Genomic DNA, 111,749 nt, shown 5'->3' with positions numbered 1-111,749 from the left:
AAAAACATCTAGGTCACTGCCAGGTTGCCACTATTTTGCATTCAAAGGCCATTCATCCTTGAAAATTTTCAAGCCAGAAGGTGCTTCAAGGACCTTGGACAGCTCCTTGAAAGTTTGGAGGAAAACCCGGCACAGATTCCATTGCCCCCCTGACATGGAGTCGCAACTGTTTCAAGTAAAGCTGAGGTTGGGTTTGTTGCTTTAAGTAAACGTCAGCATGAGTTTTTCTCACTGTAATGAGTTCTGTAATTTTCAAGCTACAGCTGAGAGGCAGAACACCTGCTTTGCATGCAGAAGTTCCCAGGTTCAATCACCAATGGAATCTCTAGCTAAAAAAATAAAAATATCGGGAAGCAGATGATGGAAAAGACCCTTCTCCGCCTGAGATCTTTGGACAGCCACTGGCAATCAATCACCTGAGACTGACCTGGATGAACCAAAGGTCTGATTCAGGATAGAGCAGATCAAAGACACGGGGGAGGTGGGGAGAAAGGTCAAATTGTTGTTTTCTTGAGACCAGATGACCTTTGGGTGCCTGTCAGCCCACCCTACAGGTTCTGTGATTCATTTGAATAACTCTCCCAAGACACTACCTGGGCCCTTCGCAAATGCTATCCATTCCCAGCGGAGCAGTCAGAGCAATCCCCCCCCCCCACGGCAGCTAAACCCTCAGCAAATTTACAAGCTGCTCTGATCATGGTCCATCAAGCTACACAGACAACCCTTTCCTTTCCAACCTTTCCCCAACACGCTGGTCATCTCATTCATCCTTGTCCCACACACACCCCTTCCAGAATCTGGAGCCCTTCCAAGCCACAGCCCTGCACCAGACTCACGTTCCTAGTTTGCTACTGAAGGGCCGTCTTGTCCTTGCAGCTGGGCTCTTGCCTGGCCTGTGATTTTAATTAGACTCTGGTTACACGGTCCGGCAGATGTGGAATGTAGCTGTCAGCCCAGGTGGGATAAAAACTCCTCTTATTAACTCTTCCTCTTCTAAATAGCAAGGGGAGGGGGAGGGGGCCTCTCATCCCCAAGTCCATTAAACACAACCACCTTTCTAAGCGCTTAGGGCATTTTCATTTGATTGTCTATCCTGGCTGCCACGAATAAGGCCCGTCAAACTGATATGCAGCCACATCTGATAGGCAGGTTGTTTGTTGCTGTCTGAGAACTTGCAGAGAATCCCAGAAATCATCTTATTCACTACCTAGCTACAGCTGCAACTTCTATACCTGAGTGGTAAACTTGCAGCGTGTGGGCCAAATCTGCCCCCAAAGGCATTTTGAGCTGGCCCTTGGCAGCCCTACCAAATTGGAATGAAGGCATGATGTAAGCTTCACTGGTATGGAAAAGTTTTAAAAGAATTTGCCGTGAAGCTTGATGCACACAGAGGTGGCTATGAGGTGTGTGTGGTGGCACATCTTACGGGACAATATGAGCAGGAGTTGCCCATGGATGGAAAAGGAGCAGGTATTGAGGTAGAAGGACCAGAAGAGGATGGTGTCTTAGAAGCCCAGAGAATTGGAGGAAGATGGCAAGGTCAGCAGTCTCAAAGATGGCAGACAAGTCGAGGGGAATGAGGGATGAGGCCTTTAAATGGGTCCCCAAAAAACCCACTAGCATTGAACGGGGCAGTCATATTTCTTGAAGGAATGGTGGGATTTAAAAAAATAGATCAGATAGCTCTGTTAACAAGAAAGAGAATATGCTTTGCAATGGGAAAACTAAAACATAATTTCATATTAATTTGTAATTCAGCAAGATTTCAGCATCCAAATCCAGCATTTTGAATTAAGAATATTTATTTATTGCTTTTGAAATCTGACTGTGAGGGAGATCTTGAAAAGATTTAAATGTTAAGCCCTAGTTCATTTTACAGTGATTGCAGGATAGCCACTGGCCTATAATCTCCCTCCCGGCACTTCTGAGCAGTCAGTGCACATCTGGGAAAGCTTGTAACAGCACGGTGAAACAGCTGGCTCTAGATCCATCACAACTCATTTCTTCTGCTGCTGCTGGTGGTTAATTTCATAATGGCCTGGCTTGCACATGAGCCAAACTATGGTTTAGCATGAACGAACAAACTTGCTTCTGCATGGGGAGAAAACTGGTTGCTTTAGTCCTCTCCTGCTGCTGCTGCTGCCGCACTGGTAGGAGCTAAGCCATGGTTTGGCTTAGCGTCATGTGTGAACCTTGGCTCGTGCTTTCTCTCACTCCAAACAAAGTATTAGGTATAAACATGTTTTGCTCTTGGCTTCCCACTCATGGTTTGTTTGGGGGAGATAAACCATGGGCCTGGATTCACACTACACATTAAACTAAACCATGGCCTAGCTCCTGGTAGCAGGGCAGGAGCAGATCTGCCATGATTTTTTCCCTGTGTACCCGCATGCTTGCTCATTTATGCTAAGCCATCATTTCGCAGAACATTACGTGAAAATGGGGATATAGAGATTATGGCCTCCTCTAGGATGCACACCTTAATGTGATGAGGGGGGCTGAGAGTGTCAAAGAAGCTGAGAGCAATGCCGTCAGGAGTCTAAACCAAGAGACTAGACCCCTAGTAAGGTCACCCAAGGCCGCTAAAAGCTGAAACACCAGACTAAGATGCATCCAGACTCAGAGGAAGGCAAAGGTAAACCACCTCTGAATACCTCTTACCACGAAAACCCTATGAACAGAGTATCCAAACTGCAACACAAGATAGTGCTGGAAGGTGAGACACCCAGGTCAGAAGGCACTCACCGAGATACTGGGGAAGAACAAAGGACAAGGACAAGTAGCGCTGTGACTAATGACGCAGCTGGGTCAAAGCCAAAAGGAAGCCCAGAGGCTGATGTGCACAGATGCAAAAGGAGAGTCCGGAGTTGTACAATGTACACAATAGGAATATGGAGTGTGAGAAGCATGAACCAGGGAAAGTTAGAAATTGTCAGGCAAGAAATGGAACACATCAACATTACAATACTTGGCGTGAGTGAATTAAAATGAACGGGAATGGGACATTTCCAATCAGGCAACTACAAAATATTTTATGCAGGAAATTAGAAATTAAGAAGAAACGGGGTTGCTTTAATAGTGAGAACTAATGTAGCAAAAGCAATTAGGACCTATAACGCAAGGTCTGAGTGAGTGATATCAATGAGATTAAATGGGAAATCTATTAACCATCATCCAAGTCTATGCTCCAACGGCAAACACAGAAGAAGAGGAATTGGAAAGATTTTATGAGTAGTACAGGAAGAAATTGATCACACACCAAAACAAGATGTTCTGATAATCATTTTTGTTATGTGCAATCAAGTAAATTTTGACTTATGGCGACCCTATGAATCAGCGACCTCCAATAGCCTCTGGCGTGAACCACCCTGTTCAGATCTTGTAAATTCAGGTCTGTGGCTTCGTTTATGGAATCAATCCATCTCTTGTTTGGCCTTCCTCTTTTTCTACTCCCTTCTGTTTTTCCAAGCATTATTATCTTTTCTAGTGAATCTTGTCTTCTCATTATGTGTCCAAAGTAGGATAACCTCAGTTTCATCATTTTTGCTTCTACTGATAGTTCTGATTTACTTTGTTCTAACACCCAATTATTTGTCTTTTTTTGTGGTCCATGGTATCAGCAAAGCTCTCCTCCAACACCACATTTCAAATGAGTTGATTTTTCTCTTATCCGCTTTTTTCACTATCCAACTTTCACATCCATACATAGACATCGGAAATACCATGGTCTGAATGATCCTGACTATAGTGTTCAGTGATACATCTTTGCATTTGAGGACCTTTTCTAGTTGTCTCATAGCTGCCCTCCCGTATCCTAGCCTTCTTCTGATTTCTTGACTGTTGACTCCATTTTGGTTAATGACTGTGCCGAGGTATTGATAATCCTTGACAAGTTCAATGTCCTCATTGTCAACTTTAAAGTTACATAAATCTTCTGTTGTCATTACTTTAGTCTTCTTGACATTCAGCTGCACTCCTGCTTTTGTGCTTTCCTCTTTAACTTTTATCAGCATTCGTTTCAAATCATTACTGGTTTCTGCTAATAGTATGGTATCGTCTGCATATCTTAAATTATTGATGTTTCTCCCTCCAATTTTCACACCTCCTTCATCTTGGTCCAATCCCGCTTTCCGCATGATATGTTCTGCATACAGATTAAACAAATAGGGTGATAAAATACACCCGTCTCACATCCTTTCCGATGGGGAACCAATTGGTTTCTCCATATTCTGTCCTTCCAGTAGCCTCTTGTCCAGAGTATAGGTTGCACATCAGGACAATCAGATGCTGTGGCACCCCCATTTCTTTTAAAGCATTCCATAGTTTTTCATGATCTAAGCAGTCAAAGGCTTTGCTGTAATCTATAAAGCACAGGGTGATTTCCTTCTGAAATATTTTGCTCTGTTCCATTATCCAACGTATGTTTGCAATATATCTGGTGTCTCTTCCCTTTCTAAATCCAGCTTGGACATCTGGCAGGGGGAAAACTGCATGATAGCTTCTGTTTACTGTAACATCATGTGAACCATGCGAATTAAAAGGACATGTGAGTAGCACCAAACACACACTAATCCACCGTGTAGATGAGCCCAACATCTATAGTGAGATGTACTTTGCTGAAGTTATGATAATGATTACTAAATTTCTGCCCACATGCCTAAGTCAGCACAAGGGTTCCCAAACTTTTCCCCTTATGAACCATTTGAAAATTGCTGAGGGTCTTGGTGGACCCCGTAATGATTTTTCTGCCTGTTGTAGCCATTATAATGTGCTGTGCTGGATGCTGCATGATTTTTAATTGTGTTTTTTGCAGACATGCCATGGACCGCCTGAATGAAGCATGTGGGCTACCAGTGGTTCATGAACCACCGTGTGGGAATCTCTGAGTTTGCGTATGCAAATATATACAAATCTGTATCTTCTTTTTTTCTTTGCGCTCTCTCTCTCTCTCTCTCTCTCTCTCTCTCTCTCTCTGTGTGTCTTTGGTGGCACCTGGAGTTTTAACCTAGTCTTCTCTTTGATGTGCTGCTTTTCTGACTGTGGGTCATAGCTAAGTGGTAGAAGATCTGCCTTGCATGCAGAATTTCCTTGGTTCAATCCCCCTGGCATCTCCACCTAGGGCTAGGAAAGTTTTCCTGCCTGGAACTTTCACGAGGCCATCTCCCTGCTGAAGCTAAGCAGGGTCAGGTCTGGTCAGTGCCTGGATGGGAGACTGCCTGGGAATCATATGTAAGCCGCCTTGGGTTTCCATGATGAAAAAGAGGAGGGATATAAATGTAATAAATAATAGTAATAATAATAATATAATAATAATACTGAGCTAAATGGACCAATGGTCTGATTCAGTATAAGACAGCTTCCTCAACGTGGGAAGAATTCATGAATACAATCTCTCTCTCTCTCTCTCTCTCTCTCTCTCTCCCCCCCCCCCTCTCTCTCTCTCACACACACACACACAAACACAACTCTGACATGGTACAGTCCCAGGTGTACCATGCTGTTTTCTGAACTTAACGGTCCCCAAACCATTAAAGCCAGTTTTGGCCAGAAGGAGGCAGTGTCGTAGCCCACTCTGTCCCTTCTGTGCAGGAATCCTCCAATTCCTCAAACGCAAGACCTGCATCTTTGCTAACTGAATCACAGTTTCCACTCCCCAAAGGTTTCTGTCACTGATAGCAAGAATTTTGTTTCCTCCAGGCAAGTTCTAACTATTGGAAAATTAAAAACCCACCCAGCAGAATAAAATAAAATTAAAAAGTGCCAGGGTGCCAAGCCTTCATGATTGCATAGTTTGGTAGGTATCTGGTTGAGAAGATCCAAGAAAGTAGAAAGAATATTGGCAAGTGCCAACAACATTAAAGGAAAAATCCAGTCTTTCTCCTGCCCAGCGTTACGCAATCAGCCAGGTGTTTGTGTCTCTGGAGGGCATAGATAACACAAGAGAACCTCATGGTCGGAAGGCGAAGGCCCAAACCAGCCGGCCAGCCCCAAAACGCCTTGCAAAATTCTGAAATTTCTTGCCTTTCTCTGCTTTCCTTGGCTCTCCCAGCCTCCACTTGGCTCCTGCCCCAGACTTGCCAGAGTTATTCATTCAAAGGAATTCCTATCACACCCTTAATGGGGCATCTGTCCAACCTCAGGTTGGCATCTTGGTTGTTCGACATGCCTAATCTCTTGTGTATCTCTGCATTCCTGGTACTCATCACGAATACTACCAGCCCGCTGGCGTGACTAAGAAGGGCATGACAGAGTTACAAAATGATTATTAAATGTGAAAAGGGAAGGAATGGGAGAGAGATTTCTCTTTCTGTTCCTCTCTCGTACACATGTACACAAAGGATAACATAAGAATAGCCTGGTTGCTGGATCAAGCCAAGAGGAGCCCATCCAATGGCGCATCCTGTTTTTCCAGTGGCCAAGCGGAAGCCTCTTCTGGGTAGCCCACAAACACCGACACTTTGGGATTCCCTCCCTCCAAATATCAGACAGGCGCCATCTCTTTTCGGCACTTACTGAAGGCCTTCCTCTTTCAACAAGCCTTTTAAGCAGAGGCCTTATCCCAGTCTGCATCTGTGTTGGAATTCCTTTTTAAGATGTTCTTAAAGCTTTTTTTAAAAAAAAATTTTAAGGACATTTTGTTTTAAGATGTTTTTAAAGTCTTTTGCTTTTAAGATGTTTTAAAGTGCTTTTAATGTTTTTTGTTTGCCGCCCTGGGATCCTTCTGGGAGGAAGGCCAGGATATAAATTAAATAAATAAATAAAATAAGCAGGACCTGAGCACAAGAGCATTCTCCCCTCCTGCAGTTTCCAGCAGCAGACTGCTCTGACCTTGGAGACAGAGTATAGCCAACTAGAACTCAGGCTCATCCAGGCCAAAGGGGGCCCATCTAGTCTAGCATCCTGTTCTCACAGTGGCCAACCAGATGCCCATTATGGGAAGCCCACAAGCAGGACCTGAGTGCAAAGAGCACTATCCCCTTCTGTGATTTCCAGCCACTGGTATTCAGCAGCAGACTCCCTCCAACTGTGCCGGTAGAACATAACCATCAAAATGTCTAGTAGGGATGGGTGAGAATTTCGATTCAGTTCGCATTTCAAGCAGAATTTATCCAAATCACACTTTTCAAAACAATATGATTACCGAAACACAGCCATCCTTAGAAATTTGCATTTGGGATGCAGTTTGCCAACAAACATAGAATCATAGAATGGCAGAGTTGGAAGGGGCCTATAAGGCCATCAAGTCAATGCAGGAATCCAAATCAAAGCATTCCCGACAGATGGCTCTCCAGCTGCCTCTTGAAGGCCTCCAGTGTCGGAGAGCCAACTTCCTCTCTAGGTCATTGGTTCCATTGTCATATGGCTCCTTAACTGTTAGAGCTTTTCCTAATGTTCAGTTGAAATCTGGCTTCCTGCAACTTGAGCCCATTATTCTGTGTCCTGCACTCTGGGACGATCGAGAAGAGATCCCAGCCCTCCTCTATGTGACAACCTTTCATGTAATTGAAGAGTGCTATCCTATCTCCCCTCAGTCTTCTCTTCTCCAGGATATACATGCCCAGTTCTTTCAGTCTCTCCTCATGGGGCTTTGTTTTCAGTCCCCTGATCATCTTTGTTGCCCTCCTCTGAACCTGTTCCAGTTTGTCTGCATCCTTCTTGAAGTCCGGAGACCAGAACTGGATGCAGTATTCAAGATGAGGCCTAACCAGTGCCAAATAGAGGGGAACTAGTACTTCACACACAAAAATGTGTTTATTTGGAGAAATTCGTGCTAAAATAGTAGAGAATTTTCATGAGGATTTTTTTAAAAAAAATTGAAGATTGCTGCAGAAATGTAAAGAACTGAATTTAACTTTAGAAAAGTGAAGAAACGGAGAGAACTGAAACGGACAGATCTTTCCGTTCCTGGTGACTAGTAGGCAGTATAATCAGGACCGACCCCAAAAAGTACTTCTTCACACAACACACCATCCGCAGGGTGTGATGCAGCAAAGCATTTGTCAGTGTGACTTTTGTTGCTGTTTCCATTTTTGCTATTTGTTGTCCTTTATCACTCTTCCTGTGGAGCTACCCTTACTGTCATATGCCCTTTCCTCTTTCAACAAGCCTTTTAAGTCTGCGTCTGTGTCAGAATTGTTTAATATGTTTTTTAATAATGTTTTAACCCTTTTTAAAAGTTTTTTTTTTAAATGTTTTTGATGCTGTTTTGTTTTAATGTATTTTAAGGTCTGTTGTTATGATGTTTTAAAGGTTTTAGTGCTTTGTTTGCCGCCCTGGGCTCCTGCTGGGAGGAAGGGCGGGATATTAATTAAATAAATAAATTAATTAATATCCCATCTCTACCGTGAACTGCCTCGCAAGCCCTTGTGGGCAAAAGGCAGGGATATTCATTTAGCCTATGCAACAGTTAAAGAGACCCAAATTATATATCCAAATATGAATTTTCAACCCTATTAGTACATATTGTTGTAGGTTGTGTCACTTGCTGGGTGCTGCCTGGTTGGCGCTGACCCAGGACAGGGCTTTCACAGTGGTGGTTCCCTGTTTCTGGAATGCCCTCCCTGGTGAGGGGTGTCTGGCTCCGTCATTAACCTTGAGGAGAAATTTTAGAACATTCCTATTTACCCATGCATTTGACGGCTAAAAGAGATTGTTCCTGGCAGGCTTCAGATTATTAGTTGTAAAGGTATGTGACGGTTTTTTTTAAAATGTTTTTTAGGTGCTCTTAGTGTTTTAAAATGTTTTTAAACGTTCTTAATTGTATTGTTTTGCAACATTGCTTACTGCTCTGGGCTCCTTGGGAAGGAAGGGCAGGGGAGAAACGTAGTAAATGAATAATGCTAAATAACAATAAATACTGAGGATCACTAGTAAAATATCCATCTCAACAAACGGGTGGTTCCCCCCCCCCAAGTTCCTACAGATGAACAATAGCTTCTGTCCTTGCGGGGGGAGGGGGAGTTCCTTATCAGATTCCATCTTGTACCCTGAACTGTGCCAGAGTTTCCTTGGACAGGTGGGATTACAATAGCACTTCAGATAGCTTGTTTTGCATACTGAAGCACAGCTAGTAAAGTATGTCTAATTTTGTTTTGATATTTTAACAGTACGTGATAAAGCAGAGGATTATGCACCTCTTGTAGAAAGCATTTTTCCAGCAGAGAACAGACATCAGGTTGTGAAGAACTGCCTCTAGCGCTCAACTATCCTACTGTTTAATAGATGTCAGCCTCATACTCAGAGGAGACCCACCGAAAGCAATTGACTTGAGGCACGTACATTGATTTCCATGGGTTTATCCTGAGTATGATTTGGTTAACTATCACTCATTGCTATGTGGCATTTTTTCCAAATGGTTGACAACTCATTGTAGTACAATTGCAGGTATAATTTGGCTATAACCAGGGGAGTAGTTGTCCAGGGTCTCAGGGGGTCTTAGACCCTTTACTTTTTTGGGAGCAGGGTCCCAGCAGGGTTGCTTTGTCTCCAACATCCTATGAGCCAATCAGCATAAAAGGGGAGTGTGTTAGCAGCTGAGAAGAGTCTTCTAACATGCTTCTTTGTCCTTTCTTGCTGATTGGAGCCGATCAGAGTGAAAGGAGATGAATCAGTCACCGAGAAGACTCTTTTCAGTAGCTAACACCCTCCCTCTTCATGCTAATTGGCTCCTAGGGACATCTGCTGTTGTGGGAGAAGGCTACAACTCAGTAGCCAAAAAGGGTGTGTGTGGCTGTAACTATCATGAAGGGACCCTGCACTTCTAAATTTGCTACTATACCACTGCCTATAATACGAGACTCTATTGTGTAGACTTTTGTTAACAAGATTCTCACAGGGTGCATTGGGATACCAATTTCAACATTGACATGTCAACTCAGGGCTTCTCTTTTTCCTATCAGGAAGATATTGTTGACCCTTCAGCATAGTTAGTCTCAAAAGCTTGGAAGGGGGGGGGTTACTCCAGGATGGGGGCCCAGCAAGATGCTGCTACCCCTGCTGCATCACATCAGTACTCAGACATTCTGCTTTCGGGGGGGGGGAGATGGAACAGTGGTTTTGCCACATATTTTAAATGGGCATTTATGAAGGGTGTTGAGACTTGTAAGGAGACCCCCCCCATTCCCTTTACAGAGCTACAATTCTCAGAGCAGTTTATCAATCAACTCCTCCTCCCAAGGGAAATCTGGGAATTGTAGCTCTTCGAGGGGAACAGGGGTATTATGTGTCACGTGAAGAATAACTGTCAACATCCTTAGCAAACTACAGTTCCCAGCAAGGGTGTCCGCAAGGGGTTGCTTACCCCCCCCTTGGAATTCTAAATTTAGTGGGTTGCCAATGACCAGTCGTTACAATTCATAGACCTCCCCCCCAAAAAAATATTTCTGTGGACACTTTTAGTTCTCAGGATTCTTTGGTGGGGGAAGCCATGAGCTTGGGGTTGGACTTGATGGCCTTATAGGCCCCTTCCAACTCTACTGTTCTATGGTTCTATGACTTTTTAAAGTGGTATGATGCTGCTTTAAATGTATAGTCCAGATGGAGCCTCAAAAGGAACACAGGCAGCAGCCTTATACCGTCAGACCTTTGTTCCACTGAGCTCAGTCTTGTCTGCTCTGACTGGCAGCAGCTCCCTAGGGTCTCAGACAGGGAGTCTGTCCTACCTAGAGAGGAACCTGGGACCTTCTGAATGCAAAGCAGATGCTCAGATGCTGAGCCACACCCTTTCCCCCTATCAGCAATGCACCCATTGACACAGTCCTTTGCAAGCTGAGGCAAAGCTTGGAATCTGATAGGTCAAGTAACACCCAAGTATTTAAAGTATTCTTTTATTAGGTGTGTAATAAAAGGCTGAATGATGCGAATTATAAATTATGCAAATTATAAAACTGAACATCCCGTCTCCTTGCACTTCATTGATTCACTCTGAGCAATTCAGAGTGGGCCCCTGCCGGGAGGAAGGGCGGGATATAAATCAAATAATAAATAAATAAATAAAATTTTATTACTTGCCTCTTTCATCCCTCTTCCTGTAAATACAATCAAAGCAACTCAGAAGAAAAATGAATACATTTCATTTGTGAATACGTTTTTTTAATTTTTAAAAAACTTGCAAAAAGAGCCACACTAATATTACAACATCAAAGCAATATTTTAAGAGCAACAGACCATAATGTTCCTTACATCAGCTGATCAATTAGATATAATTTATGAGAGTTTTTGTAAAAAAAAAAAGTCTTCAAAAGCAAAAAGAGAAGGAACGTGGCGGATCTCTATGGGAAGGACATTCCACAGCTTTGGAGCCACTTCCCCCAAGGCCCTGCCCCTTGTACTCACCTGTCTGATCTCACACAGGAATGGGGTGGAGAACAGGGGCTCTGATGCGTGCTGATCCTATGGGCTGGGCAGATTCAGGGGAGGGCAGCTGGCTTCTGGGGTAACGTGCCCCACCTAATCCATTGACCTGTGACTGGTTTCTAGAGCAATTGGCTCTGCCAGTGTCTTTATTGCCTTTCATATCAGAGGGAGGGAGGCAGAAGACACAAAGCCCTTTGCCTTCTTGTGGAGCAAGTAGTTAAGGTGTATTGTTGTTATTTATTGCATTTATATCCCACCTTTTTTCCAAGGAGCTCAAGGTGGCATACAAACATGTTTCTCCCCCTCCTCATTTAATCCCCACAACAACCCTGTGTGGTAGGCTGAGAGGCAGTGACTGGCCCAAGGTCACCCCGTGAGCTTCACGGCTACGCAGGGATTTGAAACAGGGTCTCCCAGGCCCTAGTCCGACACTTTAACCACTACACCACAGTGGCTTTCAAGACCAGGGATGTGGCCCTTCAAAAGTGGCTGGACGTCTGTCATCTCTGACCAAAGAGGAACCACAGATCCTTAGCAGAGCAAGTGCTTGCATCGTGATGATGCCTGGGTTCAGGATCAGGTGGCAGGTGAGGGGAAAAGGTTTCCTCTGCCTGGATCCTGCAGCCTGGCGGCTCGATGTCAGTGCTGAAAGGACCTTGGACAGCTCCTTGAAAGTTCGGAGTAAACCCCAGAGCGGATTCACTGCCCCGCTGACATTGGAGCCACCAGCCTCTGCTGTCCTGGAGAGCTGCTTCTGTTCAGAGCAGATACTATGGGCTGCTTCCTGTGATCCTGAAGGATGGAGAAACATTAGGGGTTGGACTGAGCCATTGGGTTGCCAGTGGCCTCTCTCTGCTCGCACACGAGCAGGCCTCAGGAACGCACACTAGTCTGGTCAACCTCCCCTCCTTCCCTGGTTGGTATCACAAGCAGTTGACAGTGCACAGACAAAAGGAAGGACTTCTTCACATGGTGTTTAGTTAAACTACGGAATTTGATCCCCCATAGGGTTGCCAGGTCCATGGCCTGAGACTGATCCTGTATCTTTAGAAGAGAAAGTCAGCCAAGTGCAGGTGTTCTTGCAACACTGTAGTGGGGAAAACCATAAGGTGGAATTCTCCCTCCCCCCTGCACAACTTTTAAAGATCCTCTTGCAGGCCCGGCCTCCAAGAGGTCTTCTGTATCTTTAAAAGCTGTGCAGGGGGAAGGGAGAATTCCACCTTGTGGTTTTTCCCATTACAATGTTGCAAGAACACCTGCACTTGGCTGACTTTCTCTTCTCCTAAAGATACAGGATCACTCTCAGGCCCTGAGCCTGGCAACCCTACTCCCCCAAGAGGCAGTAATGGCAACCAACCTGGATGGCTTTAAAAGAGGAATAGACAAATTCAGGGAGGAAGAGAAGGCTATCAGTGGCTGCTAGCCACGACGGCTGTGTTCTCCCTCCACTGCTGGAGGCCATTGCTGCAAATCACAAGCGGGGAGAGCACTGTCCTTGCACTCAGGGCCTGCTTGTGGGCTTCCCACGGGCACTGTGAGAACAGGATGCTAGATGAAATCCATTGGCCTGAAGCAGCAGAGCCTTCTGTGGCTGTTCTAGTTTGTTTTTTTAAAGAAAAACACTGTGTTTCCTTTGGAAGAGGTTTTGATTTTTTTTTGCCAGTTTTTTAAATTGTGTGTTGCAATCATAATACATGCAATGCATTTTATTATATATAGTAAAGCCATACTATATTACAAAAGGAGAAATTACTGAGTGTAAATAATGCATCACATGCACCATTTTCACAGCCATGGCGTCTGTGGCCTTTTCAACCTAGGCTGTCAATCCAGAGTAATCTCTGAGGTTGTGACAATCTAGAAACACAGGGATCATCATTTACACTGGAAATGACATCTGTAAAGTACGACACCCTGTCTACAGCTTGGCACCATCTCTTGACAGCTGTGATACATGAGTCCAGTAAGGCCACATCCTTCTATTTACAGGTGTAATGTCTCTCTAAAACATGGAGTGGTAGCTGACCTGTGGCCCTCCAGATGTTATTAGACCACACATTCCATCATCCCTGACCATTGGCCATGCCAGTTGGTGCTGATGGGTTCTTATCTCTCTGGGCCAACACCAGAATCCAGTTTTGGCCTTGTTGCAGAGGATGCACCAATGCAGGTTGCTGCCACTGTCTTGGTAGTACCGTGTGTGTGTGTGTGTGTGTGTGTGTGTGTAAAATGGCATGATCCCTTGCTGTTTCCTGGATTTCCTGTCATTGGCACTGTAAAAACCTTCTGATGTTCACCATACCCCAGGATGTTGATGCACCGTGCTCAGAAATGACGTCACAATCTGAAAGCTGTTCCCCAGAGAAAGAGACACTCCAGAAACAGCCACCCACTCTGTGCCAGAAAAGACTCCAAGCACCCACGGCAAGGCAAAGAAAGTTAATTTTTCCAGCCCCTGGAGACGTCTCTTTTCCTGCCCACCTCCTCCAATTGCAAACCATCTTGCTTTCATTTGCTGGGGAGACTCAGTCCCCAGCACGGGAAATTAAGACATTGGAACTAGTTATTAAAAGCTGTGTTCCAGGAAGGTGTATTTTGGATGACGGTAGGCAGCTCAATGAAAAGGTCAACTCACCATGCTAGGGGAGTGGGGGGGGGAAGCAAACAGTCCAAGGGACTATTAGGGGAGAGACTGAAAATGAGACAGCCACTGGGATGGACAAAAGGATGTACATCTTCACACAGCACAGAATTTGGGAAAGGGCTGTAGCTCAGGGCAGAGTGTCTGCATGCAGAAAGTTCGGTTTAAGGCAGTTTCCTATTTAAATTTCTATCCTGCCCTTCTTCCCAGAGGGGCCCAGGCAGCAAGTGACAAAATGTGAAAGCAACATAATGAAAAGTAAGATAATTTTTTTAAAAAACATTTAAAAACAGTTAAAGATATCTAAAATATTTTCGAACAATCTAAAGACATTTTAAAACAAGCCCATAGCCTCACAACTAAAAATTCCAAGGTTGCCAAGAACAGTCCCCTTTTGCCATCAAATCCCTGGGTAAACAGGAATGTTTTTAAAGTTCTTCCTGAGCGTCAGTAACGCAGGAGACTGATGCACCTCACCACAGAGGGAATTCCACAAACAGGGACCTGCCACTGAAAAGGTCCTGTCACGGGTCAGCACCAATGCATGGGTAGGAAACCTATTGGCTCCATAGGCCAGACCCTTATCAGGAACAGCTTCATGGGTCCAATTTGACAGATTGGCAGGGACACCCACCTGTCAATCACATGAGTCATGATGATCCATGTTTGACAGGTGTGTTGTCCCGCCCACCTGTCACAATCCCTTGTGCTGGGTTTCCCAAGTGCCCATCAGCCAGCTGGCTGAGCTTCAACATAAGGGGCATTGCTAGCTTCTCCTCCCCGTCTCCCCCCGGCCTTTGGTAAGTGCAAGAAAGTCACTTGCATTTTACAGGCTTTCAGGGTGGCCCTGGTGGCAGCAAGAAGAACGAAGGGGTGAAAGAATCCTTCTTTGGCTGCATGCGTCTGTTCCCCAGGCAGAATGCACAGTTATAAGGTGGGGGATACTTGGCTCAGCAATACTACATGCAAAAAGGATCTTGGGACTGTTGTTTATTGCAAGCTGAATATGAGCCAATAGCGTGATGTGGCTGCAAAAAAGGCAAATGCTATTTTAGGCTGTATTAACAGAAGTATGGTTTCCAAATGGGTGAAGTACTAGTTCCCATCTATTTGGCACTGGTTAGGCTCAACTTGAGTATTGCGTCCAGTTCTGGACACCGCACTTTAAGAGGGATGTAGACAAATTGGAACACATTCAGAGGAGGGTAACATGAATGATCAGGAGATTGGAAACAGCTTCATGAGGAGAGACTGAAAGAACTGGGCATGTTTAGCCTTGAGAAGATAAGACTGATGGGAGATACGATAGCTCTCTTCAAGTACTTGAAAGGTTGCCACACAGAGGAGGGCCAGGATATCTTCTCGATCATAGAATCATAGAATCATAGAATCATAGAGTTGGAAGGGGCCTTGTAGGCCATTGAGGCCATCTCAGAGTGCAGGACATGGAATAATAGACTCAAGTTACAGGAAGCCAGATTTCAGCTGAACATCAGGAAAAACGTCCTAACTGCTAGAGCAGTACAATGGAACCAATGAGCAAGGGAAGTGGTTGGCAAAGATAATAGACAGTGGTTCCAAGAGTTCTTAAGCCAGTTCCTTGAGCATTCTAGGATACAGTTCATCGGGCCCTGCGGATTTGAACTCATTCAAAGACCATTTGGGTAAAAATAAATGGAGAAACAAATAAAACCGACATGGTAGTAGGTGTCTACTACAGACCCCCTGGCCAAGAAGAGGTGGTAGATGAGGTCTTTCTCAAACAAATCTCTGAAATCTCAAGGAGGCAAGAAGTAGTAGGATGGGGGACTTCAACTACCCGGATATCTGCTGGGAGACAAACTCTGCGAAGCACAAAGCCTCCAACAAATTCCTGATGGGCCTTGCTGATAATTTCCTCTTTCAAAAAGTAGAAGAAGGAACAAGGGGATCGGCAATCCTGGACCTGATCTTAACTAACACGGACAAATTGGTCACAGGAATTAAAGCGGTCGGTACCTTGGGGGAAAGTGACCACGTAATGCTGGAATTTGTGATTCTGGGGAAAGCCAAAGAAGAATATAGTCAAACATGGACCTTGGATTTCAGGAAAGCCGATTTTAGCAAGCTCAGGGAAATGATTGGTAGGATCCTGTGGCTAGATAGACTAAAGAAAAAAGGAGCCCAAGAAGCATGGGAGTTCATGAAGAACGTATTACAAAAAGCGCAATCGCAAACAATTCCAAAGAGGAAGAAAAACGGAAGACATCGGAAAAAGCCAATGTGGCTACACGGAAGACTGGTGGAGGAGGTAAAAGTAAAAAAAAAGCATGTATAAAGAATGGAAGGAAGGACGCATCACCAAGGAAGAGTACCGACGAGCGGCTCGGGCTTGCAGGAATAGCGTAAGGAAAGCTAAAACCCAGAATGAGCTGAGGCTGGCGAGGGAAGCGAGGAACAACAAAAGGGGGTTTTCAGATATGTTCGAAGCAAGAGAAAGACCAAGGAAACGGTGGGACTGCTGCTCAATGAGGATGGCAAAATGTTGACAGATAACAAGGAAAAGGCAGAACTGCTCAACGCCTATTTTGCCTCCGTTTTCTCCCAAAAAGGGAACAGTGTGCAACCTTCCATCGGTAGCCATCTCAGTAAGGGGTCGGGATTGCAGTTCAAGATTGATAAGGAGATAGTCAGGAAATACCTAGTTAACCTAAATGAGTTCAAATCTCCAGGGCCTGATGAACTGCATCCCAGAGTATTGAAGGAACTTGCGGATGTACTCTCGGAACCTCTTGCCATCATCTTTTTTTTTTTTTTTTTTTTACAATAATTTTTATTCAAATTTTCATAAAACATAGAAAACAAAATCATAAAACATTCAAAGACAAAAAACAAAACAAAACAAAACAAAAATGATTAAACAAAAAAAATAAAATGTTGACTTCCCATTTGTCACATATCAAATCAGTTATAGGTCTACAATATATAACAATCCTGTCTCTTAAATCATATTATAAAATCACTTTCCTCCAGTAGTTATCTTAATTAATCATCAAATCTCATAAACATTACTTTATTCTTTCCACAAAAAGTCAAAGAGAGGTTTCAATTCTTTAAGAAATATATCTATCAATTTTTCTCCAAATAAACATGTCAATTAATCCATCTCGTTAATAATTATAATAATCTTATTGTCATAACCATAGTCCAAATAAACATTTTGATTAATCCATCTCATCAGAATCTGTTAGGTCCAATAATTTCAATAGCCATTATTCCATTATCCCTATTAGTTCCATCTTCCATCTTCAATAGTCCTGTTAAGTCCAGTAATTTCAGTGTCCAATCTTCCATTATCAGTATTCCATAATAATCTTGCTGTTGTAACCATAGTCATATAATAAGAGTCTGATGGGAATTTCCTCTATCCCAAATATTTTCTTGCCATCCATTCTGAATAAGTTGCTGAAATACTGTTGTAAAGTCATATCTGTGTTCTTCTTTTTTACAAAATGCACTGACTCATCTCTTAAGAGTTTTTCCATTGTCACATGGCTGCAGTTAATTCCATAGATTTTCTCTATATCAAGCTCCATCACATCATTCCAGTCCAGAAGATTATCCAAGCCATTGATAACTTTATCTCTAATATCTTCATTAATTTCTTCAGAGATAACGTTAAATTCCAAACAGTAGATTTTATTTCTAAAATCCATAAACTCCAGATCTTTTTCCAATTCCACATTTGCTCCAATCTCCAGGGCTTGTATCTTCCCTTTATTTTTTCTTTTCTCATCTCTGATCTCATTCTCCTCTCTCACAGGATCCCCTATTTCTTTAAGCTCCTGCGTCATTTTGCTCAGTTCAATTTTCAGCTCCTTACTACCCTGTCGCAGGGTTTGTTTCGTTATCTCAATCTCATCCATTATTTTCTGAAACATAATTACTTCCAGATTCTCAGCCACTTTCTTGATTGCCATTTTTAAAACCACGAAAACAAAGCAAAACAAAAATAAAGAAGAACCACTTCTTATTTCAGCAACAATTGGGTTAATATTCCAGGCTTGATGACATCACAGTATAAACAGAGCAACCTGCCTTATCTCTCTATGTTCAAGAATGCAAAACAAATTTAGTTCCCAGCATCAAAACAGTTAGTGGCGTCGTGAAGAAGCAGATTCGTCAAAATAAAATAGACCAAAAAGAGAATAGTCCCAGACAATATAATATTCCTCGGAATAGAAATCAGGAATAGAAATCCCTCTTCTGTTTATTATCTTTAGAATGCACTTCCAGGACAGCTTTTTGCGACAGAAACAGAGATAAGCTGTTAATTTCGTGAATAACAGAAAAGAGTTATATCTCACCCAGAAGTTGTCCAAAGCCGATCAATCTGACAAATCTCCTTTTGCTGTAACAATTTAAACCAAGCAAAAAAAAATAATAGAAAGAAGGGTGCTTGCCTGTTAGTCCGTTCTCTCTTTAAAGAAAAGATAAACGTATCGCTTAAGCAGATAGAGCTTGTTAGAAAGTCCATCCGGCATTGTTGGCTGGACCTTATCTCATAAATTAATGAAATCCAGTCCTCCCAACAAAAACAGGCTTTTGAGGTTGATCTCTACGTTTCTCCCTGCCCGGGAGAAATTTCATCAGTCAAAAAAAAAAATGTTCTGACTGATTTATATCTGAATAAGCTTCTTTTGAGGCGGGAGCCCGTCCCAAAAGCAGGCACAAGCGAAGTCACCCTTCCCGGAAGTCGGAACCTCTCGCCATCATCTTTGAGAAATCCTGGAGAATGGGAGAGGTGCCGGAGGATTGGAGACGGGCAAACGTCGTCCCGCTCTTTAAAAAGGGTAAAAAAGAAGATCCAGGGAATTGCAGGCCGGTCATTCTGACTTCAGTACCGGGAAAGATATTAGAACGGATAATAAAAGAGTCCATTGGCAACTATCTAGATGACAATGCTGTGATTAGTAGGAGCCAGCATGGGTTTGTCAAGAAAAAATCCTGTCAAACTAATTTCATCTCTTTTTTTGATCGGGTCACTAGCTTAGTAGATGGTGGAAATGCTGTAGATGTCATCTATCTAGATTTCAGCAGAGCATTTGACAAAGTCCCCCACGACCTTTTGATTAGCAAACTCGTCAAATGCGGACTAGATGGAAATACTGTCAGGTGGATTCACAACTGGTTGGAAAACCGTACTCAAAGAGTGGTCGTCGGTGGCTCTGCTTCGGACTGGAAGGAGGTCTCGAGTGGAGTGCCACAGGGTTCTGTCCTGGGGCCAATACTCTTCAACATTTTTATCAATGACTTAGATGATGGGGTGGAGGGAAGCCTTATGAAGTTTGCGGATGATACGAAACTGGGAGGGATAGCTACCACAATGGAAGACAGGAATAAAATCCAAAGGGACCTGGATAGACTAGAAAATTGGGCTGAAATTAATAAAATGAAATTCAATAAAGACAAATGCACGATTCTGCATTTAGGCCACAAAAATAAAATGCACGGGTACAGGATGGGAAATACCCGGCTTAGCAGTAGTGCCTGTGAGAAGGACCTTGGAATTGTAGTGGATCGCAAGTTGAACATGACCCAGCAGTGTGATGCTGTGGCAAAAAAGGCAAACGTGGTTTTGGGCTGCATAAACAGAGCTATAGTTTCCAGGTCAAGGGAAGTAATAGTCCCACTATATTCTGCATTGGTCAGGCCTCATCTGGAATACTGCGTTCAGTTCTGGGCGCCTCATTTTAAGAAAGATATAGACAAGTTAGAGCGGGTTCAGAAGAGGGCGACGAGGATGATAGCCGGTATGGAGAACAAGTCTTATGAGGAAAGGTTGAAGGAACTTGGCATGTTCAGTCTGGTGAAGAGAAGGCTGAGGGGTGAGATGATTGCACTCTTTAAGTACCTGAAGGGCTGTCACATAGAGGAGGGTACAGATTTGTTTTCTGCTGCCCCAGAGGGTAGGACTAGGTCTAATGGTTTTAAGTTGCAGGAGCGTAGATTCAGATTGGACATTAGAAGGAACTTCTTGACAGTAAGGGCAGTTCGGCAATGGAACTGACTGCCTAGGGAGGTGGTGGGATCCCCTTCGCTGGATGTCTTCAAGCAGAGGCTGGACAGCTATCTGCGGGAGATGCTCTAGCTGTGGATTTCCTGCTGTGAGCAGGGGGTTGGACTCGATGGCCTACAAGGCCCCTTCCAACTCTATGATTCTATGATTCTAAGAGATTAGGTATTCCTTGACCATTATCTATCACTCTCAAGCTGCAATCCTGCCCCTTGAACTTCACATTTCCCAGGAGGATCATAGATCCTCATTTGGAAGAAGACTGAGCCAAAGTAGGAATTGAGCACTTCTGCCTTTTCTTTGTCATCTATTATCATTTTGCCATCCTCATTGAGTTGCTGTGCCACCATTTGTTTTCTCTGTCTTTTACTATGGATGTACCTGAAGAAAGCTTTGTTGTTGCTTTTGGCATCTCTCACTAACCTCAGCATGCTAGAAGACTCTTCTCAGTGGCTATCATCTAGTGGGGAAGGGCTGTAGCTCAGTGACAGTTCATCTGCTTTGCGTGCAGAAGATTCCTGGTTCAATCCTCACTGGCATCTCCAGGTAGGGCTGGGAATGTCCCTTGCCTAAAACTCTGGAGAGCCACTGCCAGTCAGTGTTAACAATACTGAGCTACATTGGCCAAGGGTCTGATTTGGCATAATGCAGCTTCCTAGCCTCCTAACTCTAAATGCCAAGTGCTGGGGGCAAACATGAGTGAATGATTGGCACCTCCACATAACCTACTTGTGTGTTTCCTAAAATGTATTTGTCGAGTTGGAAATCCAAGGCTGGGCCACTGTGTTTGGAGTGGGACACTGGAGGCCATCTAGTCTAACCCCCTGCTCAAATCAGTTTCAGAGCTAGGAGCACCTCCACATCAGAAGCTGTCCAGCCTATGCTTGAAAACTTTCAGCACCGCAAAGCCCACCGGGCCTCCAAGTGCCACCTCCCCTCCCTATGGCTGCAATACTTAAAAAAAAAAGTTTAGGAGACGGTCATAATGGGGTGCTACAGAACAAGGACTCATTAACAAATTCAGTGAGGATTGTCTAGAGATTATGGATGTCTCCATCAAGGCCGTCATCTGTCTCTTCGGCATCATTTGGTGCCTCAAATCCACCCACAACCCCAGTTCATTTCACCACGCATGGATTAACACTTCAGTTGCTCCATCAGAACATGCTCATCACATCATAATTAGGATATGGAATAATTCTTCTAATTATTGTAGTTATTTCCCAATAATAGCAAACAATCTGTGGGCAAGCAATTTCTTCATTTAGGTTATGTTATTTTAAATCTTTTTTAAAGTGTAACTGGCCGCTTCCAGAATGAAGTGATGAAAGCGCAGTATGGAGGAAGAGGAGGAGGAGGCAGCAACAGAATCAAAGTTAAAAATAATAATCATGAGGACTAGAAAGCAAGAGCTTAAATACTTCAGCAACCTGATACATAAAACGCAACACCTAAGTTGGTTTCAGTCACTTCCAGATAGGGATGGGAGAAAACTTTGGTTCATTTTAGTATCCCGCCTTGTTCACACTCAGGAACAGAAACATAGCTATCTTTTAGAAATGCACACTGCTCTCAATTTTGCATTGCAGTTCTGCAACTCAAATAGGTGTACAAAAATGCATATATTAGGGGAAAGAGGGAATAAAAATGCACAATTCATTATATTAGTCCAAACTGCATACACAAATATGTGTATATTAGGCAAAATTGCATACAAAACTGTATATGTTACAAGATATGAGTACTAAAACAGTGATTTTTCATGAGGACTTTTAAAAATATGTCACAAACTGATGGAGAAATGAGGAGAAGTGAACTTAAGGCTGGAAAAATGAGACAGAGAGAAACCAAAATTAACAGATTCATCCATTCTCCCTCCAGACTGTCAGGATTTTGTGGGAGGGAGTCAAGCATGTACTGGATACTTGTATTTAGCCTGGAACAATTAAAGGGGGTTAAAGTGCTCTGCCACCCAAGCGCACCAAATCCATTAAAAAAAAAAAAGTATTTTTGTGCTTAGGAAAGTGATGGGGAAATGCACTGAAAAATGTGGCATGAACAAATAATTCATGGGAAGATGCATGAATGCCGCAAAGCCAAATCCGGATGAACGCTCATTGTTGTATAACCTCCCCACAAACCAATGACAACAAATGCTTAGGTGTAGACCAGGCGTAGTCTAACCTGTCCACATAAGCAAACCAGGATGGATGCTCGATAAACAGGTCATCCAGAGAAGCCCTTAGTGATACCCTTTTCAATATGTGAAAACTACCAGTAAATGTACCTTCCCTTAATCACTCTCTTTGTGCAATAACCATAAGATACAGTGGGTAGGGGAAATGAATGAAGGCCTAATAGCAACTATTAGACATGATAACAAAATGAAGCATCCATGCACAGATACAGTATACCTCTAAGAATACAAGAATAGCCCTGCTTGGTCAAATCAAAAGTCCATCTATGGGAAGGCAGAGTTCAGCCCTATCAGATCTACTTTGTTTTTTGTTTTTGTATACTAGAACCCCAAGTTCTGCCAACCAAAGCAAGGTGCAAAATACATTTACAGCTAGAATTAAAGGCCTTTGAACAGATTCTGAGCCTAGGAATGTTGTTTCAATACCAGAACTGAGCTGTGCTCAAAGCCCTTTCACACAAGAGTTCTCCCTCCCCGGGTTAGCTTTCTTCATTAGGGCAGCTGAATTTGGGGTGTGTGTGTGTGGATAATTTTATTATTAAATGGTTGGGACTAGGAAACCCTTCCTAGGTTACTGCGGATCGTCCAGAGTTCTCCCTGATCTACCTTCTGTCCACCCTTGAATTCTGATCCATCGTCCTGTTCCCAACAGCAGCCACGCAAACGCCACTGGGAAGCTCACAAGCAGCTCTCTTCTGTCATTTGCTCCCCAGCAATGGATGTTCACAGGTATACTGGCTCTGCACATGGAAGTTCCATAGAGCTATAATCAGTTACAGCCATTGATATGTATCTAATCCCCATGTAAGAGCTCTGAACGCCATTAGAATGGGATTAGAAAGCTTCCTTATACCAAGTCAAGACTATCGGCATGTAGCTCAGTATTGTCGACACCGGCTGGCAGTGGCTCTCCAGGGTTTCAGGTGGGAAATCTCTCCCAGCCCTACGTGGAGATGCCAGGAATTCAACCTGGGCCCTTCTGTATGCAGGGCAGACGCTCCACCACTGAGCTATGGCCCTTCCCAACGAGTCCTTCCACTCTCCTCTCTGGTGGGGCTCAAAGTTCTGCTCCTTGCTGCTTCTCAACTCCAAGCCCTGCACAGCAGGCCACCGGAGGTTGCTAGTAAAATTGTGTTCTGTATTAGGTTTATAGTTTGCCTTTCATCCATGGAACTCAAGGCAGCAAAGCTGGGGGTCCTAGATGATCTCCCAACCACGCACTGACGGACTCAGACCTGCTTAGCTCCAAGAAGGTGGTTCTGCTGCCCTATGACTTTGGACCACAATTGGTCCACCTAGCTGAGTATTATCTACACTGACGGCCCCGCAAAAGCTTTGGATACCATTAGACAGAGAATTTTAGATATTGATTTTCAAACTCTCATCTCTCTTTCCCGATATAGCTTTGCATCTAATCCGCATATAAAACCTTTTACTATGGCTCAGTATTTATTTTACTTATATCTCCCAGGCTCAGAAGGGCATTTACTCTGGCCAAATTTAACGTACTGCCCTCTGCCCTCCTAGAGGGTAGGTGTAGAAAAATACCTTTTTCTGAACGACTCTGTCCATGTAATAGTGGATCCATTGAAACTGTTCATCATGTTCTTTTAGATTGTAAATTCTATGAGACCCCTCGTTTACGTTTTATCCTACCACTTATACAGAAATCCCATGGCAGAGATCCATCTTTCTATGTTCAGTATTTACTTGCAGATAAAGATCCTTATATTACAAATAAGGCTGCTAACTTCTTTGCTGTAGTGATTCAAATTCGCAAAAAATTGATGCCTCGGAAACTATGGATTTATATGTACATTTTAAATTAGTTCCCTTTTATGTACTGTTTTCTTTTTTTGATAATTGTACACGTGTATCCCGAGAATATCTACTGGAAATTGCTTGGCTGGTCTATGACCGTAATAAAATTAAATCAATCAATATCTACACTGACATATAGGAGACATTCCCAGCCTTAACTGGAGATGCCAGGGGTTGAACCTGGGACCTTCTGCATGCAAGGCAGATGCTCTGCACTGAGCTCTGGCCCTTCCCCTTCCCCAAGGATAGGCTTTTCCCCTCTCCTGGAGACAGACAGCAGGGAAAGCTGTTGCATTTGTGCCCAGGTTTTATTTTATCTTATTGTTGCATTTATAACTCGCCTTTCCTCCAAGGAGCTCAAGGTGGTGTACAAACATGGTTCTTCCCTTCCCTATCTCATCTTCGCAACAGGCTATGGTCCCAGGCTATGGTCTGAAGGCACACGAGGCCAGCACCCTGCTGAAGCTAAGCAGGGTCAGGTCTGGTCAGTGCTTGGATGGGAGACCGCCTGGGAACCATATGTAAGCCGCCTTGGGTTTCAAAAGTGGGGTATAAATGTAATAAATAAATAAATAAACAACCCTGTGAGATAGATTAAACTAAGAAACAGTGGCTGGCCCAAAGTCACCCAGTGAGCTTCATGGGTGAGTGGGGATTTGAACCTTGGTCTTCCAGGTCCTAGTCCAGCACTCTCACCACAACACCAAACTGGCTCTGTGGCCTTCCAGGGGCACCTGGCTGGCCGCTGTTGAATTGATCCGGCAAGGCTGTCCTCCAGCACGGAGGAGAAGGCTGCTTTAACTCCAAGGCTGTGTTCACAGACCCTTTACCAGACTGAAGGCCTTCACCCTAAAGCCTATGGCTCTAGCTAGACTTGCTCAGGGGCATGTTGGCTTCCAAACCACAAGCAGGCATGTTGTGTTGCTGTTTGGCTTCTGTGCACCCCGCCCCGCCAAGTTCAAAGCCTTGAAACTGAGACAGCTCCAAGAACAACACTCTAGATGCTGACAACCTGCTTCCTAGCCTGGCAGAGGAGGTAAAGGGGTTATTACACCACATTGCACTTGCAAATCAAAAACAGACCGCAGCTTGGGACTGGCAAGCCCTGGGGGCAGGGGAACGAGGTTACTGTGTGGATTTTTTCTCCTCTTCTAGGAAAAAGTGGGGCAGGGCATTTCCCTTTCCCCATCATCTCTGTTCAGTGCAGTAGCTAAGAATGCTGTGAAGCATCAAAGCAGAGGGTCCATTTGCAAAAATGTGTACATGAGTCAAAACCTCATACAAAAATGCGTTCGTTCAGAAATTTTTGCACTAAAATGCTGATGAATTTTCATGCAGATTTTCAGCTTTAAAAATCACATTTGTCTGCAGCGGAAATATGGAGAACTGAATTTAAGAGTAGAAAAATGAGAAACTGAGATGATCCAAAAGGACAGATTCTTCCACCCCTCGTGGGCTATGGCCAGGTGACCTGTGTCATGTTGTGCCTGATCAGTCTCACTGTTCCAGCTAAGCTGATCCGACAGGCCTCTTCTTAGGGTGGGGCTTAATGTACTAAGAGAGGAGTCAGAAACTAGGGTGTGTGTGGTTATTTACCCTGAAAGGTACATCTGGATTAAATGGGGGGAGGTGTAGAGGCTAGGGATGGGGTTTGCTGCATGGTGCTGATCCGCATGCAGTTTGATCGTCTGTCATTTCATTACCGGTCCATCCTTTTTCTGTTTCCACTTTCTCTGCTGCTTGCTGATTCGATCTGCTGCGCGCATTTTTGGGTGATTCGTTTTTTTCAGGTTGCAAAAACAATTTTGTAGTTAAGAACATAAGAACATAAGAAGAGCCTGCTGGATCAGGCCAGTGGCCCATCTAGTCCAGCATCCTGTTCTCACAGTGGCCAACCAGGTGCCTGGGGGAAGCCCGCAAGCAGGACCCGAGTGCAAGAACACTCTCCCCTCCTGAGGCTTCCGGCAGCTGGTTTTCAGAAGCATGCTGCCTCTGACTAGGGTGGCACAGCACAGCCATCACGGCTAGTAGCCATTGATAGCCCTGTCCTCCATGAATTTGTCTAATCTTCTTTTAAAGCCATCCAAGCTGGTGGCCATTACTGCATCTTGTGGGAGCAAATTCCATAGTTTAACTATGCGCTGAGTAAAGAAGTACTTCCTTTTGTCTGTCCTGAATCTTCCAACATTCAGCTTCTTTGAATGTCCACGAGTTCTAGTATTATGAGAGAGGGAGAAGAACTTTTCTCTATCCACTTTCTCAATGCCATGCATAATTTTATACACTTCTATCATGTCTCCTCTGACCCGCCTTTTCTCTAAACTAAAAAGCCCCAAATGCTGCAACCTTTCCTCGTAAGGGAGTCGCTCCATCCCCTTGATCATTCTGGTTGCCCTCTTCTGAACCTTTTCCAACTCTATAATATCCTTTTTGAGATGAGGCGACCAGAACTGTACACAGTATTCCAAATGCGGCCGCACCATAGATTTATACAACGGCATTATGATATCGGCTGTTTTATTTTCAATACCTTTCCTAATTATTGCTAGCATGGAATTTGCCTTTTTCACAGCTGCCGCACACTGGGTCGACATTTTCATCGTGCTGTCCACCACAACCCCGAGGTCTCTCTCCTGGTCGGTCACCGCCAGTTCAGACCCCATGAGCGTATATGTGAAATTAAGATTTTTTGCTCCAATATGCATAATTTTACACTTGTTTTTATTGAATTGCATTTGCCATTTTTCCGACCATTCACTCAGTTTGGAGAGGTCTTTTTGGAGCTCTTCGCAATCCCTTTTTGTTTTAACAACCCTGAACAATTTAGTGTCGTCAGCAAACTTGGCCACTTCACTGCTCACTCCTAATTCTAGGTCATTAATGAACAAGTTGAAAAGTACAGGTCCCAATACCGATCCTTGAGGTACTCCACTTTCTACAGCCCTCCATTGGGAGAACTGTCCGTTTATTCCTACTCTCTGCTTTCTGCTTCTTAACCAATTCCTTATCCACAAGAGGACCTCTCCTCTTATTCCATGACTGCTAAGCTTCCTCAGAAGCCTTTGGTGAGGTACCTTGTCAAACGCTTTTTGAAAGTCTAAGTACACTAGGTCCACTGGATCACCTCTATCTATATGCTTGTTGACACTCTCAAAGAATTCTAATAGGTTACTGAGACAGGACTTTCCCTTGCAGAAGCCATGCTGGCTCTGCTTCAGCAAGGCTTGTTCTTCTATGTGCTTGGTTAATCTAGCTTTAATCATACTTTCTACCAGTTTTCCAGGGACAGAAGTTAAGCTAACTGGCCTGTAATTTCCAGGATCCCCTCTGGATCCCTTTTTGAAGATTGGTGTTACATTTGCCACTTTCCAGTCCTCAGGCACGGAGGAGGACCCGAGGGACAAGTTACATATTTTAGTTAGCAGATCAGCAATTTCACCTTTGAGTTCTTTGAGAACTCTTGGGTGGATGCCATCCGGGCCCAGTGATTTGTCAGTTTTTATATTGTCCATTAAGCTTAGAACTTCCTCTCTCGTTACCACTATTTGTCTTAGTTCCTCAGAATCCCTTCCTGCAAATGTTAGTTCAGGTTCAAGGATCTGTCCTATATCTTCCACTGTGAAGACAGATGCAAAGAATTCATTTAGCTTCTCTGCAATCTCCTTATCGTTCTTTAGTACACCTTTGACTCCCTTATCATCCAAGGGTCCAATCGCCTCCCTAGATGGTCTCCTGCTTTGAATGTATTTATAGAATTTTTTGTTGTTGGTTTTTATGTTCTTAGCAATGTGCTCCTCAAATTCTTTTTTAGCATCCCTTATTGTCTTCTTGCATTTCTTTTGCCAGAGTTATGTAAATGACAGCATTCCATGTAGTTTTTTGGCAGCGGAGAAAAACATTGCGTAATTTGTAGGTTACTTTACGATAAGCAATGAATTCCCAGTTTATTTAAATCGTTTAAAAATTCTCACACTTAGACAAGGCACCAGGAGCTGCGCCAATGACTGAACATCAACAAGGGACCCGTGTGGGGAGGCAATAGAAAGTTAAAAAACACAGTCTGAGAGAGTGAGGGAGAGGCGCAGGCACCCCACCACACCTCACAGACACTGTCTGTCACTGTCAGTCACACAGTGACACACACACACACATTTAGCACGGAGAGAGCAAAAGGGAGACAGCCCTTGGTTAGCTCAGGGCAGCAGCAATGAAAGAGGGGCAGGATGAGGTGGGGCAAGGCAGGTAGCGTGGGTCAGTCTCATCATCATAACGCTTCCCACGCAAGAGATTCAGAATGCTCTGAGATATCTTGTTTGAAAAACATGACATTGCAGGATGATTTGACAATTAACATTGAAGACCTATATATAGCAATTATATATATATTTTTGGTAATAACATAATGGACGAATGGAAATCCTGTGGTTGACAAAACATCTTAATTATGAAAAAATATGTAAAATAGGGGGAGGATTTCAGAAAAAAATTCTTGCTGATTGCATTCGTGGCCACAAAATCCGTGCCGATTACAGCCATGGCCCACCACAAGAGATCGGTGCCACTCCAAAGGGATAGTGAACGAGCAAATTCAGTCGGGATCCATTACCAGGTTCAGTTTTGTCAGATATTCTCCCCCATCCCTAATAGAGGCTGGCATTTGGATGCCCAAGACATTATATAGATGCTAGCAAGCAAACACACGAACATTGAATGCATGAGGAGCATTGATGACACAAAAAGTGCCCATCTAGAAGCACCCATAAGTCCTGATGGTCAACTTCAAGCCCCCAGCCCTCACCTCGCTCTCATTTCTTATGATTCTTGATCTTTAAGTCCTGTGTACAGAGGACTGTCCTCCGTAAAGTAGGGCACATGGCCACCCTAGTTCTTGAGGGAGGGAGACAAAGAGAGAGGCCTGCTACTCCGGAGATGGAAACAAAAAAGGAAACTGCTGGATTGGTTATCGAAATGATGACTGTGGCATGTTTGGTAGTGAGGCTCAGGGTTGGAAAGACACATTAACTCAACATTCGGATGATTGGTTTAAGGAAGTGCTGTTTATAGCTCTGTCTGACAAGTTGACTAACCTTCCCAGATACAGCTATAATAAATGTTTCAGAGAAGATGCAACTCTTTACCCTGGCCTTCCACACCTGAGGTGCATAGTTTTAAGATTCACCCTATTTTCTGTGATGTCATTTGGGCTGTTTTTAACGGTCTTTAATTGTGTTTTAAAATTGTTGTGACCCGCCCTGGGATCTCTTGGTGAAGGACAGGTAATAAATATCGCATTTGCCATTTTTCCGCCCATTCACTCAGTTTGGAGAGATCTTTTTGGAGCTCTTCACAATCCCTTTTTGTTTTAACAACCCTGAACAATTTCGTGTCGTCAGCAAACTTGGCCACTTCACTGCTCACTCCTAATTCTAGGTCATTAATGAACAAGTTGAAAAGTACAGGTCCCAATACTGATCCTTGAGGGACTCCACTTTCTGCAGCCCTCCTTTGGGAGAACTGTCCGTTTATTCCTACTCTCTGCTTTCTGCTTCTTAACCAATTTCTTATCCACAAGAGGACCTCTCCTCTTATTCCATGACTGCTAAGCTTCCTCAGAAGCCTTTGGTGAGGTACCTTGTCAAACGCTTTTTGAAAGTCTAAGTACACTATGTCCACTGGATCACCTCTATCTATACGCTTGTTAACACTCTCAAAGAATTCTAATAGGTTACTGAGACAGGACTTTGCTTTGCAGAAGCCATGCTGGCTCTGCTTCAGCAAGGCTTGTTCTTCTATGTGCTTAGTTAATCTAGCTTTAATCATACTTTCTACCAGTTTTTCAGGGACAGAAGTTAAGATAACTGGCCTGTAATTTCCAGGATCCCCTCTGGATCCCTTTTTGAAGATTGGTGTTACATTTGCCACTTTCCAGTCCTCAGGCACGGAGGAGGACCCAAGGGACAAGTTACATATTTTAGTTAGCAGATCAGCAATTTCACCTTTGAGTTCTTTGAGAACTCTCGGGTGGATGCCATCCGGGCCCGGTGATTTGTCAGTTTTTATATTGTCCATTAAGCTTAGAACTTCCTCTCTCGTTACCACTATTTGTCTCAGTTCCTCAGAATCCCTTCCTGCAAATGTTAGTTCAGGTTCAGGGATCTGCCCTATATCTTCCACTGTGAAGACAGATGCAAAGAATTCATTTAGCTTCTCTGCAATCTCCTTATCGTTCTTTAGTACACCTTTGACTCCCTTATCATCCAAGGGTCCAATTGTCTCCCTAGATGGTCTCCTGCTTTGAATGTATTTATAGAATTTTTTGTTGTTGGTTTTTATGTTCTTAGCAGTGTGCTCCTCAAATTCTTTTTTAGCATCCCTTATTGTCTTCTTGCATTTCTTTTGCCAGAGTTTGTGTTCTTTTTTATTTTCTTCATTCCGACAAGACTTCCATTTTTTGAAGGAAGACTTTTTGCCTCTAAGAGCTTCCTTGACTTTGCTTGTTAACCATGCTGGCATCTTCTAGGCCCTGGCGGTACCTTTTCTGATCTGCAGTATGCACTCCAGTTGAGCTTCTAATATAGTGTTTTTAAACAACTTCCAAGCATTTTCGAGTGATGTGACCCTCTGGACTTTGTTTTTCAGCTTTCTTTTTACCAATCCCCTCATTTTTGTGAAGTTTCTTCTTTTGAAGTCAAATGTGACCGTGTTGGATTTTCTTGGCAATTGGCCAGTTACATGTATGTTTAATTTAATAGAACTGTGGTCACTGCTCCCAATCGGTTCAACAACACTTACATCTCGCACCAGGTCCCGGTGCCCACTGAGGATTAAGTCCAGGGTTGCCGTCCCTCTGGTCGGTTCCATGACCAACTGAATAGTCATTTAGAATATCTAGAAACTTTGCTTCTTTGTCATGACTGGAACACATATGCAGCCAGTCTATGTCCGGGTAGCTGAAGTCACCCATTACTACCACATTTCCTAGTTTGGATGCTTCCTCAATTTCATATCTCATCTCAAGGTCTCCCTGAGCATTTTGATCAGGGGTACGATAGATCGTTCCCAGTATTAAGTCCCTCCTGGGGCATGGTATCACCACCCACAACGATTCTGTGGAGGAGTCTGCCTCTTTAGGGGTTTTGAGCTTGCTGGATTCAATGCCTTCTTTCATGTATAGAGCGACTCCGCCACCAATACGTCCTTCCCTGTCCTTCCGATATAGTTTATATCCAGGGATAACCGTATCCCACTGGTTTTCTCCATTCCACCAGGTCTCCGTTATGCTCACTATATCAATGCTCTCCTCTAAGACCAAGCACTCCAGTTCTCCCATCTTGGTTCGCAGGCTCCTAGCATTAGCGTACAGGCACTTGTAAGCAGTGTCTCTCTTCAAGTGTCTTTGGCACTTGTGGTTAGGCCTGTGGTAATTTTGCTCTTCTGAATTTATATCCTGTGCCCCTGCTCTCACAATGCCTACTTCTAGGCCTACCCCTTTTAAAATTTCATCATTTCTTTGGTTTTTATCCCAGGGGGGAGGTTTATTCCGAACCGGACCTTTCTCAGCTCCTGTCGGGTTTTCCCCCTCAGTCAGTTTAAAAGCTGCTCTGCCACCTTTTTAATTTTAAGTGCCAGCAGTCTGGTTCCATTCTGGTTCAAGTGGAGCCCGTCCCTTTTGTACAGGCCCGGCTTGTCCCAAAATGTTCCCCAGTGCCTAACAAATCCAAACCCTTCCACCCGACACCATCGTCTCATCCACGCATTGAGACTGCGAAGCTGGGCCTGTCTGGCTGGTCCTGCGTGTGGAACCGGTAGCATTTCAGAGAAAGCCACCTTGGAGGTCCTGGCTTTCAGCATCCTACCTAGCAACCTAAATTTTGCTTCCAGGACCTCACGGCTGCATTTCCCCATGTCGTTGGTGCCAACGTGCACCACGACCACTGACTCCTTCCCAGCACTGTCTACCAAACTATCTAAACGACGGGCGATATCCGCAACCTTCGCACCAGGCAGGCAAAACACCTTGCAGTCTACACGCCCATCACACACCCCACTGTCTATGTTCCTAATGATCGAATCACCCACTACAAGGATCCCTCCACCCCCTGGAGATATATCCTCGGCACGAGAGGATAGCTGCTCATCCCCCAAGGAATGGGTCCCTTCTAAGGGATCGTTTCCCTCTTCCTCAGCTGGATGCTCTCCTTCCCCGAGACCATCGTTGTCCATGATAGCACGAGAGCTATCATCGTTGGAGTGGGACACAGCTATAACGTCCCTGAAGGCCTCCTCCACACACCTCTCTGCCTCTCTCAGCTTTTCCAGGTCCGCCACCTTGGCCTCAAGGAAATGAAGTCGTTCCCGGAGAGCCAGGAGCTCATTGCACCGAGAGCCTACCCACGACTTCTGTCCAACAGGCAGATAGTCGTACATGCTGCAGGCGGTGCAAAACTCTGGAAAGCCCCCACACCCCTGCTGGCTTCTTACCTGCATAGTTTTGTTTAAGGTTTATTACGTCAATGGGTTGGAGACTGCGGTTTAGTTGAGGTCAGGGAACAGACAGGCAGAGTGGGGGGCCCTCTGCTGCTTAACTCGCCTTGACGCTTCGTCAGCTGGGGCTCCCTCTAGCTCGTGGAGCAGGCTCCCTCGCTAGGGTGCTCTGACTTTGTATGTGTGGCTGGTTCCTCCCAGCTACTGCTGCCAGCCAATGATGTGTTACTTGAGGCTGATGGCTATCAGCTGGGGCTTAACTCTTTAGTATTCTCTCAGGCTTCCTTCCTGAGCGAGGGGCGGGGCTGTTTAAGCTTTTGGCTGCTTTTAATCTCAGCAAGGGGCTGCGCCTTCCAGGCAAGTCTTTTGTGTTTGTTGTTTTCCCACCTAGAACAGCCTGACCTTTCTTTAACCTAGGGAAACAGAGCTTGTGGTTGTGTTTCAGGAAGGCTGAAGCTGCCCTTTTTAGCAAGGACTGAGCTGACTCTCTCCCTGTATGTATCGGTGGAGTTTCCTTTTCCCCCTTCTCTCCGACTGGAATTTAGCCTTGTTTACAGTGTCCCCTGAAGCTTTCCTGCTAGGGTGGTGTTGAAAACTAGCTTTCTATACGCTTCCTTCTCCTAGGATCTGTCTCCTAAGATATAGGTTCTTTCAGGATTTGGCTCCTAGCTCAGGGTGACCTTGGGCTGCCCTTATTAGTTATTGCTCTGAGCTGTTTTACTTCAATGAAATAATGAAATAAATGGGAGCTACTTATCCTCTTTTCATGGCTCTTTTCATGGCTTACATGGGTGGACCATTCCAATGAAGTATGGTTTTATAAGGCTCTCCTAACAAATGACAATATTTAAATTCAATCGAGTAAAAACTCCCTTGTCTCCCCTTTATGAACTCCAGAATGAAATTGAGTAAATGGATGTTATATAATTAATTAAATAGTAACTGTGTAACCGCCCTGGGCTCCTCCTGGGAGTAAGGGTGGGATATAAATCTAATAAATAAATAACCTTCTAAACTCCTCTTACTTATATAATAATATGTAATATTTAATGTGTGATTGTTTTTGGTGTTAAAATGTTGTATGCCTTATATGTACTATAATAATGACATAAAAAGAAATGTCTGCAGTTTCCATGTTAGTCTGTGGTCAGGAATGGAAATCCATCCAGCGAATACAACTGGTACCCTTTCACATCACTGTTGTTGTTTTTAAGTCCACATAGGATATGTAATTACTTTTTTCATACATTGTTTTGACATTTCCTTTACATTAAAATAAATGTAAGTTACATAAATTATGCTAAATAGACAGTGAGACGAATAATTAATAGTATTTGGCAGGAACCAAACTGCAGGGGAACGGAAACAGTGCTGATTGTGACTACTAGTCTTGCATGCTTCCCATAGGCATCTGTCTGGTTGGCCACTGTGAGAACTGGATGCTGGACTAGATGCACCCCTTTGGGCCTGATCCAGCAGGCTCTCCGGAAATCATCTCAGACCTTCTGTATCCCAAGGATGTGCTCTGCTGCTGAACTGCAGACCCTTCCCAGCATCAGACTAAAGGGCTATCTCACCTGGAATCTTTTTTCTTCTTCAATAGCAGCCAGGAGGATGGGCTCATCTACACAGTGGTTTAGTGTATGCTTGGTGCTGCTCATATCCCCTTTTCATTAACATGGTTCACATGACGTTACTGGCAAGCAGAAGCTATCATGCAGTTTTCCTCCTGTAAATTCGTATTAATGTACTAATATGAAAAGCGAAGGAAAAAAAGTCTTCACTCCATGTCTCTAGTGCTTGCAGGTGCTTTGCTCTGATGCTTTCAGGTGGGTGTGTCAATCGTTCCCCTCTCCACGCCCACTCCATCCTCCTCCCTTTGTTCATTTCATTTCCTGTAGGCTGAAAAGCAACTGCCAGCTGCTCTCCCCTGTTCTGCTAGCCTTTTTTATGTTGCTGCAAACTGTGCCGTTATTTTTCTTTTCCCCCTTACTTGTGTGCAAAAGCATAACACTCCTCAAACAAAGATTTGTATTTCATCTGTATTGTACCAGTGAAAATACAAATAATTGCACTTCTGGGTACTTTTTTTTAAAATGAAATTAACTGGTAGAACAAACTGAGCATGTGCGGTTGGCAAGTAACCAGAGGGAGTGGAAATGTTAAATTAGAGGGCGTGGTCAGGAAACTGCATGATTGATCCTTCCCCTCAGTGTGCATAAAAAACACAGTGTTTGCAGCTGGCATTGAGCCCTTACTGTGGACGGTGCAAATAGAAAACAGAGGTAAAAACAGTGTCTTTAGTACAAAATAATGCTCCCATGTGGATAAGCCCAATGTCTCTGGGACTCCCACAAACAGGTAAAAATCACCTGCCCTTATTTGGGCCTAGCTAGTATCTATTTTGGTAACCCAGATACAAACATATTAACCATGGTTTGAGGTGATATTAGGCAAGGGCCTACTGATGGTCTTTTTTTTTGCTTGATTTATATCCTGCCCCATCCCCACAGCTCAGAGCACCTAATACAGGTAACAGTTTGCATTGAAAGAAGAGTGGGGGAGGGGAGCTTCCCCACAAAAATATGGAGTTTCTTGCTGGGAGGAGGGGTGGATGCTCTCCTAACAATTGAGTTGGTGGGGACGCACACAAGCTCTGTTCTGTAATCCCCCCCATGTACACACACCCTTTTTATCTGGCTCACCCCCTCACCTCCAAGCTGGCTGAGCCCCATCAACTATTCCAGTCATTTCCAGCATTGCCCCACAATTCCTTAGAGTACCCCATTGTTGACTTTCATCCAAGCTGTCTCTGGCCAACACAGGGGTGGGGCACCTCCGGCCTGGGGGATGAATTCAGCCCTACTGGCCCCTCTGTCTGGTCCTTGGGATCCCCTCCAGGCCATACTCCCCAGGCCACATCTCCTTTGTCCAGGCCACACACACACACACACCCCACTGGTCGTGCTCTGCACCCTCTTTGAGAACTGCCATTGAACCGGGGTCATGCCCTTTGCTTGGCTGGATGCAGGCATATGAGATGTTTGTGCGTTGTTGAAACCACTGACTTTTGGGTGGTTGGAATGGAACCTACTGCACAAAGGTAAGAGTTGTGTCCCTTGCTCCACCCACTTTTGCCTCTGGCCGGCCATGCACACCACTAGCATGCAGTCCCCAGAAGGTCTCACACAAGGGGGCGCAGCCCTTGGACTGAAAAACGTTTCCGATTCATGGGCTAACGCATGGATTTTCCCTAGTCAGCAAACTTTGCCATTGCTGCCATTATAGACGGCATAATTTGATAGACGATTATGCATGGTATGGAGAAAGGGTGGGGGGAGGGAGAGAGGGAGGGAGAGGGAAGAGGTGTGGGGGTTGTGATGATGATGATGAATTGCCTTCAGTTCTTTTTGTATTTTGTATTTTGGTTTGTTCCTGTCCTTACTTTATATAATAATGTCTATAATGGACTGCCTTGAAGTCAACCCTGACTTATGGTGACCCTATGAAGAGGGTTTTCATGGTAAGCGGTATTCAGAGGTGGTTTACCATTGCCTTCCTCTGAGGCTGAGAGGCAGTGACTGGCCCAAGGTCACCCAGTGAGCTCCATGGCTGTGTGGGGATTCGAATCTTGGACTCCAAGGTTGTGGTCCTAGACTCTAACCACTATGCCGCACTAGACAGGGCCGGCTCCAGGCATGCGGGGGCCCTTGAGTGGGTTGGTGGGCGCGCATGTGCTTATGCGTGGCCCCCCGTGCCCCCCCACGCCCCCCCACCTGTCTAGTCTTTACCATTGCCCTTAATGAAGATGGCGGCCGCGGTTTCCCTAAGGGGAATGAAGCCTCCGCCGCCATCTTTGTTGATGGCACACATGCGTGCTATGCACGCACATCTCTGCCATCAACTAAGATGGTGTCAGTGGCTTCAGTATCTTAAGGAAGCTGCGGCCGCCATCTTCATTAAGGGCAATGCTGACAGGTAAGTGGGGGGTATGGGGGGGTGGATCGCAGAAGGGGAGCGGAGGGCCTCTCAGGGGCCCCTCAGGGCTTCTGTAGCTCCAGGGCCCTTGGGCCAGTGCCCAACCTGGCTGCCCATTAGAAGCGGCTCTGAACTAGCTCCCGTGAGGGTTATAGTATACATAATACTAGAATTTGGGGACATCCAATGAAGTTGAATAGTGGAAGATTCAAGATGGGCAAAAAAGACTACTTTTTGACACAGTGCATAGTTAAAAGTATGGAATTCGCTCCCACAAAATGTGGTGATGGCCACCAACTTAGATGGTTTTAAATGAGGATTAAACAAATCCATGGAGGAGAATAAGGTTATCAATGGCTACTAGCCATGATGTCCTCCATTGTCAGAGGTCGTATGCATCTGAATACCATTTGCTGAGAGTCACAGGTGAGAGAGGGCACTTATTTATCTAGGGATCACCAAAAATGACCACAGAGCAGTTTACAACAAAAATTGCTTTTTAATATGTTCTTAAACCTTCTTTTTAAAATGTTTTTAATCTTAGAAGATGTTTTGAAAGCTTTTTTTAAGAAACGTTTTTAAAGATGTTTTGTTTTAATGTGTTTTCAAGTTTGTTTTTATGATGTTTTAAAGTTTTTAGTGCTTTTATTTGCCGCCCTGGGCTCCTGCTGGGAGGAAGGGCGGGATATAAATCAAATAAATAAATAAATAAAGACAATATAACATATAATACATAATAAACAAGAACATTAAAAAATAATTCTCATAAAATGATAAATAACATAAACAGCAACTTCATAATTTAAATATGATTTAACCCATCAAAAAGCCTGATGACAAAGGTGGGGTTTTACCTGGCATCTAATGTGGTGTTGGAGGAGAGCTTTGCGGATACCATGGACTGCAAAAAAGACAAATAATTGGGTGTTAGAACAAATTAAACCAGAACTGTCACTAGAAGCTAAAATGATGAAACTAAGGTTGTCATACTTTGGACACATCATGAGAAGACATGATTCATTAGAAAAGATACTAATGCTGGGAAAAACAGAAGGGAGTAGAAAAAGAGGAAGGCCAAAGAAGAGATGGATTGATTCCGTAAAGGAAGCCACAGACCTGAACTTACAAGCTCTGAACAGGGTGGTTCACGACAGATGCTCTTGGAGGTCGCTGATTCATAGGGTCGCCATAAGGCATAATCGACTTGGAGGCACATAACAACAACAATGAATCCAAGAAGGAGTCCAGGGAGGCAAACAAGTGACAGAATATTGTATGTGTCTGTTCATGTTTTGGGGAGGCCACACTGCTGCATTTCCAGTCAGTGCATCTCTCGTAACTTCCTGGTGAAATCCTGTAACATTTTGTCCTACAAATGTTCCTACCTAGAAGCAGCTCTGATGACAATGATGATAATCACCAAAGCATCCAGAAATGTGCTGCAACTTAAAAGCCTCTTTTGGAGTCTCGCTCTGGCAAAATGTGGAGATCTTGCCTGCACTGCAACCTTTTTCAGGCATACCACAATGTGATGTGAAGAGAGAAAAAAGTTATCCCCAGTTCTGTGCATAATGGCTGCTCCCAGGATCTGTAGGGCCAGGTGGATGAAATGCTTGCCTGGATGAGCCCGTTTCTTGGAATGTGTGCATTTGTGTTGTTCAGTTGCAAAGGTGCAATTCCTCTGCCCCCCCCCCAAACAAGTTCTGGCAAAACTCTCAAATGATGTCCTAGATATGCTCCTCGCAGGTGCAAACAGATCAATCTATCGTCATGGCTGGTGTTTTTGATCACAATCCACCACGGGCAAAAAGAATAAAGGAACTGAGGGAAAGACAGTCACAGGGAGAATGAATTACGACTGCAGAACTGGAAACTACTCCAGAGAGATTCCAGAGCCCTCCCAAAACAAGACAGGCAAAGCTGTTGTCTCAGTGGCAAAGCTGGCAGAGCCGACAGGTTTTGATACCTTTGGCAGTAAAGTAGGTCACATGAAAGGAGCGGAGGAGCTCTCTGTCAGGGGCATGCCTTCAGTCCAGGGTGGCCCTTGCACTCTACTTCACAGAGGACAGCCCTCCGTTTGAAAGCCTCCTGCTGGTGCCGCCCTGGGCTCCTGCTGGGAGGAAGGGCGGGATATAAATCAAATAATAATAAATAAGTAAATAAATAAAAGTCTGGATGGGGAATATGTGGCCCTCCAGATGCGGCTGGTGCCCATCTTCCATCAACCCCAGCCAGCATGGCCAACTGTCAGGGGTGATGGGAGTTGTAATCCAGCAACGTCTGGGGGGCCACAGGTTCCCCATACTGTTGGAAGAGCTGTCTGGTGTAAAGATCAAGAAGACAGGGATGTAGGAAGGTGCCAAACCCTTGCTTCATCTAGCTCAGTGTTGTCTACCTAGACTGGCAGAGGCTGTCCAGAGTTTCAGATGGGGGACATTCCCAAGTGATGCTGAGGATTGAACCCGGGTTCTTCTCCATGCAAGAGAGATGCTCTACAACTGATCTATGGCCATTCCCTATATTGCAAGGCTCTTCTCTGTCTCTACGGCCCATCTCTGGGCCTTCTCTCCAGATGGCGCAGGTGCAGAAGGAGCTGCAGACCGATGCAGGGGCTGGTTGATGGAGAAGATGCCATGCCAACCCATGAAATGTAGGGATGCCGCCCCGGCTGCCACCTGGAAATATTAAGTCTTATGATGTGGTTATGCATAATGGCCAATTCAGAAGTGCAGGGTCCCTTCATGACAGCCGCACCCCCCCCTTTTTTTTTTACTGCTGGGTTGGGAATGAGATCCTTGATAATGCCTTCTCCCACAATAACAGGCATCCCTAGGAGCCCATCAGCATGAAAGAGCAGTGTGTTTGCTACTGAGAAGAGTCTTCTCAGTGGCTGCTTCACTTCCTTTCACTCTGATCAGCTCCAATCAGCATGTTAGAAGGCCCTTCTCAGTGGCTCACACACTCCACTTTCATGCCAATTGGCTTGTAGGATGCTGGAGATAAAGGGACACTGCTGGGACCCTGCTCCCAAAAATGTATGGGGTCTAAGACCCCCTGAGACCCCAGACAACTATACCCCTGGGGTTATGTCAGGCCTAGCCTGGCCTGGTGCCAGACACTGAGTCCTCAGAGGATTAACCAGACACTCCACAGGTCGAGGACTCTGAGGAGCAGGCAGGGACTCCTAGAACCAGTGCCACGGATACTCTCGTGGGTCTCTCTGCTGGAAGGCTTGCTGAAGAACCCTTGGAGCTGTCAGAGGAGCAGGAACCAACCATCAGTCCTCGAGAATCTCTGCTCCAAAAGGCCCAGACCCAGGCTGAAAAGTAATGGCATAGCATGCGTCTACAGCCCCAGACTCAACACCCGGCTTGTAAAGGTTCTGCTCATGAGTAAGAAGTGGTCTAGGAGGCCACAATATATAAGGTTTCCCTCTTGAGCCTTCTAGTAGATGGAACCAGTATAAACCTCCCTCTCCTTTTTTGGGGGGGAGGATCCTTTCTCCTCATTCTAGTTCCTCCTCCTCCTTGCTGACCTCCCTGTGATATTATGACACTGACCTCAGGCTCTTTTCTGACCTGGGGCCCCTGCATACCTAACCGCAAAATCCGTGTTTTCCATATTCGGCCTCAAGATCCATACATGTCCTGTCTGTGGTTGGAATATTGTGAAAACCCGATTGTCAAACATCCATATGTCGTGACTTTTTTGTGTGTCTAAATTGCTTTAGCATTGGCCACTCCCCTTTTCAGTGATTGGTCCATAACGGTCATTTGCTTTTCGCGCTTTTTTTCAGAAGAGAAGAAATTTCAGGATTGCTTTTTAATATGTTCTTAAACCTTTTTAAAAATGTTTTTAATCTTAGAAGATGTTTTGAAAGCTTCTTTTTTAAGAAACATTTTTCAAGATGTTTTGCTTTAATGTATTTTAAAGTCTGTTGTTATGATGTTTTAAAGTGTTTTTAGTGCTTTTGTTTGCCGCCCTGGGCTCCTGCTGGGAGGAAGGGCGGGATAGAAATCAAATAATAAATAAATAAATAAGAGTGCAGAAATGTATATATATATATTTTAATGCCCACACATGCGCAAGTTTGTGAATGTGCTATTGGGTGGGAAGGAAACAAGGGCTTGGCATACATTGGAGGAATACCCATGGGCCGCCTATTGCAGGAAAGTCTGCGGTGTTGCATCCAAGCCTACAGACCTCAATGTGATTAATTATCTGTTTAGGAAAGCAGATCATTTCTTTTGGTGGCATTTCTAATATGGATTTGTCAACACGAAAATCCGTACTAGTTTGCAATGCCATCACCGCTTCTAGTCGGCCGAACAGGCGGAGGATAACAGTGTGTACGTTACAACGGCTGTGAAGGCGGATGAAGGCTGCAGCAGATAAAAGACTTCCAATAGTCCATTGCCATTGGATCAAAGACTTTTTCTGTCAAGATTGTGTGTTGATCATAGCACACCGATCTCCCCACATGAAACAAATTCACGCACAGGCGTCTTCCAACCAAATTATCTTGGAAGACAATCGTACTGGGCCATGAGAGATCGCCAACCTAGTCGGAGTGAATTCCAGAGTTTACCTCTGCTCTGTGTGAAGAAGTCCTTTCTTTTGTCTGTCTTGAATCTTCCAACATTCAGCTTCATTGGATGTCCCTGAATTTTAATATTATTGGGGAGGGAGAAAAACTTCTCTCTACCCACACCAGGCACAGTCTTATACACCTCTGTCATGTCCCCACTTTACTCACCTTTTTTCTCAACTAAAACATTCCTTTCCCCCCCCTTTCTTCTGTTTTCTACAGTACTTACAGGTTCTAAGACTGAAAAGCTTGAAAACCAATCACATGGAACAAATCAATTGGAACTGCAATGGCTCACAGTAGCCTCGAGGAATCACACAAACATCAGCCGAATATGTCATTGTCACACTCCTGTGTGACCAACAGTAGTGGAGTGACAAATTCAGAATTGTGGGGTCCCTTTCTGATAGTCACAGCCATTTTATTTATTTATTTTATTTAATTTCTATACCGCCCAAAGCCAAAAGGCTCTCTGGGCGGTGTACATAAGAGTAAAACAGCAACATAAAATACAAAAACATATAAATAAATAGCAAACTCAACAGAACAAATAATTAAATAGCATTAAAATACAATAAAATACAATTAAAGTGTAGTTAAAACAAGCAACGACTCACATACATACACACACCAATCTCATTCACACCACACAGCATACATCCGGCGACAATGTCCCACGCCGAAGACTCTCCTCGCGCAGTGCAGCGGCAACGATGAAATAGGCTGGGACCTGGTCCTGCAGGGCGTGGCAGCTGTTAATAGCAGCAGTCCAGCAGGAAGGGTGGTGGTGGTGCTGACAGCCAGGGGAAGCAACACAGCAGCAGCAGATGACGAGGGCCTCTCCCTCCCTGGCAGCGCAATGTTCCTCTTCCTGCAGGCAGAAGGTCTCCCAGGCCTCTCAGCCAGCCAGCCTATATATCGCTCCAAGGAGGGACAGGTGGAAAAGGTTAGCCACAGCTGGCTGAGTACCTGGGACCTGGTCCTGCAGGGCGTGGCAGCTGTTAATAGCAGCAGTCCAGCAGGAAGGGTGGTGGTGGTGACAGCCAGGGGAAGCAGCACAGCAGCAACAGATGACGAGGGGCTCTCCCTCCCTGGCAGCGCAATGTTCCTCTTCCTGCAGGCAGAAGCCATGTCCTTTCCCCCTTTCCTTTGCTGCGGGGTTGAGAATGACATCCTTGTTAATGCCCTCTCCTACAACAAAGGCATCCCTAGGAGCCACTAAGCATGAAAGGGAAGAGTATTAGTTACTGAGAAGAGTCTTCCCAGTGATGAACACACTCCCCTTTCATGCTGATTGGCTAACAGGATGCTGGAGGCATAAGGATCCTGCTGGGACCCTGCTCCTCAAAAAGTAAAGGGTCTAACCCTGGATGACTACACCCCTGTTGACCAAGAAGTAAGTGTGACTATGCAAATATGCACATCTTGTGGGCTTTCCAGGCCTGCTGTTGGCTCCAGAAAACCACTGCCCATCTCTGTTCCCTCCGAGGAGGGGGAGCCTCTTTGTGTGAGAGATACTTCCACGGCTAAGGTAGGGAAGCCAGTCCACTCCCCAGTCTTCTCAGCAGCACCGTTGCCTGAGAGCTAGAGAGGGGGAGCGAATCACCATTGGTGGGAAGAGCAAGGGGCTCTCCCCCTACCCAAAGTGGTGATAAAGGGATAAACTGAACCTTGGAAAACCAGGGGGGGGGCACAGGATACAGTGACAGAGTGGAGCCCTCCAGATTATTATTTCTTTTATTTATATTTCACCTTTCTCCCAAAGGAGTCCACGGCAGCTGAACTACAGTTCCCATCATCATCCCTGGCCGTTGGCCATGCTTGCTGGGGCTGACGGAAGTTGTAGTCCAGCAACATCCAGAGGGCCAAAGTTTCCCCATAGCTGAAATAGGACGCCCTGCCCAGGGCTCAGTGGGCACAAAAAGGGCACCACAGCTTGTGTAATATCAAAGGTACAATATTACGTAACGTGGAAAGATCACGATCAAAGATAATGGCACAAAGCACCGTGTAAGTGATAAATAATAATTTGTTTTTCTCCTCTTTCTAGGTTGCAAATGCTTTATCGTTCCAAGGTGGCAGAGTGCCAGCAGCAACCAGCTGCGCCATTAGAGGTACGAGCAAGTGTGTTTTCATGCTCAGTCCTCCCGGGGAGATCCAAAGGGAGTGCCAGGCTCTGAGTTGGCATATGCCTTCCAGGCGCTGTTATGTGTCCCAGCAAGAACATAAAAGTGCTAAAGTGAAGAATATTGATTGGGAGAAGAAGCATGTGACTGGGGGTGAACGCCATCCCCGCTGGCAAAGCCTGGAACGATTGAGGGAACGAGGGCTGGCCTGCTGCGATGGCACCTTCGGTTTTGTCCTGGGGAAAAAAAAATAATTTGGGAAAGAAGTGCACATATATTGCCCTTGGGGGAAAATTCAGTTGGGTTTGCACTTTCTGAAACAACATGAGAACTGAAATACAGTCTTCCTTTAAAATCTGCATGGAACCGAATTTTCGCAATGCATGTCTCCAACCAAAAAATGCATATATTTGGGGAAAATGTGCTTATAATGACTGTGTGAAAATAACATAGAAGAATGCATTATAGGAGAAATGGCTTGCAAAAATGTGTACATTCGTCAAAAGTGCATATAAAACTGTGTTTCTTAGGAGAAATTCGCTAAAGGCTGGAGAATTTTCATGAGGTTTTTTTTTTTTAAGTCCAAATTGCTGCAGTAATGTGGAGAACTGAATTTAAGATTAGAAAAATGAGCAAGTGAGATAACTGAAATAAACAGAATGTTCCATCCCTACCCTCTGGGCTGGCCTGCCCTGGTTTCCTCACATTCAGCTCTCTGTGCCTAAAGAGCATCTGGCATTCTTTCCCCCCTTTAGAAACGTCCTGTCATTTTCATCCTTCCTGCAAAGCATGGCCTGATCTAAGAGGTGGGTCCGCCTGCCAAGCACGACACTGCTAAGCGGTGCTTTTACGAGAATGGCGGCCGGCCCATGACGAATGTGCGTGCACCGGTGTGCCCTTCGCTGGCCCTGGTGCCTCAGATTCCACCGCCGAAGGAATGTCTGCCAAAGAGAAGCAGTTTTGCTGTCGAACTGCACAGGGGGCTCTCGAGGTCAGCACTTTAAGGTAGCAGCAGTGACAGGAAAAGTAAAAAGTAGATCACAGTCACCGGTTGTCTGGCACCAAAGGGCAAGATGCAGTTCAAAACAGAATGGAAATTAGAGACGAGAAGAATTTGGAGGTGGGGATGACGTAGAACTGAAGATCCGGAAGATAAGGAGAAGCCTGCCCATAAATGGAAAAGATGGGACATGCCTTGTCAGTTAGATAAAGGGTTCAACATTCAAACATGCACTGGCCACCCAGTTTGTATGAGATTTCTTCTCCGCTTCACTCCAAATGCCTTCATTCTGTTGTGAGTCTTGGGGGAGAGGAGGCGGGTTTAGAACAAGGGTGGGAAACCTTCTTTCAGCCCAAGGGCCACCCTGCCTCGTAAGCAACCTTCGGGCGGTACATATGCCAATAGTGGGCAGGGCCAGAGATGAAAGTGGGCAGAGCAATGGGTGCAACTCTTTCCTTTGTATGGCAGACGACATGCCAGCCCCAGAAAAGCCAGAGGTTTCTATGTATCCATGCACACCTCTCCCTCCTCCCTCCAGAGAGCAAGCAAGCAAGAGGCAAAAGATCCTGAGCAGGGCCAGTGAAGGGTTCAGCCTGGGGAAAGGAGGTATAGCCTGGGGAGAATTCCCGAGGGCCGGATAGAGAAGCTTGGAGGGCCACATTTGGCCTGAGGTTTCCCTGGCTTAGACTGTGACTTTGAGAGCATTACGTTTTCTTCAGAAACAACCCTTTCAGCCTAATGGAAATAGTTTGCCGCTGGAGAAAGCCTAGGTACAAGACTTTGCATGGTATCATTACTGAAGTTGTCGCTGTCAGGCAATTCTCACTTCTTGACCAGGGAAGATGGGAAAACAGCTTCAAAATACACCTAAAATGTATGAGGTGGTCCTTTCTCCATTGTCTGAATCTAGAGAGTAAAAATTAGACTGACACATTCACCAGTGAAGACCCAACATCAGCTTCAGAATACAGAGACAGCCTCTTCCCCTTCAGTTTGTATAACTCTATATTTTGTTAGGAGTAAAGCACCAACACTGGTAACAAGTAACCTGAACCAGCGGGAGGGCGATAGACAGAAAGGCAACCTATTCTTCCCTTGCTGATTCCTTCTTTAGTAGCTACTTATTTTTTTCTCAGGCTCTACTTCCTTCCAGAGATAGTGTCTCTGAGTACGAGCCTCATGGCTCGACAATGGGCCACATGTATGACTGTGGTCAGATTGACTTTTTTCCGCAGTAGTAATAAACCTCCTTAAGTTCATGTATTTATTTCAACCAACAGCCTCGTAAAACTATGTATTTCTGCACTCTGCTGCAGTATATACCAAATACCAATATATTTGTCTAGCACCTATAAATCACAGCTGCTAACTTCACCCATTGGTTAAAAGCACTGAAAGGGAGGCTCATATCTCACAAGGCATTTGCTTCACATGGTACCTCCAGATTTTGCATAACCTTTTTCTAAGAGGCTAGAGACTTTTTAAAGGAGGAAAGCTCAGAGTTGGCGCTCACCTGCTGGCTCTGGGACCAATATAGTGGTACCCGCCTGATCCTTCTCTCAGTGGCCCTGCTTTTTGGGCTCTCTGAGACAGCTGATTGGTCACTCTGGGGATCAGGATGATAGACTAGAGGAGGTGTAGGCGAATCCATGGAAGACAAGGCTGGACTAGATGATGATGATTTAAATTTATATTCCTCCCAGTAGGAGCCCAGAACGGCAATAACACAATCTAACAGAGCTTGGTGTGGTGGAGTAGAACATTCTCCTTATGTCACGGATACCTCTGTTCAAATGTCCATTCGGCCAAGAAACACACTCAGCCTGACTCCTATTATTATTATTATTATTATCTTCTAGGGAAGTTGCCTTATAGAGAGTCAGACCACCGGTCCGTAAGAACATCAGAAGAGTCTGCTGCATCAGGCCAGTGGCCCAACTAGTCCAGCATCCTGTTCTCACAGTAGCCAACCAGACGCCTCTCTTGGGAATCCTGCAAGCAGGACCTGAGCGCAAGAGCATCTCCCCTCCGGCAGTTTCCAGCAACTGGTATTCAGAAGCATCCTGCCTCCAACTATGAGGCCATCATGGCTAGTAGCCACTGATCCTCCACGATTTTGTCTAATCCTCTTTCAAAGCCATCCATGTTGGTGGCCATCACTGCCTCTTGTGGGAGTGAGTTCCATAGTTCAACTATCCATAGTTAAGCCGCCCTGGGCTCCTGCCTTAGAGAAAAGGCAGGTCAGAGGAGACATGATAGAAGTGTATAAAATTATGCATGGCATTGAGAAAGTGGATAGATAAAAGTTTTTCTCCCTCTCTCAGAATACTAGAACTCGTGGACATTCAAAGAAGCTGATGTGGGAAGATTCAGGACAGACAAAAGGAAGTACTTCTTTACTCAGCGCATAGTTAAACTATGGAATTTGCTCCCACAAGATGCAGTAATGGCCACCAGCTTGGATGGTTTTAAAAGAAGATTAGACAAATTCATGGAGGACAGGGCTATCAATGGCTACTAGCCTTGATGGCTGTGCTGTGCCACCCTAGTCAGAGGCAGCATGCTTCTGAAAACCAGTTGCCGGAAGCCTCAGGAGGGGAGAGTGTTCTTGCACTCGGGTCCTGCTTGCGGGCTTCCCCCAGGCACCTGGCTGGCCACTGTGAGAACAGGATGCTGGACTAGATGGGACACTGGCCTGATCCAGCAGGCTCTTCTTATGTTCTTAAGGGCGGGATATAAATCAAACAATCAATAAATAAACTATGCGCTGCATGAAGAAGTAATTACTCTTGTCTGTCCTGAATCTTCCAACACTCCGCTTCATTGGATGCCCACAAGTTCTAGCGTTGTGGGAGAGGGAGAAAATCATTTCTCTGTCCACATTCTCTGTGCTATGCATCATTTTATACACTTCTATCGTGTCACCACCTGGCTCAGTCTTGTCTACCCTGACTGGCAGCTCATCAGGGTGATCTACCTGGAGATGCCTTTGGGGATTGAACCTGGGACCTTCTAGTCTGCCACTGAGCTACAACCCTCCCAGGGTTCTATGCAGGAGGAAATGGGATAGCCTCATCTATGGTGGTGCCGTGAGTTCCTTGGAAGAAGAGTGATGGCCACACGTGATTAACAAATACATTATTTTTAAAAAAACAGCTGGAGAAAGATGTTTGGCTTCAGAAACCAGTTTAATCCGACCTATGAGACAGAGATATGCATCTCCAAATAAATAGACATCCCCAAACACCCCCAATTAAAATAGGCATAAATACATAGATCGTACATACATAGGTCTGTGAATCCCCCAAGCCGTTTTCCAGCAAGAGTGATTGGCACCCTCTTCTAGTGACAAAGCCAGTAGTAGCTAGTGGCTCATCAGTGGGGCAATGGAATCTGCTCTGGGTTTTAATCTGAATTTTCAAGGAGCTACCCAAGATGCTTCTGCACCCACAGCACTGCCCCATTGACATGGAGCCACCAGCTGTCTTTGTGACAAATGGACAACATGGTTCTTTGGAAGATGCATCCCTCAGTTGAGTAGAGTACTGTAGATAACTATGTGAGATATATAAGAGATGTGATAACAATGTGCTAAACCACTACTGGAGTGTACAGTTTAGACTCTCGAGTCCATGCAAGCCCATTAACAGCAGAGCTTCCATTATTCCAGGCACAGATGAGTGAAGGGAAATGTTTGATTATAGAATCATAGAATAGTAGAGTTGGAAGGGGTCTACAAGGCCATCAAGTCCAACCCCCTGCGCAATATAAACAAAGGTCCCTGATTTTGGAGAGCTGAAAGTGTTTTCTAACTAAATGTGGGAAGGCCAACCCACTTGTTCCATCCACCTGCTGTGCACCAGCGGCATCCCAATCCTAGCGGCCAGTTTTTAAAATACAGTGCATATGTGCATAGTTAGTGCACATGCGCAGGATCATTACCAAACAATGTAGTCAGGAGATGCTGGCAGCCACCATAAGCAGTTGTTGAAGTCACAATAGGAAATGGAGGACAAACGCTGCTTGAAGCATGCTTTCTGCATGAATGGAAATGCATCCAGAGGTTGTGTGGATCCTCACATGCAGCAAGGTACATGCACTGTGGATGAAGTTTCTATCTGTGTAGGGAATCAGTCACAACTACAGCAGCACTAGGGAGGCAGAGGCTAAAAGGACAGGGTAGGATAGCTTACGGAGGCACCTATTTGTGGTGCAAGGGCTTGCCACCTCAGAGACCTGAAGCAGACCATCCACACCTTGTGCGTAAGCATGCACTGAAAGGAAGGAGGGTGCATTGTAGCCAAGATTCAAGGAGACCCATATGGCTGCAGTGGGCTACTGTGGGGAGCAGAAGCCCCCAAAGTCCCAGTGCATAAGCTGAAGTCGCCATATTGTTCTGACCCCTCTGTTTTACTGGCTGGGATTGATGGGCATTGTAGTCCAAAACAGCCAAAGGGCAACAGGTTGGGGAAAGCTGGGTTAAGGATGCTATTGAGACATTGTGCATATACAGTTCCAAGGAGGTTTAAAAGAAAGGTGTAACAGTGCAATAGAAACGAATGCTATAAAAGACTTTTCCTCATTCAGGGTTTAAACAAAGAAAAATGCTGGAGGGTTCCTTCACAAAATCATGCTAGATACACTTTTCTGACTGGAATGTGGGATGGTGGCACAACAAAAAACATAGTGTAAGGTTTACATTCAAAATTCAGATTACAGAGACAAAGAAATGGGGTTTTAAAAGCAGTTTGTCAAAGCAGCCGGGTCAAATAATTCAAATCGTGGAAAGCTGTCCAGTTTTTGAATTCTGAGTTCACATGCCAGTGTCAGGTGGGGGCCATCCCATATGCACTCAGTCCAATAGATGCATGAACCCTTGCAATAATCCAAAGGGTGATGGAGTTCAAGACAGAGATAGATCCCAGAATCCTCAGAAACCCAGAATTGGGAGAAGGACCACAGTTCAAAGGTACAGGGCACAGTCTCTCCATCAGTGGAAGCTGCTGGTTCCATGTCAGTGGGGCAGTGCAATCCACTCCAAGTTTCAGGCCCGAACTTTCTAGGAGCTCTTCAAGGTGCTGAAGGTCTCATCACCTTGAACAGCTCCTTGAAAATCCAGACTAAAACCTGGAAGGGATTCTACTGCCCCGCTGACATGAAGCCAGCCACCGCCACTGCTCTCCAAAGAAGCAAGGTTGCCAGTGCTCATAATTTAGTGGGCTGTTTGTATTTCAGAAGATATGTCCCTAATTTTGTTGTTGTTATGTGCCTTCAAGTTGATTATGACTTATGGCGACCCTATGAATCAGCAACCTCCAATAACATCTGTCGTGAACCACCCTGTTCAGATCTTGTAAATCCAGGTCTGTGGCTTCCTTTATGGACTCAATCCATCTCTTGTTTGGCCTTTTTCTACTCCCTTCTGTTTTTCCCAGCATTATTGTCTTTTCTAGTGAATCCTGTCTTCTCATGATGTGTCCAAAGTAGGATAACCTCAGTTTCATCATTTTAGCTTCTAGTGACAGTTCTGGTTTAATTTGTTCTAACACCCAATTATTTGTCTTTTTCGCAGTCCATGGTATGCGCAAAGCTCTCCTCCAACACCACATTTTAAATGAGTTGATTTTTCTCCTCTCTGCTTTTTTCACTGTCCCTAATAAATAGGGGGAGAAGCTTATTATGGGCTGGGATTGTTTATATTTTCTTGTATATCTTGTTTGCTCCCTTTCAGCCTAAGGGTGCAGCAAATGATTGGACTGCCCACAATGCACCAGGTTAAAAGGTGCCCTTCCTCCCAGGAAATTCTCCTGCACAAGCCCCATTAAAATGAATGGGAGCCACCCAAGAGATATGCAGCAAGAACTTCCCAGTGGATTGTGCCCCAAGCAACACACAGACACTCTTGCAGATTGACAGGGAGGCAATGCAAAAATGCCGTTTCCAAACCTGAAGCCCTCCTCCCGTTTCAATATGCCCCAGAACTGTTGGTGTAACGGAAGAATAAGGATCTATTTCGAGTCTTTCCTACATTCTCTATAGGTAATCACAGTGCTGTCATCCCCTCACCCTAAAGCAGCGGTTCCCAGACTGTTCCCCTCATGAATCACTTGAAAATCACTGAGGGTCTTGGAGGTCCACTTAACCATTTTTCTTCATGTCGCAGCAAGTGTAATGCGCGGTGCTAGATGCTGTATGATTTTAAATTGCTTCTTTGATTTCTTTTCTATCTTCCATTGCATTCCATAGAATTCAAACTGCAATACAGTAAAATACAGTAAAAGAAATAAAAGGAGCAATGCAAACACACTTATCGACATGAATATTTAAGGCAGACATGTCGCGGATGATCTGAACGAAGCTTGCGGGCTGCGGTTTTGGAACCCCTGCCCTAAAGAGATAAAGCATCTCTCTCGTTTTTTTCCCTTAACAAGAAACAGACGAAAGAGTCATCCATTCACTCTGGCAGCGTTTGGAAAGGCTAGATTGCATGTGCAGGTTCCAGAGTGGTGAACTGAAGCGGCCATCTTGTTGTCCTCATCAGCATGGACGGGTTTATTGGAGCGTCCATAAAGCTGGTTGTGGTTCATCTTTCCTGTGACTGCTGTGACAGTTTATTTAATAATGCAACTTTCCCTGTATATATTAATATTAATATATTTTCTTTTCTTTTTTACAAGTTCTTTGTTTCTTTGTCTGAACTTTCAGATATCTTCACTTCTGGCCCTTGTACCAGAAACATGTTCCAATACACTAAGAGAAGATGGAAGAACAGTCATTAATCACAATTCCCATGAAACATATACCCTATAAGGGCAATAAACTATTTATAGAACATTATCTCTCTGCCACCCCCCACCCCTACAAAATAAAATGCTAGCTAAGAAAGAAAGCAAAGGATCCTCTGAGTCTTTAAATGCTAGTTTATTGCAGCATGACCTTCTGCAAGCAAGAAAATTCTTCAGAAAAAGAATCTAGTCCTTCACTCCCCATCCACTACAAGTGATGCCTTATAATAAGTGAGGCCACTGATCCTCCTAGCTCCATATTGTCCATACCAGACTTTGCCAACCTGGTGCACTTCAGCTGTGTTGGACTATAACTCCCATCACCGCCCAGAGAGCTATTCGCTATGGGCGGTTTAAAAATGAAATAAATGAAATGAAATGAAATCACCCCCAACCGGCGCAGCCAATGGTTGGGGATGATGGGAGTTGTAGTCCAAAACAGTTGGTGAAGGGTGACTGGCAAGAGCTGGCCAAAGTTTCAGACAGGGCTCTCTCCCAGCCCCGCCTGGAGGTACCAGGGACTGAACCCGGGACCTTCTACATGCTACCACTGATCTACAACCCCTCCCCTAAATACAAAGCCAAGCCGCAGAATCAGAGGAAAACAGATTCAGGCAGACAAAAAATGCACTTGTGACGCATAATGACATGGAGACATGCTGTGCCGCCACAAGAAGGCCACTGGCTCCTATGGCTTGAAACGGGGATTAGACAAATTCTTGGGGGACAGGAGGTCTTTCAGTGACACCTACATAGAACCTCCATGTGCAGTCAGAGACAGAATGCCCCTACAGCTGCTGAGAGGTGAACTGCAGGGGCGGCCGTCATTTTCATCCCTGGCTTGTGGGCTCCCAGAAGCACCTGCTGGGCCACTGTGAATACTGCTTGCCATGAAATCCCTATTCATAGGGTCACCATAAGTCGGGATCGACTTGAAGGTAGGCCAAGGCACCATACAAGGTGTGTATGTGTGTGTCTGTGTGTTCCCATCTGGTCTCCCATCCAGGCACTGATGAGGCCCAGACTTGCTTAGCTTCAACAAAGTGGCTGCATCATGTGCCTTTAGACCAGGCTTGCCATGATGCCTTTTTTTTTAACATGAAAGCCTCATAATGCACAATACAAGTGAAAGTGCCACAATGCCAATATATACATCCATGGTGTAACTACATTTGAAATACTGTGCACCGGTCTGATTGCCCCATCTCAAAAGGGTATCCTAGTGTGGAGGTTTGTACATTTGCACATAAAGGTGAGCAATCATTGAAAATACTGTGAACTGCCATGATGGCATAAGCAATTCAAACAGTATACATCTTGGCACAATGCTTGTTTGTGATGGATGGATGGATGGATGGATGGATGGATGGATGGATGGATGGATGGATGGATGGATGGATGAGAGAGTTAGAGGGATGGGATGGGATGGGATGGGATGGGAGGACAGACAGACGGACAGACGGACAGACAGACAGACGGACAGACAGACAGACAGACAGACAGATAGATGGATGGGGGGAGGGGGATAGATGGATAGATGATATAAACCAGGAGTAGCCCTCCAGATATTGTTGAACTCCAACTCCCATCAGCCCCAGTCAGCATGGCCAGTGGTCAGGGACGATGGATTGGAGTCCAGGATCATCTGGAGGGCCAAAAGTGCTCCACCTCTTATATTTATTTTAGTTTAGTTCTATATTACATTTCTACCCCGCCTTTCTTTTCATGATAGAAACCCAAGGCGGCTTATGTATGGTTCCCAGGCAGTCTCCCATCCAGGCACTGACCAGACCTGACCCTGCTTAGCTTCAGCAGGGAGCTGGCCTCATGTGCCTTCAGACCGTAGCCTAGGTCACGGGAGAGTCCCCCCTCTACCTCCCCTCTTTTGAAGATGAAGATTTAGAACATAAGAAGAGCTCCCCAAGATCAGGCCAGGTTGGTGGCCATCACTGACTCCTATGGGAGCTAATTCCATAGCTTAACTATGTGATACATGAAAAACTACTTTCTTTGGTCTGTCCTGAATTTTGCAATATTCCGTTTCATTGGATGTCCACGAGTTCTAGTATTATGAGAGGGAACTTTTTTTTCTCTATTCACTTTCTTTATGCCGTGCATAATTTTATACACCTCTATCATGTCTCCTCTTACTCTTTCTCTAAACTAAAAAGCCTGAAATGTTGTAATCTTTCCTCATAGGGGAATTGCTCCATACTCTTGATTGTTTTGGTTGACGTTTTCTGAACAACCAATCTACTGGCCTTTAAAATCTATTTCTACAGGAAAGTAAATCCTATCCTTGCAATTTCTCATAACAACATTTACATTTTCCAGGAACGTTACAGTAACTATTTTCAATATAGGGGATTGTCTTTAACATGGGAGGGGGGCGGTGAACTCTCCGATGCATCATCCTTTTCCCAGAATGCCAGATGGATTGCATATTAGCCACCACCAATGAGCTTGAGAAAGACGCCACATGAGGGTTGTGGGGTTTCCCCCCCTGTAATTTTTTGCTCGCTTTCAATGAAATGCAAGCAGAGACATCAGTGTCTCTAACAAGTTCTAGAGTCCTGGAAAGTGTGTGTGGGAACTCTAAACAATTCAGCGACTAACAAAGCAGAGCACATAGCGAACTGTGAGTTTCAGGCAATGCATTCACACCTAGTTATGTCTGCAAAGGACAGCTCGTTTAAAGCACACTCCATTCCGTTGCTTGTCAAGCTAGGAAAGAGCATGCTGGGAATAGGAATGTGGCAGAGGAGCCAAGGCAGGAGCAGAGCGAGAATTTGTGCAAGTGTGTCTGAATTGGCATCCCTTTGAACAGGGTAGGGTACTGTGTAATCCCCTGTTCAAGCTGTTGAGGCTAATGCCCTTAGTCACCAGATTTTGAGACAAAGAATTCCACAAACATGTGCTCATTCGTCCTGACCACTCAATTTCACTAGATGTTCTTGAGTTGTTGTATTCTGTGGACTTTCTCCACACAATCCATAACCAGGGGTGTAGTGTGGGGTCTCAGGGGTCTCAGACCCTTTCCTTTTTTGGGAGCAGGGTCCTAGCAGGGTCCCTTTGTCTCCAGCATCCCATAAGCCAATCAGCATGAAAGGGGATTGTGTTAGCCACTGAGAAGAGACTTCTAACATGCTTCCTTGCCCTTTCCTGCTGATTGGAGCCAATCAGGGTGAAAGGCGTTAAATACTAAGGAGACTCTTCTCAGTGCTAACACTCTCCTCTTTTATGCTGATTGGCTCCTAGGCATTAACAAGGATCTCATTCTCAACCCCACAGCAAAACAAGACAGAAAACAGGGAGGGGGCATGGCTGTGACTAACCTGTAGGAACCCTGCACTTCTGAATTAGCCACTATACTACTGTGCATAATGCTGTGAACCTCTGTCACAATCTTTGGCAATCTAGTGCCCTCCTGCTGTGCTGGCTGTGGCTGATGGGAGTTGTAGTCCAAAACATCTGGAGGGTGCCTGGCTGGGGGAGGATGCCCTGCCATATCATTCCCAAGCATCTTCCCCCGCCCAACCATAACACCCCAAACCTTTCTCAGATCTGTTAGTGTTCTTCATGCCAGGAGTTATTTTACATGGGGGGGCATTCAAACATGCAACCCCCTGCCTGGTATCCCAGTGGTAAACTCCCAGCTGGGGGGCTGTACAGCATATTTATTTTTACAAGCAGCGCCCATTTTGCATTGTTAGCTGTACCAGAAAATAAAAGGGGACCAGTGTGGTGTAGTGGTTAAGGTGTTGGACTAGGACCTGGGAGACCAGGGTTCGAATCCCTACACAGCCATGAAGCGCACTGGGTCACTGCCTCTCAACCTCATGAAAACCCTATTCATAGGGTCGCCATAAGTCGGAATCGACTTGAAGGCAGTACATTTACATTTTAACCTCAACAGCTAAGAAAGCAAAATGTTTCAAGGCTGCTTGTCTTTTCATTTCATTACATTCTCCCCCCACCCTGCAAAAAAAAAAAAAATAACGCAGACTTTGTTTACACTGGCCCTGCAATCCTATCTCATCTTTCCTGTTGCAATGAGAAGAAATAAATTAAAGACTCTCCTGGGTAAGTTTGGTTGTTCCTCCCCTTGAAACTAACAACATTTACTGGGCCACCACCACCAAGGTCTGTCTCTCTAGGATTCTGTTTCTGCAAAGCCCCAAATGGACCCGAGCTGGAGTCACTTCAGCCCTGAAAGTTCCACTTGGATTATTTGTACCTTCATTTGTCCTGGAGATGAGCCGGAAGTTCTGAACTTCTTGCTTGAACTCCTGTTTCTTGACCTTCCTGATCTGGATCAAATGAAATATTCCTAAAAAACAGACACAGATGTGCATAGTTTAGAAAATTATGTGTAAAAGGTCAGTAGGTTGAAAGATATTATTATAATTCTGAAAGGAACAGAGGCAGAGTGTGTGTGGGGGGGGACACACACAATAAATTTATTGTGGTTGTTGCAAAAATGGAGTAGAGGCAGTCAAGTACCTGCCAGGCCCAGACATATGATTGGGAGGGGCTGTCTTCAATAGGGAGGGGTGAGAATTTTGATTCAGTTCGCATTTCAAGCAGAATTTATCAAATTCACATTTTCTGAAACAATATGAGTACCAAAACACAGCCATCCTTCAAAATTCGCATTTATTAGAATTTTGGGATGCAGTTTGCCAACTAAACAATATTGACAAAAATGCATATATTAGGGGAAAGTCTGCATACAAATGAATATATAAGCGAAAATAGCCTGCAAAAAGGCATGATATGGTGAGAAATGGCTTGCAAAAATGTGTCCCTTTGTCAAAACTACCTACAAAAGTGTGTTTATTTGGAGAAATTTGCACTAAAATGTTGGAGAATTTTCATGAGGATTCTTTTCCAAAAAAAATCACAGATTGCTACAGAAATGTAGAGAACTGAATTTAACATTAGAAAAGTGAGAAACTGAGAACTGAAATTGACAGGTCTTTCCATCCCTAGCCTTCACATTTGTGGGACACACCCTGATCAAAAGAGGAGTCCTGCTCCTGGATCAACCCAAAGAACATAAGAACATAAGAAGAGCCTGCTGGATCAGGCCAGTGGCCCATCTAGTCCAGCATCCTGTTCTCACAGTGGCCAACCAGGTGCCTGGGGGAAGCCCGCAAGCAGGACCCGAGTGCAAGAACACTCTCCCCTCCTGAGGCTTCCGGCAACTGGTTTTCAGAAGCATGCTGCCTCTGACTAGGGTGGCAGAGCACAGCCATCACAGCTAGTAGCCGTTGATAGCCCTGTCCTCCATGAATTTGTCTAATCTTCTTTTAAAGCCGTCCAAGCTGGCGGCCATTACTGCATCTTGTGGGAGCAAATTCCATAGTTTAACTATGCGCTGAGTAAAGAAGTACTTCCTTTTGTCTGTCCTGAATCTTCCAACATTCAGCTTCTTTGAATGTCCACGAGTTCTAGTATTATGAGAGAGGGAGAAGAACTTTTCTCTATCCACTTTCTCAATGCCATGCATAATTTTATACACTTCTATCATGTCTCCTCTGACCCGCCTTTTCTCTAAACTAAAAAGCCCCAAATGCTGCAACCTTTCCTCGTAAGGGAGTCGCTCCATCCCCTTGATCATTCTGGTTGCCCTCTTCTGAACCTTTTCCAACTCTATAATATCCTTTCTGAGATGAGGCGACCAGAACTGTACACAGTATTCCAAATGCGGTCGCACCATAGATTTATACAACGGCATGATGATATCGGCTGTTTTATTTTCAATACCTTTCCTAATTATTGCTAGCATGGAATTTGCCTTTTTCACAGCTGCCGCACACTGGGTCGACATTTTCATTGTGCTGTCCACCACAACCCCGAGGTCTCTCTCCTGGTCGGTCACCGCCAGTTCAGACCCCATGAGCGTATATGTGAAATTAAGATTTTTTGCTCCAATATGCATAATTTTACACTTGTTTATATTGAATTGCATTTGCCATTTTTCCGCCCATTCACTCAGTTTGGAGAGGTCTTTTTGGAGCTCTTCGCAATCCCTTTTTGTTTTAACAACCCTGAACAATTTAGTGTCGTCAGCAAACTTGGCCACTTCACTGCTCACTCCTAATTCTAGGTCATTAATGAACAAGTTGAAAAGTACAGGTCCCAATACCGATCCTTGAGGGACTCCACTTTCTACAGCCCTCCATTGGGAGAACTGTCCGTTGATTCCTACTCTCTGCTTTCTGCTTCTTAACCAATTCCTTATCCACAAGAGGACCTCTCCTCTTATTCCATGACTGCTAAGCTTCCTCAGAAGCCTTTGGTGAGGTACCTTGTCAAACGATTTTTGAAAGTCTAAGTACACTAGATCCACTGGATCACCTCTATCTATATGCTTGTTGACACTCTCAAAGAATTCTAATAGGTTACTGAGACAGGACTTTCCCTTGCAGAAGCCATGCTGGCTCTGCTTCAGCAAGGCTTGTTCTTCTATGTGCTTAGTTAATCTAGCTTTAATCATACTTTCTACCAGTTTTCCAGGGACAGAAGTTAAGCTAACTGGCCTGTAATTTCCGGGATCCCCTCTGGATCCCTTTTTGAAGATTGGTGTTACATTTGCCACTTTCCAGTCCTCAGGCATGGAGGAGGACCCGAGGGACAAGTTACATATTTTAGTTAGCAGATCAGCAATTTCACCTTTGAGTTCTTTGAGAACTCTCGGGTGGATGCCATCCGGGCCCGGTGATTTGTCAGTTTTTATATTATCCATTAAGCTTAGAACTTCTTCTCTCGTTACCACTATTTGTCTTAGTTCCTCAGAATCCCTTCCTGCAAATGTTAGTTCAGGTTCAGGGATCTGCCCTATATCTTCCACTGTGAAGACAGATGCAAAGAATTCATTTAGCTTCTCTGCAATCTCCTTATCGTTCTTTAGTACACCTTTGACTCCCTTATCATCCAAGGGTCCAATCGTCTCCCTAGATGGTCTCCTGCTTTGAATGTATTTATAGAATTTTTTGTTGTTGGTTTTTATGTTCTTAGCAATGTGCTCCTCAAATTCTTTTTTAGCATCCCTTATTGTCTTCTTGCATTTCTTTTGCCAGAGTTTGTGTTCTTTTTAATTTTCTTCATTTGGACAAGACTTCCATTTTCTGAAGGAAGACTTTTTGCCTCTAAGAGCTTCCTTGACTTTGCTCGTTAACCATGCTGGTATCTTCTTGGCCCTGGCGGTACCTTTTCTGATCTGCGGTATGCACTCCAGTTGAGCTTCTAATATAGTGTTTTTAAACAACTTCCAAGCATTTTCAAGTGATGTGACCCTCTGGACTTTGTTTTTCAGCTTTCTTTTTACCAATCCCCTCATTTTTGTGAAGTTTCCTCTTTTGAAGTCAAATGTCAAAGGTGCCCACCTAATCCAGCACCTTGTTTGCACAGCGGCCAACCAGATGCTTCCTGGGGGAAGCCCACAAGCAGGCCCTGAGTGCATCAGTGCTCTCCTCATTTGGGATTCCCAGCATACTGCCTCCGATAGTGGAGGAAGAGTGTGTTATTCTTCCTCAGGCAAACCTACAGGTGGACAGATCAGCCTCTTTCCAGTTTGTGCCAATTTTGCATGTGTTCATTCATAAGCTTCTTTTGTCTCGTTTTCACATCAAGCTGTACATTTTTATTTTTAAAATCCAATTTCAATGCCCGAAAACCACCGTAAAAGCGGAACAAGCGCCGTATGAGTGGGGCTTTAGTCTAATTGCATCTAATTGAGACCGCCGCATTAGCGAAGCACCGTAAAGGTGGTGGGCTCTCCAACACTGGAGGCCTTCAAGAGGCAGCTGGACAGCCCCCTGTCGGGTCTGCTTTAATTTGGATTCCTGCATTGAGCAGGGGGTTGGGCTCGATGGCCTTATAGGCCCCTTCCAACTCTACCATTCCATGATTCTATGAACAACCTCAAGTTATTCTCGAAGAACCTGAGGCTCTGACTAGCTGTCACAGAGAGCATTAAAATGTCCAGTTCATTCCTATTTTCTATCTAAGAAGCCTTTCTCTCTTCCCTGCCCACCCCTTTTTCCATCGCTCTGGCCAACCATGACGCATATTTCATTCGTCCCAGCAGACAGAGCAACCGGGTTTTGGGTTTCTTCTAATCCCCCAAAGTTTTGAAATGTTGCTAGAACAGGAAATATAAAAGTATTTGTCTGCAGATTTATGTTCCTTTTGTGCTGGTGCCATAATACGAGCGGGTCAACTGAGTTGATTGTTTAAAACAAAGAGAGAGTAAAAGTTCTGCAGAACAAGCAGCCGGGGGGCTTTTCCAAGAGATGAATGGCTCACAGGACTGCGACGGGTAATGATGAGTCACGGAGGTGAGTTCTGCCGAGAGACTTAAGACTTAAGCTTAGCTACATAAAAGATTTGGGGCATAAGCCTAAAGAAGCACATTTGCATAACATTTACATGTGATAAATTTACATGCAGATTTAGAATTTAAATGTCACAGAAGACAAGCCAAATGATTTGCTCCCCCCCATCCAAATAACCCCAGACAAACTCTTCCATTACTTGGCACCCCACCCCATCTTACCTTAAATCAGTCCCTCCAATTAACTTCCTAACAGATCTTGTTCCAAATAAATTCAATTACCCCTTTTATTACCCTCACTCCCCAAACAATTTCTGGATACAGTCATCTTAAGTTTATTTATTCCCCCATGTATTAATATCCTACCCAATTACTTTAATTCAAGTTTCCCCCAAATTCCATACTCATTGAGAAACATTTGGAAATGGAAATGGACTGCCTTCAAGTCGATCCCGACTTATGGTGACTCTACGAATAGGGTTTTCATGGTAAGTGGTGTGCAGAGGGGGTTTACCATTGCCTCCCTCTGAGGGTAGTCCTCCCCAGCTGGCTAGAGCCTACACACATTTGCATACCCCTCCCTATATCCTCTGTCCAGGCAAGCAACAGGCATGGAAATGGAAATAGACTGCCTTCAAGTCAATCCCAACTTATGGCAACCTATGAATAGGGTTTTCCTGGTAAGTGGTATTCAGAGGGGGTTTCCCATTGCCTCCCTCTGAGGCTGAGAGGTAGTGACTGGCCCAAGGTCACCCAGTGAGCTTCATGGCTGTGTGGGGATTTGAACCCTGGTCTCCCAGGTCGTAGTCTCATAACATTTGGGGCACTCAGAAAAAGATTTGAGACCTGTGCCCTCTGGGCACCGCTCCTGTCAACACCCCTGGACCTTAGGATGCCTGGTTCATCCTTGCAGATCTGAAGATGCCCTCAGACTCTGGATGGATCAAGAGAGTGGCATGGTGTCTATAAGGGGACCGTACTTCTGTACTTGGGTCAAAATTCTGCACAAAGTCAAACGACGCCTAAAACCAAAAGCTAAATAAGGGTGAAAATAGCCCCCAGCATTCCCACCCACACCCCAACACAATTATTTCACCGCCACCCCTGGTTTCATGAGGACTCTCCTCTGGGCAGCTCGCAGCTGCCATTTTTATTTCCCAGATGGCCATTGGGAACGAGGCTACTTGACAACAATCAGCATCCAGCATTTTCCCCAGGGGACCTGTGGGGAATAAGAAAGGTGGCCACTAGGCACCCAGATAAACGCCATTGATGCCAGTAAGGCCCACAGATTCGCCCCCATTTGCCTGCTCCTCAAAAATCACCAAAATGCTCCCCTACCCCACTCTCACTGCTTGGGGCTGGAGGGGCATTTGAGACAGTCCTAGCCTAAAAATGTGCGACTGAATTAATTCACATTTCCCCCTTGATCTCTCTCTCTCTCTCTCTCTCTCTCTCTCTCTCTCACACACACACACACACACACACACATGTCTAACTTTAGACTGTATGCCTCTCAGGGCAGAAACCTATATTATACTTATGTTTTATTTAATTTATTTACTATTTGATTTATATCCCACTCTTCCTCCCAGCTGGAGCCCAGGGCGGCAAACAAAAGCACTAAAAACACTGTAAAACATCATAAAAGCAAACTTTAAAACAAAACATCTTTAAAAACGTTTGTTAAAAAAAGCTTTCAAAACATCATCTAAGATTAAAAACATTTTTAAAAAGAAGGTTTAAGAACATATTAAAAAGAAATTCCAACAGACACAGACTGGGATAGGTCTCAACTTAAAAGGCTTGTTGAAAGATGTTACCCTATATAGTGTCAGTTGTATACATTGATGAGGCTTTTTAACAGATTGGATAGGCCGATTTATTGATTTATTTTTTCCATGGAGCAAAGGTGGCAGAAATTGTTCCTCCCTCCTCTATTTTATCCACACAACAACCCTGTCAGGTAGGTGAGGCGGAAAGATAGTGAAACACCGGGCCAAGGTCACCCAATGAGATTCGTAGCCGGGGAGGGGGGGATTTGAATCCTGTCTTAGTCCAGTACTCTAACTACTACACCACAATGGGGCGGGAGATGGGATAGAAGGTGCTATAGAGGTGTTAAACGATAGTTGCAGGGATAGGAGACCTTCTGTACTCACAGCCATTGGTTCCTGTGCCTCCTTCTATAAGGCAAAAGGGCTGCCATTCTAGCAAACAGACAGTGTGGTACTGTGGTTAGAGTGTCAGACTAAGACCTGGCCGAGATGGGTTCAGATCCCCACTTGGCCATGACGTTCACTGGGTGACACTCTCTCTCACTCAAACCCTACCACAAAGCGCTCTTTTGTGAGGTTGAAATCCAAGCTGTTGGGGGGGAAAAACAGAAATTAATAATAATTTTGCTTTTTCTCTTGTCCAGTAACTTTCCTTCTCCTGACTCCACTCCATCCTTTTAGGTTACTCCTCTCCCCCGGATTCCAGCCCCAGAAAAAGTCTACGGACCACCCAACGAACACCGCAAAAAAAGAGCAACCCTCCAAACGTAGCACATCTAACTTTGACAGGTTATAAGAGATATTGCTAGTCAGAAGTGACAAGGAGGAACTGGGTGACCTGCTCTCTCTGTCCAGAAAGCATTTGTTACTGGAAATATTTATTACGCCTCCCTGGTGGGTTCGAGGCATGACTCTCGCGCTGGGTAAGCGAAATCCTGGAGAGACAAACTGTGGACTGTCAAGCACGAGAGGGGAGGAGGAGGAAGAGGCAGAGGCGTCTGGGATGAAACGTTGCTTTCTCCTTGACCACAGCTGAAGTCAGAACTTCAGAATTGCCGCGGGGTATAAATAAAATAAGAAAGAAAGAAACTTGACCTGACCCCAGGAAGCCTCTCCCTTTCTCTGTGCAGATGCACACCACGCATTTAAAGCACATCCAACGCAGTCATGGGAAGGCATGGCTTTGTGAGGGGGAATCCCCCATTCCCAGGATTCTTTGGGGGAAGTTGTGTGGTTTAAATGTGCGCTGGATGTGCTTTCAATGTACAGTGTGGATCTTTCTCTCTATCGCCTCATGCTTCATGAACAAGAACCTCACCGCCTCAACGGAAAACCAAGGATTTGTTTTTCAGCCCAGCCACAAAATCATAACCATCCATTTGTGGGAGGCACTATGCTCCTGAATAATACCAGCCGCTGGGAATCACAAGTGGGGAGATTCGTTGTGGCATCCAGGCCCTGCATATGGGCTTCCCATGGGGGCATCTGGCTGGCCACTGTGTGAGAACTGAACCCTAGACTAGATGGGCCCACTTTGGCATGATCCCAGCAGCCAGGCTCGTACTTAGGTCCTTACTTTTTACTTACTTACCCAGTCTGCGTCTGTGTTGGAATGGCTTTTTAATGTGTTTTTAAACCTTTTCTTAAAAAAAAAAACAATATGTTTTTAACCTTTTATTTAAAAAAAAGATGTCTTGGAAGCTTTTTAAAAAAATGTTTTTAAAGATGTTTTGTTTTAACGTATTTTAAAGTCTGTTTTTATGATGTTTTAAAGTGTTTCTAGTGCTTTTGTTTGCCGCCCTGGGCTCCTGCTGGGAGGAAGGGCGGGATATCAATCAAATAAGAAATAAATAAATAAATAAATAATTTTTGCTTCCTCTGTGCCTCAGGAGCACCAGGACGGCAGGCTGCTAATAGAAAGTTGTCTGGGGTGGACTCACGCCCCGATCCGGTGTATTCTGGAGGGAGCCGGTGGAGGGGGATCATGAGAACTCAACCGGGAGCCGGCCCAAAATATGTTGTGATTTGAGGGCAGAGCACAGCAAATGGCAGCCCATCCTTGTCCAGGGGCTTACCCACAGAATCGGCTTTTTAAAAGAAACATTTTGCTTTAGATCAACCCATAGGGCAAGCAGAATCCACACCATTAGGCCACCTGTTCCCATGCAGCTGAATATTCCCCTCACTCTCCATCCCAAAGAAATGAGATGAATATTTGCTGTAAAGTTCAGTACATTCTATGGGTTCGTGCATACACAGAGACACACTTTTTGCTGCATTTACTCGTTATGAGAAATTAGTATTAGATTTAACTGGGTTTCTTACACAACAATATGCAAATACAAGATTAGAATCCGTTAAGCCCTGTTACAGCCAGAAGAATAGGATGGGTCCTAAAATATATCTCTCTCATGGTAAAAAGAGGTGCATCTTCAGCATATGGTGAAAGTTATACAATGAAGGTCCCAGACGCATCTCTGTGGGGAGGGAGTTCCACAGCTTAGGGGCCACCACAGAGAATGCCCTCTCCTGGGTCATACGCCCCTGAACTTCCAAGGGTGGCGGAACTACCAAAAGAGCCCCCTCTGCTGATCTTAACACTCAAGAGGGTCTGTAGGGAAGGAGGCTGTCTTTCAATTTTAAGAAGTACTTGTACAGCCTGATCCTATCAATTTGGGGGGGGGGCTCAGGGAGAATGGCTGTGGGGGAGGGGACTACCATTACCGCTCTCCAGTATCTGTTTTCCGTTAGTCTAATGGTAGGCCTACACCCGCCCTGCAAGGAAGGCAGGGTTCTTAGGCCAGGACTCTCACTCAGAGCTCAGACCGATGGGGGTTGAATAGCACACTCAACTTTCCTTTCCATCTCCTGGGGCTCAACTTCTAGACACTGAACTGAGCTCCAAGGGAACTCTCCCCAGCCGGGTGGTGTTCAGCCCTGAAATGCTTCCTCCCAGCCAACCCCCACTCCCTGCATCTGGTTGGCCGCTGTGACGACAGGATGCTGGCCACTGGCCTGGCCCAGCAACCTCTTCTTATATTCTTATGCTTCCACCCCGAGCAACATATTTTCACCATGAGCTCCCTTGCAGCCACGAACTCTTGCAACACAAGGACGGTTACAAGTGCTTGGCTCCCACTGCCAAGATTGTCCCACTGAGGCGGTCCCACCGAAACCGCAAGGCTGCGAGGAGGCACATTATGGCCTCTGCCATCAGCCCAAGGGACCAAGGGCCACTGGGACACTGCACCCTCTGGCCTCCCAGGAAGAACATCAAGGCCAGCCTGGCCCCATCCGTTAGCCAGGGAAGGAACAGTTGCAGCGGGCTTGCTCCTCCCTCCCCCTTGCAACACTTGGCTCTGACTGCCAGGTGCTCTGGGGCTGCACTCTCTGGGCCCCTCTCATCGGCTAGAGGACTAAAGGCTCCTGGGTTCATTGTGCATGTATGAGCTTTCGGCTCACTTGTGTTATTACAATTTGCTGTAAGATGCTTTGAGAATCATTTGATTGAGAGGCTCAGTATAAATCCTCAAAAATGAATAAATGAAATCGTGGCTCAAAATAAGTCCCGGAGGAGGAGGAGGAGGAGGAGGAGGAGAGCAGCAAGAATGATGGAGTATAATTTAAAACAAAACAACCCCCCCACACACACACACACAAAAGCAAGACCACTACACTCCTAGAAGAGGGACTCACCTTTCACAAGCTTCCAGATGTAGATCTCGACATCTTCTGAGGACTCTCTCTCTATTGCAATCTTCCTCAAGTTCTCTTTGGGGTTTTTGGAGGTGGCGGATGGAACAAACATGTAGACGGACACTCTGCATTTGATGGCGTCAATTCCCTCAGGGGGCGGCACTTTGTCCTCTAAAAGTAAGCACACAAAAGGTATTAGCAGCTTCCCAGAAACACCGTCAAAGGGAAGCTTCACAAACAAGCGGAGTGTGGCAGAGGGGTTGGGGGTAACAACCCTGGATGCCTCAGTCAGCACAGAGAGCGGCAGGAAGGGTACGAAGGGTGAGAGACGCTGTAGGGGGATTCTGGACTCTCCCTCCTCTTTGCCCAAAGGGAAGAGCATGTGCTTCAAGGGGAGGGACTTTTTCAGGTTGAGGGCCACATTCCCTCATGGGCAACTTTCTGGGGGCCGCGTGCCAGTGGTGGATGGGGCCGGAGGTGGAGCAATGGGTGCGGGCAGAGCAATGGATGCGACTCTAACCTTGTAAAGTGGGCTACATTCCAGCCACACAGACCTCAGAGGTTTCTACACTACACACACACCCAACACACACCCAAGGTAAGACACCTGGTTGGGTGTTAAGTATTAATAAAGGTGCAGTGTTGAAGTGACCACAGTTTCTTTGCAAGGGAGGAAGGTAAGGAGAGAATCAGAACAAATGGTGGTCACCCCAACCTTCCTCCCAGCACAGAAGCAACTGTGAGAGCAGCAGGGACCCCCTCTGAACCAAAGCAACTCTCTTTTCAATTTAGTTAGGTGCTAAGTATTTGTACAAGCTCAATGCTTAAGTGTCCATGGCATCTTTGCAAGAAAGGAGAAGGGGGGGGGACAGAACTGGCCACGCCCCTGTGACCTTGCTGGCCACACACCCATGACTTCCGATCAACCCCGTGGTCACCAGCCACCACTGCACACATTACTCCATCCCCAACCCAAGCCAGAAGAATGCAAGTTCAAGAACCCATTTCGGCCAGGCAAAAACTTGAGAACACCATGGAGCACAGCTGGCAAGCGGCATGTCCTGGGAAGAGCCCCAAGGGTCGGAGAGAACTTCCTGTGATCCCCACGTAAAAAAAAACACCCCTCCCCTCGCAGAGTCAACTGGGCCATAAAGGATGGATGCTGAACCTCTTTCTCCGATATTCTAGTTTGCTCCACCATAGACCCAATGGAATAAATGCACTAGAGTGAATGGGGCCAAGGCCTCAGGTGATGGCCTGGGCCCAGCTCCCGGACGTGAGTGAGTGAATGACAGTCTGCTAGCTCCCTTGCGCTCCCATGCCAAGGTGTCATTTACACACCTCCCCCCGCCCCGTGCATCACTCCTGCGTTCAGCCGCCTGCCATGTTTATCCTTAGCCTGCCAAGGGGCTAGAAGAGAGGCATACTCTGGCCCTCAGCCTGTTTTTAGCACTCCTGCCTTTCATGTCACTGGTAATGGTTTGTTTTTGCTTGTGGGGTAATTAATAAATTACTTTGTGAGCATGGTTTTATTGCGTCTGGTGGAGTTTCCTGGCCGCAGGAGCGGCCCCTTGCCTCTTTCCTGAGCTTTTCTTTCTGGGGGAGCAGCTATAAATAAACTGCATTTTATTCAGAGGTGAGAGGGTTGACTGTGAGTTGTACCCTGTGTACAAGCAATTTGTCCCAAAGTTCATCCATCAGGGAACCCTGTGAAATTTCTCCTGGTTTAGCCAGATCACAAATACGGGAGCAACATTAACACCCAGTGACTTGTAGAAGTCATACAACCGTGGGTGCTCCTGTTTGTGTGTGTGTCAGTTTTGGTTTCTCAGATTCTCATTTTTCCATTCTTAAGTGTAGTTCACATCAGTTTGTGATTTTAGTGCGAAGTTGCCTTAAATATAGACATTTTTGTATGCATTTTGCCTTATGCACACAAAGCATATTTTCTCTAAGATAATCCACGTTTGTATATTAGTAATAGATGCATTTTTATGAACACTTTACCTCAGCATTTGCATTTTTGTACACGTTACATAACTGGAGCACTGCAGTGCAAAATTAGGAGCCATGTGAATTTTCGAAGGATACCTTCATTTCAGTTCGTGTGTGCGAATTAGCTCATTTCACCTTTAAATGCGAACTTAATCAAATATCTCCCCCATTCCCGCTTCTGTCCTGTGTACTAAGAAACCCTTGCATTTTTTGTATGGGGTGGCATGTAAAAACTGTGCAAGGAGAAGTACAGATCTCACAAAAGCAAGGTTGGGATACAATTCCTTAAAATCATGGTTGCACCAAATATTCTTTCATTTCAACGTTTGCTATGAACATTCGACACAACCAAACAAATGGCAGAAAATGCATTCACTTGCCGAACAATCGTTCACGTCATTTCAATTGTGTTTGGCACCCTTTTGCTCCCTTGGCAGGTGCTGCTGCCCCTTGGCGCTACTTTCCTTCTCCTCCTTTGCCCTCCCTGACGTTGGCTCCATTTGCCTACATATGACTTAATCTGATTAGGAGGAACCATAGCTCATTGGCAGAGCGGCTGTTTTGCATGCAGACGACCCCAGGTTCAACCCTTGGTTCATCTCCAGCTAAAAGGATCAAGAAGCAGGCGATGAAGACACACACACCCCCGGAGAACCACCGCCAGATGCGACAGAGAGGACACTGCTAGAATTGTCACTATTGTGTGGGTTTGATTCAGTTGTTTACCAGCAAATTTAGGTTGCACAATTTAAGTCGATTTGGCACTCTTGTGCAACAACCCCTCCCCCCAAATTATTGTGGTAAGAAAAGTCATGGGAAAATGCATTGGTAAGTGTTTGACGCTGGGCGTCATCTTATAACCTCCATCAAACAAATCAGAATGAATGCTTAATAAACAGCAAAGTTGTATAACCTCTGTGCAAATAAATAAGGGTGAATGCTTGCTAAACAGCCTGTCTGGAAGAGCCCATAGTCTGACCTGGTATAAGGCAGCTTTCTCACATGGAAAACATATGGAAAACATTGGATTGCTAATAGACTGTCCTCCTCTGCACTGCTGCAGGTTATAAACCAGATGTTGTGGCCTTCAATCCCCATCAACCCCAACCAGCATGTCCAACTCCAAACAACATCTGTAGGGCCAGAGGTTCTCCACCTCTGCCCTAGACACACATCCCAACCAATCAAGGATTACATATTAAATGCATTTACAGAGGTATAAAATAGGGATGTGGCCCTCCAGGTGTTTGCTGGACTCCAGCCCCCAACCAGCTTGACCCATGGACAGGATGATGGGAATTGTAGCCTGGCAACATCTGGAGGGCCACTCATCCCCCACCTTTGTTATAAAGGGATGGAACACATTCCTCGATTTAAGGGAAACAATTGTAAGAACAACTACGTCCCTATCTGGACAGGGATAACCTGGCTTCAGTTGTCCATGCTCTGGTAACCTCTAAATTAGATTACTGCAATGCACTCTACGTGGGGCTGCCTTTGAAGACGGTTCGGAAACTGCAGCTTGGGCAAAATGCAGCAGCCAGATTGGTAACAAGGACCAGATGGTCCGAACATATAAAACCGATTCTGGCCCGCTTGCACTGGTTGCCTGTATGTTTCTGAGCTCGATTCAAGGTGCTGGTTTTGACCTATAAAGCCTTACATGGCTTGGGACCACAATACGTGATGGAATGCCTCTCCCGATACGAACCCACCAGTACACTACATGCAAGATCAAAGGCCCTCCTCCGGGTGCCTACTCCAAGGGAAGCTTGGAGAATGGCAACAAGGGAGAGGGCCTTCTCAGTGGTGGCCCCAAATTATGGAATGATTCTTTTGACGAGGTGCGCCTGGCGCCAACACTGTTATCTTTTCGGCGCCAGGTCAACACTTTCCTCTTCTCCCAGGCATTTTAGCATGTGTTTTATATTGTTTTAAATTTTTAAATTGTGTTTTAAATTGTTTTTTAAAAGATGTATCTTAAATAGTATTTGTTTTTAGTTACTGTAAACCTCCCAGAGAGCTTTGGCTATGGGGCGGTATACTAGTATAATAAATAAATAAATAAGAACATAAAAAAAGCCTGCTGGACCAGGCTAGTGGCCCATCTAGTTCAGCATCCGTTCCTCACAGTGGCCAACCAGATGCCTCGAATCAGTACAAAGCAAACAAGGCATCTTCTTTAGTTGAGGCTGCTGTTCTTCCTAGTAATCCGGTCCGGTACACACAGGGGTAATATGCAGCAGTGAAATGCAATCAATTAATTTTATTACCTGGGCAAACTTTACAGCATTTCCCAGCTACGTTTTCAGGCTTTTCACAAGGGTACTCTTTGGGGCATGTAATCTTTCGGCAATCCTGACTCCCATCGTTGCAGGTACACAGGATGCAAGGCAAGAGCACAAAGTGACGGATCGTGGGATGCCACACTTCCCCGTGCGAGTAGGTCTTCCCATTGTACACACAAGCTGGGGAGAGGGAAGATCACAGGTGAAAATTGTGAAAATAAAGGGGTTGGTTCACATCCAGATCATTTGGGACTTATTTATGTTATTTATTTATTATTTGATTTATATCCCGCCCTTCCTCCCAGCAGTCCAGGGTGGTTTATGTTTTGCAGGTTCATGGCAACAGAGTCAATTAGAGCAGGGATTGGTGTATGGGGGAGAAACACAGCTTTCAATTTTTTAAAGAAACAAGTCTGTAGTCCTTAAGGGTGCAAGTAGGAATGTCTTATAACTTTTCAACCCAAAAGCCTATAGTTCCTTTTGGATTTAATACATTATTTTAGCAAACAGAAAATATTATTGTTAAGGACATTGGAGAATTCTGACACAAATAGAAGCGGAAATTGCCAATGTTTGTTTATTTTGTCCCAGAATGGAAATAAATCCAGCAAATAGAATCTGTATTTGCTGTCGTTGTTTTCAACCTGCAAACAATATGTAATTGATTACTCCCCCCCCCCAATTTGAATTGTGTTTCCTCTGCATTGAAATGAATGGTGTGGAATAACATAACAGCAATTTAATTAATTACGCAATCAGTTATGTAAAATTCCACCACAGTGGACAGCGAGACCAATGTCAGAAGCTGAACTGCAGCAGAATGGAAACAGTGCTGCATGTGACAAACGCAGGTCAGAACAGAAATGGATGCTTTCTTTCATCCCTAATGACTGTTTAACGGAGTTCCTTTTAGGGTATATTTTCAGGTGCCTCTGAGAAACAGTCTGCAGTTCATAACATTCTAGACTCAAGAGACGATGCTGTGTTTTCTACACCCCCGCTGAGAGTTTCTACTTGCCTCTGTTCCCTAGATTCTCTGATCCAGTTAAAAGTATGTGGGTAATTCCTGGCTGAAATCTCAAAAGCTGGAGGTTCAGGGCGAAGTGTGGTATTTTTTTGCCCTTTCCCATGACCGGTAGAAGCAAACTAATTAAGCAGATAAAGGAAAGTGTGTATATATACACACACACAAGTGTGTGTGTGTATATATAAAACTATTTGTATCACCCGTATGCAACTGTCACTCTCAGGATAGTGAATAAATCTAGGCTGGTTGCTGAGACTGGAGCAACATGTTCTGTTGGATCACGTTTCCAAATCCACCGCTGAGGTTAGGAAAGTGACGGAGAAATGCACTGAACAAATTATCAGTGGGAAGATGTATAAATACCTCTCAAGTGAATGAATGCTCATTGTTGCATAACCTCCCCACAAGCAAATCAGAGCAAATGCTTGCTACAGACCAGACACAGTCTAACCTCTGCCTAAGATTTCTGCAAGCACATCAGGATGAATGTTCAATAAACAAGTCCTCCGAAGGAGCCCTTCACAAGAGAGAGGGCATTCTTTCTTCCTTTACAACCGTGGCGCTCCATTTGCGGAATGCCCTCCCTAGGGAGGTCTGCTTGGCACCAAATTGGTTGTCTTTTAGACATCATTACTCAACCAGGCTTTTTAAGGTATCTTGGTCCTTTAAAACTCTGTCTTTTAAGCGCACTCTTAATCTGCTGCTTTTTTGCTAGGATCGTCATTTTCATTTTGTCATTATCTTAATTTTTGTAAACTGTCTAGAAAAAGCCTAGAAGAATGTTTTTCCTCAGTAAGCAAGCAAGCCTCTTCCCACCTCTGCAGACACTACTTTGCAATAGAGAAATGGTGCTCAGTTCCAGACTGACTGCCATGTTTCCATAGCAATAGCCTTGACACTTGAGACGCATAGTTTTAGGACCCACCCTACTGCTGCAATTGTAATTTGTTTTAAACTGTTTTTAATGTCATATTTTAAACTGTTGTAACTAGGGTTGCCAGGTCCATGGCCTGAGACTGATCCTGTATCTTTAGGAGGAAGAGAAAGTCAGCCAAGTGCAGGTGTTCTTGCAACTCTGCAATGGGAAGAACCACAAGGTGGAATTCTCCGTTCCCCTTCCACAACTTTGAAAGATCCTCTTGGAGGCTGGGCCTGGCAACCAAGAGGTCTTCTGTATCTTTAAAAGTTGTGCAGGGGGAAGGGAGAATTCTATCTTGTGGTTTTTTCCTATTACAGGGTTGCCAGAACACCTGCACTTGGCTGGCTTTCTCTTCTCCTAAAGATACAGGATCAGTCTCAGGCCCTGAGCCTGGCCACCCTAGTTGTAACCTGCCCCGGGACCTTAGGGTGAAAGGTGGAAAACCAAGTCTCCTCCACCACCACCTCCTGCAGCCCGTGGGAAGGATCCGGCGGCCTTTGCTGGGAAGGTGCTGCCTGTGTGCCTGAGCTGACATTACCTTTTTTGTTTTGCTCTTTCAGAATGATTCTGACAGTCGTCCCACCACTTCCGCCTTTGTTCTTGATGCTCTTAGGGAGAAACTCCAGCGAAGCGCCCGTTGGGGAGTCAACTGATTCAGAGGATCCTTTGCCCCCAGCGCCCCCTGTGCATTGGTACTGCGGGTGCCTCTGGAGAGCCAGATAACAAGGAGAGACCCAGTCAGTTCTGCAGAGAGGTTCCTGCCTCAGTACAGAAGCAACATTGTTAAATTATATCCCTGTGATGTGGGGAGTAACAGACGGACGACAAAAATGGGTCCTGCAAGCCCCGATGGTTGCAAAGAGGCTTCTGCTTCAAGGTTGGAAGGATAAACACCCACCGTCCGTTACTCAATGGACTGAAGATCTTACCGCCCTTCCTACGTCTGAACATATATCTCATAATTGGCAATCTCATTTCAATATCTATTAATATAGGCCATCCATAGATCCAAATAGATATTGAAACGAGATTGCCAATTATGAGATATATGTTCAGACGTAGGAAAGGCGGTAAGATCTTCAGTCCATTGAGTAACGGATGGTGGGTGTTTATCCTTCCAACCTTGAAGCAGAAGCCTCTTTGCAACCATCGGGGCTTGCAGGACCCATTTGATGGATTATTCGTATTGTTAAAGAGAGCAGATGTTTATTTTTTTCTGTTATATTTGCATTTTTTTTAAAAAAAATGGGGGAATAAGTTAAAAGAATGAGTCTGACTCACTCACCTGATGGTCTAACTCTTATAGACTCTATCATGCAGCTGTCGTGGCTGGCAGCTGCTGTTACCCCAGCCTTGGCATTCACTTGCCAAGGAGGCCCCTGTTGAATGTGTTGCTGTTGGGGGTTGCCCTGCTGGTGCCTACCCATAACAGGGCCTTCTCAGAAGTTGTTCCCAGCTTATGGAATGCCGTCCCTAGTGGGGTGCATCTGTCTCCCTCATTTTTTACATTAGGCAGAATTCCTGGTTTAGGCATTTGATGGCTGAAAGATGTTATTCCCTGAAAACCTTGAAATTACTCGGCTGCAAGGATATCTGGTTGTTTCTATTTATTTATTTATTTTGTATTATTTTTGCTATTTCATTGTTTGCCACCCTGGGCTCCTTTGAGAGGAAGGACAGGATAGAAATTTAATAAATCATATTAAATAAATAGTATGGCTTCATGAAGCCACATACACCTACTCAGCACCCATCAAATCACAAAACATGTTTTGTGAAAGCCAGGCCCACGTTTACACTCGGTGCATGTTGGTGTGGAAATCAAAATAATACATGGTTTGTTCAATTTGCATAACATTCAATAAATTTACATAATTTATGCAGGCCAGAGATACACAGGATTCAAATTTTCTGAGTGCAAAGTTCTGATTGCATGATACAGGGTTTTTATGTTTTTTTTTAGCATGGCATACAGAAAGCTCTCCCCATATTAGTAATTTCCACAGAAAGCCAGTGGGATTTAATTCTATAAAGAAGAGATGTGCAAGTGGAATAAAGGTCTGAGCACACAATGAAAGCTACTTTAGGTGTGGGAGTTCCCACTGGTAGTTGAAAAGACAAGCCAGTTTTGAGAGAACAGTGGCTTGTCTCTTTAACGGGTGGCAGGAAACTGCTATAGTAAAAAGCCACAGCTGCACATACAATTCTCTTTCATGTACATTCTTTAGATCCCAGGCAACATACTAAGGTTCAGAGCACTAATCATACCTGAAGAAAGCTGAGCATTCCCCATTCTTTAGGGATAATTACTATGGCACATTTTGAGGACCGATCACATTTGAATCTTGCACATGAGATAATCTGCTATCACAGATATTGAAGGTCAACCCCCCTGCATTTTAATTAATCACAGATTTTAAAGACACAGTTGCATTTTGAAGTGAAAGATTTACTTACAGCACCTCTGTATAATTGGGGCTCTTCTATCAACTTTTCATAGGAACCATCTGCAAAAAGAAAAGAAAGTACATAGATCTAGGTGGGAGTTTCTCATCATAGGCATACACTCATTCTGTCTATGTCTAGGGTGTTCACTAGAATTACTCTGTCCTAATTATTCATTCCAATTCCTAATCAGGCCAAAATATTATCTTGAGTTCTGGAGCCGCTTTCTAACACACTCACAGTATTTTGTCCAAAAGAACCATTTTCTTTCCAGGATCAAGTACAGGGAAATCCAGATTCACGGCTTTAAGGAGAAGCCAGCTGTGCACAGCATCGACTGGCGAGCACCTGTGACATCATGTCCCTTCCTGTCCCCTATTGCTACCACCTCCCAAAAGCACTTTTGTGGTCCCTTTTTAAATGATTGAGCATTTATTTCCTTTTTTTCTCTTCAAAGATAACAAGTGAACTTTTTAATTTTTTTAAAAAAAATTACATGCAGTTCTTTGAGAAGGCAGATGACCTGCCTGAAACATTTCCAATTTTAAAGTTATGCTGGCAGTTGCACCTAACGTCAACACAACTTAAAGTTAACTTTAAAATCATTTCTAAGTAGGGTTGCCAGGTTCCCGGCCTGAGACTGATCCTGTATCTTTAGGAGAAGAGAAAGTCAGCCAAGTGCAGGTGTTCTTGCAACACTGTAATAGGAAAAACCACAAGGTGGAATTCTCCCTTCCCCCTCCACAACTTTTAAAGATACAGAAGACCTCTTGGTTGCCAGGCCAGGCCTCCAAGAGGACCTTTAAAAGTTGGCCAGGGGGAAGGGAGAATTCCACCTTGTGGCTTTTCCCATTACAGGGTTGCAAGAACACCTGCACTTGGCTTTCTCTTCTCCTAAAGATACAGGATCAGTCTCAGGCCAGGAACCTGGCAACCCTATTTCTAAGGACACTTTGGAATCAATTACGGATGAAGGGCAGTATAGAAATATTTTAAATCAAATACAGATAAATCCACAGAACGCAAAAGTTAATCCACTTTTGCTATAATGCCTTCTGTTCAGGAAAGCCAGATAATTGTCACTCCATGAGGTTGCTTTGGATCTGCACTTCCCAGGGTTTCTGGCATTTCATTTGCAGCACAACCTTGGGGTTTGCTGTAGCCTGTTGAAAGGTCAGTGCATCTGGGCTCTCTGCCCGACAAACGTGAAGTAGCATTGGGATGATGCAAAGTTATACTGTTGGCTAGGGAAAACTGATGCCTGCCAAAGTTTGTCTGCCTGCTCCTCAACTAACGTATCAACAAACAGATGTAATGACAGCAAAACACACCTCTCAAGGAAACTGACCCCCCAAACCAGGGCTGGGGAACCTTTCTTGGCTCAAGGGCCACATTCCCTTCTGGGCAACCTTGTAAGGGCCACATGCCAGGAGTGGGTGGGGCCAGTGGCAAAAGTGGGTGTGGCAATTCATGTAAACGTTACCTTTGTACAGTGGGCTTCTTCCTACACATGCTCACACACTCCACTTTGCCCTCCAACCAGGGAAACAAGATTTAGAGCTGTGCACGGCCCTCTCTCTCTGCCTCGTGCCCCCAAACTGTAGGCCCCGAGGAGAAACAATCTGCTGTGTCCCGAAGATGGGACCACTCGCCCCACCCTGGATCCATCCCGAAAGATATTCAAGGGACGGGGCTATGGGGCTTTTTTAAATTTAAAATGAGGGGAGAAGAAGACACTACATCTCCTCCCCCTGCCCCCCACCGACTAAGAGTAGGCAGGTGCAACCAGAGCAGGAAGGAATTGTTTCGCTTATCAGCTGACAAGCGGGACAATTCCACCCAGAGCGTTGCTGCTGGTTCAGGAGCAGCTTCGTTGCATGCAGGGCAGCCACCTGCAAACAAGTTGTGACCGTGGCAGGAAGTATCCTCCCGTTTATCAGCTGATAAGCAAGAGGATTCCCTGCTGTGGGGTGCTGCTGCTTTGCACAAAGGGGCTGGCAATGGGGATTTGGAGTGCAGGGCTTGGGGAGGCCTGGCAGGAAGGAAGCGAGGTAGGGTGGACAAGCCAGGCAACGGCCTTCTCCTACAAAGAGGCGCCTTTTGAGCCTGACTTTCTCCTTCCTGACCTACGCCCTGATAGCCCTGGATCACTCTGGGCTGCCGTACCTCACCCATAGCCATCTTGGGCCATCTCAGCCAAGGCCCAAATGACTCCGAAGAGGCGCAGTTCGGCTCGGGCCTTGGCTGAATACAGAGCACAGCCCATTACGAGAGGCATTGTCACTGGAGTTCAAAGGCGCATTCCAGCCAGGCAGAAGCACTCAAGGAGTGGGGCCAAGAGGGGGTGCGGTTGAGAAGGGTTTGTGGCCTGGGGAGGGGCCTCAGGTGACAGGTAAAGAGGGGGTGAATCAGGGCTGATGAGGAGTGTGGTCTGGGGGTGTAATGTGGGGAGGGTCCATTGGGCCCTACTGTAAACGAATGCCTCTGCTATCATCCTTCTGCCCACCCACATGTTGTCTAAATCCACTGGACCATCCCAAGTCAATGGGCAGCTGCAAAATTCTGGGGGCTCTCAGCTAAACAGGAATGACCTCCAGGGGACACTCAATCTACCCTGCCCCAGAAACTGAGGGGGGGGCAACTGTATTCTCCCACCTGCCTTGCCGAGTGCAACCCCTCGTCCCTTACTCCAAAGTTAAAGTATCCATTCACTGTATGGTGCAGGAGGAAGAAAAAACATCTTCTTAAGGAGAACTCAGAAAGGAAACCCTTGCGTTTCCATCGCCACACAGAGCTGAACGCAAGCAGGGAGAGGAAAAAACCATTTTCCTCTCAGACAGCAGAAAGAGCTTGAGATGGCACGAGAAAATGCAACCAATTCCTGCACCGAACAGCCAAGGGAAGGTTAGCAGAGGGCACTGTCTGCCAGCAGGACAAGAGCTCTGGCTGCGTACCCCATCCATTAAAAGATCTGTGGCGTGAGGACCAGGGATGCTGGGGGTGGTGGGAATGGTGCTTATATTACCTCTGCAGACTTGGCAACAGGAGTCCGGTATGGTTTCGGGTGAGGCACACAACAGCTCTGGGCAGGTCACCAGACCACAGTAAATCTGACCTTCCTGAGAAACACATGAAGACCCAAGACGTCATCAGAAGTGTCAACTTCCTAGCGGATGTGTTTTGAACTAACTACAGTTCCCAAACTGTCTTCAAAGGCAGCCCCACGTACAACACACTGCAGTAGTCTAACCAGGAGGTTACCGGAGCATGGATGTCCAGTCTCTGATTGAAAAAGCTTTCTGTGTGCTCCTGCCTTCTAAAGTGGGATAGCAACTCGATGAAGCCTCTCCAGGTAGGCTTGGCTGGATCCTACCTTGATGTTATTCAGCGCTAAGCAGTGGAGTTTGGTGGCTCTGATGGGGCAGTGAATCCGCTCTGGGTTTCAGTCTGAACTTTCAAAGAGCTGTCCAAGCTGCTGAAAGTCTGGACTAAAACCCGGAGGGGATTCCAATATTTCTCCCTCCCCGAGCCTATTGAAATACCTTACAAATTGCAGTTCCTCTGTTTTTATATATGCTGTTTTTGGTCTGTTGTTTTATTTTGTGACAAGAGGCTTTATGTGGGATTGCACTGTTTTTTGAAATGTGTGCTGCCCTGGGAATACTTGTGCGATGAAGGGAGGGCGAGAAATGAATTCAAATTAAAGAAAGTGGTGGGATTGGAAATACCTATAGGAGGGTTGACTAACCCTGATCCAGAGCTTGGAAAAGTTACTTTTTGAACTACAGCTCCCATCAGCCTCAGCCAGCATGGCCACTGGATTGGGCTGATGGGAGTTGTAGTTCAAGGATCCTGATCTGGCCTCTGTATTCCCAAAACTCCTTGGGAATTTTGGTAGCAGCCACAGGTGGGGTGGCAATAGAGACGATACAGAGCTGGGTGGGGATGGACAGAAACTCTCCTCCCAACCCAGGGCTATGATGGAGATGCAAATTGCCTTCTGCCCGGTCATCACAGCAATTACTTTATTTCATTTTCCTGTTTCTGTACCGCCACATCATAAAATGTCAGCGCAGGGTACAACGATAAAATATGGGACGCCATTATAAAAACAATACAAATAATAATTACAGTGACTGGCTAATTCCTCCACCCACCCCAAATAATTAAACAGCTGCCTCGTTTTTTACAACAACAAAAACGCATTGTGCAACAGTAATTCTTTTGGAAGAAAGGGGATGGCAACCCACCTCCTCAGCTGATCTGCACATATCAGATGCTGACTCACCAAAAAACAAAACATAAACCACCAGCCTGGAGGAGAGGCTAGACTTGTCCCCTCTAGAGCATCACAGAGAGGAGGTCTCTGCCCTCTTCCATGCGACAGCCCCTCAGGGGCCTGGGGAGTGCTATCATTATACATGCCCTTTCTCTGCTTGCTCTTAAGGATGAACAGTGCTTAGTGGCATCACACATCTTTTGCATGCGCAAGTTCCAGGGCAGCTGCCTCTGCCCAAGCCAAGCCCAGACTGAACATCTGGAAAAACGCCCTAACTGTTAGAGCCATATGACAATGGAACCAATGACCTAGGGAGGTAGTGGGCTCTCCGACACTGGAGGTACTCAAGTGGCAGCTGGACAGCCATTTGTCGGGAATGCTTTGATTTGGATCCCTGCATTGCGCAGGGGGTTGGACTTGATGGCCTTATAGGCCCCTTCCAACTCTACTATTCTATGATTCTAAGAGCCCTGTTGGATGAGAACCAAATCTGCTCACAATTCTGTGTCAGCCACCGCACATTTTAGAAGCCTTTGGTGCATCTGGAAAACTTCCTAACTGTTAGAGCCATATGACAATGGAACCAATTACCTGGAGAGGTAGTGGGCTCTCCGACACTGGAGGCATTCAATGACAGGGACCCCTCATCCCAGCTCATTCACCGGAGTAGTGTTCAGGCCCCCCCCCAGCACATACTGCCACTGTAAGGTTAGGAAACTGGGGCGATCGCTCTCTCCTTTGGATCTAGCAACATTTCAGCCACACTTCCATAACCTTTATATAGTCTGCTGTGCACTTCTCCAGTGCCTGCTCATTCCAGTGTTGCAAATTCCTCAGCCAGTCATCCCCTAAGCTCCCACTGGTGGTACATGCCCTGGTCACCTCTCGGTTGGATTACTGTAATGCGCTCTACGTGTTGTTCGACCTACACTGGCTTCCAGTTATTTTCCGGGCCCAATTCAAGGTGTTGGTATTAACCTTTAAATCCCTATACGGTCTCGGCCCAGTTTATCTGATGGAGCGCCTCCAGCGCCACCAACCATGCCGCCCAACAAGATCAGCCACACAGGACCTTCTCTCAATCCCACCAACTAAAACAGCTAGGTTGGCGGGGACAAGAGAGAGGGCATTTTCAGTGGCGGCCCCCACTCTCTGGAACTCCCTCCCGTATGACCTTCGACATGCCCCTTCCCTGAATGTATTCCGCCAAGCTTTGAAGACCTGGCTCTTCAGACAGGCCTTTGGGACTTACGGGAAGGGTTAAATTTTTACGACGAATAGCCTACTACTCTGTACTGGAACTGTTTTATTGTTTTATTGTTATATTGTATTTTATGATGTATTTTATTATGATGTAATGTATTGTTGTTAAATTGTACGTCGCCTAGAGTGGCCATTGGCCAGATAGGCGACCCACAAATTAAATTATTATTATTATTATTATTAAGGGCCATGGCTCTGTGCTAGAGCATCTGGTTCACTTGCAGAAGGCCCCAAGTTGAGACCCCACCATCTACCAGAGGCTTAGACTGGGAGAGACCCTGGTCTGAAATCCTAGAGAGCCGCTGCCAATCGGTGTAAATACACAGCTGGATGGACCAATGGTCTGACTTGGTGTTTCTGTGAGATCCACCAACAGGAGCCGGGTGCAAACGTACTCTTAGAACAGTGGGAGCACCTGGGTCCATGTCAGTGGGGCAGTGAAATCCGCTCCGAACTTTCAAGGCACTGTCCAAGGTGCTGAAAGGGGCCTCCACATGCATATTTGGCCCAGGGATTTGTTTTCCGAACCAGATCTGAGCACACAGTCCTTGTCACAGAATAATCCACTCCTGGATACATCTTAGCAGCCTAATTTAAAAGTCAAAAGGAGCACTTTCCTCAGTGCTCCTGTTAGCTGGGAGGCAGACTCCTTGCTGATCTAGTACTGCAGATCACTCAGATCTACCAGTAGATCCCAGTCTGCCCAGCCCTGTCCTAAGAGACTTACCGAGCAGCTGCACTGAGCGCACTGGTTGGACTGCCTGGAAGGGAAGAGTTCGCTGTTGGTGAAAATGTTGCCATGCTGGTATGTCGTCCCGTTGTACTGACAGGAGGAATTGGTGGGTGTCTGGGCTCCAGAGGGAATGAGCAGCTCTGCAGAGGAAGAGGAGGGGCAGACAAAAAAAACCCTGGCATATTTCCCCGACTGAAAACATTTCTGCACAACTAGGAACGTTGGCGGATTCAAAAGAAACTGACGTGTAAATTGCCAGTGTTTGCTTTTCTATTCCTTTTCTGACATGGAAATCGATCCAGCTTTCAGTTGTCACTTTCAGTCTGCAAACAGTATGTAACTAATTACATCTCTTCCCCTGCTTTGCATTGCATTTCCTTTGCACTGAAATGAATGGGGTGGAATAAAGTAAGAACAAGGAAAATGGCATAATTTCACCACGGAGGGCAGCGAGACAAATAACATAGTTTTGGGCAGAAGACAAACTGCAGCGGAACGTAAACAGTTGCTGTGTGTGATGAACACAGGGTGGAACGAAAAACGATGCCTTCTTCCGACCCTACACAGCCGCCTCCCCACAGCAATTTGCCCAGGAGGGCCCATAACTCAGAGGTAGCTGAGCACATGTTTGGTGTGCTCACAGTCCCATAACAAGGTTGCATCAAGCCCCCTCCTCAGGATTCTTTTATCGTCAATCTGGGCTTGGACAGGACAGCCTTCCAACAGAGGACTGTCCCCTGTAAAGTGGGGCACATGGGCCATGGTACCCTCAGTACCGAGAAGCTCCTGGGTTGGAAAGGGGCTGTAGAAAAGCTGCCCAGCGAGGGGCCAAGGTGGAAACTGGTTTGACTTCTCCTGTTCCTTGTGTGGTAAATATTCACCCCAGGAAGTACAGATGGGTGCATTTATCAATTTGGTCCCAGGCTATGGTCCGAAGGCACATGAGGCCAGCTGCCTGGTCAGGTCTGGACAGTGCCTGGATGGGAGACTGCCTGGGAAGCATATGGAAGCCGCCTTGGGTTTCTACCATGAAAAGAAAGGCGGGGTAGAAATGTAATAAATAAATAATAATTTTGAGTTCTTTCCATTTCTCTTCCCCCCCCCGTCTTAAGTTCAGTTCTCCACATTTTCCTATCAGTTTGTGATTTTTTGGTGTGTGAAAACTAATCAGCATTTTCATGCGAATTTCTCCCAATATACACATTTTGGTATACACCTTTTCCTAACATACACATTTTTGCAAAGCATATTTTCCCCAATGTGATCCATTTGTATATGCCTTTATATATTTATTATTTTATTTGATTGTTTGATTTATATCTGGCCCTTCCTCCGGGCAGGAGCCCAGAGCAGCACGCAGGAGCCCAAGGCAGCTTTATATACACACTTCAACCCAGTACATGCGCTTTTGCACACATTACTCGGCTCAAGAACTGCACTGCCGAAATTTGCAGAAGTGCACATGTTGAAGGATGGCTGTGTTTAGTTAATGTATTGTTTCAAAAGTGAGAACTGGGTGGGTTCGCCTTTAAATGTGAACTGAACTGAATTCCTTCCCCATCCCTACCTAGGAACACACTGGAATGTGAAGAGTAAGTTGGTCCATCTGGGCCAGGCCATGATAATATCTAAATGTGTGATGACAAACTGGGGAAGGAAAGGCTGCTAATGGGAATGGAAGGTTTAGATGTACACAAAATGGCCAGAGAGGGAGCGGGGCATTCAAATCCACTTACCTGGGCACCTGGGACAGCATTGGTGAGGGTCACTGATGGGATTCGGGCACTGAAGAGCCGGGCACTGAATTTGGGAGCAGCTTACATTGGTATCCTGGGTGGAGAAGAGGACAGTCAATGAAGCTGAAGTATTGGTCTGTTTTTCTTCCTCAAAATAAACCCTGCCCAATTTAGCTATCTGACATAGGAGTCACAGTTTTTTCAAGAAGATCATTCTTAGTGGTCACAACTGCAGGGAAAGTCTGGAAACATCTCCATGCCTTTCCTTTTCCTTTGCTTGCTTCTTTTATCAATGCTTATCAGTTTTGCGTATGTGTGAGTGTGAAAATGCATACAAATAAATTAATATCTGAACAATTTCAATGGGAATTAATGAAAGTAGGCCACGTTAAGCAAAACTAAGCCCATGCACATAAAGACAATTAATTTTACACCATTCATTCCCAATGTCAAAATGGTGTGGGGGGGGTTGGGTTGTGGTCATAGAATCATGAAGTAGTAGAATTGGAAGAGGCCATCGACTTCAACCCCCTGCTCAGTGCAGGAATTCAAATCAAAGCATTCCCAACAGGTGGCTGTCCAGCTGCCTCATGAAAGCCTCCAGTGTTGGAGAGCCCACCACCTCCCTAGGTCATTGGTTTCATTGGTGTACTGCTCTACCAGCTAGGATGTTTTTCCTGATCTTTGGAGTTGGGACAGGGGTGCATTGTTCCTAACCTGAACTAGAATGAATTGGTAATAGAACAGGGAAGATATGCTGGCTACTTTTAACACCAGAAAAGAGGTCAAAAGAGGACACTGATTGCTTAAAATATGCCTATGCTACCCCATATGTATAGATGCAGATTTGGAAATAAGTGCTATTAAATTACAATCATTTCCATTGGCAATCACTCGTGGCAGAGTAAGATTGTCTTCCAAGATAAGGTCTTTAACAGTGGGTCCCTAAGTGACTGTGGAGGCCAATTCTGGTTCCACACAGCCTCCCACATATTTGGTTTGGTTGGAAGACATCTGTGCGTGAATTTGTTTTATGTGGGGAGATAGGCGCACAACGATCAACACACAATCTTGACAGAAAAAGGCTTTGATCCAATGGCATGGAATACCACAATGATTGGAAGTATTTTATCTGCTGCAGCCTTCATCTGCCTTCACAGCCATTGTTATCCTCCGCCTGTTCTGCCGTTGAGGACATTGTTGGATCGTTCTTTGTCTGGTTCCTCTCCCTTGACTTTATCACCACGGGTGACCCTGCTGGGCGTATGTGACTCCTGACGGCATCACTCACAGGATTCATTGGAACACGCAAGCCTACTCACCACTGCAAGGTGACGATCCAGCAAGGGGTAAATTACAATACATCTAACCATAGTGTCCAGGTGATCAGTGCATCTGCTCAGTCTGCTCACTGTTGATGGGCAGCTTCAAGGCCCCCATTGCCTTCCCTTCTTACGGCTCTTTATCTTTAAACTTGGACCAGATGGCCCTTGAAATAAAGGACTGTCCTCTGTAAAATAGGACACACGGCCACCCTGAGAGGAGGTGAGTTGTGAAAGCTGGCACCCTGGGACTGAACAGCCAATGACACTTTTAATAGTAAATAAGGCCCAGGGACCCTTCAACTAAATTAGCAATTATGGGATAATGCACATTGCTTGGAGTTCCTGGGCCTCTGCTAGGTGGGAGCTTTGCTCCCTAAAATCCATTTGAATTAGACACCGCAAGTCTAAGATTACCACCTCTTCATAACTTTATGGGGGACTGAATCTGAGCAGTTCATTAACATAGGTCTTAGACCACAAGAAGTAGAAAACAAAAACCTAGTATGTATGAATAGAGCTTATCTGAGAATAGATTGACTCCAACACCGCCAACATTTTGGTCTTATGTTTTGCCAAAACATTTATTTTGGCAGTTATTTTGGTGGCTAGCTATGTATCTCTCAGTAGAGTGCAGAGTGCTTTGGTTTGGTATTTGCTGCTGTATTTTAAAAAGCAGGTGCAACTTTATTGTGCTTCTGTTTATTGTTTCATGATGCTATGACATTTGTATGGTTTCAAGATTGCTGTTAGCCACCCAGTGCTCCAGTAGGAGGAAGAGCTGTGTTGCTGTTGTTATGTGCCTTCAAGTCGATTACGACTTATGGCGACCCTATGAATCAGTGACCTCCAAGAGCATCTGTCATGAACCACCCTGTTCAGATCTTGTAAGTTCAGGTCTGTGGCTTTCTTTATGGAATCAATCCATCTCTTGTTTGGCCTTCCTCTTTTTCTACTCCCTTCCGTTTTTCCCAGCATTATGGTCTTTTCTAGTGAATCATGTCTTCTCGTTATGTGTCCAAAGTAGTTCTGGTTTAATTTGTTCTAACACCCAGTTATTTGTCTTTTTCGCAGTCCATGGTATCCGCAAAGCTCTTTTCCAACACCACATTTCAAATGAGTTGATTTTTCTCTTATCCACTTTTTTCACTGTCCAACTTTCACATCCATAAATAGAGATCGGGAATACCATGGTCATGATCCTGACTTTAGTCTTCAGTGATACATCTTTGCATTTGAGGACCTTTTCTAGTTCTCTCATAGCTGCCCTCCCCAGTCCTAGCCTTCTTCTGATTTCTTGACTATTGTCTCCATTTGGGTTAATGACTGTGCCAAGGTATTGATAATCCTTGACAAGTTCAATTTCCTCATTGTCAACTTTAAAGTTACACAAATATTCTGTTGTCATTACTTTAGTCTTCTTGACATTCAGCTGTAGTCCCGCTTTTGTGCTTTCCTCTTTAACTTTCATCAGCATTCATTTCAAACCATTACTGGTTTCTGCTAAGAGTATGGTATCGTCTGCATCTCTTAAATTATTGATATTTCTCCTTCCAAATTCCACACCTCCTTCATCTTGGTCCAATCCCGCTTTCCGTATGATATGTTCTGTGTACAGATTAAACAAATAGGGTGATAAAATACACCCCTGCCTCACACCCACACAATAAATAAACAAATGCACGGAAGGGGCTGCGTGTTCAAACCCTACCCATGTGGTTGCTTTATTTACAAAGGCTCCTTTGCTGTGCATTGTTCTGCATCTATGTTAGTGTGACTCCTGCCTTTCTGGATGTGTGCATAAAGGGGGGCATAGGTGCTTGTCTTTTGGGGCAGACAGCTGGATGAGATGATGGCCTTGTGGGTCTTTCCAGTTTTGTGGATAGCTGCGGACAAGCTCTGTCGCTCAAGTTGTTATAGCTCATAAGAGATCTTGCTAGAGGGGCAAGGGAAAGAGTGGTTGTCACCACCAAACAATCTGGAGTTTTATCAGGTACCTCAAAGCAGGTGCATCTGATGCAGTACATCACCCCCTGTGGCTCCAGGTAAGGGTGCCAGCTCTCTCCTGGTTTGTACTTCTTGCTGTTAAACATACAGGAGACATCCAAACCTGGAAATCAAAACAAAGTGAATGTTATGCTCAGAGTGGGGAGACCAAGAGCAACAGGGAGGGGAATCAACCCAAATTGCTTTGTCCCTCCACATGGGGGAGCAGGCAGATTATCCTTCAATGAAAGCTGAGATTCCCAGAAATTCAAATTATGTTGCAAAGCTTGATGCCCCTGGGTAATCCTGCTCTGCCGATCAAGCAGAAATATTGCAGTGCTTCCTCCTCTCCTCCTCCTCCTCCTGAACACATAACATGGAGGAAACAGAAAGTAGTCTGCAGGTGAACCAGTGGCCTAACAGGCAATTTCCCGTGGGCTGCTCAGCTTCTGTCAGTTGCTGGGATGCCTGTGGAGAACGTTGGGCTAGAAGAATCATCATCTCCAAGCAAGGCACTTGGTTAAGGTATTTCCTTCTCTTATATATCCCTGCCCAGCAGCTGTGGTCCTCAGATGGGGCACTACTAAAAGTACAGCGTGGCCCAGAGGTCGCTATGCTTGCACTCGGCTTTTAGTTTTTCAGCTCCAGCCCTCTGGAATCAGTCACCAGCCAAAATAAGCCAGGCGCGCTACGTCATGATGTCATTTAGGCACCTACTGAAGATGTTTTTGTCCAAAAAGGCTTTCCCTGAAGTGTGACCCACTCATTTACGAAATATTACTTGTACATTTGTAGGAATGGCTCTATTGTTTGTATTAAAGCTTGGATGGCTTTAAAAGAAGATTAGACAAATTCATGGAGGACAGGGCTATCAATGGCTACTAGCCATGATGGCTGTGCTCTGCCACCCTAGTCAGAGGCAGCATGCTTCTGAAAACCAGTTGCCGAAGCCTCAGGAGGGGAGAGTGTTCTTGCACTCGGGTCCTGCTTGTGGGCTTCCCCCAGGCACCTGGTTGGCCAATGTGAGAACAGGATGCTGGACTAGATGGGACGCTGGCCTGATCCAGCAGGCTCTTCTTATGTTCTTAAATTCGCTAAATAACAAAATATGTGCTCAAGCAACTCAGGAGCAACCGTTAAGAGGTGTTGAGTATGAACTCTTGCATGATAACTTTAACACACATTGATGGCCCAGGGAGATTCTAGGACAGTGATTCCCAAACTTTTCTTTCATGTGGGCCACTTGAAAATTGCCGAGGGTCTTGGCAGACCACTTAATGATTTTTTTCCTACCTGTTATAGCAATTGTAATGTGCTGTGCTAGATGCTTTATGATTTTTAATTGTATGTTTATTACTTCTTTTACTTCTTACAGTATATATTGCATTTTATTGCATCACAATTTGGATTCCATATAAGAAGCAATTTACAATTAGAAATCAACGTGTATATTTGATGTGCTGGATGTGTCGACATGCGTCTTCAACCACACATCTGCAGCCATGCCACGGACCGCCTGAATGAAGCTCATAGACCACAGTGGGCCAGTTTGGGAATCCCTGAGCTAGGGGATTCTAGGAGAGGGAGGGAGTAGACCATGTAAATCTGAAACGATTACCCTACCCCTGCCATAACACTCTCCACCTTTCCTATCTAGTATTCACACAGGAAAATCAGCAAGAGATACCCGTCTGTGGTTGTAGAGACAAATTGGGCTCATGTTTATCATCAAGAAAATATGTGCTTCCTTCTAGGGTGTGCCATGCCCTCCAACATTTGTCAGGTGTGTACTTGATTTACATTCTGTGAGCTCCACAAAAACGGAGAGAGAGAGGTGCGAGCAAGGTGCTCCCATGATTAGGGGGGTGGGGGAAGTAGTGTAGTGGCACATTCAGAAGTGTAGGGTGCCTTCATAATAGTCACATCACGCTCCCTCACAGCCACACCCTCAAGATTCACCGTCTCTTCTGCAGTTGCAGAATTATAGAACCAGAATAAAACTGCTGTGTGCATAAACCTTCCCACCCTCTCAATCTCTCTGTAGGGGCTAAATGTTGCCAGAAACATTTTGATTTTAAGAACTCTGAAATGAAGCCGAGTGTGGGACTAAGTGTGGAGACCAAGGAACTTTGCCATGAAGCTTACTTCTCACTTACCCTAGGAGCCAATCAGCATGGGTTAGCTACTGAGAAGAGTCTTCTCAGTAACTGACTCACATCCTTTCGCTCTGATTGGCTCCAATTAGCATGAAAGGACAAGGAAGCACATTGTTGGACACGTAGAAGACTCTTCTTAGTGGCTAACATGCTCCCTGTTCATGCCGATTGGCTCATACATAGAGACCCTGCTGGGACCTTGCTCCCAAAAAAGTAAGGGGTCCAAGACCTCCTGCCACTCCAGATGACTGCACCCCTGGGTGAGGGGAAAATTCTATTCAGCTTGCACTTCCTCAAACAATATGCGAACAGAGTAATTCTGTTTCTTGACTTCTAACTGAACAGAGCTGGTCCACAGTAACGGGAACAGAGCAATTGGCTCTAATAAGGCCCAATAACAATCCTCAGAAACATGTAGTAAGGAAGCCAAGCCACAAATCACATGGTCTTCGATGTCTGTATACTAATGCACAGAGCATGGGAAACAAGCAGGATGAACTTGAACTCTTAATACAGGAGGGTAATTACAACTTGATAGGTATAACTGAAACTTGGTGGGATGACTCCCATGACTGGAATACAGCAATTGAAGGATATAACTTGTTCAAGAAGAACAGAAGGAATAAAAAGGGAGGTGGAGTGGCGCTATATGTTAAAAATATATATCCCTGCACAGAAATTCAGGAAGATGAGCTTCGCAGCTCCACTGAGAGTATCTATATTAAATTTAATGGGGCAAGTAACAAAAGGAATGTGGTGCTTGGAGTCCAACTACCGACCACCCAATCAAGGAGAAGACGAGAATGTAACTTTTGAAAAGCAAATTGCTAATGTTTCAAGGAGGCATGATGTAGTAGTAATGGGGGACTTCAATTATCCCAATATCTGTTAGGAGACAAACTCTGCCAAACACGGCCCCTCCAAGAAATTTCTGACTTGTGTTGGAGATAACTTTCTCCTACAGAAAGTGGAGGAAGCAACCAGAGGATAAGCTATCCTGGATTTGATTCTAATCAATAGAGATGATTTGGTGGATGAAGTGGCGGTTATGGGAACTCTGGGGGAAAGTGGACCACACCATACTTGAATTCTTGATTTTAACAGAAGCTGCATTCAAGAAGCAGCTGGACCGCCATCTCTCGGGAATGCTTTGATTTGGATTCCTGCATAGAGCAGGGGGTTGGACTTGATGGCCTTATAGGCCCCTTCCAACTCTACTATTCTATGAATCCATGATTCTATGATTCTATGATAATGCAGCTGTCCTTTCCCAAGATTGCAAAGACTGTTGTTGCCTGTGATGCATTGTGAATACTTGAAAGTGCCATACAATTTGATGGACAAATTTGTCCCTCTCAGTTTCTCATTTTTACAATCTTCAGTTCAGTTCATCATATTTGTGCATCAGTTTCTTTGTTTTATCTTTCAAAAGGCTTCATGAAAATTCATCAGTTTTTTAGAGCACATTTCTCCTTAATATACAAGTTTTTTATATGCTATTTTCTCTCATACATGCATTTTTCAGCACACTTTCCCCTAATTTATTTATTTCTTTATTCATTTTATTATACTTGTATACCGCCCCATAGCCAAAGCTCTCTGGGTGGTTTACAGTAACTAAAAACATTAAAACAAATACCATTTAAAACAGATCTTATAAAAACAATTTAAAACACAATTAAAAAATTTAAACACTATAAAACACATGCTAAAATGCCTGGGAGAAGAGGAAAGTCTTGACCTGGTGCCGAAAAGATAACAGTGTTGGTGTCAGGCGCACCTTGTAAGAGAGATCATTCCATAATTTGGGGGCCACCACTGAGAGGGCCCTCTCCCTTGTTGCCACCCTCCAAGCTTCCCTTGGAGTAGGCACCCGGAGGAGGGCCTTGGATGTTGAGCGTAGTGTATGGGTGGGTTCGTATTGGGAGAGGCGTTCCATCAGGTATTGTGGTCCCAAGCTGTGTAAGGCTTTATAGGTTAAAACCAGCATCTTGAATCGAGCTCGGAAACATACAGGCAGCCAATGCAAGCGGGCCAGAATCGGTTTTATATGTTTGGACCGTCTGGTCCCTGTTACCAATCTGGCTGCTGCATTTTGCACAAGCTGCATTTTCCAAACCGTCTTCAAAGGCAGCCCCACATAGAGTGCATTGCAGTAATCTAATTTGGAGGTTACCAGAGCATGGACAACTGAAGCCAGGTTATCCCTGTCCAGATAGGGGCGTAGTTGGGCCACCAACTAAAGTTGGTAGAAGGCATTCCGTGCCACCTGTCAGCTCTACACTGCATCAGCAGTGTCAGGGGGGGGCTGGAAATTCCTGGGTCTTTGGCAGGGAATGAAAGTCCTTAGCCAGCAGTCGGGTTGTAAATCTGCCAGGCCTATCCGAAGCGTACTTGCCGAGTCAGAAGTCCAGAAGCGAGGTCAGTGGAGGTCCGGGATCAATTGCCAAGGAGGTCAGTCAAAGAGATGCTGCAGGGAAACTAGGTCTACACAAAGCCACACCTGACGTTGCAGTCAGCAACAAGCTGCAGCCAAGGTGTGCCTTATAAAGAGCAGGATGGACAGCAGGTGTGAGCCCTCAGCGTTTGGGCCTTAAGGAGACAGGCCTGCCTCTCTTCTGCCTGACCTTCTGCTGTCTACGTTCTGCAGGTGAGGGGGGAGTATCCTGTTCACTGTCTGTGTCTGGCTGCAGGGCCTCTGCTGTCCCTGGGGTGCTCTGCAGCTGAGGGGCAGAAGGAGCTGGATTCTCAGGAGGCTCCTCCGTGTCTCCTGCTGCTCCTGGGTCTGCTGCTGTTACTCCCGAGTCGTCCTCATCTGAGGAGTCCTCTGACGGGGCCATGACACCACCGAGGCTACCTGAGCCTCAAGTGACAGAGACGATTCTCGGAGAACCCCCAAGCTACGAACCTGCTCCTTCAGGGGGAGTGCAACCCCATCCAGGACAGGTTGGACATCCACCATCTGGTCAGAAGAACCACCCACTAGCAGCATCTCAGTCTTGTCTGGATTGAGCTTCAGTTTATTAGCCCTCATCCAGTCCAGTGTCGCAGCCAGGCACTGGTTCAGCACACTGACAGCCTCACCTGAAGAGGATGAAAAGGAGAAACAGAGCTGCGTGTCATCAGCATACTGATGGCAACGCGCTCCAAAGCTCCGGATGACCGCACCCAACAGTTTCATGTAGATGTTGAACAGCATGGGGGACAGAACTGACCCCTGGGGAACCCCATACTGGAGAGTCCAGGGTGCCGAGCAATGTTCCCCAAGCACGACCTTCTGGAGGCGGCCCGCCAAGTAGGAGTGGAACCACTCCAATGCACTCATTCAAGGACCTTGCCCAGGAACAGAACATTTGCTAATACATATATTTTTGCACACATAGTGGAAAACTGCATTGCAACATTGAAGTGTGACTTTTAAAGGATAGCTGGGTTTCCATTTGCTTATCCCCTCCCCCCCGGGAAATGTGGATTAGGTGGATTCATGTTAAAATGCACACCAAACCAAATCCCCCCCATCCCTAAAATAAATGTTCAACATTATTCCCCTGTTTTGTGCAGTTGCAGGAGAGGACTGGGTGTGTGTTAGGTTACAGTCTTACTTCGCAATGACAAGAGTGAGATCCAACAGGCCTCACTGTTGAACTATGAACTCCCTACGTTCATGAACAATGTGCCCCAGAATTCTGTCCTTCAGTAAGTTCCGTGGCAGGTATGGAACCAATCTGGCTGGCTATGTAGCATTGTGATGTCACTGTTAATGGGGGGGGGGGATGGCATTCAAACAGTCTGCCTCTATGCTGGAATTGCTTTTTAATATGTTTTTAACCTCTCTTTTTTTAAGATGTCTTGAAAGATTTTTTAAAATGTTTTTAAAGATGTTTTGTTTTAATGTATTTTAAAGTCTCTTTTTTGGATGTTTTAAAGTGGTTTTAGTGCTTTTGTTTGCCACCCTGGGCTCCTACTGGGAGGAAGGACGGGATATAAATCAAATGATAAATAAAACAGCAGCATCCAAAGAAATGACAACATAAAAGAAGAATATTGCTATTGTTTAAATAAAGTGTTTCAGCAAAAAAAGGTCTCCCCCACCCAAAATTGCTAGCTCCTGCCTGGTACCTGTAAAATTGAAACTGAAGAATATTTGGACCCAGTTGTAGAGTTAACTAGCATTTAGTGAGATATACTTTCCTCTGTATTAAGCCCATCTTCTCCTATAGCGAAGAAACAAGCTTTATGCTGCATCATCTGTTGCGCTGTGTGTAGTTGTGTTGCTTAATTTCGTTTAAAAGCAGCACCACAGCAAGCAGAGTAACAGCAGATTTTAAAATGTGAGTGTGCCAGCGTGTGCGCGCGTTTGCCTAAGAAAGCAGGCTTTTACCCTGCAACAGCATCACTTAGACTGGAGACTTAGTAAAATAAGAAAAGCTACTTTATTTATAGAAATACATAGTAGACAGAAAAACATACCTAGTTCTAACTAACTAGCTAAGTTGGAGGTGTAACGCCCAGGTGCGGGAGTTAGCCTCATGCTTGGAGAGAGCAGAAACAAAGGAAGTCTCCTCTCTCCCGGACAGCCAGAGAAGAAAGGAATGGAAAGGGCGGAAGGAGGAGGGGCAGGCAAGCTTCCCTAAAGATGTCACAGTCTAGCGACAGAAGGAAGTCAGTCAGAGCATCACAGGTAAAGGTAATCAAGCCTATCCATCTGGAGGACCCTCGCTCTATCTTCCTTCTGGAGCACAAACAAAAGAACAAAACAGGAGTTACTCTTGCCCCACTTCCAACATCATCAATGGCTTCATTATTCTGCAGCCATTACAAATCCCCCATGAAAACAAAGTCTGATGCTGGGTCCATGCAAGCGTTTTCTTTTAAAGGACTGGGAGGAGATTATGTTTGTGTCCTCTGTGAGCCTGTCATGGCTTTCCCACCAGTCGCTCACATCGACCCCACCAGACGATTGCCAACCGATCAAAAGATCCCTCTTTGCCAAACTTGTGCTGTACAAAATCATTTGGGAGCAAGCAACTCGGTAAGTGTGGGCTGTGTTTATCCGTGCATGGCTGGAAACCATGGCAGGGGTGGTAATAACAACTGCCAATCCACAGCTTTGTAAATGAGTAATGTCTGGGGGGATTCATGCTGCTTGCAACCCTTGCCATCGTTCATTGAAAGAGTGATGAAATACAAGCCCCTGTGCACAACGCAGCTTTATAAAGAAAACTAAGAGAGACCTCTGTACCTGTTGGCTTGGCAGGTTGGCTGAAATAATTCATCTACACTCCACTCGCTTTCACCGAGCCCCTGATCTGCTTCCAACTCTAAAAAACAAACGTGATTAATGTCTGTGAAGCAGCCAGAGATAATACTGAAAAACATTGGGAGTCTATGAGGAGGTTGTGCTTTTATTATGGTGGCACACACTCCACCCCGTAGCAGAACAAAATTGATAAGTTTGCATTGGAGATAATGACCAGCAATACCTTTCCGGAATACCTTGCAAGTAGGTTGAGATCTGTCACGCGTAACAGCAAACCCCAGTAGTTTCAGCCTTTGTTAAAAGCCAAACTAGACTACTAGAACACACTGTGTGCGTGGGGCAGGGGGAAGACCACCCTTGATGTCTGTTTGGTAGCTTCAGCTGATACAAACCCAGCAGCTTTCTTATAAAGATGCTGGACTGTAGGGACCCTAGAAAGAGGGCAGGAGCAGAAGCCTTTAAGCACCAACCTGTGGGGGGAAATCCTCAGGCAAGATTGATACTTACTGTATCCTAGCCAAAGCTTAAGTCTAACCTAGAAGCTTTCATAGGGCAGGACAAAAAATTATCATCATCATCATTTATAATAGAATCAGAGAATAGTAGAGTTGGAAGGGGCCTATAAGGCCATCAAGTCCAACCCCCTGCTCAAAACAGGAATCCAAATCAAGATGATGATGATGATGATGATGATGAAAAGTCATGGAGATCCAATGGGCTGTTGGGTGAGCCCCGGCAGCTAAGAGAGCACAATAGCCTTGTGACCTTTCATTCTGCACCCCAGTGTGACAGCTCCATTGGGGGCAGCAGGGGGCAGATCAGAAGGGCTCCATTGGCTCTTGACAGCGATCACATATGGCGCGGGGAGATTTTGGGAAGCCCTGATGTCTGTCCCTTAAAAGTCTCCTGCACATCCACATCACGTTTTAAATACTAGAACTCAGGGGCCATCCAATGAAACTGGATGTCAGGAGATTCAGGACAGCCATAAGAGAAGTCCTTCTTCACAGAGTGCATAGCTCAATGCTGGCATCCGCTCCTTCGAGGTGCAGTGATGGCCACCAACCTGGATGGCTTTATTTATTTTATTTATTGAATTTCTATACCGCCCGACTAGCATAGCTCTCTGGGCGGTGTACAACAGAAAAATATAAATATACACAATAAAATCTTATGAGTTCAGTGCAAGGAACATGTATATAATAAATCTAAAAAACAAATTTACAATCACACCATAAATCTCACAACAATTAAAACATATTTATCTTTCTGGCGCCAGGTAAAAACCCACCTCTTCACCCAGGCATTTTAATGTATTTTATGCTTTTAATCTTACTTATTTTATTTCTAGTTTTCTTTTACTTTGTTTATATAATGTTTTATATTGTTTGCGCAATACACACTTGCTGTATTTTAAATATTGTGGTTTTATCATGTTGTACACCGCCCTGGGAGCTGCTAGCTATAGGGCGGTTTAGAAATGCAACTAAATAAATAATAAAATAAATAATATTTAAAAATTAACATTAAATTAAATTAATGCCTGGGCAAAGAGGAAGGTTTTGACTTGGTGCCGAAAAGATAATAACGTCGTCGCCAAGCACACCTCATCGGGGAAACTATTCCAGAGTTCGGGGGCCACCACGGAAAAGGCCCTACTTCTTGTTACCATCCTCCGAGCTTCCCTATGAATCGGAACTCGGAGGAGGGCCTTTGATGTTGACCGTAGTGTATGGGCAGGTTCATATCGAGAGAGGCGCTCCAGCAAGTATTGTGGTCCCACGCCGTATATAAAAGAAAGTCAGACACCTTTGTGGAGGAGGAGGAGGCTGCTAGCCACGTTCTGCCTACACTGTTTGCCTCTGAGTTGCAGCTCCTAGGAAACGCGCGTGGGGAGAAGATTCGTGCCCTTGTGGGCTTCTCAAGAATCACCTGGTGTCGGCCACTGTCAGATCAGCCTGGCCTCCTCCAGTCAGGCTCCTCTGGTGTTCTTAGGCTCTTCAAGTGCTTAGAGAGGCAGAACAAACCGGGATGCCGGTGAGGTGTTGGAGATTGCATTGCCCCAACCAGCCCCATGAGAGGCACTAATATGATTCTTTTAGGCCTCCACAGACTTCCAGAACTTCACAACCCCCCCCCATGCATGTGTGGGAGGCTGTAAAGGAGCAGATAGCAGAAGGAGCTTTTTATGTCTCAAAACATGTTGGCTCGTGGGCTTAATTTTGAGAAATATGAGATGCTAAAAAAAATCTCACAAATTGCTGTTGTATTCCTGCCCTGCCACCCCCCACCCCAGAAATCTAATGGAGAGAGTGCACTGGGCTAGACAGACTGTTGGTCTGAATCGTAACATTGGCACAGCAATAGCTGATGCTGCGTTACAAAAACATTGCATTAAAGTCACTCTGGCTAGATGCTCAGGCTCTCTCAAAATGCGTTTGGTGCTCATGAATGGACAGCGAGTACATGAGCCTTCACCAACCTGACACCCTGCGTGTGTTTTGAACTACAGTTCCCATCAGCCCCAGCCAGCACAGCCGTGCGAGGGCTGCCAGGACTTGTAGTCCAAACCCCCAGAGGGCTCCATGTTGGTGATGGCTGCAGTACATCAGCAGGTCCAACAGCTGTGTGTGTGTGTCCCCATCTCCTCCTGGTTAAAAAAAGGTACTGCCACATTGGCTGCCCTTTCCATTTCACTGAGATCCGAAACTTTCACTGAGATCTGAAGCTCGTGGAGGAAAAGGCTACCAATGGCTACTAGGAACGATGGCTATGCTCTGCCTCCAAGGCGGAGGCTTCCAAATACCAGTTGCTGGAAACCTCTTTGCACTCCAGTCCCACTTGCAGGCTTCCCATAATAGGCATCTGGTTGGCCACTGACAGAACAGGATGCTGGACTACATGGGCCACTGGACTGATCCAGCAGGCTCCGCTGATGTTCTCATGCACAGTTAGGGATGGGCAAATCTGTCAGTTTTGGGCTCTCTCCATTTCTCTCTCTTTTTTCCATATATTAAATTCAGCTCCACATTTCCGCATCAGTTTGCAATTTTAAGAAAACAAACTCCTCATCAAAATTCCTCAGTCTTGTAGTAAAAATGTCTCCTAATATATACAGATCTGTGTGCAATTTCACCTAAAACACATATTTTGGCAAAGCAGCTTTCCCTAATATAAAACATTTTTGTTTGTTATTTTCACTAATATATGAATTTTTAAATGCACGGTTTATAAAAACATATGCATTTTTGTACACTTGGCTGGAGAAGTGCATTGCAACATTCAGAGACACGTTAATTTCGAAGGGTGATTGCCTGCAGTTCATGCATTGTTTCAGAAAGTGCAAATTGGGTAGGTTGACCTTGAAATGCACATTTTAAGTCCCCCACCCCCACCATCCTGCATCTATTGTGAATTGTTTTTTGCTGGGCAACATTGAGTTCTAGCATTCTAACAGAGGGAGAAAATTCCTGTGTATCACCTTTCTCTACACCTTGCATAATTTTATACACCTCTTATCATTCCTCTTCCTCCCCACCACAGCATTGTCATCTTTGTTACAAACTAAAAAGCCCCAACCGCTTAAGACTTTTTCTGTACTCCAAACACCCTCCCCTCAGTAAGCATTACTTCCATAAAATTCATCAGCAAGACTCCTGACCCAGTCCAGTCAAGGGCTATCTGTGCACACAAATGGGCCAACGCAGTTCCTTCTCTGGAAAGAGTATCATGCACACAAACCTAATTCTCACTCCAGTCCAACCACTATTTATTTATTTCTTATTTGATTTATATCTTGCCCTTCATCCCAGCAGGTGTGCTCGTGTAGCAATTTTTTCCTGAAAGCTGAAATCTTTTTTTAAAAGTGGAAATTCTGCTGACCAGCTGTTCTGTATCCAGAATTCTGATAATCAGAATTTCCACATTTTACAAAAAGGACTGCATGCACGCTCTGTGGGTTCAGAGGCCTCTGGTTTTTTATTTTATTGTAAAAGTATCCCACAGTGTTGAACTTCAAAGGTGACATTTGAGGTGAGAAGTTGAATCTGAATGTTAAGATTCTCCCCTCCCCAGATTTGGAATTTATGAAAAATTGCACTTTGCCTTGATTTAATGCTCTGACTTCCCTGAGGAGCAGTTGAGCAACAAGGAAATGTTCACCTGTTCTGTTTTGCAAGGATTTCCTAGGCCTATGAGAGTTCCAGAGTTCACGTTCCGGAAGCAAGGGCTTTCCTCTAGCCTCCGGCATTGCTCCACAGACATCCACACTGGTAGGAAGTACCTAATTTGTGTACGGTGCACTGACTTTTATTCTATGCTCTTTGCTCATCGATTCCCAACCTCCCTTTCCATCGATGTCTCGCACCATATAATGTAGATTCTACAACTGCAATCCAAACACCCAGATCCACTGGCAGGGCTTTATGGAGTGATGGAGCCACCCCCACAGCCTGGCCACACACGGCGACCACAGCAGAACACAAGACGCAGCATTACACAATTTCAGTCCATTGCTCCATCTAGCTTAGTATTGCCTACACTGACTGGCAGAAGCTCTCCAGGATATCAGACCAGAGATGTCAAGGTTGAACCTGGGATCTTCTATACACAAAGCCAAATGCTCTATATCAGTGAGCTATGGAAGCTGGGGGCAGGACAATGCGGCCTGATGCCAACTGCGGATGGCTGTGAGACTGGCTTAGTATCTAGCAGATCCCAGGCTGGTTCAGTCCCTTCCTGGCCTCAGAACACCCTTGCCAGGCAGGCAGCTGCGGACTTGCCTCTACCTTCTCCATCAGCAGGTGCAAGCTGTTGTTCAGCCACTGGAGCCGGACAAAGGCAAGGGAGTTTTGACATGCTCAGTCAGCCTAGCCCTTGCAGAAACACAGCTGAGTCTACTCAAGGGCCAACTATTATAAAAGCAGGCTGGAAGACAAAGGAGGGGGCTCTCTTCTTCTTCAGAGACTCAGGCAAGAGCAAGAAGAGGAGAGGAGACAACACCTCAGGAAGGCGAAGGGGGTGGCTGCTCCCCTTGGCTCATCTTTGCACCAACCCGCTTTTCGCTTAGAGAGCAGAGCTTGGAAAAGTTACTTTTTTTGAACTACAACTCCCATCAGCCCCAGCCAGCATGGTCACTGGATTGGGCTGATGGGAGTTGTAGTTCAAAAAAGTAACTTTTCCACACCGGCATGGGAGGCGGAAGAGTAACAGAGCAGAACCCCGGGCTTTATGAGAGCCGGTAGAGGGCACGGCCAGGGACTGACAGAGGAGCAGCGCTTGTGGAGGAAGGAGCAGGTCCCACCAGATGGGCAGAGGTTGCAGTCCACAAGAAGGCCAGAAGGTGGGGAAAGGCGGGGCGACTGCTGGCCTGGGTCGCAGGGACTCCCTGCCCTGAAGGGGACAGGAAAACATGGACTTGCTAGAGCTGCCAGAGGGCAGCGGAGGGGAACCCGTGAGGGGAACGGGACTCTCAGGACCTCTAAGGGCCAGACCCCAAACTGTGTAAAACAGCCAATAAAAGAGGACTTGTAGGCGGCAACCGGGGTTTGGTGTCTTTTTCGTGGGAGCCGGAATGGACCTTAGGTGCTTCAGTACACAAACACACCCAAACTTGCCACAGCCATGTTTCTGGGATTTCTGCTGGGCCCTGCTAGGAAGGATAACCCACATTTTGTGGGCAGAGGTTGGCGGCAACGGAGTGACTCTTGCATCCCTCTGGCAGCAGCAGCCGGTCGGAGGCCAGCTCAGCCGGCAGAGCCGAGCGAAGGAAGCCTCTACTCCCCCGTGGTCCGGCGCTGGTGTTGAGTTGCAGCTTAACAGGCCCGGTCTATGCAGGGCCGACTTATCCATTAGACACAGCAGGCACATTGCCTAGGGCCCACAATACTTTTAGGGGCCCACGAAAACGTTTTAACTTCTTTTAAAATCAGAAGGGAAAAAATGAACTTTTAGGGTCAAAGAAAATGTTTTTTTTTCTCACATCAGAAAAAAATGAAATTTTTAGGGCCCACGGAAATCTATTAAATTTTGCCTAAAACAGAAAAAATATAAAATGTTGAAGTATTTAAAGTTATATCAAAAATATTTTTTTAATATTGATATTATTATGGTGGCAAAAGTGCCTAGGGCCCACAAAAGTCAGAATGCGGCCCTGGGTCTATGCACGCAAAGAGAATGGGGCGGAAACGAAGCAGCAGAGTTCTGAGATGGCAGAGTGGACTGTCCCACTTCTGGACGCTTTTTGCAGGAACAAAACGTCCCTGCAAACGGAAGAAGCAGCCGCTGACCAAGTAGGCCATTTATCCCTGGAGTGCCGGTGTTGACTTGCAGAGACTTTCTTCACATGGGGCAGCATTCTAAAATGGCACACACAGGCGCCTAGAGCTGAGCATCTTCCTGCTACAGTGGACCACCCTTCCCCAACCTGGTGCCCTCCAGATGTTTTGGACTGCAACTCCCATCGTCGCCCCCCAGCACAACTGTATGATGCTGGGGCTGATGGGAATTGTAGCCTAAAACATTTGGAGGGCACCACGTTGGGGAGGGCTGCAATGGACCATATCGACCCAGATTTGTTCCAGGGGAAATGATTCCTGTTTTGCTGAGGATCACTGAATTTTGATCAAGTCACACATCCCCACCTTAGAGTGACCCCAGTCCTAGAATCCTAGAATGGTAGAGTTGGAAGGGGCTTATAAGGCCATCGAGTCCATCCCCCTGTTCAATGCAGGAATCCCAATTTCCGTCCCTGCAAACAGAAGAAGCAGCCGCTGACCAAGTAGGCCATTTATCCCTGGAGTGCCGGTGTTGACTTGCAGAGACTTTCTTCACATGGGGCAGCATTCTAAAATGGCACACACAGGCGCCTGCATCCTGAAGTGGTGCTGTCAGCTTTACCACTGCAGATTCCATTCCAGCGTAGGTGTAGACCAGGCCTGACACTTCGGGCAAAGGTGAGGTACCAAGTACACCCCTGCAGCACATGGCTGGCTTAAAATCAGGCCTGTGTGCTTGCAACCTGTCAAGGCAAACACACCCCACACCACTGAGGGCTCAATAAATCATCCCAGGACTAAAAAAAAACAGACAGCTTGCCAAGCACCGTCTTGGCAGCCCCATAATATGGGGGGGAGGATTAGCTGCATTCAGCTTGATGGGTCACTGGTGGTGGTGCAGGCCTGGGGAACTTGTGTAAACGGTTGCAGCCATAGCAAAGGCTTGCTGAGAAGACTCGGCTATTAAAGTCTCATAAAAGCTGCCCTTGGCTCAGTCCCAACCTAGTGCAGAGAGTCACCCAGTGGCTTAGGGCCTTGAAACAGGAGGAGGGCAGACAGGTGGGGGCCCTTCCATTGGCCAGCTGTAACCCATTTCATTAAATAATATTGTTGTGTGCCTCCCCAACCTCCAAGCGGTGAGATCTCAGGGGTTTCTGCGTTCATCCAGGGTTTGGTTTCCTTTGGGAAGAAGGTCAGCGGAGACTGTGGTGTCTTTATGAAATATGGTTTGTTTATTTATACACATTCCAACCTGAGCTTAGGATGGAGGGGTTCAAGGCATCAGCAGTCCAATATCCAGCTTTTCCATCAGGGTTACAGGAGGCATCCCAAAGACATCGTGCAGAGAGCCAGCCTCTCTGCCTGCCTCCAGTCCCCAGCCTTTCTCAGACACAACAAACTACAGAAGCCTCTCCTCAGCCCCAGGAGGGGGGGGAGGCTCTCCTGAAGAGTTTCAATAACAAAAGGGTCTCCCTGGCCCATTCACAAGCTGATGGGCACCTGATAGACCCATTAACCCGTCTGGCCACTCTATTAGCTTAACAAAAGAAACTCCAGCAGAGCCAGCCCCTCACCACAAGGCACAGGATTCCAAATCAGAGGCTGGAAGGGGACTCACAGGGATCATCCATTCCAACCCCCAAACTCACAACAATATATATATGTGGGTTAGCTACCATTCCCAGTTTCAGTAGGGGACTGGCGACAATAGTGGCAGAAATCAATGAGACAGACTGTCCGCTTTGGCTGCGATTTAAGCCATGCAGTGGTCACTCCGATCTTCAGCACTGGATTCGGAAGGCAGGGGAATCTGCAGAAACTTCCCACAGACAGTGCTCCATTCATGATTTCTACAACCTCCCTTCCTCCTCCCAGAGCAGGAAAGATGAGGTAACAATCTGGGGCTCTCAGTCAGCCATAGCTGGCTATGCACACGACTGGTAGCAATTAAGCAAATAAAGAAGAGCCACTCAGCCCCTTACTCACGTGGTTTGGCCGTGCAGACTGACCCAATGGTTGCCAGTCTAACTACCATAGGTCCCAGGCTATGGTCTGAAGGCACATACGGCCAGCTCCCTAAGCAGGGTCAGGTCTGGTCAGTGCCTGGATGGGAAACAGCCTGGGAACCATATGTAAGCTGCCTTGAGTTTCTATCATGAAAAGAAAGGCGGGGTATAAATGTAATAAATAAAATTGTTGTTGTTGTTATGTGCCTTCAAGTCGACTACGAATCAGTGACCTCCAAGAGCATCTGTCATGGACCATCCTGTTCAGATCTTGTTAGTTCAGGTCTGTGGCTTCCTTTATGGAATCAATCCATCTCTTGTTTGGCCTTCCTCTTTTTCTACTCCCTTCTGTTTTCCCCAGCATCATTATCTTTTCTAATGAATCATGTCTTCTCATTATGTGTCCAAAGTATGATAACCTCAGTTTCATCATTTTAGCTTCTAGTGATAGTTCTGGTTTAATTTGTTCTAACACCCAATTATTGGTCTTTTCCGCAGTCTATGGTATGCGCAAAGCTCTCCTCCAACACCACATTTCAAATGAGGTGATTTTTCTCTTATCCGCTTTTTTCACTGTCCAACTTTCACATCCATACATAGAGATAGGGAATACCATGGTCTGAATGATCCTGTCTTTGGTGTTCAGTGATACATCTTTGCATTTGAGGACCTTTTCTAGTTCTCTCACAGCTGCCCTCCCCAGTCCTAGCCTTCAAATAAATAAATAATAATAATTAATAAATAATACCAGCTACAGGTGCAAACACAGCCCCTTGGACTTAACTCTTCATAGCAGACCAGCTGGGAAATCAGTGAGATTCAGTGGAGGCTGCTCCATTAGGACACGTGGGGCCCTGCCCCAATCGCCTCTGCCCTCAGCCAATCCTCACCCGCCTGCGTTCTCACAGCCCAGGGGGTGGAACTGCCTCTCGGCTTATTCCTCCTCCATCTCAGCATTGCCTTTATAGACAGAGCACGACAGGGACAAAACTAGAATTGGTTGGCTTTGCCTGCCATTGGCTGTGGCTCTGTCTGCCATTGGCTCTGGCGCCACCTGCTGTTGGGCTCCCTGCCTTCTGCCCTACCGGACTCAGTGGGCACCAGCCACCACTGGTGAGATGTACACCAACATCTAACACAGGCAGACTAGTGGTGACTTGTACTAATTTATCAGACTCCCTTCCTGCTTTTTCTAAAGTGGGTCATGGCCCAATTCTGTTACACTTTCATCAAGTCACAATATAAACTAAAATACCACTAATTTAAGAAATGATATTGAAGTCCATATGGCAGTGAACTGGGACATATCAACTAAAATGCATGTTATAATCCAAATCCTGGCATAAGAACATCAGAAGGAAGAGCTGATGGATTAAGCCAATGGCCCATCTAGTCCAGCATCCTGTTCCCACAGTGGCCAACCAGGTGCCTCTTCTGGGAAGCCTGCAAGGAGGACCTGAGCGCAAGAGGGCTCAGGGATGAGGAACCCCTGGCCTTCCAGATGGTGCTGGATTCCCATCAGCCCCTGCCAGCACGGCCAAGGGTGATGGGAGTGGGAGTCAAACAACATCTGGAAGGCCACAAATTTTCTAACCCTGTTCTAAGGTCCCCATGCCACTTGATTGATTGATTGAGTGAGTGCATTTGTATGCCGCCCCGTAGCCGAAGCTCTCTGGATGGTTTACAACAATTAAAAACATTAAAAACAAATACACACATTTAAAAATACATTTTTAAAAAAGCAATTTAAAAATGCTTATAAATTGCTATATGCCTTCGCAAACAGATTTGTCAGGATAAAGGACCCACAACCATGCAAGGGAAATTGGCTCCAGGGAGAAGCCCCAGCAAGTTCTGGCTGCAGCCAGGTTCTGCATCCTTGCCACAGTGAAGGCTGATCCTTTAGCGTGAGTGGGGCATTGCCCCACCAACTTCAGTTTGCCCTCAGCCAGCCCCCACCTGCCCATCTTCTTAATTACCAGTCCAGAGGGTGGCAGCTCTGCTTGCCAGCTTCTTCCTTCTCAGCAGGGAGGAGGATCAGGACAAAAACAGAACTAGCTGGCTCTGCGTGTCATTGGCTCTGGTGCCACCTACTGTTGGGCTCCCAGCCTTCCGCCCTACTAATCCCAGTGGGCACCAGCCACCACTGTCTCCTGCTGAATTTGGATTGCTGAGAATCTCAAGACTGGTTCACCTATCTACGTTACTGATGCTCACGTCTTTTCCAGACTGGTCATAAGAAAGCAAGATGGTGGTGGAAGAGGTGTTTTCAAGGGAAAAACAGAAGGCCCTTCCCTCTCCTGAGCTGGTTTTCTACTTCAAACTGCAGCCTCAACAGTGGCGCTATTTAAATGCAAAAACACCTACTTCCAAAGAATCACAAAGCGGCATGCAACTAGTTCTGCTCTTGGCTGCACGCTCAAGGTGTCTTACATGTATGGTTTATAAATGTACAATGTGAAGAGAAGGGCCACAGCTAAGCAGAGCTTGGGAAAATTACTTTTTTTGAACTACAACTCCCATCAGCCCCAGCCAGCATGGCCACTGCATTGGGCTGATGGGAGTTGTAGTTCAAAAAAGTAACTTTTCCAAGCTCTGCAGCTAAGTGGTAGACAATCTGCTTCAGATGCAAAAGGGCCCAGGTAGGTGCAATCTCCATCTGCTGCCATAGAGAATCACTGCCAGTCAGTGTAGACAACACAGAGGTAGATTGACCAATGGTCTGATTCAGTATGAGCCAGCTTCCTAATGCAACAAGCACATCTTTCAACCACCAAAGAATCCTGTGGCACCGTAAAGACAACCAAATTTATTAGGACATAAGCTTTCGTGGACTGGGATCTGCTACACGCTGGATGAAAAAAAGTTCACAAAAGCTTATGCCATAATGAATGGCATTGCTTCACCTCTAAGCAACAGGATATACATCTCATAAACAGGAGAGCAAACAAATAATATAGAAAGCACAAACAAAGGTTAATTTCACTCATCAGGGAGTAGGGGCTGGTAATCCACATGACTTCCTGAGGAGTGTGGCGAACCCGGGTTTGCTGTTGGGTCGTGTGAGAAACGGCTCCAGGTGTCAAATTTTGGGTCTTCAGAAAGCAGCCTTCTACTTCGCGGTCATTGATTTGAGACCCAATGTGGTATAGTCGTTACTCTAGGGCCGGGAAGAATCGGATCCAAATCTCAGTTAGCCACAGTCTTTCAGCCTAATCTAACTCACAGGTTTGTTGTGATGATAAATGAAATTGACAGGGACAGGGTATCCCGGGCTCCTCAGAGAAAGGGTGGGATGAAAACAGAATGCAAAGAATAATGTCTAAATATATTCTCTCACTTTCTCATTTTTTCCAGCCTTATATTCAGTTTGTTCCATTCCTGCCTCAGTTTGCTATTTTTTTAAAAAAACAGTGCATAAAAATCCATGTGCATTTTTATGTGAATTTCTCCTAATATTTTTCTATGCTGTTTTTGCCTAATATACATATTTTTATAAAGAATTTCCCCTAACAATGCATTTTAATGCTATTTTCATTAATATATGCATTTTGTGTTCACTTTCCTGTGTTTATTGGGATGCATTTTTTGGTTGGAGAACTGCTTCATGAAATTCGGAAAAGGGCAGATTTCAAAGGATCGCTGCATTTTGGCTTGTGCATTGGTTCAGAAAGTGTGGAGTAGGTAGGTTCACATGAAAATTAGAAATCTCTCCCCTGTCCCTAACTTATGCTTGTCTACACTTCAAACATAAACCCCGTTTCTGCAGAGAACCCCGGGAACCGTACTTTTTGTTCTCTGTTAGAGTCTGTTCCCATCTTGCTGAGAGTTGCCAACAACTCTGAAGCAGCCCTGCTCCTGAGCCTTTAACAGTTGCTTTACAGGCCAGACACTGTGTGCTCGCGTTTATCATGCTGCGAAAAGCTTCACCTACTGATCTCTCCAGATCAAACTGCATGTTAAAAAGCAGAAGAGCAGATCAGGCTGCTGTCTTTTCCTGGTCGGTTACCATTCTTACCCCAGCCTAGCTACAATCCCCACGGAGTTAAGGCCATAACAGCGACAGCAAGTTATAAGAAAACTGAGACACCACCCCTGCTCTTTGCTCTGTCTCCTCAGTTGCACCTGCCACTATATAAAAAAGTCCCAGATTCTTCAACAACCGAGTTTATCCAGCAGAGAACAATCACGTGCCAATGAGGCAAGTTTGCACAGAGTTCAAGCACTGGCACACTTTTTAGGGACTGGCAGAGTCTGCCTCTCCTGGCTGCAGCGGGAAAACAGAAACACAAATTAGTTTCTGAAGGCAATGCTGTCTGCTGGTATGTAGGGCATCACGCATGTAAACATGCATAAGAATGTAATAAAGATCCCTATTGGCTCAGGTCCAGCATCCTCATTTCTGAAGATGCTGGGCTCGAAAGTTTCTTGCAGTCAGGGCTTATCTCACAAAAGGATGGGTGCTGGCATTCCAAACCAGCCTCTGAGTTGGCAACCTTTCTCCTAATCCCAAATCCATGAAGAAGAGGAGACTGGTTGCGAATGGTATTTTGCAAGGGATCAGGAGCACCCTGGTCTTGATTATCCATTAGCATGTCCGAGGTGAGTATTCTCCTGTCACTGAAGACAGATTCCAGCACTGAGCTTTGATACTCCAAGCGGAGGGCACCCGCCAGAAACGAGCCTTTCAAATTGTACGAACAGACGTTTTATCAGCCCGTGTTCCAAGCAATGTAACTCCAAGCACTTACTTGCCGCATTTCAGAAGACTCAAACATGAACACACCCCTCAGTGATTCTTCCACTTTATCCCAGCTTGTGCAATGGTCAACAGCACCGTAGCTGCAACCTGGCTGGCATATACTCAATTTATACCTATCGTTTTGGCCCAACATAGAGGAGATGGGCTAGAGGGAGCTTGCTCCTGTCTGAACCCCTGGAGAACCGTTGCCACCCAGTGTGGACAATGCTGAATGAGATGGAGCTATGGTCTGACTCAGTATAAGGAAGCTTCCTGGGTTCCTAATAATCTGACAGTAGAAGGCAATGTCATATGGGAACGGGTAGGATTCTTCTGCTACCAGCCCAAATCTACTGTGTTTTTCAACCCAACCACATCATTTTAATTATGGCACACATTCTGCACAGGTGAACTGCAGAAAGTTGAACTCACTAATTTTTGGTAAAGTCCTAGTGATTCCTCAGAGCTGAATGTCTATACTGGACCCTCGTAGGGAGCAAACCTCGATGCTTTTAATCAGCACAGACTCTCTTCTCCTGGGCAAGCTATTAATTCCAGGTTCTTTTCTTGGTTGTATCAGAGTAAGGGCATGCTAGGGAATGCATCCATTTCTATGCGTCACCTAAGAACTGGACCTGATGCCTACTGGTCCTGGTTTGACAGAGAGCAAGCGCGTAGGAGCACCTGAAGGCTACTGTGGTCTAGAGCGGAGTTCTTCAACTTTTGGTCTCCCAGACATTGTTGGATCACAACTCCCATCATCCCCAGTCATCTTAGCCAGTGTTCAGGGAAGATAGGAGTGGTAGCCCATCAACATCTGGGGACTACAGGCTGAAGAAAGCTAGACTAGAGTATGAATAATGAAATCTACAGGACTAACAGGAAGCAAGAAGCCATCAACCCACACGAGTGATAAATGCAGGAACCACCATGTTAGCCCCACCGCCACAGTGACAACCAGGGTAACAGGTCATCTCATGCTCAATCCAGATCACTGTGGGTCTCAGCATGGAAGCATGAGGAAGCTGTTTCTACCCTACGGTTTCCTGGATGTACAATGATCCTGATGATAACTCAAGCAAATGAACCAAGCCACATGGTATGCCACCGAGGAAGGAAGGAAAACCTGAGAAAGCCAAACTCACACAACCCAACCTGACCAGGAGAAACAGCTCCTCTCTCTTTTGATTACTTAATTTTCTTTATATTGTCATTGTTTGCTGCCCCACCCCACAAGAAACCAGCTGGCTATAGACAGCCATTTCACCACCCTTTTAAGAACACATCTTGCCAGGGCGACACAAGAATCCCACCTACCCCAGGATGCAAGAGCTGCACAATGTCAAGTTGATGCAGAACAGATTTTTCCTGCGAGTGAGCCAATTCACATCCTATCCAGGGAGGGGGAGAGTACCCCAGAATGTTGCAGAAAGTGACAATCTGCAATCTGCAGTCATGCCAGGCTGGATGTCAGATTGTGCTTCACTGGTCACAAGGAAGGAAGACACACCAGCTCAGTTGATGATAGACAGGTGAGGACAGAAGACTCTCCTGACAGCATCAAGCATGGGTGCTGAACAAAGCTCAAGAATAGCCTCTCAACAAACAATAAAGATTTTTCCCACTCAGCTGTTTCTACAAATCTATGGATGGCTACAATCTTACAGATGCCTTACTACACTTTTTATCACTTTGTCTGCATCTGATGTACGATAAAATTCTCCTTGCTGCTTATTAGCAGGGTGATACCTATAATCATATGGAAAGCGGGATTGGACCAAGATGAAGGTGTGAAAATTGGAGGGAGAAATATCAATCATTTAAGATATGCAGACGATACCATACTACTAGCAGAAACCAGTAATGATCTGAAACTAATGCTGTTGCAAGTTAAAGAGGAAAGCACAAAAGCAGGACTACAGCTGAAAGTCAAAAAGACTAAAGTAATGACAACAGAAGAATTATGGAACTTTAAAGTTGACAATGAGGACATGGAACTTGTCAAGGATTATCAATACCTCGACACAGTCATTAACCAAAATGGAGACAATAAAGAAATCAGAAGAAGGCTAGGACTGGGGAAGGCAGCTATGAGACAACTAGAAAAGATCCTCAAATGCAAAGATGTATCACTGAACACCAAAGACAGGATCATTCAGACCATGGTATTCCCGATCTCTATGTATGGATGTGAAAGTTGGACAGTGAAAAAAGCAGATAAGAGAAAGATAACCTCATTTGAAATGTGGTGTTGGAGGAGAGCTCTGTGCATACCATGGACTGCGAAAAAGACAAATAATTGGTTGTTAGAACAAATTAAACCAGAACTATCACTAGAAGCTAAAATGATGAAATTGAGGTTATCATACTATGGACACATAATGAGGAGACATGATTCACTAGAAAAGACAATGCTGGGAAAAACAGAAGGGAGTAGAAAAAGAGGAAGGCCAAAGGAGAGATGGGATTGATTCCATCAAGGAAGCCACAGATCTGAACTTACAAGATCTGAACAGGGTGGTTCATGACAGATGCTCTTGGAGGTCACTGATTCATTGGGTCGCCATAGGTCATAATCGACTTGAAGGCACATAACAACAACAACAATCATGCTGTTGGGAGTGTGAGAGTTAACCCCATGTTAGTAGAATTTATCCTGGGGTAGTATCAGAAATCTACATTTCTCATTTGGGGTTTGAGACCCAGAGTCCTGACTTAGTTTGGGGGCAAGGTGCCGTCAGCCTCAGTTCCCCACAGTTCCCCGTTTTCTATGAAAACGAGAAAGTTATTACTGTGAATTAAATTCACAGCCCATTTTAGTTTGCAGAAATGTTTTAGAGAAGTTTCCTCACCCATCCTTACAGTAGCATCACTTCTATCACAGACTGAGAGCTGAGACTGAGAGGGAAATAGCAATTTAAGCAAGGCAGGTTTCACAAGAAATGGACAACCCAGCAGGTCGTTGCTAGTGTGGTCATGTTCACGACACCGGTTTTGCAACGGTGAGCAAAAGAGCGTCACACGTGTTGCTCATTTAGGGCATGATCCACGGAGCATATCTTCCAGTGCAACCCCAACTAAAATGAAAGAGACCTGGGGAAGAGCATTCAAAAAGGTTTCACATCAGAGATGCCCCCAGTGTATCATGCTATAGGAGTATTATAGAAAGAACAGTAGACGCTTCCCAAGGAGTCCCTTGTCTCATCCATCAAGAGAATACTTCCCTAACGTTTTTCTGCTAACACATCTGCTAAATGCAAATGCAACAATTCCGCAGCAGCAGCAGCAGCAGCAGCAGCAGCAGCAGCATTTGGGCAGCCAAAATCCCTAGCTTTCCCTCCATCGTTCAACAGACTCTCTCCCACTCTCTTCATTCACCTCCACCTTCCAGGCATTCTCCCATTCCCGTTTACTTACTGGCATCAGTTTTCAAAGTCAAATAAAGGAAGAAGCATCCTAGGCCAAAAAAAATCTCTGGGGCTTCTGTGACCATTCTTCCACCCAAGATGCGACAACAGGAGAGAAAGAGAAAATGTAGATATATCCAAACGTCTTTTTCTTCTTCTTCCCTCCTCTCTTTGGAGAGTTTCCGACAGCACCAGGATTGGGCGAGAGCAGCCAGAGAGCAACCACAGCCTCAACCTGCAGAACTCTGACTGTGCACCCTCCTAGACGAGAGCAACGCTCCTTGCCTACAGCCCTGTGCCTTGGCACTGCAGAGGTGCCTTCTTTGGAGAAAGCAAGAGACTGGAGTGCAGTTTTTTAAAATCAGCCTTTTAAAACCTCTCTCTTCTCTCCCCCCCCTCCTAAGTTTTCTCAAGCAAAGCAGCAGGAGGGGCTGAAAGCCGGAAAACTTTAACCCCTTTGTTTCTGGGACTTGTTTCTTTACTTGCTTGCCCTTTCTAGAACAATTCTGTGCTAGTCCCACGCCAACATTTATTTAGATCATGTTTGCATCTTGCCGGTCCATCTTATCCTCCCACCTGAGAGCTCTAAGCTTTCACCTCTAAGAAGAGCCCTGGCAGATCAGAGCAAGTGCCTGTCTAACCCCAACATCTTTCTTTGCAACGGTAGCCAGAAAGAGGCCTCTGGGAAGCACCTGCCTTAGGCATAAAGATGATAGCCCTGCGATACCCCCCAAACCCCACCCACCCCGTGTTGGGCTGGTGACCAGTAGGCATTACTGTCTCTAGTAGTTTTCCATGAAGCCTGCAAGTGTGAAGACGTAACTGTGGTTAAGGGGGAGTTATGTCTATGCCCTGTCTGGGAACGGACGGCCAGGGCCGTTGCTATGGTAGCCATCTGATAGCGACTGGGAAAGTTCTAACAGAGTCTATGTGTTGTCGTTCTTCTGAATTATGCCTCTGAGGTGAGAGGCTGTCTTTTGTGTTTATCTATGGAGAGAGATGTACCAGAAGGGGGGTGACTGAAGAATCTCTACATGTATTTACTCTTAAGCCTCTGGCCTTAATGTCTTTCAATAAAGACTCTTAACATGCTCTGAAGAAGTTTCTTGCTCAACTTAACTCCAACGTAATGTATGCTGTTTCACACAACAACGCACACAAGCCAACACCCCGGAACCTAGGAAGCTGCCTTATCCCAAGTCAGAGCCATTGCTCCACCCAGCTCAGTATTGTCTGCACTGTCCGGCAGCCGCTCAGGGCTTCAGATGGGATTCCCCAAGTCCCATCTGAGGACTGAACCTGGGCGCCTCTGCATGCAAAGCAGGAGCTCTGCCAGTGAGCTACAGCCCGTCCCCAAATGTGGTACTCAGGGAAATGCCACATCTGAGCGTAGAGGCATCATGGCTTACGCCCATTGATTAGCTTCACCAAAAGCCTGTAAGGTAGGCTGAGACTGTAACTTCCCCAAGGCCTCCCCTGGCCCCGCCTCTCTAGTAGCCACTGCACCTCCATGATGGAGGGGGGAGGAACGAGGTCCAGGGCAGACGCGGAGGAGAGGGAGAGGCCCGGAGAAAAGATGGCATTTTTGCATCCTCCCCCCTTGATGAGCCTTTCCGTAATAGGGCAGCGGCGTGTCCGAATGTTCCCTGGAGGGGCATGGATCTTGAGAAGCAAAAAAGAGGATGCACATCCCGGGAAGCAAGTACAATCCTGCCCCTTGTACAGGTGGCATTTCAAAAGGGATTTGGCCAGGTTAGGAGAGCACAGGCCCTCCAGGCCTCACTCACTGGCCCTCGGCTCTTCTCCAGGCCTCTCTCACCCCCTCTCTGGACCCCAACTGGTATTGCCTGGTCTTTGAACTCGGATGATGCCGCTTGCTTCCCTGGATGAAGGACACCACCAGCAAGGTGTGAGAAATTAGCCCACTCTAAAAAGGTAATAATAATAACAATATTTTTGTTGTTATGTGCCTTCAACTCAATTATGACTTATGGCGACCCTATGAATCAGCAACCTCCAGTAGCATCTGTCGTGAACCACCCTGTTCAGATCTTGTAAGTTCATGTCTGTGGCTTCCTTTATGGAATCAATCCATCTCTTCTTTGGCCCTCCTCGTTTTCTACTCCCTTCTGTTTTCCCCAGCATTCTTGTCTTTTCTAGTGAATCCTGTCTTCTCATGATGTGTCCAGAGTGTGATAACCTGTTTCAGCATTTTAGCTTCTAGTGATAGTTAATAATAATGATAATAATGATGATGATGATGACAACAATAACAATAATAGCAATATCCGTTGCTCTGTCCACCACTGACATGAAGCCCTCAGAAGGATGGTCTAACAACAGCAATTAGCTATGACAGCTCCAGATTCAGAGGAATATACCAGATGATGGGGCAGGGAAAGGCGACATGCCTTTTTTGGATGCATCCCAAGGTCACAGAATCACAGAACAGTAGAGTTGGAAGGGGCCTATAAGACCATGGAGTCCAAACCCCAGCTCAGTGCAGGAATCCAACTTAAAGCATCCCCAACCAGGTCATCTGGTTGGCCATTGGATGATCGACCAACCCCATACATATAAAGCACACGGCTTCCCCCAAAGAATCCTGGGAACTGTAGTTTGTTAAGGATTCTGGGAATGGTAGCACTATAAGGGATAAACTACAGCTCCCAGGATTCTTGGAGGGGGACATCATGTGCTTTAAATGTATGGTGTGTACTTCCTGACAGGGCAAGATGTTTGACAGTGAAACAGAGTGCCTTACAAGGCGGTGGGCTCTCCTTTATTAGGAGCTTTTAAGCACTGGCTTGATGCCACCTATCAGGATTGCTGGAGGATTTCCTGCATTGGCAATGCATTGGACGAACTAGATGACCTTTGAGGTCTCTTCCAGCTCTATGATAATATGAAGGGGAGACGTGATATAACCTCTCTTATCTTTTCTGTCTTTGCAGTTACTAAACAACTAACAAGGCCAAGAGCAGCATGTGGGGGCCAATTCCAGCTTGCCTCCCAGACCCATCCCGCAGCCGATGAAGGTTTATTTATTTATTTATTTGATTTATA

The 111,749-nt window shown here is 45.5% G+C and overlaps 1 protein-coding gene across 2 annotated transcripts; it reads right to left on the bottom strand.

The window, feature by feature from the left end:
• Nucleotides 1–50,597: 50,597 nt before the first annotated feature.
• On the bottom strand, nucleotides 50,598–108,808 carry CHRDL2 (chordin like 2). 2 transcript variants are annotated; one of them, XM_061629650.1, is made up of 11 exons: nucleotides 108,694–108,808; nucleotides 84,850–84,962; nucleotides 81,531–81,624; nucleotides 79,789–79,934; nucleotides 76,545–76,638; nucleotides 73,532–73,581; nucleotides 71,613–71,781; nucleotides 69,114–69,308; nucleotides 64,846–65,016; nucleotides 55,268–55,360; nucleotides 50,598–50,995 (listed from the first exon to the last, which is right to left on the bottom strand). In XM_061629650.1, exons 1-11 carry the CDS (start codon nucleotides 108,767–108,769, stop codon nucleotides 50,916–50,918), a joined length of 1,281 nt encoding a protein of 426 aa, XP_061485634.1. In that variant the 5' UTR covers nucleotides 108,770–108,808; the 3' UTR covers nucleotides 50,598–50,915. The 2 variants fall into 2 exon arrangements, with proteins under 2 accessions (XP_061485634.1, XP_061485636.1); XM_061629652.1 differs by lacking the exon at nucleotides 108,694–108,808 and adding an exon at nucleotides 92,237–92,291.
• Between the last annotated feature and the right edge of the window lie 2,941 nt (nucleotides 108,809–111,749).

Source organism: Rhineura floridana, chromosome 5 (assembly GCF_030035675.1).
Source record: "Rhineura floridana isolate rRhiFlo1 chromosome 5, rRhiFlo1.hap2, whole genome shotgun sequence".
NCBI classification, from domain to species: domain Eukaryota; kingdom Metazoa; phylum Chordata; class Lepidosauria; order Squamata; family Rhineuridae; genus Rhineura; species Rhineura floridana.
The sequence above is the reverse complement of the archived record's forward strand: the minus strand, read 5'-3'. Positions and strand labels throughout refer to the sequence as shown.

Coding starts and splice junctions, on each gene's coding strand:
- CHRDL2 (XM_061629650.1), bottom strand. CDS start 108,769: ATGGTCACAGAAGCCCCAGAGATTTTTTTTGGCCTAGGATGCTTCTTC. Junction 79,935..81,530: donor ATGCTGTCCCAGGTGCCCAG/GTAAGTGGATTT, acceptor CTTCCTCTGCAG/AGCTGCTCATTCCCTCTGGA. Junction 76,639..79,788: donor GCGCTCAGTGCAGCTGCTCG/GTAAGTCTCTTA, acceptor TGTGTTTCTCAG/GAAGGTCAGATTTACTGTGG.